At 52.6% G+C, this 134,596-nt stretch overlaps 6 protein-coding genes across 15 annotated transcripts; 1 reads left to right on the forward strand and 5 right to left on the reverse strand.

The window, feature by feature from the left end:
- Positions 1 to 755: 755 nt before the first annotated feature.
- On the reverse strand, positions 756 to 9,435 carry HSD17B7 (hydroxysteroid 17-beta dehydrogenase 7). 3 transcript variants are annotated; one of them, XM_074906789.1, is made up of 10 exons: positions 8,034 to 9,435; positions 6,614 to 6,817; positions 6,444 to 6,536; positions 5,407 to 5,521; positions 4,687 to 4,881; positions 3,929 to 4,033; positions 2,835 to 2,891; positions 2,134 to 2,232; positions 1,620 to 1,715; positions 756 to 1,527 (listed from the first exon to the last, which is right to left on the reverse strand). In XM_074906789.1, exons 1-9 carry the CDS (start codon positions 8,144 to 8,146, stop codon positions 1,620 to 1,622), a joined length of 1,077 nt encoding a protein of 358 aa, XP_074762890.1. In that variant the 5' UTR covers positions 8,147 to 9,435; the 3' UTR covers positions 756 to 1,527. The 3 variants fall into 3 exon arrangements, with proteins under 3 accessions (XP_074762890.1, XP_074762891.1, XP_074762892.1); XM_074906790.1 differs by lacking the exon at positions 8,034 to 9,435 and adding an exon at positions 6,910 to 6,991 and having other exon boundaries at positions 756 to 1,715; XM_074906791.1 differs by lacking the exons at positions 6,444 to 6,536; positions 8,034 to 9,435 and adding an exon at positions 6,910 to 6,991 and having other exon boundaries at positions 756 to 1,715.
- A 144-nt stretch (positions 9,436 to 9,579) lies between these two features.
- DDR2 (discoidin domain receptor tyrosine kinase 2) lies at positions 9,580 to 21,517 on the reverse strand. Its single transcript, XM_074906788.1, has 17 exons — positions 21,428 to 21,517; positions 17,826 to 17,923; positions 15,837 to 15,939; positions 15,483 to 15,714; positions 15,254 to 15,401; positions 14,973 to 15,078; positions 14,375 to 14,558; positions 14,060 to 14,303; positions 13,877 to 13,939; positions 13,609 to 13,739; positions 12,897 to 13,107; positions 12,185 to 12,408; positions 11,942 to 12,078; positions 11,361 to 11,552; positions 10,978 to 11,212; positions 10,297 to 10,446; positions 9,580 to 9,837 (listed from the first exon to the last, which is right to left on the reverse strand). The coding sequence occupies exons 2-17, from the start codon at positions 17,911 to 17,913 to the stop codon at positions 9,700 to 9,702; spliced, it is 2,586 nt and encodes an 861-aa protein (XP_074762889.1). The 5' UTR covers positions 17,914 to 17,923; positions 21,428 to 21,517; the 3' UTR covers positions 9,580 to 9,699.
- A 2,488-nt stretch (positions 21,518 to 24,005) lies between these two features.
- UAP1 (UDP-N-acetylglucosamine pyrophosphorylase 1) lies at positions 24,006 to 31,975 on the reverse strand. 4 transcript variants are annotated; one of them, XM_074906793.1, is made up of 11 exons: positions 31,657 to 31,975; positions 31,370 to 31,574; positions 30,367 to 30,542; positions 29,915 to 30,087; positions 28,546 to 28,739; positions 27,986 to 28,129; positions 27,389 to 27,577; positions 27,220 to 27,222; positions 26,881 to 26,928; positions 24,820 to 24,886; positions 24,006 to 24,567 (listed from the first exon to the last, which is right to left on the reverse strand). In XM_074906793.1, the coding sequence occupies exons 1-11, from the start codon at positions 31,973 to 31,975 to the stop codon at positions 24,475 to 24,477; spliced, it is 1,611 nt and encodes a 536-aa protein (XP_074762894.1). In that variant the 3' UTR covers positions 24,006 to 24,474. The 4 variants fall into 4 exon arrangements, with proteins under 4 accessions (XP_074762894.1, XP_074762893.1, XP_074762895.1 ...); XM_074906792.1 differs by lacking the exon at positions 27,220 to 27,222; XM_074906794.1 differs by lacking the exons at positions 26,881 to 26,928; positions 27,220 to 27,222.
- Positions 31,976 to 33,012: 1,037 nt separating this feature from the next.
- UHMK1 (U2AF homology motif kinase 1) lies at positions 33,013 to 49,020 on the reverse strand. The gene is made up of 8 exons (XM_074906796.1): positions 48,637 to 49,020; positions 47,204 to 47,496; positions 44,216 to 44,407; positions 42,942 to 43,036; positions 41,832 to 41,908; positions 38,528 to 38,626; positions 37,469 to 37,557; positions 33,013 to 36,984 (listed from the first exon to the last, which is right to left on the reverse strand). The coding sequence occupies exons 1-8, from the start codon at positions 48,920 to 48,922 to the stop codon at positions 36,838 to 36,840; spliced, it is 1,278 nt and encodes a 425-aa protein (XP_074762897.1). The 5' UTR covers positions 48,923 to 49,020; the 3' UTR covers positions 33,013 to 36,837.
- Positions 49,021 to 49,552: 532 nt separating this feature from the next.
- Positions 49,553 to 97,149, reverse strand: NOS1AP (nitric oxide synthase 1 adaptor protein). Of its 5 annotated transcripts, XM_074906797.1 has the most exons (12): positions 96,943 to 97,149; positions 86,754 to 86,825; positions 65,014 to 65,106; positions 64,551 to 64,624; positions 63,807 to 63,915; positions 63,428 to 63,569; positions 62,072 to 62,235; positions 61,358 to 61,525; positions 58,055 to 58,220; positions 57,364 to 57,513; positions 51,764 to 52,031; positions 49,553 to 51,673 (listed from the first exon to the last, which is right to left on the reverse strand). In XM_074906797.1, the coding sequence occupies exons 1-12, from the start codon at positions 97,045 to 97,047 to the stop codon at positions 51,181 to 51,183; spliced, it is 2,004 nt and encodes a 667-aa protein (XP_074762898.1). In that variant the 5' UTR covers positions 97,048 to 97,149; the 3' UTR covers positions 49,553 to 51,180. The 5 variants fall into 5 exon arrangements, with proteins under 5 accessions (XP_074762898.1, XP_074762902.1, XP_074762901.1 ...); XM_074906801.1 differs by lacking the exons at positions 49,553 to 51,673; positions 51,764 to 52,031 and having other exon boundaries at positions 54,443 to 57,513; positions 62,078 to 62,235; positions 64,551 to 64,609; positions 96,943 to 97,147; XM_074906800.1 differs by lacking the exons at positions 49,553 to 51,673; positions 51,764 to 52,031 and having other exon boundaries at positions 54,443 to 57,513; positions 62,078 to 62,235; positions 96,943 to 97,147.
- On the forward strand, positions 52,933 to 53,955 carry SPATA46 (spermatogenesis associated 46). Its single transcript, XM_074907081.1, has one exon. It carries the CDS (start codon positions 53,326 to 53,328, stop codon positions 53,953 to 53,955), a length of 630 nt encoding a protein of 209 aa, XP_074763182.1. The 5' UTR covers positions 52,933 to 53,325.
- Positions 97,150 to 134,596: the final 37,447 nt, after the last annotated feature.

The following is a 134,596-nucleotide window of genomic DNA, read 5'->3' on the forward strand; positions in this document are numbered from 1 at the left end:
TGCAGACATCACTATGCTGGCAGCACTCCTTTACTTTGTAAAAATGCTCAAAAGCAATGGAGGGTGAGAAAGAAAAAAATAAAAGCAAGATTCTTTAAGCCTGCATCCCTACAAGCCAACTCAGTGAAGAGCCTCTGCAGAACCTGGATTCTCCCAGGTGCCAGCTCTGTGCTTCTGCAGTTCCCTACCAAAAAGCTTTCCCTCCTTGGCAATCCAACCCTCCTTGTAGACCCCCCCAGCCCCAGCACAGGATGCACCAGCCTGGGCAGCCACACCTCCACAGCTCAGTGAGTCTCTGCTGCAGCCAGGGTGGTGCAAGGCTGAGCAGCACAGCCTCCCTCCTCACCTCACACGGCCTCTGCCAGGCCCCAGGGAAGCACCTTACTAGGGAGCATTAAGCCAGTAATTATGTGACACATGAGGGTGAGCAAGCACCAGAGACATCTACATCTCCCAAGTGCTTAAGGCTGGGAAATAGTCTCAGACACCCCACAGGTGCTCACACAAAACCACACTGAAGTCTTCAGAAGTCACTCATGTTTTTCATTAACTAGAAGGAACAAGAGAAGTAAGCCCAAAGAGGTGGTTAACAGCTTTCCTGCGGCAGGAGGGAAGAGACCCCACACTTCCCAGGTATGCACAGGTTTATTGTGCAAGGCAACAAACCAACCTCACTTCCAGCCCTCCCAGTCAAAAGCAGCCAGCTATTGGAGTAAAAACACCACTACAGCAAGGACAAATCAGTTTGTCATTTATTCGTTGCAGCATTTGAAGTACACGGGTACTTGGTGAAGCTCCCCCAGACAGACAACAGGAAGAATACTTGGTACAGTAGATTTATATATAAAAAGAGTTAAATAGATAAAATAACATGGTAACTTTTCACTCTTACTACAAACAGAGCAGACTAGCCCTGAGCCCACATTAACATCAACAGCTTCAGTCTTTCCAGCCAGTCGTGGTTAGAATCTTTATGGCCCCAGATCCAGTGGACAGCAAGGCATCTGTCCTCCCAGTTGAGGCAAGGGGTGCAATTCTCAGGCCAGCTCTTCAGGAGCTTGGCTTCAGATGCTGTGCAGAGCCTGACTTCCAGTCTTGGAAGTGTTCAATCTTGTTGAACATGTCTGAAAAGCCAGCCTCACCTTTGGTGTACAAGTGTCAGAGCAGCTCTTCTGAAGATGAGCCTTCAAGTACTTCAGGATCAGCCACAGGTAGTGTTCAAGCCATCTAGAAAGACAGGTAGAGCCAAGGCGCAGGGCAGCACCCCAGACTGTTGCCTTTCCTGCACTAAGCCAGATTTAAACCACGTTTTGATGCTGTTCCTGAACTATGCACAGTTCAGTCATGCTTTTGCAAGATGCTTCTTTGCAACTGTGTTAAGACAGTCTCCACCTACTCTAGGTCTCCAGTTTTATGCCAGAAAAAAAAATCCCATACCAAAAAGACTGAGTATTTCTCTTCAGTTTTCACACTTCCATTTTCAGAAATCTTCTGTTGAGAAGGAAGATGGGGTCTGAAGCCATGTGCCTGCAGAATGGCACATAGTCACAGGTAGCACCAGAATGAAGAAAGCCCATGTTACCAATACTAGATTGTTATCCCACCGAGACTGGCTTTACTTAATCTAGGAGATCACTGTATCTCTCTAGAGTCTGCTTCTCCAGTTCCAACAGCTTTTGGTAAAATTCCTCAGCAGTTTCTTCATCCACATCCATCTGGAACATAACAGAAACAGCACTGTGAGACAACCACCTTGGTGGCAGCCAGGACAGATGCTGAGGACAGCTCTGGAGATAGCCAAAGTGCATCTCCAGAGCGTCTACATTGACAGAGAGGCAACTACAGGTATCTATCACAAAGGCACAAGCCAGAACATATTTTGGGGAAGCATCATTACACACTCATCCCATTCCAACCATCATCTCCACTGTCTTCCAGACTCCAGCCAGAGCCAGGAGTTACTCAAGGAAAACTCACAGACAATCCTACATTCCTCCTTGCTGCTCAGCACTCAACACACATCTTATGTCCACTCCAGCCACAGGACACCCTTGGCACGAAGCCTTCCATGCAAAGCAGATGGCAGGCCCCCATGCCAAGTTTCCTGCAGCAGAAGGCTGCTGCTCCATTTACCCTTCTGGGCTCCACATAGTTCTTCCCCAGGCCAGAAGTGCAGCTGTGGTACTTGACAAGTGCATCCAAGTATTCTGGCTTCTGTTTGAACAGCCACACCTAGGAAGAACAGCACAAACCTGTAGGAGTCTAGTGCACACTGTCCCAGCCAAGCCTGCAGTCAAGGACCCAGCTGCCAGTGCACACAGGAGAAGACACCACGGGTGCTTTCACCAAGCAGGGGAAGACCTGATATCTAGAGAAGTTCTGAGCTGGTTTCCCTCACCTGTGACCTACCTGAGCCAATATTAAACCATGATTATGTACCTGTGTTAAACCACTAAAGAGTTCAACATGGCTAAACTTGCTCACTACTGTTCTTGAGGCACACTGTGCACTGCAATACCCACCTCCATCCCCTGTGCCTACATGCCTGTGGCTGCCAACAGGAAGAGCAGAATTCTCCCTGACCAAGATGGAAAAACACTATTTCTTCCAAAGTAATTCATTTTACAGGTGCCTGATGAAGGTCATAAAGCATCGCCTGGCAGATCAGCGCTGGTCACAACTGTTCCCCCAGCACTCCCTGCTGTATGCTATTCAGGGGTGAAATACAGCACCCACCCACCAGCCTTATTGAGAGGCTCTGCGTTCAAGCTAGCAGACCCTGGTTGAGCTACCCAAAACGTACAAATATTAAAACAGAGTTGTGAACTACTTACATGAGCTTCTGCTCCATTATATGGTGTCAGAGTATAAGTCTTGGCAAAAAAACGGATCTGAATGGAAAAAGAACATGACAGAATCTGTATTGTGGCCCAAAATTTCTTCAGCAAGCCCTCCACAGCCCAGCCACACCAGACAATCTACCAGAGGTAGAAATGCTTCTCAGAGTTGACTGCAGGTAACACTACATGCTTATGACTAAAGCATCCCTTTATCACCACAAACTATTTTCTGGAGCAACCCACCAGATCAGCAAGCCTCACTCCATGCTCACCCCCAAAGCAAGAGGCAATGGGCCACACATACGCCTTGCAGGCACCTCTTCTTGAATGCTCTCAAGAGCACATACAACAGAAGGCAGAGAGGATCTGCAATACTGCCAGTGTTGAGGACAACTGAGAAGGCATTGCCTCTCCACTGCCAGAAATGTCACCCATCAGGATCAGTTGCTGCCATCTGGGGCAGCTTAAGCAGAAAGGCCAATCTTCCAGTAAGAGCATCAGAGCAGGCAGCCTTCTGGGTCAGAACTGTAGTGAACCTGAAAAGCTAAAGCCCAGAGGAAGAAAGGCAAGGAAAGTTTTGGGGAAGCAGGGGAAGAGGAAACAGAGCAGGAGGCTTTGCTTTCCAGAAGGATGGAAAGAAGAGACCAGGAGACACTGCCTTCTAGAGGAATGGAAAGAAGAACACTGAAAAATATGGTCTGTTACAGAAACAAACAGCATTTCAAAGCACAGGGTCCAAATTTTTGTCCTGAACTTTGCTGCCTCCAAAATGGTAGGGTTCACAAGCCCACAGCAGGTTGGCAAACCTAAGGGGAGCCTTGATAAACACTGCTATGGCTGAAGGGCTGAACTCTTGCTCTATACAGAGTGCTGTCCAGCACTGAACCTCCAAACTCAGCTTGAAAATCAGGGCCCTAAGGTGCCAAAGGGAAGGTTTGCAGAGGGGCCTGCTTACCCAGTCCAACAGAAGGAAGAGCCGTATAGCAGCATGGGTAGCAAGGAGCCAGAAGCACACTGCACATCACTTGCAGTGAAGTGTATTACAGTAGGGCTACCTTAACACAAAACCAGCCAGAAGATTCACTTACCAACCACATGATGGGCATTAGCAGCTTCCACAGAAAAACTGGCAAAATTCCATAAGTCATGTTAGACATAACTAGACCAGGACAAACAACACTGGAATACAGACCCTGCAGAGAAGAAACCAAGTCAATGTGCTAATACACAACAGTTAAAGACTGGATCATTCTCCTTCCCTCCTAGTACTTCTTGGCAAGAAAATGAAGGTGAGTATAGGGACTAGTTAGGAGTAGACACTCTCCTCTCTAAAGTTACCAGAGTGATTAGACGTAGCGATTTGAGAGATTCAAATTGCAAAAGTTCATGTTCAATCTGTGTCCATTGCAAGCCCACAAGACAAAAAGTGCAGCCTCCCAATGCATCACAACCTCAAGTTGCAGTCTATGTACAGATCAGCAGCAACAGCAGTCATCTGACAAATTACAGACCACACAGGTCAAAGGCTACCTCACCTTCAAGAGGTAAGAGCTCAGCCTTCTAGGAGTAAACTATTTTCTCCTGTAGGACTTGAAAGGTTGCAGTCACTATTGCTGGACTAGTGCGGCTTGTCAACAAAATCCAGCACACCCCTGTGGCAGGGACAGCGGGTTGCTCACGCATCTTAGTGTGACAAACCACCTCAGCCATGTTTAGCTCCCACATGTGCACTAAGCAACATATCAGATTGCTGCAAATGCATGCAACTAGGTAACAACAATGTAATGATAATTATAAACAGTAGGAGCTCATTAGGTTTCTTCAGACATACAAACCCCATCATCACCTGCTCATTAAATTTCCTGTTCAGAACCACACTTGTCAGGTCAGTAGCATATTTGGAGGAACTGTATGATTCCTGCCCCTTGGCATGCTGATAGTCAGAAAGGCTGAAGGCAGACTCCCTGGCATTGCTGGAAGAGGTCCAGATGAGTCGTGAGGGCTTTTCATTACCACAGAGTAGAGACTCAAGTTGACGAACCTGTGAAATAATCGTTAATTTATTTAATGCAGTAATTTTTAAGTCTTGCAGTATAGCTTTGCAGTTCTTAAAAGCCACAAGTTTATCTCTACTTTCCTAGCCTTAGCCAGTCTTCACTAGACTGGCCAGAGGCAGCTGCTGCTCAGGTATAACTTCAGCTCAGGGTCCACCAGGAGCATTTACAAGCAGCCACCATTCTCTTACACAGCTCAGTTGAGGACCTCAAAATTTAACATAGTCAAGTCTTGGTATTCACTCTGGACAAAAAGAACTACAAAAAGTTTATCTCTATATCCATTGGTTAATTAGAATGATTATATTAACCCTTCCAACAACAACAACTACGATCATTTATTGCTATTTTAACAAAGCCCGAGACCTTTGCCCTATCATTCGTTATCTGCCAGCCTGCAGTCTGCATCAGCATCCAAACCCGTACAGGACTGATTCACCCATGTCACCTGTACCCATCCCTACCCACATCAACCACCCAACCGAGGGCTCAATCTTCATACACTGCCTCACCAGGATAAAGTGTCCAAAGAGGTTGGTAGCAAACACCTCCTGCAGTCCATCTCCATTAAGCCTGTCCGTCTGGGTCATTACGCCTTCTGCAGTGGTCAGCATGTGAAGCAGCTTCCTGCAAGCCAAGGACACAAGTTAGAGTGGACCACTGCTGGGTCTAATTGCTCCCCACTTCAGTCCTTCAGAAGTAGTCCTCACCTCAGACTCCACACAGACTGTCTAGTTTCACCTTCGAGAGCTCCATTAATCCATGAGAAAATGGCAGGGAAAAGTTTACAGATTATCCCAGTCCCTTTATTTCCAAGTGTTTCAATGCTGACTAGACCAGAGAAACCTCATCTCTTCCTTCACTTCACCACAGTTAAGTATCATTAAAAAATAATCTTGCTCTTCCATTTCACATGCAGATAATGAAATCAAGCCCCAGCATGTAACTAAGCCCTAGGGTCATGCGTAATTCAGGTAAGGAAAGCAGTCTGTGTTCAACACCCCAACAACTGCACTAGATGCAACACAATTCAGATTGCTCCCTAGCTCAGCTTCCCCGTGATGCTTACAGGATAGCAGTGTTTATCCCCATAGTGCTTACAGAAGCAGCATCAACTATTAGCTTCATAAAATACCATGATGCACTGCTGAGAACAACTACAAAAACCTACGGTGGAACCAAGTCAACAGTGAGGAGACCCGGTATGAGCAAACCACCTCCCCAGCAACGCAATGGTGCTTTTCACTAAATCCCCAGCGCCAGGTTCAGGGTGAACCTATGCCCTACCCTGGCACGCAGTGAGCCCCACGCCAGGGATCGGAAGCGGCACAGGGCGCCTCAGAACACCTCAACACTTCACCCAACTGCCAATCCCGCCCCATGGAAGACTGTGGATCCCACGGCGATGTGCTCCATGTCGTACTGGGGAAGGGTGAGAGGGCCTTCAGCCCTGGGCACGAGGGAATGCCTCGGCCACGACGATGCTGCCAGCACCCCCGTGCTCCCTGCCAGCCACGGACCAGACCCCCCAGCCCCCGACACCTCCTACCCGGTGAGGAGGCCGTGCCAGAGGGCCTTGAAGTTCACGTGTGGGTTGGGCATGATCCCAGCGTTGAGGTAGACAAAGTCCAGGCGCTGAAACCTGCGTGAAGAGGAGCACAGGGGTGAGGGTGGACGGGGAGGGGGGCTCCGCTGGGGCGGAGGACGGAGATCCGATACCTGCAGCGGAGCTCACGGGCGACGCGCAGGACGGCAGCCAGGTTACCCAGGTCCACTTCCACGGTAGAGACCTGTGCGGCGGGGTGGGCGGCCAGGATGAGGTCTCGCGTGGCTTCGCTCTTCTGGACGTTGCGGCAGGCGATGCAGAGGTGGATGCGGCCATCCTCCTCCAGCAACCGCCGGCACAGCGCCAGCCCCACGCCGCTGCAACGATACGGTGTCAGGGTGAGCGCGGGCGGGCTGCGGCGGGCCCCGTCCCGTTACGGTTCCTCCCCCGCCCGGTCCCGGCCGCTCACCCGCTGGCACCGGTCACCAGCACCACTCGCTCCATCGCGCGCTACCGGGGCTGCGGCCGCCCGGCCCCGCCCTATAAGCGCTGCCCGCACGTGACGCCCCGCCGGCCCCGCCAATCGGAACGCGCGGAGGGGGCGGGGCCGGCGCCGCCGGTGGCGTGATGGTGGGCCGAGCGCTGGGGGCGGGGCGGGACACGCCCCCCTTTAGTCCCGCCCCCCCCATTTTGGACCACGCCCCCGTTCACGTCACGCCCCCCGCTGTGTAGGCCCCGCCTACTCCGCCGAGCTACTCGGGTCCTCTCTGCTGCCCTTCCCTGCCCTGCCCTGCCTTGCCTTGCTCTGCCTTCCCTGCCTTCCCTTGCCTTTCCCTGCCTTCTCTGCCTTCTCCGCCTTCCCTGCCTTGCTTTGTCTTGCCAGCCCGGCCAAGGCACGCCCCCCGTGCCCTGCAGCTGCAGCAGGCAGGCCTTCCGCAGGCAGCCATGGCACACTCTGCCCTCCCATCCTTTGCCACAGAGAGACGTTTTGCAGCCGAACAGAAATGCCACCCGGTCAGTGTTTCGCGGTGCTGCCGTGGCCGAGAGGACTGGGCGCACAGGTCCCGCTGGAGATCTCGGGCGCAGCCCTGCTCCTGGCAGAGACGGTGTCAGGGCTGGAGCAGGGATGGACACACCAGCACCCACAGCTCCCCAGGCAGTGGGGTGCCCCCCAGGTGCCCTAATGCACTATTGAACCGTGCGCACCCTGTGCAGGGCATCCAGGCACAGAGCACAGGGGCTCAGGTCAGCGGGAGCTGCGGTGCCCATGGGGCAGACGTGCGCCCGTGCAGCCCAGTGCTCCCAGCTCAGCTTGATGAGGCAGGGCTGTGGGAGGCCACGACGCACCCTGAGCAGGGACAGGGCATCCGAGGGCAGAGGCAGGCAGGTACCAATTATGTGGCATGAACAAAGCCTGTCCTTGCTCCCAGTTCAGCCACGGAACACCACGCTGCTGCAGGCTATGCACTCAGAAGGGATGAGAGACATCCTCTGCTGTAGCCAGTGGGATAACGCACAGGGAGAGCAGCCGGCCCCTCCACAGAGCACAGCCACCCATCCCTGCACTCCTCTCTCCCAGGCCCACTACCCCACCTCAGTCCCTGCCAGTGGACATCTGACACAGGTGCTGAGCCACAGAGCACCCTCTCTGTCACCCAAGGAGATGGGCAACTGGCGTGGGTCAGCCAGCAGGTCTCTTTGAACATCCTTCCTCCATCTCTTATGCTGATACTTCTGTGCACTTCCCCAGGCTCTCCCCACACAGCATCTTGGGGCACACAGTGCAGCCCCAGAGCCCCCCAGCAGGCGGGTATGGGCTGGGCGCCTGGGGGTGCCCACAGAGGAGGTGAGCTGCCTTCTGAAGTGCCGCAAGGAAACCATGCAACCAGATTCACGTAGCAAGTGTCTCTTCAGCGGGTTTGCCCCTATATATAGGTGCATCTACTGAATATATACATGCCTTAGCAATAGTATACTGGAAACTGTGCCACGCGTGACTTGATGGTGCTGAACTAATGCGTACAAAAGTATGGAGGGGTCCCTGCACCCTCTCAGTACAAAGTTCCTCCTGTCCAGCTGCAGAAGGGTCTGATTTTGGGGTGTGACAGGTAACCTGCCAGGGCTCCTGGGGGGCGTGTGCCTTTGGCACCGCTGCAGTTTGCCCATGGAACTGCCAGATCCGGGAGGACTGACTGGTGCCAGGCTGCTGCGGGATGCTCAGGGCGGCAGAGTCCAGCCCAGGCGCTTCAGCTGAGCTGTGATCCTGGAGGGCCAGGAAGAGCCAGGACGCCTGGTGTTGCAGGCTGTTGCAGGCTTGGGCATCGAGCAGCAGCCGTTGAAAGTTCTGCTATGTGCATTCCTCACGGCAGGTGAAGATGTGGGTTAACCCTGGGAGAAGAGAGCCTGGAGATTTCCCTTAGGAGGTGAAAGGTGTTAACATCCCACCGCTGGCTGCGACACAGCATCTGTGGGGCATCCAAAATGCATTTTGTGGGCAGTTGAGCAGCTCTGGAGTGGCTGTGGTCAGTGAGAGGAGGTCCCCTCGGCAGGCCTCTCACCAGGGCTGGCACACCCACTGCTCCCCAGCTGACACGAAGCAGCCATGGCTGAACACACTGCTCACTCCAGCAGCCGGGCGAGGAGCTGGGTGTGCCATCAGGCTTCTCCCTATGCAACTGGGGTCTGGCCAGCAGGGACGGGGCTTTCTGCCCCTCCATGCAGCATGTCCAAAGCTCAAACTATCCAGAGAGTTTTTGGTTTTGCCCTGTAATTGCACAGTCCACTGTGAGCTAGTGGCAACTCCCAGCTTCTCCTTGAGCAGGTAATGGCTGCTGGACAGTCCCTGCTCCAGCAGGCACATACTTGCACACATCCCTTCCCCAGGCACCTGCCCCATGCTCAGGCGGCGATCTTCCTCATGAAGAAAGTCCAGCTGACGTTCGTCCTGTCCGACCAGGGGAGAGAAGCCACTCTGTCCCAGTCATCGTCATCAAGAAGATGCTGAATCAATAAATAACCCTCATCTCAGCCCACATCGCTACCAGGCTCAAGCCAGCAAGCGAGCAAGAGGTCCGAGTCGTCCCATGCCATGACTCTCCTTGCTGCCCTTGAGGTTTTCTTCTGAGGCTTCACTCTACAATGAGAACAAGACCAGCTGCCCGGGTTTTATTGCTAAGTCCAAGTGAAGTGGCTTTAGTTTGCCTATGGGGCTCCTCTGGGAATGGGAACGGATGGGGACTGGGATGGGGGGAGCAAAGGGTCATTCTTCACTAGCTGACTCTTGGAGAAGGCGATGGATGTCCTGGAAGGAGGGACGATCTTTAGTGTCCCGTCTCCAGCAGCTGAGCATTAGCTTATAGACTGAGTCAGGGCAAAGTGCAGGCTGGGGAAGGTAAGTCTTCAAAACAAAAGGCAAAGATGACAAAGAGAGTTACTGCAATGGAAACCAAAAAGCAAACTGCTCCTGAGGAGCCCCATTTTTCCATGCACCAGGGTGGAGGACTGTTCTGCTGTGTGTTCAGGGGCAAGGGGACCCCAGACAGCACAGCAGGGGGCTGGGGACACCTGCTCATATCTTCCAGCCTGGATAAATACCAGAGCAGGGTCAGCGGGCAAGTGGCACCTTGAGCTGTGCAAAGTGCAAGGTTTGCCATCCCAGGCCCTTCATCAGGACTCCTTCCCAGATGAGTTCCTGTCCCTTAACTCTCCCATAACCAAGCTCCCTATCTGGCCACCTTGAAGTCTTTCCCCAGATTGCCACTGTCCCAGGCACTCCATTGCCACTGCCTGTCCCATCCCATCCCATCCCATCCCATCCCATCCCGTCCCGTCCCGTCCCGTCCCATCCCATCCATACCTGCCTGCCCTGGTCCCGGAAAAACTCGCCAGTGTTTTCGATGACCTGCTCGTCGGACAGCTGGGAGTAAGGCTGCTCCCGGCAGAGTGTGAAGGTCTCCCACAGCGTCACACCAAATGCCCACACATCACTGGCAGTTGTGAACTTGCCCTGGCCAGAGGGAACAGACTGGGGTCAGGCACGGGCATTACCCCATCCTATTCCATAAGCCGTATGGACCCAGGGTTCAAAACTCTTTCTGGCTGCTTCAGCTTCCAGATCTGGGCCCAGAGTGGGGCTTGGTCCCACAGACCTGATCTCTGCCTGGGGCCAGAGCCTGGCAAGCTCTGAGTCTGGTTTGCAGTGACTGCTCTGAGAGCTGAGACTCAGTAAGGACCCAGCTCCCTGCAAAACTAAAAAATAACCCTGCTCCCTCTTCCTGGTGTGACCATGGCCAGGAGAAAATGTCAAGCAGCCCACTCACAAAGGCTGGGCACTGAGACACCAAAGACCACTGTAGTCCCCTCATCCCACCTCAGAAATCTGCTACCACTCCTGCTTTCTGCATGCTTCGTCCCAAAGGTGGGCTCCAGGAAGGAGAAACTTCTCCACCCCTTCTGCACCCCCCAGCCCATGAAAAGAGGCTGTGAGCAGCCCCAGGACCGTGTCAGTGTCTGTCAGAGGACCCCAGCCCCCGCGTACCAGCAGGATGCTCTCCCAGGACATCCAACGGATGGGGAGCACTGCCCGCCCCTGGATGCGGTAGTAGTCCCCACTGTAGAGATTCCTGCTCATGCCAAAGTCAGCTATCTTGATGGTGTACTGCTTCCCCACCAGGCAGTTGCGTGTGGCCAGGTCTCGGTGCACGAAGTTGAGGGATGAGAGATACTTCATGCCAGAGGCAATCTGGGTGGCCATGAACCGCAGGTCACTGTAGCTGCCGGGGGGGGGGAAAGGGAGGACTAAGGTGCCAGGAAGGATGGCAGCCAGGGAGTACACGGCCCCGAGAGGGGCACCCCACAGCCAGGCAGAGTGCCTAGAGCAGGCAGCCCTGCCTCACCCCTGCCCGTCCTGGGTGGCACTACCTGATGGTGGGCACATGGCTGGTGGGGGGGCCACCTGCCTGCTGGCGGGACAGGAACTGATTGAGGTCTCCATTCTCCATGTACTCAGTGATCATGCACAGTGGGTCGTCTGTGATGCACACTGCCAGCAGCCGGATGATGTTGGGGTCCTTCAGCCGTGACATAATCTTGATTTCCTTCAGAAAATCATTCCTTTCCGGAACAGAAACCACACGGATCGGATAGACAGACCCAGAGGAGCATGGAGGTGCGCACATACTGGCCGAGTGTGCCACCCACCCTCCCAAGCCTTGTGGGGGACCCGTGGGACTGGGGGTCATGAGGGGGAGCTCAGGGCTGATCTGCGCACTGTGAGGTGAACTCAGCAGGTAGATGGGGTGCTGGGGAGCTGGTCAGGACCAGCAAGGATCAAGAGTCCTGAATCAACACAGCATCCCCAGATGGCTCAGATGTGTGGTCCTCACAGCTACACCAAGCACCTGGCTGCTGGAGACAGGGGATGTTTTCTAAATTTCCTGGCTCTCCTGGGAGGACTCTACATGGGGGGCAATGCCAGCGTGTGTGCATCCCCAACCCCATACCTTGCATTCTTGTTGGCATCTGCTCGCAGCATCTTCACAGCCACCAGCACAGGGCAATTGGAGCTGATGTCCAAGCCTTCCAGTGCAAAGTCCTTGCCTGTGAACTTCTCCATCCCCTCCACTTCGCAGAGATGAACCTGGAGGGGGGCAAGGGGCATTATCTCTGCCAACTAACAGCCTCCCTCGTGAACTGGGAAGAGCCTTGCCCAAGCCCTGCTCAGAGCAGCTCCAGCTCACACTCACCTCACCAAACTGGCCTTCCCCCAGCTTCTCCTTGAAGGTCAGCAGCTTCCTGGGGAACTCCTCAACGGCCACATCCTTGCCAGACAGCAGGTCCATGGTGAGGGCCGGCACAGAGTAGGTGTTGCCACCTGTCACGCCCTGCAGGTTCACGATGTCGGCCTCAGCATAGTGGGGGACGCCCTCGGGGACACTGGCCTGGGATGGCTTCACAGGGCCGCTGCAGCCTGGAGGGGGACAGTGGGGCCAGCCCTGACGTGGGTGTCCTGCCCTGCACCCTCTGCTCCCCAGAACTTGATCACACTCCAGCCACCAGCTTCTCCATCCCCATCCTCTGCAGAATCCCCATGCTGCCCCAGCATGGCTGCGCTCCTGCAGATATCACAGGCTGCTCTGTTCCTTCCCCATCAAATGCTCCAACCCAGCCCCAAGCACCAGATGAGCAGGGATCAGTGCCCAGCCTCTGGATCACCGAGGAAGAGATTTCAGAGCATCCCAAGGACAGTGGTGAGGACACAGCTCAGCCTGACAGCAGACACTGGCAATGGCTCTCAGCCACAGGTTTTGTGTGACCTCCAAGTGGGATGCACAGGAGCTTGTGCGACCTCCCCCCTACCCTTCTAGGGGAGATTGGTCAAAAGCTGGGGAGAGGAGGCTGCAGCAGGCTCGATGTGTGGTAGATGGCTCTAAGCATGCAGGGTGTCCTGGCTCTCACCCGTGTCCTCTTCCCCTGGGGTGAACTCGGGCAGCTTGCGGATCAGGCGGGAAGGCTCCTGGTAGTCAGGTCCCAGGGGGAATATGCGGTCATAGGTGGAACTGGACTCTTGCTCACTGGAGGAGGAGGAGCGGTTGTGGTTGAACATGCTGGATTCACTGGGCAGGGAGAGGCTGACCGTCATTTCATCATCCAGCATCCTCCGCGATGCCTGTGAGAGGGGGTCAAGGGAGGAGAGAGCTGGGACAATGGGTCTCTGTAGCACCAGTGGGATGGGATCTCCTCTGCTCCATGGCACTGTGGCCATGCCCAACCCCGAGTCCTCCTCTCTGGTGCCCTCGCCTGGAGAAAATGTTTGTTCTCATGTCCCCCTCCTACTATCTGCCTCTGTGGAGAAGAGTTTGGCTCCATCACCTCTGTGACTGCCCTCAGTTAGCTGGGGGATGCAATGAGACCCCCTTGGGCTCCTCTTCCCCAGTCCAGCTTCAGGACAGAGGAGTGGACAAGCAGGTACATCCCAAAGTCACCACCCTGCTCAACTAAATCCCCTTGCCTTGGGAGATGGGTGCAAATCATAACCTTCCTGAGGAGGAGAAGGGAGCACCAGTCCCTGCATGGAGTCTGCTTTCCCCATGCTGAACTTCCAGAAGAACCTGCCCAGGATGAGCCCACCGCCCTGGGACACCTCGCTAGCCACACCACACTTGCCCACCTTCTCCAGCATCTTCTGCCAGAACTGCCGCCACAGTATGATGACAATGATGGCCACCAGGATGAAGATGATCGCCACCAGGCACCCGATCAGGATGCGTGTGTTGCTGTCGTCTACCTTGAGCGTGGGGTCTGGCAAGAGAAGGGGACAGCAAGAGCCAGTCACACTGGGGCATGGGGAGGCCCTGCCCCTTTCCTCCATCGGATGGGGCAGAGTTCCCCAGAGCATCTCCCCACCCAGCTCAGAAACATGCTTTTTGATGCCTTACCATAAGTGGTGGGGACCACGGACACCTCAGGGGGGGCCACAGAGTTATTGTACATGGCTGCATCTGGCAAGGGAGAAGAGGAGAGCATAAGGGTGGGCGGTGGGGGTGCCCCACAGCCCCACTCTCTCCTCGAAACCTCCCCCAGGAGGGTCAGATCCCCATGGGGTTCATGACGGCAGATACCCGACTGGAAGGTGATCTCGCTGAACATCATCCAGACATCAGCAAAGTAGTACTGGCACTTGATGGCGCTGGCCATGCGGTGGAGCAGGGGCACGGTGACAAAGCGGGCACTGGGGTTCACATCATCCAACACCAGTACTGAGGATACGGCGCTGGGCTCCCACTCACTGGCATCAGCACGGAAGTAGCACTGCACCTCCTTGAAGATCTTCACCCCTTTGGCAAACATGTTGTTGCAGTGGACCTGTGGAACAGCCCGTCAACATGGCCATGGCAAGGGATGGGGATGGGGGACAGGGTGGGGGGTGCGCAGACCTTCATGGCGGTGAAGTTCCTGATGCGGTCGAACTCGAAGGTGATCTCCACATAGCCGCCAGCGGTGCTTTCATTGCACCAGCCAACATAGTCATAGCCCGGCCAGACGTGGTACTCGTGGGTCTGCGTGAAGTCATCCAGCCCTGACACTCCATCCGTCAGCTGGCCCAAGCCCTCTGTCATGCTGGCACGTGTGAGGGGGGAAAGGGAGAGTGACTCTCACCAACATCACAAACCTGCCACCCCCCCAGCAACGCCCCCCCCCCCCCCCCCCCCCCGCAGCTCCTTACAGCCCCTGGGAAATTCAGGAGGGGGTTTTGTTCTTCATGTTCTCTCTGGAAAAGGCTGTGGGATACTGAGCGTGCAATGCAGTTAGTGCAAATCCAAGAGAAGGGCTGGGGGTGCTTCCCCCATCACGCTGTCCCTGTCACGATGTGCAGACTCCCAGAGCTGGTCATGTCCCCTGCTTCGGGGAGACCCCAAGTACTTGCTCTGCTGAGGATCAGCACATCAGCCTGCAAACTCAGGGAAAAAGCACCCTTATAACCTCCTGCTCGGCATGGTGCCCATGACATGTGTAAGCCCATCTGGTCCTCACCTGTACCCAAATGCCCCGTCGTACACTGAGTCATTCAGGTAGATGATGGTGCCCCCGGGAAGGATGAGCTGCTGCCCAGCTGGTGCGTTGTAGGACACCAGCCCATCTGTGGGGAGGGGAGGGTGAGTGGCTGCCCACACCGGGCACCCCATTGCTGGTGAGCCCCGGCCAGCCCCAGGGTGCTGCCAGCCCCTGGCAGGACAGACAACCCCCAGCGGGATGCACAGCCCCCCGACCAGGCTCTGGGGACACAGGGAAGGCGACAGGACCGCACCACCCACCCAGCCAGACACAGCCGTACAGCTCCACACGCAGGCAGACGTTCATGGAGTGGTCAGTGACAGGGATGAAGCGGACGAAGCGGGCGATGAGAGGTGGCTCCAGGTCCTTCAGGACGATGTCGTAGGGGTTGGTGTTTCCATCCAGCACCTGGGGGAGAGAAGTACGGTGGGGGTGGGCAGGCACAGCCCCCCACCTGCTACCCAGCGCAGCCCCTGCCCACGTCCTCACCTGCTTCCCGTGACGGTTCCTCCAGGAGATCCAGCGGGTACCATCCCTGCTGTAGTTGATCTTATACATGGGGGCAAACTCGTTGCCATGGCCACCAGCATGACGCCCCTGGGTCCCCACCAGCGTAATGAAGTGGAGTGCACGCAGGTCGATCTGCAGGAACTCCTTCAGGTCATCAGGCTCCACCGGGATCTCGGGGCACCAGGCACCATCACCGTCCTCTGAGTCCAGCCTGCAAACCCAGAGAAGAGAAGTCATTTGCAGGCAGCCAGAGCTGGCCCTGTGCCCCTCTTCTGCCCCTCCGTGGCAGCCCAGACCCTGCCATGGCTGTGGCCGGGGGGTCTCTGCACTCACCGTCCGTACTTGGCGGCTGTGGACTCAGACCATTGGCTGGAGGCCGAGATGTCCTCGTCAGGGATGTGCCCACCTGACATTCCCAGGGGGTACCGGCACACTGCTGCAACGAGACCATCAGGGTGCTGAGTAAGCATCCTTCCTTGCCTCCCTGGCTGAGGAGCATGCTGAAATACAGTATGGCACTGCCAGGGCTGGGGCACATCCACAACACAGCAGTCACTGCAGCCTGGGCAGCTCAGGCGCAGAACTCTCCATCCCTCTGGCTTACAGAGGGGGACAAAGCACGATGAGACTGTCCCGCACAGGCAGACACCTGCCTGGACAAATGGGGCCACTGGCCAGAAGCTGATGCCAGCCCAGCTCAAAGCGAAGCCAGGAGCAAGGAGAGGCAGCGCTCCAAGGGCTGCTGGACACAGCCGGTCCCTGTCCCTGGAGATCCCGTCAGCCTTGCTGGCAAATGTTTCAGCTTGGTGGAGGGAGAGCCCGTGGGCTGGCACTGCTGACCCCACGCTCCTTGGTCTGGGAGCACCCAGAGGGCTTGCTCCAGAGGCCATTCACCCAAAAACCCCACCCACAGCAACCTGTTCTCAGCTGTGCTGCCCTGCTGCTCCCCCCTGGGAAACGAGTGACAAAGGCACACGCTCGCCTTTCCTGCTGGCCCCCATCGCCAGCCCTGCTCCCGCCCCAGCTGCAAGTGGAAAAGTACCCAGGGTGGCGGGCAGGCTGCATCCCCAAGTGGCAGCCAGCTCCCCCAGCACCGCATCCACACCACTTCCCAGGAGTTATTTTTTCATGCCTGGCTGCCAAGAGCACTGCTGAAAGGCCGGCTTGTTTGGCCATGTTTACCGTCTGGCTGCCGGCTCCAAGCCCACAGCACTCCCTCCGCACACCGCCCCAAGCAAACACCCGCACCGATGTGGCAGGGCCCAGGCGAGGATGCAGTGCCGGGGCCACCTCCTGCCCCCAAGGCCTGCAGCTTGCCCGACGCTGAGCGGCAAGGAGCCTGCATCCCAGCGCTCCATGCCACCTGGCAGCTGGCTCCTGTCCCCAGGTCCCCGTGCCACAGGGACCATCTCCTGCATCTGACAGAGGGAAGGATGCATCTTCAGCATGAGCATTGGCACAGTGGGGAGCATCTCTTCTTGTCTCCAGCTCTTCCACTTGTGGTGCTCTGCAGAGTGCAGCTCCCACTGAATTCCCATTTAATTCTTGCCAAACATGGAGCCAGCCCAGCTCCTTTGCCCTGGGTAATAACCATCCTGGCCAGGCTAAGCCAACACTGCCAGCCCTGGATGGCTGCAGAAGAAACAGGATTGCTTCCCTAAGCACCATAAAACATCTGGGGAAGACCCAGCAAACTCTGCCCACAGACGGAAGAAGCCTTTGAAGGGCCTTGTTACAGGGATGCCCCAGGGAAACCCTGATGCACTGAAGGAGCCTGGGCTCTGTGTCCATCTCTGCAGTGCAGGATGGGAATGAGCCCTGCAGAAACAACCATTTAAACATGCTCCTCTCACTGACATCCAGTACAGTGTTGTGGTTTCTGAGCAGAAGCCAGGCACCTAGTCAAGCCGCTTTACTAGAGCCAACCTTGGTTTGCTGTGAAACCGGCAAAGAAAGCACATCCCAGTGGCAGGAAACAATAGCCCGACACCTTGCTTTCTGCATGCTGCAGCCTCAAAACTGAGTGGGCTCGACGAGTCCCTGATGGAGCAGGGACCCACTCAGAGCCCAGGGCTCCAGCTGCAGCACTTTGCCTGTACCTCCAGCCCACTGGCACCCATGGCCCATGGAGGATGCTTTCTGGGTCACTGGTGATGGCCAAGCTGTGTGCAGGACAGCTGAGTGCCCAGGCAGGTGCAGGCTCGGGGGGCCATCACACACTGTTCCCAGAGCTGGGAAGGTCCCAGAGCTGGTGGAGATGATGTGAGCCCAAGCCCAGGGAAACACACCTCAGGGCTCTTGTAGCCACCTGGTCTCACTTACCTGGGTTGACCTGGGCTCTCACAGCCCGTGGGACGTGCAGCAGCAGCAGCAGCAGCGGCAGCAGGGCTGGTCTGGGGGTGGCCGGCATGGCAGCAGTCCTGCAGAGACAGAGCCAGGACTCATCAGACTGAGGCAGCTGAGCTGCATGGAAATGCCAGTCCTGCTTGGGGCAACCCGCTGAGGATGGGAGAGGTTCCCCTGCGCAAGACCCTGTGTCCCACCTCAGCCTCAGAGGAGGCCCAGAGCCCCAAGCCTCACATCTGTGATGGTGTTCAAAGGGGTCACAGTGTGCCATCCCCTCCACCAGGGCTCTGCTCGGGGCTGGCGCCATCCAGCTCCACCAGCGGGCAGAAAGGCTCCAGCTGGGCCACCCGCCCTTGGAAAGCTTTGAAAGCAAGACATTGCACAACCCCGTCATATAACAAAATAATAGCACGTTGCAACACGCGGTTTCCCTGCCTTCTGGCTCAGAAGAGATAATAGCCGATAATCGCCTGAGATTTACAGCATATTTATTGTGACAGTTCTCTACGGCAGAGTGGATCTAGAGGACATGAGTGCCACAGAAAGGTGTGACAGAGAGCATGGGAGCCAGCCTGCACCTTCTGCCTCCTGGGGAGCACAGGATGGGGCTGGAGGGAACCTGGGGGTCCTGGCAGTGGGGCTTGGGCTGCAGCAAGTGGAGAAAAAGAGCTGGTGCTGGCGGGGCTCCTTGGAGCAGGGTCCAGTCTGTGGCACAAGGGGATCCCCCCTGGCCCCAGCTCCAGGACATGTGGGTCCTCTGAGTCAGCGCTGCCACCACAGCCACTTCACAAGGCAGAAGCCATCGCCCAGGCTCTGGCTAACCCTTGGCTTCCAGGAACCCCCAGAGCCTGAGCAGCTCCTGCTGCGCCCACACACCTCTAGGGAACTATCACGGGGCATGGCATCATGCTGGGGATGCTCCAGGGACACCCCTGCACGTCATCAGTCCTGCCCCAGGCTCTCAGGGCTCCCCCTCTCCTTGTTTGCCAAGGGGACATTTGTCCTTCTGGGACAGCCCTTCACACAAACATTGCATGCAGACTAGTCCTCCTCTTGTTAAAAAACACTATTTTAATCTAGTTTACATGCACATTAACCTTTGTAGGAACAACTTACTAACCTGAGAGTTAAAGGGACCATAGCTCCTGGCTAGGTGGGACCTGGCTGCACTTGAGTGCTGGGCTGAATCCCAGCCAAGTCCTGGTTGTGTCCCTGCACCCTCCCACACACAAGGGGACCTGCAGCCTTGTCCTCACCACCCAGAGAAAGCCCAAACCCACTGGAACCAGCTACCACACAGCAGATGCCTCCATGCTGGAAAGCCTAGCTGGGAGGTGATGGATATGGCCCTGCTCAGTGGCAAAACCAGGGCTTGGCACAGCAGAGGAGAGGCTGGCTTGCTGTGACCATGCCAGCACCCAGGGGAAGGGCAAAGCCCCAGGAACTGCCACTTGCACCCTGCTAGAGGCCCTCTGCAGCCAGCAGCATGCTGCTGCATTCCCTGGGGGTCCCTGCTAAACATCATGAGCTCAGGGGGTGCAGGGGTACAAATAAGCACCTGGATTTAGAGTGATTTTTTCCTTTTTTTTTTTTCCTATTTTTTGTGAGAAAGCAGATATGTGGTTGCTTATTTCCCTATTCCCAGCTGGGAAAGTTTAGTTAGTTGCAGCTAACTCAGCTGTAACTGAGAATTTCAACTGCATGGCTGAGAGGCGCGCACAAGGCTCCTGGGTTTGATAATGGCCAGTTCCCCCAACATTAAAATCTCAATTTCCTTCTGCATTCCAAAAAACATCCAGGGATATTTTTTCTCACTATTCTTTCAGGCTGAGTAAATGCTTTAAGCATCAGGATACCAGATGCCATAATCTCCTGCAGGGAATGCATTTACATTTAGCCTAATATAGGGAAATTATCCCCATGCAGCCGTTGTGAAGTGCTTGTCCCTCCTCGGAGGAGCGGGGCTGGGGGACAGTGGGGAGACAGTGACTCAGGCGCCGAGGCTAGGGGCTAAGGGACACGCGGTCAAACTGGCCAAGCAGTATTGGCAACCCAGCTGGAAATCATTTTTGTTCCACCAGTCCTGCAAAAGGGATGTATGTGCAATGTTTTGTCTGAAAATGTTTGCTGAAAATTTTCAATCACTGGAAATTTTTAGTGCAGAGAGATTTGGAGCTCCTCCCTGGCGTCGCCTGGGCTTGGGAGCTTCCCTCAGCTGCTGCTTTTCTTTTTTTTTTTTTTTTCCCTTTGTATTTTTGGCCCCTTCTTATTCTACAGAAATCACCAGGGAAAATTAATGGGGAAAAAAATTAAATCCACATTTATTTAGAGACAAACCCCACCCAAGCCATGGTCCCTCTCACCCCCAGCCTTGTGATGGCTGGTGAAGTCTCCAGCTCATTTCCCAGGTGGGTGCTACCATCCTTGCCGGCACCAGAGGAGCATTGTCCGTGAGGAGGGAGGTGAACAGCAGCAGCCTGCACCCACTGCACCTGCCAGGTCCTGGATGCAGGTTTCCCAGGGCTGCTGGGGCTCCCGTTGCAGAGCACCCATTCTCACACAGGGCCAGGAGCTCCCCTCTTGCTGGGATGGCAGGCGGGTGGGACCATGCTGAGGCCATGCTGGAGGAAACATCCCCAAGCGGTGAGAGGCTCCCTGTGACCCTGGACCATGACCCAAGGTGTGCGGAGTTTCATTAAGGGGGTTCGGGACCCCCATCCCAGCTGGCACTACAGCCCCCAGCATGCTGTGCCACCGGCACAGCCCTGGCGGGAGCGCAGTACAGCATGCCGGGACCCGTAGTCCTCCTTCCCTCTAAAAATGCCATTTTAGACCTTCTCTAGGCTGGATGCAGCCCCATTTTCTGCAGCAGCAAGCATCTCCCCAGCCACCAGCTGGCTGGCTCAGCCGGTGGCATTGCAGCCACACAGGGCACGAGTTGCAACTGGCACGTCCCTGTGGCTGCCAGCAGCACAGCCCATGGCAGTGGGGCCTGGGGACATGGTCCTGTGGGTACTGCACCCAGCAAGCACCCCTGTCAGCCGAAAACTTGCAGCTCTCCTCCTCCGCGATGCCGTGCCACAGCGCACAGCGTCACACCGCCACAGTGCAGGGCTGCACAGCATCGCTCTGCCACGGCGCAGGGCTGGGAAGCCATAAGTGGGTCCCTAGCTCCAGGATGGGGGGCAGGACGCTCAGGAGCACTAGACCGGTGGTGCTGTGTCCCCTCCCCAGGGTGACCTGGTGCCTGGCTGGGCGACCCTGGGGACAGTGGGGCCTCTTTGGCTGGCCAGCACCGCCACCAGTTCTGCCAACAGACACATAGGCTGTGGACAGGCAACAGACACTGGCTTGGCACGAGGTACAGGGGGAAATGCCGGCAGCGGGGGAAAAACTGGAGAGAAGGGGCGAAGTGTCACCTCCCCGAGTGGGGACACTGCCCTGCTGCTGCCTCAGCCCCTTCCCAGGCAGATCTGCACCCTGGTCCCTCTCCACAGAGCACAGCTGACCCCGCATCCCCCCAAAATCCCAAGCCTAGGGGAGGCAAATGCTTCCCCATGCACCCCAGAACAACTCACCGGAGAGGGGAGGCGGTGGTGGGCGGGGGTGCTTCTTGCCCCTCGCCCGGGCCAGGGGAGCCAGGCGAGGAGCGAACTTCCCCGGGCTGATGCAAGATGCCTCTGGGAGCGCGTTCGCATTCTACAGATTCCTGGGAACCGGCCAGAAATCCCACAATCCTACATCTTGCACATTTGGTTTCAATTAGGAAGCAGAGAGGGGGAGCCAGTCACCAATCCAGGCTGGCTTTTCAGCAGAGGTTATTTTCCTCGGCCCGAGGGAATGTGTGCAAAGCTATAATTTACAGCAAAACCCATTCATAGCGCGAGAGAAAAAATTTTTTTAAAAAATCCCTATGGCCAGAGAAGGAACTTAAAGCAATAGGCAGCATTTTGCTTCCTGGCGTTTGCCCTCACGGCTGTGGGATGACGTGTGTCCAGGATCCTCCTCCTGCACCATGGGGCGCAGGGGCCAGGTGGGACACCCCTAAAATGCAAGTGACGGAGGCAGTCTACAAGACCCCATCGCTGGGCCAGAGGGTCCTGCACGGGCTGCCCTGCTCTGGGCCCCTGGTGGGAAGGGTGCTGGGCCCTGGGCTGGCACACGTGGCCAGGACACCGGCCAGAGATCTGAGCTGACCTGCCCTGGCACGTGGCACGGAAGAAGATCTCTGGCTCCCCAGGCTGCACGCTGAGCTCGTGGCTTTACATCATTTCCAGGCACTAGCTTGGTACTGTGGCCACTGACTACGCAACGCAGCAGGGAGAAAATAATAATCGGCTCACATTAATTTTTGTGCAATAGCTAAAAGTGCAATTAAAAAAAAAATCAGTATTCTTTCAGACTAGTGTTTTGGCTGTATTTTATGCCAGCAGCCACACGCCATGGGAAGGAAGCAGCACCCCTGGCAGCAGGCCAGAAGCTCCCAAAGTGCCCTCCTGCCCCACGGGGCACCCTGCGCTGGAGAAGGCACCTGTCTCAGGGTTGCAGCTGTGCTCCTGAACCCCCAAAGCCACCCTCCTCACCAGACTCCCAGCCCATCCGCTTTCCAGACAAACAAACTGAGTCCCAGGCAGGGAAAACCATCCACCACCTGGCAAGATGCCAGTGACATGCCACAGACCCTCAGCGCTGCCACCGACGAGGCAGGAGCTGTGGTGTCAGCCCAGCCATGGGTGCAGCAAGAGGCAAGGCAGAGCACCACAGCTACCTCTGGGCAGGCAGGGAGCAGGTTAGCATGGTGTCTGCTGTAGAGCTCTGCCCTATGCCCCAGCATCCTGCCCCAGAGCAGCTGGCAGGGGGAAGCCCGAGCACAGGCTGCCCTACGTGCACGCTGGCACAAAGGCCAGCCAGCTCCGCTCCACCCCGCTTGCCTCCTGCTACCTGGAATTGGCGCTCAAATGACTTGGCGGCAGCCAGCACCACGTCGCTCTATCCCAGGACCTAATGCAAAGGTGTTGGTGTGCAAACAGAGCCAAAAAGCCAAAGCAAACACCTCTCTTCTACCCCTCCCTGTGCCCCAGAAGCCAGCTGGAGCAGTGATCCCCTGGACTCACCGTGCAGCCCCTCACTCCTGCTTGGCCCCGCTCCCAGGGCCATGTGCATCCCCCTGAGGTGGGCCACACTGTGCTCCAGCTGCTGCCCGCCCCATGTCAACAAGGAGCAGCTTTGGGGGCACCCACCTGCCTCCTGGGGAGCAGAGACATCCCTTCTCCACAGTGGCTGCTCCCAGGGCCTGGCAGGGACAGCGAGCAGGGGGAGGTGGTGGTGCAGACCACCCGCAGCACTCCGCACCGGCTCCTCGCATCCGCTCTGGCCCCCATCCCAGGCTATCTCCCCTGGGACCACGGCCGCCAGCCTGCCTTGGCCACACACAGCCTGGCTGGCCCACAGCGAGCCACCAGCAGCCACAGCACCGGCCAGGACCCCCGCACGGCCCCGGCTTCCCAGGCACACTGCATGGGGAACGAGTGCTTGGCCAAGCCCAGGGTGCTCAACAGCCACCTTGGCACTCCTGGGACTGAGTGATTTCCCCCAGGGGAGCAGTTTTGGCCCCATTCCCAGCCCTGGAAGGGAAAACCCCTTCTCCAATCAGCCATGGGTGGCTGCAACACCCGACCCCAGGGGCAACAGCAGGACTTGGGAGCAGCAGAGGAGTTGGCTGAACATCCCCCCTCCAGAAAAGGGGAGCAGGCAGCTGAGCTGCTCTGCCCAAGGACATGAGGACACCACGCTTTGGGACAGTGGGCTCTGGTGGGAGCCAAAGAGCCCTCCCTGGAAAAGCAGAGGGCACGTGATGCTGCTGGAGGGCACCATGCCAGGCTGGTTTCACCCCAAGTGCTGTGATGGTATTGCACACCCACCCATTCCCACCTGCTCAAGGCTTGCCACCGCTTCCAGAAATTCAAGAGGAAAGCAGAGACCTCTGCTTCCTCCAGAAATGCTGCAAACGAGTGCCATGGGCCAGAGGACCTGCCTGTGCCCCCCTGGGCAGCAGCTGCTGCTGAGCTGCACAGTGGAGCACTCCATGTGACTTCTGCTCTGACTAGAACCTCTGCAGAAAGTCACTGTCACTAAAAAATCAGATGACAGACAGGAGGGACTCAAAGAGTTTAATCGGGTGCTTCCAGTTGTGCAACATACAAAGGATGACCAAAAGGGAGGACATGGGCAATGACAGGGAACCTATTAAAAAAAATAGTCATGTAGATTTGAGAAAAATAAAAATTCGAGATTAACCCCAGCCCCGTACCATAAAAATCTTCTGCATGTACAATGACTATTACTATATACATGTTTAAAAATAAATGCCCACAGCCTGGAGTGCGAAGGGCAGCACCACTGCTGTGCTTCATGGCAGGGGAATCTATAAAGTGTTTGGTTTTTTAAATTAAAATATAAATAGAAGCGTACAACATGCCAAGAACCGAGCAGGTTACATCCTCCTCTGCCCAGGGCCAGAGCGAGCAGGATCAGCCCCTACCAGTTACAGCTATAAACCTTCATGTGTCCAAATTTCCAGCCCACCAGGCAGGATGGGCAGTCCAGCTTGGGCACTGTGTTGCCACTACATCCCATTCTTCACCAGCTCACGGATCCCATCCTCGTCGATAATCAAAGGCGTGTGAAACTCTCGGTCCTTCACGTACTTTTCCAGACCCTAAGGGAGGATGAGGCGGTTTGTTAGGAATGCCCCACATGTCATCTGCTCTGCTGAGCTGCTCACAGGTGGCTCTGGTCCCCTCCCGTGCAAGCAGCTTGGGGGACAACGCCTTGAAAAGCTCCACAGTGAATTCAAGTCATGCTTTTGTGGCTTACCGCTCCGCAGCCAGGGCTCACACTGCCCCGCCAGCCTCCCCACCTGCCTAGTTAACCTGCAAGGGGGCCCGAGCTCTGGAGACCCAGTACTTACTTCTCCTCCATAGGAGACAAGAGGAGAAATTTCACACTGTATTGGCAGGTCATTTGCATCCTTCAAGCTGCAGAGAAAAGCAAAAAGTCAGGAGGGTTAGCCACATCCTGCCAGGGAACGGGGATGGGGCCCAGAGATCTCGCCGATGCCAGCATGGGGGTCAGCAGCTGTCTGGGGCACCAGTGGCTGCTGGCCCACACAGTCCTCGCCAGCGCAGAGCTGCCCTGGGTTAGTCAAGCCTTGCATGCTCTCCACAGAGGTGCAAGCTAAAGCTTAGATACCAGCAACAGCTGATAAAAGAAGAGAGCTTTAGATGCGGGTTTAATGAGGATCTACTTGCCTTTCTATGTGAGCAACTAGAGCAGCATCTACAGCCCCAGCCTGGACCACAGTCCCACTATAGCTGATGCTGCATGCAAGCTTATCATCCCTTGCTCCTCCTCCTCCTGCATCCTTGGGGTGATGAGAGATGATCTCACAGCACCTTCCTGTTTGGCTGGTCCCAACAGGTCTTTTTTTAAACATGATCCTAGTTTAAAGCACAACCTAAGGACACAGGGTAAGCCTGTCTACTCGCTCAGAAATTCTCCCTGCGGCACTGCCTGCTCCGCATGCCTTTACCTCTTAGATCAACCGTGCCAGCTCCTGTTCTCCACGCGAGCCTGAGCCAGCGAGGACAATGGCAGACCCACACCAGCACTGCCCGCTGCAGCCTGGCCCCAAGAACAACCACAGCAGTGCTGCTGGGCAGGGATCTGCACGGGGCCCCTGACCCCGCTCCTGCTGCCACCAGCCTTTGTAGGATCCCCCGGATGCTCCCTGGATCCTGCCATTGAGTAAGTCTGGCCAGGGGGTGCAGCTTCGAGGAGCCGAGGAGGAAACCCGGCAGTACCCCAGGGCACCCTTTCACACCTGCTCGCCACTGCAGCCTGTGGGCATCGCAGCACCTCACCTGTGAAATCACTCCCTTTGCCCAGGTTGAAGCTCGTCCCTGCTGCCACGCACTTGCTCAGCCCCCTCCTGCCCCAGCTGTGAGTAAATAAAACTCACCCATCCTAACCCAGCCCATGCTCTTGTGTTTGCCTTAGTCAGATTCATTGCAAGATAAGCGTTTAAAAAACATTTTTAAAGTGCCATTAACTGGCAATGAAGGATAAAGGGCATCCTTTATCCTCCATTACAACTAGTGTGATGGCCTAGTTATAAGCCTAAAAGCACTTGGTGTCTTGAATTACAAACAGAGACCCCAGGTGTATCCCACCAGGAACTACCAGAAAATACAGCTTCTCCTGAAGCGAGGGAAAGGTAACAAGCTTGCTTAGTCTGGAAGTCATTTACACTCACTAACTCTAAGTCCCAGCCACCCAGATGCGCCTATAGAAGAACACGCTGCTAATACAGAAATTGCTTTAACACTTCTGTCCACTTTCCTGTTTACTTCTGTAAATTTTCAAGTGCTGAGCCAGGGGCTTTTCCTGGTGTCATGATTTGTATCTTCAGTACTCAGGAGATGAAGTCACACAAAGCACAGCTGGCCGCCTACGCTGAGATTTGCATGTGCTACATCAAAGCCTGCTTGACATTTAACGTTTTTAATCCCATTCCAATCTGCCCGGACGCCTGGCGGACACTGGGAGATGGCAGCTGTCTCCAGCTACGGGACTCACTGGGATCAGTTCAGGCTGCCCCACACCGTGGCGTGACAAACAGGGAAGTGTCATCGAAGGGACACGCCAGCGTGTTTCCCAACAGCAAGATGACTTCTGGGGGCTGTGTGCATTCAGCAGTGCCACCGGCACCAGTGGCACAAGCCCCTTCCAATCACCCCCGCCGCTGCCAACTGCCCGCCACCCTGGGAAGCGGCATCTGCAGGGTCCTGCAGCGAGACATGCCCCACTCCCAGCATGCGGCCCGAGACCCCCGGCCCCGTTAGTCACTACGGGCGCCTGCACACCAGCGCACACCCACCGCGGTGACCACAGCCTGGCACACTGCTTCACCTACAGCCCGTTAGTACCTAAGCACAGCCCCGCCACCATGCACGCTGCACGGTATAATTACTTGTCTTTGACATCTGCTGGGGTGGCATCTGACCTTCCATTTGAGACACTAAGTGGGAATAAACAAGGGTTAGCAAGGGTGGGAAAAAACAGAGCAGAACAAGTCTGGGGTTTGCTGTTCTCCAAAGAGGGGCAGTGGGAGGTCTCTCGGTCGAGGAATGCTGCAACCCCAGCCTGGCTGTTGCACGGATCTGCTGGTGTGCTTGGGCCTTAGGAAGCCACCTCCACCCTGCACAGGCAACCTTGGCTGTGCCATGGAGACCCACAGGATTCGGTTTACAGGCATTCAATCAAGAAGGAAAGCTCCTTCCAATCAAGTGAGCAGCCTTCCTGCAGCCACGACCTGGCCCGCACCCAGCTCTGCCCACAAGACCACCCAGAAGGGACCCATGGCTGGTCGCTCCAGCAGCACTGGTTTCAGGAGCACTGAAATGGAGAAGGGCTGGGAATGGCCTGGTACTTTATACCCAGCCCTAAAAGGATGCAGGAGTGCCACAGCAGCAACTCACCGAGGGATGGCAGGGATGCGTGTGCCATTTTCATCCACAAAGTGCCCCCCCGCATTGAGGACCCAGCAGTGGTGCAGGGACATCAAGGCGTGCCGGGCTGTGGTGGGGTTGTCCTTGCCGTTCTGGCTGTCCGCATTCTTCAGGGGAGAAAACTCGTCCTCACGCAGCACCTCGTACACCACAAACTTCCTGGGGGAACAGGGCATGGGAGGGTCAGGTGTAGGAAATGTAGCTGCTTCCTCTCACTTTGGCTTCTCCCTTGCCAGGGTAGCTGAGCTGGGGCCATGGCCACACCCTGCAGCCCACACCCATGGGCTGTCCTCACAGCCACAAAGGAGGAAGGGGAAGACCTGGGCTGTAGCGTCAGCAGGTGCTCCTCTGGCCCAGGAGCAGGGCTCAGCCGAGCAAGAGGCACACAGTGCCTATCCCCCCCTGCTGTGCACGTCCCTGCTCATCTCAGGGCAGTTATCCACTGCTGCTGAACAGCAGGAGCTGGCACCCTATCCTGACTCCAGAGCATCGCCAGTGGGTGCAGCCCTGGCACCCTGCCCAAGGGAGAGCCAGCAGTCTGCTCCCCGCAGAGAGAAAAGGGCATACTTGGAAAACTGGAAGATGTCAAAGACAAACTTTTCCATCTTGATCCCATTGGGCTTCTCGGGTTGGATCAACTGCCCTGTAGCGATGTCCACATGTGGGATCTTCTTCTCAGCTACATGGTGCTGCAGTCGTGGTTCATAAGTGCTGCAATGGCCAAGAAAGAGCTGTCACTCACCCGAGCAAGGAACGTCTCCAGCCCCCTGGCTCAGACGCTGCTGCGGCAGGACGGCTGCTCTGCCCTGACCCCCAGCCACCCTGAGGCACGGGATGCTCATCCCCACAGCAGCCAGGAAAGAACAGCCCCGAATGCCTGTGCTCTGGCACCAGCAGCCAGCGCTAGCCAAGGGAAACCTTATCTCAAGGAAGGGACCGTGCAGAGAGGCGGCGGTTAGGCCACATGTGCAGGGACCAGGGATCAGACTCCACGGGCCTCATCCCAGCATGCCTGCAAATAGCTGGAGCTCAACCAGCAGAAAGCAAGGTACAGGCAGCCAGGCAGGCGGCTCCGCTTGGCACCGGCGCTCCTTCGGCACACCGACTGCACCCCGGCAGGCCCTTACTTGACTACATCTTTCAGGAAGGCAGTGGTGAAGTAGTGATTGGCAATGTTGCCCGCGTTGAAGAGCAGCCGCCCATCTGGGCCCCGCTTCTGGGCAGTGGCCAGGGAGATCTCACTGTACTCCACCACCTGGTAGACACCATCCACTTGGCACACCACACCGACTGGCTCCGTGGGGTTGGTCTTCTCCACCACCTGCCCAAGGGAAGTGCTGTCAGGAAAAGACCCACCCCCAATGCCCTGTATTTCAAATATACCCCCTTGTATTTAGCAGCCCCCGTGGAGGCATTTTCCTGTGCAGGACAGCAGGGGTAGTGCAGGGATAGGGATGCTGGAGCCCTCCCCTCCTGGGTGCTTCTGGTAGTGGTCACCAGAGGAGGGTGAGATGGCAGAGCTGGGTGACAGGCACACCTAAAGGCACCAAGCTTGCGTGTGGCTGGCAGAGGGCAGATATTTTTAGCACCCAGCCCACACGTGAACAGCCAGCTTGCCACGCAAAAGGAGGCAGCTGCTGGCTCAGCAGAACCATCCCCCTACACCTGACCTCCCTCCTCTTCCTTGCACCTCACACACTTCCCTCTGGGCATAGGATCCACCCGGTCACTGCCATCAATGGCAGTGTGACGTGCAGGGATACAGGGCTTTCTCCTTTCTGCATGCTAGGGTCTATTTCCCCCTTCTCTTGCTTGGGCCAGAAGGAGGAACTGCTTTCACTTTTGCAGCTCACTCTGAAAGCTTCAAGGCCAGCAAGCCCTCTCACTGTTTGCCAGAGCCGAGCCCAATGCAAACACAATCACACAGCCCCTTTGGCTGTTAACCCAGCCTTTAAGTAAAGCTTCAGGCAGGGAATGTCCTACCCATGAGATACGGGGCTGCATTCAGCGTCAGCAGTCAGCTGCACCCACTGTGTCCTGGTCTGGTGCCCGGGACATCATGGCCGGGGACAGCTGGCAGCCTGCAGCAAGGATCCCGGCTGCCCATGCTCCCTGCAGCTGCCTGGACAACAGCTGACAGTGGCCAGCTGGGGACCGGACAGCCCCGGGGGCTCCCCAGAAACTCTCAGCCCCAGGGACTGGGGGACCTGTGAGCCCTGGAGCTGTTGATGCCACGTCCCCGTGCAAGGCAGGAGGGGAGCAGGACCAGGCAGGGGTTCAGTGACACCCTGCAACCCCCAGGGTGCCAGAGCCGAGTGGCAGGTAGGACTCTGGCAGCGTGTGCTACTCCAGCAGTGAGCTTCCAGTGCTTAGCTACCCCTCCCAGCTGCAGCAAGCCGGCGAAGGAAGGGTCAGGAGTCAGAGAAACCAGACAAGGAGCAGGACTGACCCCACCCTGTTCCAGGGAAGCAGTGCCTGCCTGCCCCAAAACCATACCTTGGCCCCACAGTCTGCTCCCTTCTCCAGGCAAAATCCGATGAACCTGGGGTCAGCCACCTTCACCAGGATGTTGTCCACGCAGTAGACATGGACACTCTGCACACCCCTCCGCTCCATGTCGTCCACAATACCGTGTGCCCCAAGGGCCCGGTACAGGCCCCCGTTGCCATCTGTAGAGGAAACAAACCGTTGGGGCCTCAACAACACCCATCTGTCCCATCAGCCACCCACGCTCATCCTCCTTCTCCACAGAGCCAGGGTGGAGGTTCACTGACCTGGCCATACCCTACCCTGATCCTCCCCATCAAGACAGACACCTCCCACCCTGTGTCACCCGTGGGCCACGTCACACTGCAAGACAGCCTCATGCAAGCTCCAGCTCCAAAAGTTTGTCCTCAGCACCATGTCTTGCCCCCATGCAGCCCTCCTGCCAGCTCCCAGCCACGGACCTGGTGCCATAGCAATCTTGCCCTTCTCCTCCAGCAGGATTTTCCCATCAAACCCCAGGGCAGGTAGCATGCCCTGCTGGAAGAAGATGACATTTTCCTTCTTCAAGCCAAAATAGCGATGCTTCAGGAAGAACTCCTTTGTGGACTCCATAGTCCGGCCGCTTGTCATGATGTACCTGTCACAGCACAGAAGAGACCCAGTGAGCAGGGCGAAGAGGTAGGGTCTCACACCCTTCATCCCGAAAGTGGGGAAGGGAACCACTTCAGCCTGTAACACTCAGGACAGGCTTCTCCCCAAGAATATTTAGAAGGATCTGACTCGCTGCAGTTTCATCTCTTTGGCAAGCCAATTGAATTGCTTCATCCCTCCTTGCAACACACATCTCCAAAACCCCACCACACCCTGTGCAGCAGGGGGACATCCAGCTGCAGCAGCCAGCTCCCGCCTTGTCACCAACCTCCTGCTTGCAGCCCCTTGCCTGACAGAGCCCCCCACCGCGTAGCAGCTGTCCCACGCAGCAGGCTGGCCAAAGGCGATGTGACACATGTTCCCAAGGGCCACGGGGTTGAGCCTGATAACACGGGACCTGGCAGTGACTCCCCTCTGGGCCTTGACCCACTAACTCCAGCAGGCTACACCCACAGCAATAGCACTGGTGTCAAGAGGGTCTATGGCAACCCAGGGGCCCTTGGGCTGCCAAGGGTGCCTGCACCAACCCACAGGTCCTCGGGCTGCTGACACCAACAGCGCCCATGCCAACTCACGAGACCTTGACCCAAGGCCAACCGATGCTGCTTTGACCCAGCCAACACCTAACGGAACAATGTCAACCCGGGGGCCCTTAAGCCACCACCACCAGTTGGGCTGATGCCAATGGGGTACCCCATGGGTCTTGACCCACCAGCGTCAAGGGGGCCCTGCCAACACCAGCCCATGAGCCTCGTCCCGCCAAGGCCACTCCAGGGAGCACTGACACACCGCGGCCCCGGGCCGGGCGCTCACCAGGGGATGTGGCAGGGCGTGCCGTGCTGCTCCTCCGCCAGCTGCTGCAGCCGCCGCAGGCGCTGGGCCTGGAGGTGGAAGAGGGTCTTGCGGGAGGGCAGCCCCACGTCGCACATGCCCTTGGGGTAGGGGACGCCGAGGCGGGTGCCCTGCCCGCCGGCCAGCAGCAGTGCGGCCACGCGGCTCCCCGCGATCTCCGCCAGCCCTACGCCCGGGAGAGCACACACGCGTGGGGCCCGCCGCGCCGGCACCGCGCCGCGCCGGGCCCCACCGCCCCCCGCACCTACCGCGGCTCTCCCAGCGCGGCAGCAGCCCGCGGTCGCGGGAGGCGCTGCCCAGCACGTCCCGCGGCACCGGCTCCATCCTCTCGTCCAGCACCGCCGCCGCCACCGCCGCCCCGCCGCCGCCCTCCCCGCGGGCGCGGCGGAAGAAGCGGTTGATCTCGGCCACGTCCATATCGCACAGCTCCGCCACCAGCGCCCGGCGGGCCGCGCCGCCTAGCTCGGCCCAGAAGCGCAGCACGTGGCCCTGCCCGCCCGCCACCAGCCGCTGCTCCAGCACGGCCACCGCCGGCCCCTCGCCAGCCACGTCCCCCGACCCCTCCATCCCGGCCGCGGCCCGCGTCCCCCGTCGCCCCTTTATAGCCCCCCGCCGCCGTGGGGCCGCCAATGGCAGGCGGCGGCGGCACGTCCCCCGCCCTCACTGGCTGCGGGCGTGCGGGCGTCACCGCGGCAGCTGCGCCCCGCGCCACGTGGTGCCCAATGGGCGCCGGGGAAGGGGCGCCGCGGCCCGCCCCCGCCCCCCGCCGCGCCGCCAATCGGAGCGGCCGCTGCGGCGGCGGCGCGCGCGCCGAACACTGCCATGGCAACGCCCGCCACGTCAGCGCGCGCGGCCCCGCCGGCGGGAGAGGCGGGCCCGGGCCCGGTCCCCTCCGGGAGCGGCGCGGGGTGTTCCCCGGGAGCCCCGGCCCCCCGCACGGCCCACGCGTGAAGCGAGAGCTGCGGCCGCCGCCTGCCCCCGGGCAGGCCAAGGCTGGGCCCTCCCGGGATTGCCCCCGGGCAGGGGCGTGGGGCAGCGGCCCCCGCGGCTGCTCGGGCGGGGCAGCACACCCCTCCTGCAGCAAGAGGCGGGGAAAAAAATCCCCAAAACCTACCCCAAAACGCGCAGGCCAAGGAGGAGCCCCGGCCTCACCCCCCACGCGTCCCCTCCCGACTCCCGAGCCGCGCCCCGCCAGCGGCTCCGGGAAGTTGTGCAACCACCCACATCTCCCGGAGGAGCGGCCCGCGTCAGCCGAGGCCCCGGCTGACATCACTTCGGAAACCGTTACGGCAGAGCGAGCGGGGAAAGCGCCCGTCCGTGGCGTCAGTAAGCGGCGCTGCCGCAGGAGGCACGGCCCTAAGGTGACAGGGAGGGGACACGGCGGGCTCCGGCCAAGCAAAGGTCTCCCCGGCGCTCCCACCGGGGTTTTGAGCCACGCTGGGGCACAGGGAGACCGAGAGCCCCCAGGGTGGTGCCACCACGGCTGGGTCACAGCCCTGTCCCCCACCCTCCCCAGCCACACGCCCTGGCAAGGGTGACAGAACTTGCTCAGCTACGTGGCATTTCACCAGCAGTCCCACGAGAGAAGTCTGCTAGACAACCGCTTCGTGCTGAAGCATCATTTATTAATCATCTGTATCAAGCACACATCTGCTCAGCAACGGTGCGTGACGGGATGCAACAGTTGACATCTAACCAGAAGGGAGGCACGTGGTTACGGGATCCGGCACGGCAGTAGGAATCGTATGGAACGCTTAGGAAAGACAACCTGGCTGCAACACGGTGCTCAGGCTATGTTGTTAGGAGGCTGGAGGCCAGCGAGAATGAAATGAGGAATACAATTAAGATCAGAGCTGATTTGTGCTTCGGCCAGTGATTTAAAACCCAGTTACCCTCCTTGCATATAATAAATAGGTGGAAGTGTAAAGAACTTTCTCCCTCGTTGCACGCTCGCAGACACTGGTGGCAGAGGAATGACAGCTGTTCTGTGATTGGCAGTGACACTTTGTGTGAGATCAGCTATGAAACCCAAACATCACCAAGGAACAGCGGAACACCAATGTTTCCCATTCATACACGCACTCCAAGGGGACGCAGCCCCCCTTGCCCTGCTTCCTCCTGGGGAGGAGAGCTGGGTGCCTGCCCTGGCATCCACTGGAGCAGCATCAGCCTTCCCTGACTGTCTCCAGAGGCTTCATCTTTTATCCCCTTCCCCCCCACAGCAGATCCCTCCCTCCAAGGCAGCCTGCAGGTCTTCACATCCAGCTGTTGCCTAGCTAGGACTACATAGGTCGGTGCTACACTGAGGGCTGTTGGGAGGGATCTGTGTCAGCAGCACAGACCAAGAAACCCAGCATGCACTGGAGTGGAGAGCCTCAACACTTCTGCAACTCTAGCAGGCAATAATCTGGAGATGAGGAAAGTCAGGCCCATCCAGGCACACACCACGACAGATGCCTTGGATTGAATCACCGGCACACTTCAGATACAATCCACAGTTAAGAAACTCACAGGTTTTAGCAGGGCTGAACTTATGCCAAGCCACCAAGAGATCACCAAGACACCAGAGTGAGCTTCAGCTTGATAGAAAAAGGGTTTGAAGGCAGAGGGTAAGGGATAATGATAAAATGCTTCTGCTCTGAGGAGCTGCTAAACCTCCCTGTGCCCCACAGCCTGCAGAGGGAAGCCAGGGGCTGGATCCAGCGACAGGACAGACACCAATCTTCAACTCTCGCCAGGAAGAAAATTTTTTAAAAAGCAGCTTTGGGGTTTCTGCCCAGCTCAGTGCTCAAGCCTGATCAATGAGCATCTGGAGAGAAAATGTGATAGCAGGAGTTTGCATCTTGAAGATTTATTTAGCTCCTATTAAAGCAGCTGAACAAAACCTCAGCCAAACTCTGGTGGAACAGCTCTGCCATGCTGCAGGAACAGGTTATAGCTCCTCTCTAAAGATTAATCCTGGCACAGCTTTATCTTTAGTTGCAAATCCAAAGCATAATTCTCACTGAAAAAGAGAGATGCTTGAAAGATGTCAGAGCAGCTCACAGTCCTAGACAAAATGCATCTGAGAACTGAAATGTATTTAAATCCTGCACCTGCACCCTGGCAGCTCCTAGTACCGCTGTAGGTGACAGACCTCATGCCCTACACGCCGGGTAGCTCCCTGTGTCCCCACACAGGCTGGCACTCAGCAGGGCAGGAGCTCTCAGGTCTGCTTCTGCCACCTGACAGACACACGTGCAGCCAGCTCAATGCTGCTGACATGGCATTCAACATGTGGATTTCTGGGCCAAAGTGCTTTCACCCTTGGCTCAGCCTGCCAGGGACAGCAACAACTCAGAGCCGAGGAGGTCAATCAATACCCACCAATACTTAGAATACTTTAAACACTGCTGTTCACATAGGAAAAACCCTCACCCAGTTAATCATCCAGTTTCTCCCAGACACTAAAGGTGCTTCACTGCAAAGACGGTTAAATTAAAAGCAATGGATCACACACCCCATCTATGCAAAGCTGCTTTACAACAATGTACACCAAAGTAGCATCATTCCCAGAAAGAGTCTGATCAGCAAATCACACCTTAAAACTCACTGTGGGATTTTTTTTTTTTTTTTCCTGGAAAACCTACCACCTCAAAGGCAACAGAAAAATTCAAAGAGATTGGTCCTTTCTGGGGGAGTTTGGGAAGGGCCACAGAAGACAGGACGCTACACCAGCACAGAGAGGAACTCCAGACTCATGAAACGCTACAGACACTGGATCTCCTGGTAACACCTCACACACGTGTACAGGGCAAAAATCGAGAGGAACTTAAGTGCAGGATTCCAGCAAGCCGCAAAAAGTAAACTGCAAGGTAATTTGGGTATTATTCCAGGGAGGTCAGACATGTTTCTGCCAGCTGCCTGCAAGTACTCCAGCTGCAGAAAAAATGTCACAAGGGCTCTCCTTGCTAAAACTGGTACCAGGGCCACAAGCCAGAATACGCTGGTCCCCCTCTAAGTAGGGCTGTTTCACGCTGCGCTTGCCAGGAGTGGAGTGCCCACCCCTGCAGAGAGAGGCTCTGCTGGGTGTATGGGTTAGCACACCCCTGGGAAACAGCCACCGCCTACCCCATGCCTGCAGCTACGTGAGCAAGCTTCTGCCTGTGCACTCAAGCCACGGGAGCAGAGAGCATGCTCTGGGGGGAGCAGTGATGCTGCTCACCCAGGCTTTTTTCCTCAAAAGCAAGTGGCTGTTGTCCCTGGCACTGGGAAAGACCTTCTCATGGCCAGTCAAGTCTGGTAACTGACCAAGCCCTTTCCATACAGGATCTCAGATTGCCTCAGGCCCTTTGTGTAACCTATGAAGGACCAAAAGTGTCAGTGCTTCTAATCTAATGGGTTAATGTAAAATCAAAATGCACAACACAGAGAAGCCAAGCATAGGACCTACAACAGACAAATATTTTTCTTTTCTTGTAAGACTTGCAGGACAGCAGTCCTGCTGAGACACAAAGAATACTGCGTGCTGTAGCACTCCTTTCCAAAAATATCACCTAAAGACGCTTATGTATTACAGATGATTTGGCATCAGAGCTAGGGAGCATCAGTGCCAGCACAGGGTATATGCTAGAAGGATGACTCCACACGACAAGGTTTTCACATCACCTCAGGCTACAAAGTGCTTACAGATTGTGTCGGGACTGAGGCTGGCACTGCTCTGACATGTATCACCTCAGTCCCTATCCACCCCAGGCAGACAAGCAAATTCAGGTCACCACAGGCAGCATCACCTACACCTCGCTGCCTAAGCCCAGCATGCCATCTGTGCCAGGGCAGACGGATGGCTCTTCTCAGGTCATGAGGTGGCGACCGGGTAATGTCGTAAGCTCAGCAGATCTGATTTCACTGCCTGCCTCTGCTCTATGTGATGTGAAGACTCAAAAGTCCTCCTGGTCTGGTTTAGAGAGGATGGTGCTTCTGCATTATAGGTATCAACAAAAAGCCTTCCTCCTCCCCCACACCGGAGAAGAGCACATGTGTTATAGGAAAGCTTAACAATGAAATCCTCTCCTTAGGGCAAAGTCAGGTGCTAAGGCCAAGACTTTAAATGGTCTCACTTCAAATCACTTAAAAGCGCTTGCCAAGATCTGCTTGGCCTCCCAGGCTCCCACAGTCACCACTCCTGCCGCCCCAGCGCCTGCCGGGGCAAAGCCACACACCCAATGTAAATGAGCAAGCACAACACACACACAAGCACACGCTGAAAGCCATCCCGGCCTCCTCTGCACATCACAAAGCAGCAGTAAAGGTTTCAAAGCCCAGTTAAGTCCTTTGCATCTTTCCTTCACAGATGACTCAAAAGCAGGGCTAGGAAGCTCTTTTGTACATTCAACTGTAAAACACGTGAGGAAGAGGAGCAAGACAACTCTCCTGATTGTTGCTACTGCCTACAGCAAGTTTTGGTACAGATATCCTCTCTTATAGGCACTCAGTGGGTAAAACGTAGCCACAACAAACTTGCCATCAAAAATCTTTCCAGTCAGCATTTTTTGGGCAGCTTTGGAATCACCAGCATTTGCATATTCAACAAAGACCTGAAAAAGAGAGAGGAGAAATAAGACTTCCAGTGCAGCTTGCCACCCGCCCCCTCCCACCCCTGCAAGTGGAAAAACTGTCCCCAAACAATTTTTTTCCCTCTATCCTCAGTTGAGCCCAGAGTAGTGGAGCTAAAAAAAGAAGGAGCTACATCCTCTGAACTGGAATTTCATCTCTTGCTCCTCATTTCTAATGGCAGCATATGCAGTGAGGTGGGAGATGCTCTACACCCTCAATGCCTCATCTCCCACCCACTGGCTTCTCCCCTTCGCTTCTGTATCCCAGCTCTTCTGCTAAAGCTGTCTGGGAACCTCCCAGGTTAGGTAACCTTACATACCCAGGAAGGAACCTGTGCTGTCCTTCAAGATAACCAACTATTTTTAGCACTGTCATCAGCCAGGAGATTGCCAGGAGCCGAGCAGCAGTCCTGCAGCACATGGAGTGTACATGGGAATATGCAGCCTCTTCCCTCCATTCACTTACTTGGCCTTTACCAGGATTCTCCTTTGGAATAAGCAAGGAAACCACCGGACCATATTTCTGACACTCTTCCCTTATGTCTTCCAGGATATCTGAGAAAGAAAAGAGTTGGTTGTCTTTCACTTTGAAAACTAGGATGAGCCAAGAAACAAATGAAGGCCAGATGAACACATCAAGAACACTCAGTCAACACAAAGCCTCACTTTAAAATAAACAATTGAGAGGTGCCACGGCAGAAGCTGACACGGCTTAACGTCTGCATAATGAGATGAAATGTCTGAACTGAGGCTCAGGGACAGACTTGTAGGCAGTGAATCCCCGGACGCAGGCTTTGGAGCACATGGACAGTGCTTTTCCTTGAACACAGACAGTGCTTTTCCTTGCACACAAAGCCTGACCTTCCAGTACTAAAACATTTGGCATTTCCGAGTGCGTTGTTTTGGGTATGGAACTTTGAGGAGGGGAACTAAAGTAGCTGCCACAAGCCCTTCTTTGTGTGAGCAGAATCCAGCCTTTTAAATTCATATCCCCAGAGCTCTCTAGCTTTTCGCACTCACATGGATTTGAGAGCAGCAGAAATGCAGATCCCACCAACATGCCTTGCCACCTACCACATATAGTTTTTGCTACAGTTTAAGAACTCCAACGAGATATTTCAGTTCTCTGCTGAGATCTTGGATAAGTTCATTAGCAAACTTTTAAGGATGTCTGCTACTGAGCTCCTAAGTCCTGCGCATGTCCAGCTCAGAGCCACAAACACATTATGAGGTCTGTGGGCATTTAACCAAAGAAATAAAAACAAAATAAATATTTTTTTTTTAAAATAAAATCTGGAATCCTTCAAGAACTCACAGCAAGCTCTGATTTCTGTCTCTATCTCTTAGTCTATTCTCTGTTGGTACAGCTGACCCACTTGGTACCAAGTCTCAGCTGAGCAGCTCTTTGTTTGCTGTTCTTGTCCCTATTAATTGCTCTTCTGCTTGCTCTTGCATCCCCAAAGCTAAACAAAAGAGAGTCTGTAAGACAACACTGCTGTGTGGGAATTGCATGGCTTGCACTAACCTTCATATTCTTCTTCGCACTGCAGAGAAGCATCACTTAGAACATTCAGCAGCCTCAGCACAGGCGTGGGGAGCATCACCAAATCTTCGATATGGGGAGCTTTGACACACACAGAATTAGAGAAAAGAAATCAAAGTCCAAAGGAGCAAGAAAACAGGAAGTTGATTCAATATGCACTATCATACACAAGGACTTACTGCTCTTTGCAGTACAGTTTTGCTTCTCTCCACTACTACCTGCGTTTACAGCCTGTATTCTCCCCATTTCCAACTTACATTCACCTCAGCACTGAGAGACTCTTCCAAAAGGGTTCAGTGCACTCTACAATTATAATCGAGGTCAGCACCTGAAATAGCTTTTAAAATTACAAAGCTACCAGAAATTAAACCTAGAACTATATCTACTTAGCTCAGATTCAGAAATTGATGTGACCTCAAGAGCTATGCTAGTTGAGCAAACTGTCCCATATATAAGGAGATGCAAGAAGATGCAAGAACTACTCTGCAAGCTGCCTCTCCTGTTACTGCTACCAGACAAGCTGAAAACAGGCCAGCCAGCTTCTGTAACTCCAATTCTTAACCTACGCTAAGGTGTGAGCCTCAGCTCTCTCTAAGATATCTTTCAGTTCTTCTCTAAACACCATGTAAACCCTCCCCCCTTCAAAATCCAACTGTGATGCACTGTTTTGAAGACCACCATATAATCTTGCAACAGAAATGGGGAAAACTATTCAGTTAAACTGTGCAGTGCTATAGAATAAGGCATGGCCACAAGAGGGTGGTCACAAGGTCGGTAAGCAGCAAACCTGTGAACAGCTTTACGGGAGCAGCAGTAAAGCCTGCTGCCATGGACCACTCGGCTCTAGAAAACAGGCAGTTCCAGGATGGCCTGGAACAGTGCAGCATGGATACTACTGTGGGAGAGGGAAACAGTCAAGGTGGACAGATTAATGCCGAACTACGAGAATCGTGCCTGAGAAACACCCAGTCCTCTAGAAACTCAGAGCACCAGGGACAGCGTCGCTTCTCAAAGTACAAAAGCCTGATTTCATGTTCCTGAAAGGGACTGGCAGGCCAGTCATGAATTTTAGATCTGGGACCCAACTTGCAGTACCTGGAGAGTGTTAATGGTTTTATTGGTATTGGCAGCTACAATAACGCAACAGCAAACGCAACAGCACCTCACAGTTCTCCCACTTGACAGTGAGAGAGGGCAGAGAAAAGGGAAGAAATGGCTCCAATTCTCCAGCCTGAGCCTTCTGATTATGTGTGCAAAGAGAGTGGGCTATTATTTCCTTCAAAATACTTTTCCAAGCTAAGCATACAATACACGAGGGAGCTGACATCTCTGCCAGGCATAGACAGAAGATGTAGATTTCACAGTGCAAGAGTGGATGATAGACAAGCACAGACACAATTCCTGACTGACATGGAAGAGTCCTCATGAAAAGCTCGGAGTATAAAAGGCCTTATCAGTCCAGATGATGCCCAGACAGTGCTCAGGGACAGCCCTTCAAAGAAAGGTGCTGCACTCAGATAACGAGGCATGTTCTAGCTCCAAGCAAACCTCTGGGACCATTCTTCCACAGGACTGCTGGCAACCAAGAGACAACATCAGATGAACCAGGGACTGAAAGAACATTTAGGTGTTGCTTCAGTCTTACATGCTGCCCCTTTTATTCAAGTAAGTCCATCCTTCATTTCACATGTCTTTTTTCAGAGAGGGAGACAAACCAACCCCTAAAACTCAGAGCCATCTGGTCTTCCTGTAATCGCATGACAAATGCATTTCTTGCAATACCCTCTGCTCTAGGAGGTACTTTCTGCCCAGCCCCTCTGCTCCCCTTCAAAGTGCCAGGTGATACCAACCACACTGACAATACAGACCCTGCAAGCAGCTTAGGAAAGAAGCTGACCAACTGGAAAGTCAAGACTCGGCTGTAAGTGACAAGGAAAGCCATTCTCAGTTGTCTTTGCTCTAAACAGAAAAACCATGTCCAAGTGAAAGGCAATAACAGATCATTTTCTGACTTCCTAGGAAAGCAACATTAAATGCTTCTTTGTGCAGACAAGCATACGTACAAGTCTGGCAAAGGAGAGAAGCAACAAAGAGAACTAAGAGAAATTGAAGCTGTTATATAAACTTGTAGCACTAACCACAGAAGCACCTTCCTAGGTACAGTTAGAGATCTGTGTGTTTAAAACTAGACCAGAAAGCACTGCCAATATACTATTCTCTCTGCTCTAGAACAATACTGGCTTCAAGGTTCAGCCATGGAAGGTGGCTTTGATTACAACAGTTCCAGTTTCTGAGATGCAAAAGAAGTCTGAAAACAGGAATGCGTTTGTTACCTTTGCCTAATACACAGAAATGCCAGTATCTTAACATGACTTCAAGAGGCAATACTTAAAAACATTCACTGCAGGGTACACCAAGCAGCTTAAGAAAATCAGGGCTAAGATTCAAGGGAAAATGCTAGCCAAGCCAGAAGCTGGATGCCTTAAGCATTAATTTATGCTGCAGAAAAATTGGATGCAGAGCTCTCCACTGGTGTTCTTGAAAGCAGACAAGCTCTGGAGAATGCTGCTGTGTTGGTTTTGGAACAGAAAACAAAAACAGGGAGGGAAACGAGCCTAAACAGGGCACTCTCAGCCCATCTTTCGCTGACAGCCTGCAACCAACATGGGCAGGCGTCCTAGGGAAACACCACCATTTTATTAAATTGAAGAGAAAGTGCCAGATGAAAGCAACAGGGACATCTGTCCATGACCTGCCACACAGGCACCAGAAAAGGCAGGCCAGGCACTGCAAAAACAGACTCGCACCATGAGAGCACACTGGGACTATTCGACCCGTTCAGAGGAGGCAGCAGCAGATGCTACCACCAGCCACTGCCCTGGTCGCTCACACTCCTGGCTTCTGAACTGGGAAACACTTGGCATAAGAAAAAACATTCACTCACCATAAATAGCACTGCACTCTTCAAAAGCACCTTAACCATAACAATATTAGGTAAATACCTTGGTTACTTCTGTCCCCTCAAATGAATCCTGCTTCCAATACATTCCTGGTCAGTTTGATCTGGGCAGAATTTAATGGGAGTCCAACCAGGGAAAAGCAACAGCCCGCAGGGGCAGGGCAGCACCGACCTGCCTGCTGTGATACCACAGAGGGCTGGCGAGCGCTGCAGAGCAAAGGAGCAGCAACAGGGCAAGAACCAGAAACAGCACAGTTTAACCACACCCTGTACTGCTTCCAGTACATGCTGAGAAAGCCATGAGCAGAGGTGACATGCACAGCTTACCAAAGGGAATGCTGAAGAACGGGCTGCATAAAGCCTTCTCAGCGGAGGCTCGCTTTCCTTGGTCACAATGAAGCATGCTGGAAGAGAAGACACCCTTATGCTCTTGCATGTGACATTCCTGCATTGACCAATTCAACTCAGGCTGGAAGCCAGTGCAGAGGAATACCCTATCCTTGGGGTGCTTATAGTACAGAGAAGAGCGAGAAGCATGTCTTCCAATTTACAGCTTAAAGCCTACCAGAAGGATCCCATGAAAGCATTTTGGGAACATGGTACAGTAGGATTTCCTTCTTGATGTCTCTCAGCACCACATGATGGAAGTTGCTCACAAGTTCAAAGGAACATGGCATGTTCCATCTCCACCTCCCCAAGGCCATTCAGCCCAGACCTCAGGCACACAGGTCACCTCATGAAAATGATCACACTTCAAGGAGCTCCTACATCTTTCCACAAATGGCATTCAAAGCAGCTAATAGCCCAGGGCTTGCCCAAGAACATTCCCTATTTGGCTTTACCAGTGGGTCCCAAAGCTATTTCTGCCAAGTTGTGTCCTCATTCACTCTGTAGCCTCAGAGCAGAGTCACATACAATGAAAACAATCGCTTTGGCAGACCTCTCAGTAGAGCGCTGCATAAATGCATTTTAATCTTGACAGCAGTGGAGACGCAGCATTGTCTTGCCCTCCATCCTCATTTATAGAGCAGAATCACAGAATCATTCAGGTTGGAAAAGACCCTTGGGATCATTGAGTCCAACCATCAGCCCTACTCTACAAAATTCTCCCAGTGTTTCTGACAACACTCCTCCAAAGCAGCAAAGTCTCCAGTTTTCTCCAAATACAACCTCATCGGCAGGAAGTGCAAAGCACTGAAACAGCAAATGACTAACATCATAACTGATATGCTTTATGTGCTTACTCCAAACTGTGCCAAAAATCAGAGGAGCTGAAGCACCTCTGCTAAAGCTTGCTCTTGCTACTAGGCACAGTGGCAGTGCATTTAAAAAGAAAACCAAACAAGTGTTAGGTGAGGGCTCTAAGTTACTCAGAGCAAGGCATGAGACTTTACAGAGCACATCTTTAAGGAACAGTTAGTAAATATGGTAAGATACCTTTTGATAAGGTCTCTGAGGTGATACGCTGGAATGGCTGAATTAACCACCCCTTCACTGGCAAATATGCGATCAATGATGGCAGAACTGTTTGTCTGGAAAGAAAAACAAACCGTGCTTAGGGAGAAAAAACAACCAGTGCAAAGCTTGCAATATTCCACAATTTTCTGGACTGGATGCAGAGGGCTCTGGTACTGTAGCATCTTGTGAGAGATCCCCAGTGTTCAAGCCTCACACGTTAAACCAGCAGGCCCACTGTCCTGGTTCAGCTAGGATAGGGTTAAGTTTCCCCAGCAGAGAGGGGGAAGGGATCTCCAGCCGGGTTATTCACACCATGCTGAGGTCAGGTCCGGGCACGGGACCATGCAAACTTTTCCTTTGTAGTTTTGGTGGCGGGGAGGATCATGAGCGATCTGTCTGTAACCATTGCGGTATTTCTCTGTGTATCTTTTGTCTTGTTTACTGTTATTGCTGTTTATTGTTGTTATCATTGCTACTGTTGTTGTTCAGATTGTTTATCACACTGTTGTATTAAATTTCTTCTTATTTTAACCCGGGGTTTGTGCCTCAGTTCCAGCCTGACCGGCTGAGGGTGGGGGAGGGACAATGGCAACGTGGTCTCCGGTCCCAGTAGGGCTTAAAACCATCACACCCACATCAGATGAAGTTTTTCCCATTTGCCCCTGCAAAAGCTGGAAATTTCCATGCACAGGCAAATTTGCTGTTACAACATGTTGTGGATGTTATGATGCTGAAAGGATACTCTTACTGGGAAGGGGATCACATAACAAAATTATTTCATAGAGAACAGAGGCAGGCTCCAGGCTCACAACACAGAGTCTTACTCCTGTTTTCTCAAGGTACAGACTTACGAGAAGATCCCCAAATTAGAGCTAATGTTAGACTAAAATCAGCAAATAATTCCTCTTTCATTGTGCTGTTGAACTAGCTGGCAGCCATCAGCCATTTCTTTCTTCCTTCTGTGTCACACTACAGCCAGTGCAACTCACCTCCCAAACCTTGGCAAGACACAGACTCCTGGAACCCTCAGCTTTCAGTAACCTGAACACAGGCAGCATTCAGACATGCCAGTCCCACAGGGCAGGCAGGTCTTTAAGGCTCTGGAACCTTAATTCTCAAGGCAATAGGATTAGAGAAACATCCTGGAAACACTCTCTAGTTGCCAGGTGCTACCTCATAAATCTGGGTTACAAACAAGAAGCAGGAGGACTCGTTTGGTGCAAGCAAGAATGCCTGCAGCAGTTCCCACTCACCTTCCATTCCTGAGATTGGACTGTATGTTTCAGTTTCATTCCTGAGAACATTTCCAGTAAAACGATTCCCAGACTCCACAGATCTACAGCAGAGGTACACTCCGTCTCACTCTGGAGCCCTGCCTGTGCCAGGCAGTTCTGCAGTTCTGCCTCTGGAGCCCGATACCCGTCTGTTTGAATATATTTCACATCCTATGGAAGATCAAACACACAGAAAAAGTTGATTTTCCAGATTCAGGTTCTCCACTCTATCCTTAAATCAGTTCACAGACGTCCTTCCAAATGGGTCACCAAAATACTATCACTAAAATGACAGAAAGCATTGTACAGCCAGTCATGTTAGGCAGGCAGTTCAACTTGCTATACTGCTCTGTCAATGAGGGAAAAAATAAGACTGTCTGAAAGAGAAAACACCTCCCAAGCAAAACAGCAAGCATCACACCAACATCTGAACTCTCTGAAAGACAGCTCTGCTGGGAGGAAGATGCTGGATGCCACTGCAGACTGGCCCATTAACCTGTCATAAGCACAGAAGACACTGGAAGTTTCAGGATAAGGGTCAAACACCCACAATATACTCCCGCATCAGCTGCATGAGAGCACAAACAGCCTCACTGAACAGTGAGGATCAGTAACGCTGCCATTATTCACGTACTGATGTTCTCCGGAACAAAACATTAAAAGAACGAAGCAGGTGCCTAATGCTCAGACAAGGAAATTACCGAAGGCACTTCCCACACATCTCTTCCTTCTCCCTGTCGCAGCAGGAAGTGCTGCAGCAATCAACACCTGCCCAGCTGCTGTGGCTGGCAGAGCAAAATAAAATGCCCACATGCTGCCTGCTTAAAAGAAAACATGAAATTATAGATTCACACAAGTGCTGGCTGGAGGGGCTGTTCTGAAGGTCTCCAGTCCAGCCTTCTGCTCCCAGACAATACTCGATCGGTCAGCTGTGGCTTTGTCTAGCCAAGTATTGTAAGTGTCCAAAGGCAAACTTCATGCTGTGTCTTTTTAATACCGGAGGGCTTGTTTTAGACACACCGATGAGACTGAAGGAATGACAGAAGAATATGCAAGTCTACTTCCTGGATAAGGGGCAGGACTGGGAATTCTTACAAGGGGAATAGATTTAAACTAAAATTATCTGGTCCTCTGTCTTCTGTAAACTTGGTCTTCAATCATTTTCAGGCGACAGAGCTCAAAAGTGGCTTATGAATTTTAAAAAAGTTGATACACAAATTGCTCATCACTGTCCCTCCTCCTATCAGCAAAGAGCAGAACCTCTAGCATGGCAAAAGCAGCAAGTTAGCAGCCCCACCAAACAACATCTAGAGACAGAGAAAACACTACGGTCAATGTCACCAGCAAAAATTGCGAGATGGAATTTCACTCCTACCATCTAAAGCATTCTAAGAGATTTCAGTGGCTGAGACCTTGCTTGATGTGCAGCCATTCTCTGTTAAACAGTAATGGCAGGAAAAGTTACGCAAGGATAAACTCAGCAGAGCTGTCACAAATAAAAGTATATAGTCTTGACTCAGATAAGGAAACTGTGCGTGTATGCTGCTGCCCGAGGCAAGGGTGGTGAGGGGAAGCTGATACCCTGTGCATATTCAAAGCAGGGTCAGAAGGTTCACCCATATAGCCAGCATATTTCTGAGAATGAGCAAAGGAAACTCAGCCCAAAGAAAGCTCACTGGAAGGAACCATAGAAGCAGATAAAACACCCAATCAACTATTATGATGCAACTCAAAGAGCAAGCAGCAAAACACAGACCTGAATTAAAAAAATATATCTGCATTAGACACAGGACACCAGGAGAATGTTTTTTGCTGATAGACAGCAACAGATTACAAGCACAAACCAGTGTTCAGCCAAGAACGTGGGCGAACTGGAGAAAACGTGAAGGAGTTAAGAAGTACAAACGTTAAAAACCAGCTTCTGTACCAAAGAATTCAGACAGGTCACCCACACAATCCTCTGATATTCACAGATCAGTGGGCTGTACTATCAATACTAGGTAAACCAGTAAAAAAGTATATGAATTTAAAACCTCTAAGGGCAGGGAGTAGTGACAAGCCAGGATAATGTGTGCACAGAAAAATCATAGCTCATTTACTAGACTCACTGCCCATTGCCCAGTGATTAAAGGCAAATTTGCTAAGAGGCTACCTGATGAAAAAGCTTCACTGATACTCCTCACAGGCCATTACTGAGAGGGAGGGGTGAAAGGAAGCTCTGTCAAGCCAAGAGCAGAACCTCCTGAGGCTCTCTGCTTTCATCAGAGGCCATGGGAGAAAATAAAGACAAGGACAAACTTACAAAATCCAGTATCACCAAACCAAAAAAGTGACAGCATGAAGAGGGAATGAAAGCCCAAATGGGAAAAGCAGGGTAGAACAGGCAGAGATCTGTCCATGTCGGTAAAGAACGGACACTGCCTACCCACAACCAGAGTGTGGGCTTTTGTCAACACAATGACATGGGAAAGAAACATCCAGACTTCCTGAAAAAGGGAAGCTGCTGAAGATAAGATGAAAGTAAAGACAAGCACAAGGACACTGCCAGAGATAATGGGGAAGCTGATGGTGAAGCCTGGATTACTACCACTTATGATAAGGGATGATAAAAGGAAATTCTACAGACCTGGGCGCTCCCACTTGTCTGACCACATGAAAACTATCAAACTTCCCAGAAAGCTGAGACACTACATTTTTTCAGTGCATCATTAACTTTGGAATTTGTGGTCATGCGTAGCATAAAAGCTAAGACATCAACAGAAACCAGAGACGTGAAGGAGAATGGGAACACAAGCTTTTGCTTCTGGGGCAAGTCAACATTTTAGCCTTTTCCAGGAAACCCTCAGCACCAGTTCAGCTACTACTCTGATCAGGTCCCATCGACTCCTACACTCATGAGCTGAAAGCCTCACAGACCCACACAAGTCAACACAGAGCCAACTGCTTCAAGAACAGCATGTTCCAAACCTGATTCCCCTCTCTGAAGCTAAGTCCAAAGTCAATGAGCTTAAAGCACTCCTCCTCTGCGCTCCACAGGATGTTGCGTGGCTTGAGGTCTGCATGCACGTAGCCTTTGTGGTGCAGGAAAGCCAGGGCTTCGAGAACGTCTCGGGCGCAGTGCTGGATCATCCACATGGAGCAGCCCTGGTTGCTGGAGTGCAGCAGCAGCTCGGAAACGCTGATGTCCAGCAGCTCCAGCAGCAGACAGCGAGCTGGGCCATTTGCAGAGTAGTGGTTGGTGAACACACCGTACAGCGTCACTGTGGTGAGACACAGTGACAGGTATTGGTAACCAGCAATCACACGGTCATCGCGCTCCACCGCTCTCCACTACTGCCCAGAAGACCACAAAAGTTGTAGGAGGCAGCTTGTGTGTTTTACAAAGCGTGATGTTCAGAGAGCTGGAGAACCAGACTTCAGAGGGAAGCAGCAAGGGAAAACCAGCCATGTCACCCCTCCGGGCCTTCTGAGGACAGGCCCTGCCAGGCTCTGCTTAAAGCAACGGGGCCAGGTGCTTCTGCTCAGAGGGACAGTCTCTGGGGCATGGATAAGTAGGTCCCGGTGGGTAAATCGGAGGTAGTACCACTCTCTTTTGGACATCCATCAATCTGTTCCCGTGACCAACCTAGCACAGTGGGAACCTGAGCTCTGTCTGGGTGCCCAGGTATGTTACAGCATTAAAAAGTGTTTCAAACAGACACACACAGAAAAAAAAATCATCGGTGGGAGAACCTGGGGGCTTCCAGCAGCCCCCTCTGATGCTGTGCTCCCTTCCCAAGCCCGTTCCCAGCCACGCAGGCAGCGCAGGGGCTCCTGCCAGAGCCAGGCAGCTGGCGGGCAGACACCGCCCCACCGCTGCCCGCTCGGGCAGCCCGGCCTGAAGGGGGACTCAGGGGTGCCCTGTCCAGGGAGACGTGCTCTGCCTACCCAAAGGGTGACACCCAACTCCCGCCTGCTCCTGCCCACCCCGGGGGTGACCTGCGGGACCCCAGCCCGGGGAAGGGGTGGGGTACCCAGAAGCCTGCCCAAGCGGGTACCAGAAAGCATCCACCGCAGGGACGCAGCTTTGGGGTGTCCGTCCCAGGCAGGGGGCCCACAAACCTGCCCGCCCAGGGGTGCCAATCCGCGGGGCACGCTGCTCTGGGGATCTCCAGCCCTGCCTGCGGGGGGCAGGCTGGGGGCGAGGGAACCCATGCTCCCAAAGGGGCTGGACGGGGCTGGTTTGGAGACCCCGGTTTGCCCTGGGGGAGACGGTCCTGCGGGACGGGGGGTGTGCGTGTGTGTGTGTCCCGGGGATAGGGGGTGCCCGCGGGGGCCCCCCCGAGAAGGAGGGGTTCGGGGAGCGGCTACGGGGGTGCCCGGGCTGGAGGACGGGGCGGGGGCTGCCGGGGTGCCGTTACCGATGTTGCGGTGCCCGCGGAGGTGCTCGAGCGCGGCGCGCTCCTTGCGGAAGCCGTACTCGGCGCAGTCGGCGGCGGGCGGGCGGGCGCCGGGGCGGCGCGCGGGGCCGGGCCGCGGCGGGGGCGGCACGAACTCCTTGACGGCGCCGGGGGGGGCCCGCGGGTCCCCACAGCAGCGCACCCGGTAGACGGAGGCCGAGGAGCCGCTGCCCAGCGGCGCCTGCACCTCCCACAGCCGGCCCAGCGCCTCCAGCAGCGGCGCCGCGCCCCACACGCACCCCGACATGGCGCCGTCCCGCCTCACATCACCCCCCCGCCGCTGCCGCTGCCCCGCCGCTGCCCCGCGACCCGCACCGGCCCCGGCCGCTGCCGCGCTCCGGCCGCCATGACACCGGAAACGGGGCGGGGCGGCGGCGGCACCGCCCGGAGGCTCCTCCCCTGCCGCGGGGCGGGGCGGGGCGCCCGTTCCTTCAGCTTCCCCGGCCCGGCCTCTCGTTGTCGCCGGGCGTCCCATCTCCTCAACGCAGGCACCAACCGGGGCTCCCGTCCCCCCGGCGCCAGGCACTGTAGGGCAGCCATGTCAGCCCCCTCAGCCTGAGCACCAGCGAATTAATTCCCCTCGGCTCCCTGTGGCTGTGCCGCGGGACCGGGCTGCCCTTTGCAGGCGTCAGGCCTCTGGCAGCGCTTTCTTGGGGTATTCCCTTAACCCCATGGTTTTAACACGGCGCGCCCATCATCCTGTGCAAGCGCCCCAGCACGCCTGACGCTGGAGGGTGCCTTTCCCCAGCAACCCTCAGTTCCTTGTTCCTTGGCTCTGCAGCCCCCATGCAGGCCCCCGGCCTCAGTGGGGGGGCTTCGGGGCTACATCGCACTGATCAAGGCGGTTCCCTCCCATCAAGAGACTGCTACATGTCAATGGGTAAAAAAGAAAAAAAAAATTTATTGTGCAATCTGCATCTTTTGTCCAAACTACACACACACCCTAGACAACATAAATAGAGGGACTGGACCAGCAGCAAGGTTCCCTTGGGATCGGCAGGGTTGGAAGATGCTGGTCCCTCAAAGAGGGGCTACAAGCCCTTGCTTCCATCAACGTATACAATGCAGTGTAGGTCTAGGCAGCACACACATATACATACTCATATAGATTTGTGGGGCAGCATCGCCCATGCACAGCGTAATCACATTATACACAGGGTGTGTTTATATACCTCAGCACCGACCGCCAGCGGGCCGCAGGCTCTCTTTGCTCTTGAGCAGGTCCTTCCCAGGGGCCAAGCACTGCAGAGACCTGGTGCTGCCATGGCACCCCCCATGCCCGACAGGCAAGGAGCCACGGTGGCTGCTCCCATGGCAAAGAGATCCATGCTCATGGCCTCCTTCCTTCACCAGGACTGCAACGTGGCTTTGGGTGGTGGAAGACATTTCTTCAGCCCAACCATCCTGTGTGGCCCAGGAAGAGGCACAAGCAGAGGTGCCCCGAGCACGAGCTCCCAGCCTTCTCCAGCTCTAATCTGATCTTCGGAGCTTTTCTGCTCAAAACCACCTTTGAAGTGAGGATGCACATAAAAACTCTAAGCAAAAAGTGCCATCTCACAGCTGCTTCCTTGCACCAGCCCAGGGGTCCACAGGCCACCTGTCCTATAATTCATGGGGAAACAATCACAGAGCAGTATCAGAAGACCACGTGGCTTCTTGTCTCCCAGTCTTGCAAAGACGTCGCCATCCCAGGAAATAAAGAGCAGCGATGCTGGCCCATATGGTGTGGGCTGCCTGTCTGTGGTGAGATCAGGAAACAAGAGGGAGCTGGAGGGACGTGTCACAGGGAGCTCCGCTCCCCATCAGAGCCCACTGACCAGCAGCTGTGCAGCCCCAGGAGACCAGCCCTGCTCCTCACCAGAGCCCATGCTGTGAGTGGGTCTCCTGCAGCTGGGGGTCCGCTGCAGAGAGATGGCACTAGGCAGACTAATGCTGAGGGGTCAGACCTGGAGATGGTCATGGGCACATCTGCCGTCCTGGTTCCCTGGCACCAGGTGCTAGGGCTGGGCAAACCTGCTGGCACGCCAGGATGGGCTATCTCAGCAAGCACATGGCCTAATCTAGAAAATCCTCCGGACCAGGGCAGTCAGCGCAGAAGTAGGGAACAGTGTGGGATACTCACACTGGCAGAGCTGACAGGGTTGGGGGCAGGCTGATCCTTCTGCACCCATGCAAGAGGACCAGGCTGTTGAGCAAGCTCATGCTTGGTGCCCAGCTCAGCATGGCCCCTAGCTGCAGGCAGGATGGTGGCACTGTGGCAGGACAGGTGAATAGGCCTGGGATGGTGCTGCAGAAGCCATGGTGGAACATGCTGTGCCCTGCTGGGGAATTTGGGGAAAGTAGGGTGTCATGGCTCCCCACACCCCACACTGGGCCAACAATAGCTTCTGCCACCCCGGGGCTCCTCTCTCTCCAAAATAATGACCCCAAAAATGGCAAGTGGTGGTGAGAAACATGTTTGAGAGAGCCAGCCCCCACGGTCCCCCTGTCGCAGCTCCCCTGCTGCTACTCAAAGGAAAGTAGGTCAGGATGGGGCCCCTCCACCTCCCAGCCAGCAGTATGTGGCTCTGGCCGCCCCGTGTTCCCTGTCAGCTCATGCTCCAGCCCTGGTCTCTGGGAGGGCTTCTCCGTGTGGGGTGAGGTCTCGGTGGCCCTCTCGCCCACTCGCCACTTGCTCTCCAAGCTGCCCTTATGGATGAGGTCGGGCACGGGGAAGGCACTGGTGGGCTGGTCCCCGCTGGGCCCTGGGGTACCCATCATGCTGGGCACCCCAGGGCATTCTGGAGAGGATGGGTCCCTCGTCACCAGCTGCTCCTCTGAATGGTCAGGGTGGGCTGCGGGTGGTTCAGGGGTCTCCTCTGTGCTGCTCCTTGGGCTGGTCCCTTCCAGCTGTGGTGCAATGAGCATGTCCTGAGGGGTCTTCAGGGCACGCGGTGTCCGTTTCTTGGTGACAGGGGGCGGGGGGTCCAGCCGGGGAAAAGCATCTAGCCCCAAAGCCCTGCAAGAACAGAGGAGAAGTCACACACAGCCCCATGCTGATGAGACCCCAACAGCCCTGCTGTGGGGTGCACACCATGGGGACACTCACCCATCCTCGCTGGCTGTCTGTCCTGTGCACAGCACAGCCCCAGCACTGGCGTTCACCTCCATCACTCCCATGCTGGGGAGGCCAGCTGGGTCCTTGCGGCGCAGGAGGTCATTCACCTTGGCCCCCACAGCCTTGCCCAGGTTGCGGAGGTGCTGGCTGCCAGCAGGGCGGGAGGGCTGGGCCGGGGCGCCAGCCACAGTGGGGATGTGCTGTGGCCGTGGCGTGGGTGCCGTGCTGGCGCTGGCATTCTCAAACATGCTCTGGTCCACTGGAGGGGAAAAGGGAACAGAGAGGGAGCGTGAGCTGGGCTGGAGCAGGGACACCAGCAGGGATGGCACATCCCAGAGCTGCACACCAGCTCCCAACCCAGCAGCATGAGAACATAATTTGGGGGACAGGGAGGCTGCTCCTGCAGCCCCACAGAGGCTGTGGGCAGCCAGGCCATGCCAGGGCTGCACAGGGCAGTGCATGCACTGGGGACAATATGGGGCAAGACAGGGTAGCAGCGAGCCCAGGACTCCATGCTGGCACTGCCAACACACCGAGAGCATCTCTTACCTGACACCAAGCGACTTGGGAAGCAGATTGTGGAAAGAAAGAGAGAGAGAAGGGATTTACCAAGGGAATGGCAAGGGGACAGCAGGCCTGTCCCTTACACGCTGCTGAGAGGTGTGCTACCCACAACCTGCCTGGACCTGCCACGCTGCCTGTAGAGATGGGACTCGTGGGGTCCTTATCAGCCAGGTACTCACAAAGCAGCAGGGGGTTCTCTGGGGGCACCCACGACCTGGGCTCCACACTGCCCACCCCACCAAGGCTGCCTCTCCAGCCCAGGCCAGCTGTCCCCTTGTGCTGGCCAGAGATCCCAGGGGCTGAGCACACTGCCAAGGAGCATCCTGCTGGGCACCGTACACACATGTGACATCACTCCCTTGTGCCACAGTGCAGGAGCCACACACCAGCTACAAAAGGATGATGGACAACTTTGCCTTGCCCACCGTTTCTGTTTCCATCAGGGCCATGCCCCATGGCACCAGGCCAAGAAGGTCAGAGGCCCCAGGCCCTGCCAGCCTGCCCGCTGTGGCCAGGCAGGGAGTGCAGACAGCTGGCACTGCCTGTGGGGAGTGCCTTGCACCTCCTGGGCACAGCCATGGCACTGTTCAGCCTCCATGAGAGCCTGCGGGCAGATGGGCTGTGGAGGGGTTTGGCTGAGCATGTCTTCCTACATGGGTGGGGAAAGGGGATGGGGTGGGTCTGTGGCAGTGGGTGCTTTTCTGAGGACCTGGGGGTATTCTGCAGTCACACCCCACCTGAGCTACACTGGTTTCTCCCCCATGTCTTCCCAGCGGAAATCCTCAAAGCTGTGAGTGCTGACACGGGGAGTGCCAGCTCAGCACCACCATCACTGCTGCTGTGCCAGGGCAGCTCTCCACGGGATGGCTCCCGTGGGCTGCTGGGTGAGCCTTGTGCTGTGCTGGTGCCTCGGTACCCGCCAGCATCCTATGCCCATCTCTACTCCTGCATGCTGAGGGGATGGACAGAGCCAGCCACCTCTGCATCTCATGAAGACAGAAAGGAAGGCTCTCCAGCACTCTCCCAACCCTCTCTTGCAGAGACCCCCAACTCATTGCAGATCCTTCATAGCCTATGAGCCTGCAGCCTTGCCAGGCAGCGAGCTCCCTGCCCGCACCTGCAACATCTACCAGCCCTGGTTCTCACCCTATAGCTACTTCAGGAGTGCCAAAGGAGCCACCCAGCAGCACCTGGACAGCCTTTCCTCAAGCCAGGCCACCAGCACACAGGAGCACCAGGAGGAGTCTGATGACCTCTCGGAGATTGTCTGCTTCTCCTTTGGCTCCTCAGATGAGCCCCAGGCCCCCAGGTGGGACAGACTGGCCACCGGCAGAGCCAGCATCACGGTTCAGGACATCATCACCGTTTCCGACTGGCAGCCAGAGCCCCAGCACGGCTACAAGTGCCTGTCATGCTGCCGCATGTTCCCCACGCTGTGGTCCACCAAGACCCACATCCAGCACAGCTCCCAGGAGGGCTACAGCTGCAAGGTGTACTACTGCAGGCTTAAGGCCCTGTGGGAGAAGGGCAAGGCACAGGAGGCTGCAGCCCCTTGGGTGCCCATGCAGCCCCACCAGCCAGGCAGCCGCCGCGGGAGGGCACTGCTTCATCACTCCTGACAGCGGCAGAATAAATTGATTTAGGAGCAGACAGCCCTGTCTGCCTGCTGCTCTTGCCTACACAACACTTCTGCCATCCTTTAGGAGAGGCTCTTCTCGACTTTTCCTTCCCCAGCAGTCAAAAATCTCCCGAGCCCCTGAAAGTGCTGCTTAGCATCTCTACATCTCCATGGGGAGCTCTGCAGATGCCAGGAAGCCACCAGCACCCTTGAGCTGTTGGATCAGCCCTGAGACAAGCTGGTGCTGTGCAGTGGCTGAAGGGGAAGGCTGAAACCCCCCTACTGCCAGCAATGTTCAGGGCACCTCACTATCACGGGCAGCCTGCAGCTGGCACCACAAGCAAGAGTCTCACAAGGGAGGATGCTTAGGTTGGAGGGGGGTCTGTATAAGGCCAAGGGACACCACCACCGGTGCTGGCTCCCAGTGTGGAGGGGGAGAGAAGTACAGAAAGAAAGAGTCAGTGAGAAGGAAGAGACAACAGAAAGCCTTGAGAAATAGAAAGATTTATTTAGCAAAAGCCAGTCAACTAATGACAACACCCAAGGGTTAAGTGCACTTACATTGACAGATTGGTTTCTCAGATAGATTGAGTCAACAGTTAGTAACACGACAGTTGTAGGAAAAGAAAGGACAAAAAATATAGCTATAAATCCCCAGTCCAGGTCCATAACAAAAGTGAGAGACTAGAGAGGCATCTTGGAGGCAGCACTGAGTTATGAGGAGGATCATTTACACATGTACAACTGTGGTGCGGCAGGATGCTGGCAGGGTCCCACCCAGCTCTGGCAGCACCCCTCAGCCTGTGGGGCACACTGTAGGCAGAATGATGGGCAGGAGCCCGAGCCCGCAGCTGGTCCTGACAGCTCCTCGCAGGGCCGTGCCTGGGCTGCGCGTGTGCAGCAGGGATAGGCAGGAGCGGTGGCACGTGGAGACGGTTCAGCCCTGCCTGCTCTCTGAGGCAGCCCAGCCTGGAAGGGGCCTCTTGCCTGCTGCTGTTCCTCCCAGGCCCTCCCTTCATCTGCCCTGTGCTTATGGCCGAGCTCCTGCTGTCCCCTCTCCTGCATGACCCATCTGCCACATGGAAATCCCTCTTCGAGCTCACCCATACATCCCTACACTGTCTGCACCATGTCCTGTGTGTGCTGCCATCCCCACCTCTCTCCTGGCAGGGACCAGGCCCCCACCCCATGGCTTCACCTCCAGCTGCTGCACGGTGGCAGTGGGATGTCAGGGTGCACAGCAGAGGGGCTGGCACACAGCAGCACGGGACAAGGAATACTGAGGTATCAGTGGCCAGAGGACAGGAGCATCCGGGACACCCTACAGCCAGCACCTGCTCCTGCTCTGTTCCCTCTGTGGCTGGTGTGGTGGGTCCCCTGGACACCAGGCCACTGCTGGGGACACTGAAACATGTCCTTCCTTCCTTCCCACTAGGACTCTCTAGCTCCTCACAGCATTCAGCCTCCTCCTGCGGTGGCAGGTGAGTAGCACACTGACCCCAGGGGTTTCACCCACACCTCACTCCTAAGCTGCCCTCAGTCCCAAGGGGACTGGGGCAGAATGAAGCGATGGACCTTCCTCAGCAGCTGGGCTAAGCCCTGGAGAAGAGCAAGAGCTCGTGTTTGGGAGATGCTTGGCTAGAGATTAGCTGCAGGAAGATCTAGCAGAGATAGAGCTGGTGAAGGTGAGAGCAGCAGGGGGGCAACAAGTAAAGCAGAGGCAGGATGGGAAGGTGGATAGAGAAAAGGAAACTGTGCCAATCACCACCTCACTGAGTATTTTCACAAGGAGCAGAGGTGACATCAGGACTCTGGTTTGTAGCCCCCTTCAGCCATGGCCTCTTAGAGGTTGCAGCAACAGGCAGCTGATAAATATGCTTGCAGAAAAAAGAAACAAACTCTGGATCCCTTGGAGGCCCCCACAGATGGCTCTCAGCCATGGGCATCTTGGGGTCTGGTAGGGGATCCTGAGGTCTTGGATTCACTTTTCTGAAGGATGCAAACCAGAGACATGGAGCCCCCTTGCAGACACCAGCAGTTTGCTCCCCATCGAGGGGTGGCAAGTGTGCTCATCCCTGCACATGGCTGATGCCAGCACTGCATCCCTCAACCCTGGTCCAGCACCAAACGATGGCTTGGAAATGGGAGGGTTTGTCTATAAAGCAAAGCAGGGAGTTTGCTCTGATGGGGGGGTGCAGGGGAGTGCTCGAAAAAATGACTTGAGGGCAGAAAGGCTCTGAATCTGGAAGCCATGCTGAGGAGCCCAAGGACTGGACAATGAGGGGGAGGACACTCTACAGCCCCGTGCTGCGTGCCCTGGCTCCCTGCTCTGCACCAAGCCGTGCCTTCCTCTCCACTGCACGGCCCAGGAGAGTGGAGAGTGCCTGCACATCCTCCACCTGCCTCGGACAGGGACAAACCCTGTCCTGGAAGTGCCACAAACACTGTCAGAAGCTGCCTGTACCTGGCTACTCTGTGCAACCTCAGCTCACCCCTTCAGCTCCTTCCCAGACTTGTTCTCCCTGTCCCCTGCTGCCTCACCTCACTCATGCACCCATGTCAACAGTGCACCGTCACCAGCCCTAACCACCCTGCTAGCACGGCCCTGGCCTCACATCCCACCCCCTTTCCACCACGCAGAGCACCAGACCCCCTGTCAGCACCTCCATTCCCACTTACTTGTACCGGTGCTGCCTCCTCAGTCCTTCTTGTCCCTCTCACTGCCCCGTGCCTGCTCTCTCACTCCCCCAGAAAAAAACTTTCATCTGCTTTACTGCTTCCCCACCAGCATCAGTGGCTACTCCAGCAAGCAGTCCCTTGCTTCTGCCAGACCTCAAAATACAGCTTGCGGGGGGACAGGGACCAGGGGGTAGCACAAGCAGCTGTCAGCTCGCTGTCCGATGCGAAGTGGGGATGCTCCAGCTCAGTACACAAGCCCATGCATGCTGGAGCAGAGCACACCTGACACAGCCCCTCAGCACGGCTCTGTCCTCACCTCTCCACACCTCCTGGCCATGTGCTGGAAGCCTCATGCTCCCTCCTCTGCCCCATCTCCCTCTGAGGTGTCCTGTCCCCGCCAGGGCCAGGTGGCTACAGCCAGGGTCTGCCTCAGCTCCAGCAGGTCCCGGCTGCTCCGCACCACCTCCTGCCGATCCCTACACCGCGATCTCGTCCTCCAGGCTGTCGCCCAGGTCCTGCCTGGACTGGACATGGAGCAGGCGTGGTGGTTCCTCCTGGGACCAGGAGTCACGCTCCTCGCTCTCGTCTGTGTTGGACTCATACTCAGAGGCGATGCCTGACTCACGGAACTTAATGAGCTCCAGGCTGCCCAGCGCTGGCTCTGGGGGGGGTGGCCCCGAGCCTGGCAGAAAGCGGTAGCACTCCAGCTTCACCAGACAGTCGTTCCTACCTATGGGGCTGCCCACAGCACTGGGGAAGCCCGAGCCAGGACCCAGTGGCGCCGGGTGGCTGTCCTCAGGCTGCGGAGTGGTCGGGTCGCAGAGGACTGGGAGGACATTGGAGCGGAAGGTGATCTCCAGCAGACTGTCCTGGGAGCCCGCTGCAAGAGAAGGGCATGGCTGAAAGGCAGGCAGTGCCATCCCGGCTTGCCTCCCCTGGCTACTACGATTGGCTGCAGACTGGCCAGAGGAGGATGGTCTGGTGCCATTTGGGTGTCAACCTCCCCACCATCGCTGTCTAGAAGGGCTTATTTCGTGTGAGTTGTGCCAGGAGCTGCTGCTGGCCAACCAGGAGCCAGTTTCGCAGGATAACAAATTATCTGTCTCCCACCCCAGCTCCTGCAGGGTGCTGATGGCCATGTCTGCTGGAGAGGAAGGTCAAGGAGGGGCTCTTGGGCAAGTAAGGAGCTGGCCTAGACCATGCAGCCACAGAGGAAAGTGGACATACGGCTGATGGACATACGTGACTGCCCGGCCATGCAGCACCCTGCCACATACGCGCCAGCTAGGCCAGAAGGGCACTATTATTCCTCTACACAAAACCACTGGAAATACACAAAACCCCCAAGAGAAACACCAACATGCATGTTCTCCACAGACCCGGCTAGCTGCAAGGGGAGAGGAAGGGGCAGGAGCGCTTACTGGTGGTGTTCCCTGATAGCTTCAGCTCCAGCTCCTGCACCTGTTTGACCAGGAGCGAGATGTGTTGCAGCAAGTCCTTGTTCTGGAGCAGGAGCTGGTGCACACGGGCCTGAGCCTCCAGCCGTGCCGCTGCCTCCGCAGCCAGCTGGTCCTTCAGCAAGTGGACCTGCGTGACAGGAGGAGAGCGGGTCAGTGTATGGGAGACGCTGCTCAAGGGCGTCTTTGACTCCAGCCGCCCTGCTTGTTTATCAGGGCTCACCAGCATCCCACCAAACGATTTGATGAGGAAGCAGGCACCCGCAGACGTGATGGGGAGAGTGGGGCAGGCAGCAGTGTTGCACCAGGGCACAGCAAATCCAGTGTGATGGTCCCCTGGCCTCTCTGATGGAAAAGCTGAGGCAAAGGGAGGCACATGCCACAAATGCACAAGGAAAGGGCAGCCCAGGAGGAAGCCAGGTGAATGTGGAAGAGAAGACATGCTCGATCGACTGGATGGTGCTGCAGGTGCATGGGGGCACAGCCATGTGCCGCGAGCTGGCCCTGGCCAAGCTGTCTTTTTGGGCAGGTTTCCCAGAGACAGGGTCCTGCCAGCGGCATCTGTCACTAGCAGGGGCTGGAGCATCCAAGCTGCCCCGGAGCTGCAGGCAGCTCTGGCTGCAACAGGCATGACATGCTTGGAGCAACACAGATGGCAGAGTGCTGTTGAGACATGGTGCCTTTGGGGAAACGATCTGGCTGCTCGTTTGCCCTGAGAAGCAATGCCTGGACATTAACCAGCAGGGAGTCCAAGGGCAAGAAGCCCATTGGTTTTGGCATAACTACCCATACGCAAGCTTCGATATCACCAGCACTGTGTCCCAGGGAGGGTGGGACGCTGCTGGGCAAGACCAGACAGGAGCCCCTGTCCAGGGGCAGCGGGGTCAGCTCTCTCATCTGAGCTCAAGCAGAGAGTGCCCCAGGAGCATACTCTGGACAAGGGGACAGCAGTGCAGAGCCACCTGGGGTCCACACTGGCTCAGCACCCCTTCCTGCCACCCACTCACAGCTCCTACAAGTGCTCCTCTCTCCAGCCAGGACTGAGCCAGCCAGGCTTTTGGGGAACCAGGAAAGCATGTATTTAAAAACAAACAAAACCCCAAAACATAAACACAACCCAACCCCCCAAATAAAAAAAGATAGTTTTACCTTGGCCTAGAAAGTGACCTCAGGGAAGAGGGTAGAAACTACAGAAGCTCTCTGTAGCCTGCCAAAGCTGTGAGCTGCTGGGCCCCAAAAGCAGCACAGCTGGGGGCCACCTGCCCTCCTGGATGGCTACCAGGAGGCAGTGTTGAGTCTGCTGGCAGGGAGGTGCTGCCTGCTTTTCCCTGAGCTGCCCAAACACAGCCAGTGAGGTGGCAGGGCAGTGCCCTTGGAAGAGCAGAGTTCAAGCACAGCAAGCTTGGGGGGTGCAATACCTTATACTGTGAGCAGGAAGCACAGAGCCCTTTTGGTTTGCCTGTGGGTCCCCAGCCAGGTGAGAGACCTCACCCCACTGCTGCAGGAGGCATAGTCACCTCCTCCTGCCAGAGGCGGGACAGTGGGGCACAGCAGCATGGTGGGATGGGGATCCTCTGACGACTGCTGGTGGGGTGAAGCAGAGACCCCGAGCTGAGCTGGCAGAGGTGGAATCACATTTAAATGCTAAGCAGGTGCCAAAGCTCAGTGGTGACAGTGTTAGCCTGGAAGTCACACTTCCTCGCAGCCAGCAGCTGTCTCCATCACAGGAGCCTGCAGCAGGGGCCAGGTGATGCTCAGGTGATGGCAGGAGAAGATGTGACCAGAGCCCAAACATCATGTCTTGCAGAGGAGCAGTGGCTGGTGCCACCAGCCCCCTGGGGACATGACCCAGGAAGAACTCCTGGCCTTAATTCAAGAGAAGGAACTTTCACAGGTATCTGGAAACACCTTGCAAAAGCAAATGTCTGGTCAATGAGGGAACTAAATGGCATTTCATCCTCAGCCAAGTAATTAGAGGCTGAGATAATTACAGGATGGTCCCCGTAGCTAAAGACTAAGCACAGATCCTGGTCAACACAGTGCATCTCCCAGCTTTGTTAGTAAAGAAGTAAACCTGTGCCCATCACCACGTGTTCAGAGACAAATTGACTCAGTACTTTTTGAGAGAAGACAACAAGTGCCATTGACAGAAGTGTTGATGTAATGTGTGCAGTCATCTGAAAGGCATTTGACGTGATAGGGCCCAGACTTTCCATTAATAAATTACAATGACACAAAATCACCATGGCGTGCACTGAAGGCATTAGAGAGCAGCTAAGTGACAGCTCCTGGGACAAGAACCACCCTGGGGTGGGCAGAGGTCCAGAGAAGGGCATCAGCCCTTGGAGAGAGGGGGACAAGGCCACTGGCTGCCATCCAGGAACCAGCCAAGAAATGGCGTTACAGTATTTCAGATCTTTTTTTATCTGGAATTAGAAAGAAAAAGAAATTGCCACTGCAAGCCTCTGCAGGTACATAAAGACTGGGAATGGAAGACGAGCAGTCCCTACCACAGAAGGACTTGGTTTTGACTGGCAAGCTTTGCCTGTAGCAACACCATACTCAGGCCAACATAAAGGATCCCCTGAGGATACAGGTCCCTTTTCTAAAGGTGAAATAAACTTCCCAAGCCTGTGACCCCAGAAGACACGTGGGTTCTCAGGGCAGCAGCTCGGCCAGAAATACTAATTCTGATTTTCTGATGTGAGAAAAAGAAAGCTGTGGGAAAGCACAGAAAGGCTGCTGGAGCACATCGCTCAGGCCAGAAAGAAATTCAAGCAATTGCAGAGCATTGTGTGAGGGGTCAGGGAACAAGTAAAACAAAGGTAATGAGTTGGATAAAGCAGCCAGAGCTGCTTAATGAGAAATATCTGCATGGAGAACCAGCTGCACAGCCCAGGCAGCAGTCGGCTGGGGCTAACGCTGAGGCCAGGCATTGGCAAGCAGACAGGGGCCAAAGGATCAAGCAACTTGGTGGCATGCAGACCTAAGCACGTCATTGTTTGTGATGGGGCCAGAGTAAATTGCTACTCCTGTTCCCTTGCTGCACAGCTCAGGAGATGGTCCCTCTCCACAACCTGTGCCTCAGCTTCTCCCACAGCCACCATCTGAGCACCTCTGCCTGGAGGCAGCCTGCCCTCCCCATGTCGCTGCCTGCCTTCAGCACTGCCTCCAGGCAGGGGATACTCCACCAGCACCGAGGGGGTGAGGGGTCGGTGGCGTGCCCCAGCCCTGCCACTGCCCCCGGGAAAGAGCGGAGGGGAGAACCTGTGCCACGGCCACTTGTGTCTGCTGCTGTTGCTGCTGCAGGAGCTGCTGGAGAAGCTGCATTTGGTGGTGGGCAGAGAGGGGTGTTCCCAGGTCTGGCAGCTGGGCAGACGAAGGCAGCAGCATCTTGGGTGACGCTGTCAGGATATCTTCAGGGTGGAGGCAGCCCTGCAAAACACCAGTGTCGAAAGTGTGATCCTGTGCCTCTTGCCGCGGAGAGCTGCCATGCACCCATGGGCTGCAGCACAGAGCAGTCCCCCAGAATACCAAGGAAAGCTGCTGCATTCAAAGCAAACACACACTCTGCTGGTGGTGCTGAAAAACTCTGAAGACAGTATTTTTTCTGTTTTTACAACAGCCCAAGCACTTCTGTAGAAAATTCCCAAAAAGGCTGATGCTTCCCATGGGAATTTCCACTGTATCAAAACAGTTGTTTTGTTGTTTGGTTTTTGTTTTTTTTTTTTTAAATTCCTATCAGCTCTGCCCCAGACACTTTCCATGTGGCTGCACATAGCTGAGCCTCGGCAGGGTGCTCTCTGGGAGCACCCCTGGCCCAGAGCCAAAGGGCAGCCCTGTGGCGGCAGATGGCTTTGATCCAGGAGCCAGGGAATGCTGCACAATCCTTCCTGATCCCTGGGCTCCAGGGATGCACATTAGAGACACAGGGCGTGGGCCACACCATACCCTGAGCATGTGGGGCAGGGACCCACGCACCTTCACATCAGCATAGGCGCTCGCCTCCTTGCCCACGGCGTCGAGGTCGGTCACACCGCGGCTGAAGTCGAGGATGTCGGCCCCCGGCAGGGGCAGCTCCACAGCATCAATGTCTGTCTCCTCCGCTGAGGCGGCCACCCTCTCCACACCGGTGAGGCGGCAGGCTGCGGGAGCGGTGTCAGAGCACAGCACAGCCCGCCTGGAGCAGGAGCTTGCTACGATGCACCCACGGTATGGCGAGCGATGCCCACCAGTCCCCACCACCCCCATGCCTCCCACCCTTCAGCTCCAGGGGGGAAGCAGGTACAGAGCAATACAGCCACGCTTCCTGCTGCCACCTAGGATGGGGCTTGTGGCCGAAAACACACCCAGCCCCAGCACACCAAACCTGGGGAGCAGCAGCCAGAACCCCTGATGCGAGAGAAGCAGAAGACACAGAGTAAGCTAAAGAGAGGTAAACAAGAGATTATGGGGAAAAAAAAAAAACCCTGGATGCTCAGAAATCCCCAGGGAACTGCATATCGTGGCCAGGACATTGTGTGGAGGAAAAACAAACAATGACCGGTCCAGGACAGCCCAAGGATTAGGTCATCATGACATTGCTGGTTGCAGAGGCAGGCAGGAAATCACTGCACAGCCCAGGCTGCTCCTGATAGAATGGGGGAGATCTAGCATCCCAGCAGGGGGCTGCAGGACAGGCACCCCACACACAGACAGGCAGCAGGACCCGCCAGCACCCCAACGGGTGCTGGAGATGGACGGCTGCTCCCTGGAGCCCTGCCAAGCCCATGGTGACAGAGTGAACCAGCAACCCCCATCCCAGAACATCCTTGCACCCTCCACCTATGGGACTAACAAGAGAGGCGGGGTCCTACAGGCTGCCTGCAGCCCTGGAAGCCTGATGGAAGATCCTAAGCATGGCTTCATACAAGCAGGAATTGCAGAAGTGGTGACGGACTGAGAGCTAGGTCCGAGGCAAAGAGCCGGACTCACCCTGCGAGTGTCTTGGGACATGGGGAAGGTCTGTGCTTAGGGCTGCTTCTCTGGAAGCAGCAAGGAAACGTTTGTGGTGTGTGCAGCTGAGCACAGAGGGTTCTTAAGCACCCAGCAGAGTCCCAGGCACTGCTAATGGGCTCCCAGCAAGGAGGATGTCTGCGAGGATGAAGGCTAACACCTAGTGAAGGCTCCTTGCTGGGCAAGATCCCAGCTTAAGCCCGAGGTGCCACAGGCCAGATTGCTGTGCAAATCCATTCCCCACAGGTGTCAGTCAGCAAGAATCGGTATGGGAAGACAGTGACCACATCTGCCAGGCTCCAGGGCCCCCACACCATCCCCACCTCCACCCTCACAGAGTACCTGGGACATCCAGGTCGTCCCCATTCCTCTCACTGTCCCCATCCTCCTGCCCGTCTGCATTTTGCTGGGTGTGCTGCAGGCTCAGCTTGTGGCAGACCTCGAACGCCTGCCCCACCGTCCGGACGATGCGCATGGCTTGGCTCTGCAGCAGGTGAGGAGAGGAGGAACGTAACCTCAGCTGGGCTTCCCCTGCCCCATGACCTCCCCATTCCAGCACAGCTCTTGGGGGTCTCTGTGTGCTGCTGCAGGGACTGAGGCACCAGAGCTCAGATCACCAGGGTGCTCCAGGACACCAGCTGCAGCACGGTGCCACAGTGTCCTGCCCCAGCCACCCCACCGAGACCATGCGACAGCGGGATGTGCATCCCAGTTTCTTTACCTTCTTCTTGGATTTGAAAACGTTACACCTGAAGACATTGCTAGATCCATCCCTGGCAATGTAGCTGAAGATCTTTAGATCCTGGGAGTCATGAGACACATAGAATATCCTGCAAGGACAGAAAGGAGGGGAGGATATCATCTACCACATATTACCCACAGTGCCCAGGAGAAAGGCAAGGCCACAGCCAGCGCTTCCCAGGGCATGTCCTGGGGTGCTGGCAGATGCCCAGCCTCTGCAGCATGTCCCTGCTAAAACCCATCAGAAATTTTTCTGGCAGAGGTTTTGCCTTGGCTAGGAAAATTAGCTTGCTGACTCAGCAGCAGCAAGCACTTTGCAAAGGCAGCACAGGGCTTTCTCTGCTCAGCGCCCAGGGACAGAGCTGGCAGCCCAGGAGCCCTCCACGGACCAAGGAGAGTAAACCTCACCCCTCTGCCTGGCCTGCTCAGAGAGCTGACCTCCTTGATCGGGGACCTGCCTCCCCCTCTCCAGCATGGCTGGGGCCATTCTTTGCTCCCATTCAGCTTCCTCAGGACACAGCTATCCCATGCTCTTAGCTTTTGCCAACAAGATGGAGGAAGAGAGCTGGGGACTTCTGGAGAGCACAGCAAGTGAGGGAAGCTGCCCTCCGTGGGCATAGTAGTGGCTCTCCATGGTCAGTCACCAGTATGGTGACAGTGCAGCATGGGGTAAATGGCATGGCAGAGCCACCCAAGTCTCTGTCTCCTCACTAGGCAGACTTACCTGTAGATGGGATCGTGCATGACAAGCATTTTGTTCTCATCCCAGGCCCATTCTTTTTTCTGCAACAAAAGAAGCTGAAAATGAGTACGTCAGATGCTGCCCTTGAGATCAAGGACAGAGCAGAGACAGTCCAGGGACAGACCTGGGAAGCTCTTGTCACACAGCTCTGCTGCTGTTCCCCTGCAACCCTTTGCTGAGGGCCGGGTCCTGCTAGGGACGAGCAATATCTCACATCACCTCCCATGGGGGCCCCCAAGCCCCTTCCACACCTGCATCAGGACTGGCTCAGGCACCATGTGGGAACACTGCTCATCCACAGCTGATCCATGGCTGATCCCAGCCCATCCCTTCTCCCAGCCCACCAGAGTTTTCCAGAAATTTAAGAACGCTGTAGGTCCCTGAGCCACAAGGGGAGGGCTCCTGCTGCTGAGGCACTGCTGCCTCAGGGACTAGGGTTGCCTACCTTCTTCTTCTTCTTCAGAATGACCTTCACGCCATCCACTGACACGATGAGATTCACTTTCTTCTTCTTGATATTCTTGGCTTTAAACTCATACTGTGGGGGTTGGAAGAAAACCTGAATTAGCCTTCCTAGGCCAGAAAAGCCCCGCAAGGGCTGAAGAGGCTCCGACAGGAAGGGGCAAGAGGGACGGGGAAAGGCTTCCCCAACCCCACATGCCTCCCTGAGCACATGCCCACACCAGCCTGCACATCCTCCATGCTCACAGAACAGGGAGCCTTTTTGCCCCACAGCATCCCTGTGCCCAGGATCTGGAGAAGCACATTCTGAAGCAGTTGGGCCTCTGGATGTGGATAATATTTTGCTCAGTGCAGGATGCTGCTCAAAATGTTAATTTGTGTTTCAAAGGCACTCGCTCTGCCCCTCTGAAGGGCTGTACCTCCCTGGAGAGGCATCACCACCTCCCCAGCCCTGCCAGGCCCCGGGGCTCCGCAGCCCGACGGGGTTTGCCCTGCTGCCTTGTGGCTATTGCTGAGCTCTGGTAAGGGAAATGGCATTTCAAGTCGGGTTTTAGGCTCAGTATAAAACTGAAGATGGTTGCTGAGGACCCTGTGAACATCTCCAGAGGAGATTGGATAATGCAATTACCCACTTCAATTAGAAGTCACTGGACAGGAAAAAAAACAAACAACAGAAACTTCCAAAGATCAGTGACTAAACACAAAGCTCTGGTCCAGCCCAACGAGAGAACGAGATCCCCCAAAATCCAGCCACTTTTGCACTTAAAATTTTGCAAGCAGGGAGGGGGCTGGTGGGTGAAAAGGCTAGATGAGCCATTTAGGCTGAGTAACCTCCTGCTGTGGGACTTTCGGGGAGTCCTATAATTGGTCTACCACGGGTGCACCCACATCAGGCACCCGGTGTGCTGGTCCCACATGCAGGGTGCTGTGCACAGCCATGTGGACAGATCCTCTGCTGTCCAGCAGCAGAACAGCCCTACAACTTGCACCTCAAACACCTGAGGAAGATGAATTTAATTGATCCTCTCACCATTTCGCCAGTCTCTCTGCAGAGGGAGCACAGGGCAGGCGCCCTGATGCAAAGCCCCGCCTCCAGTCTGCGCCAAGCCTTGGTATGACATTTCCAGCACTGCATGATGTATTAACTTTGGCAGCCAGAGCCAGCGGGCAGGAAAAGCTGCTGGCCCTGACCTGTGATCGAATGATAAAAGCCCTGAAAATACAATTCCTCAAAGCCATTTTAAAGTCACTGATGGGGATGGGAGATACAGATGACTCAGGAAACAGAGAGGGAAATGCAGCTCTGCCCTCCCCAGTACAGAGACCAGGCAAGCTGTGCAAGCCCACCCGCTCCAGGGCTGAAGCCATGGTGATGGGCTGGAGAAAGCAGAGCTCAGGCTCCCACCATGTCTACAGCCAGCCTCAAAATCTCAGATGCTGCTTGCAGGGCTTATTCCTCATGGAGAAAGGTCTCACCAGAGTTCTTCACCAAAAAGTCCATGAGGGTGGGTTTCCAAGTCCCATCTCTCATATTTCCCTTCCCTGTTGTTACAAGCAGAGGTGAAACTGCATCCAAGATCCCCCTCTCTGTGCCTTGCTAAAACACCAGACCAGTACCGAGATCATAGCAGTGTGTCTGGTACCTAACACTAAAGAATGTCCTTGATTTAGCCCTGAAAAGGTGAACTCCAGCCTGGCTACCTTAGAATAATTAAGTCAGCACCTTCTGAAGTTCTGCATGCAATTTTACCAGGAGCCACAGGCTGAGCTGGATGCTCTCTGCAGCACCCAGAGGAACTGCAGGGCACCTTGTGGAGCCACAGCCTGATTTATTGGTCCTAACGATCATTGATTATAAACATCAAGTTGCATTTCCTAGCTGCTGGAGCCCCGGCGTTTCTATTCTGGGCCATCTCAACTCTGAATTAATGTGGGCTTGGAAGAGACAGTAACCCTGAAAAGTATCTCGGGGTTAGAGAGGCTATTTTTATCCTGGTTTTGGGGTAACAGCCCCAGGACAGCAATGCAGACAGGCCAGGACAGTTCAGCAAAGATGCTACTCAGGCCCAGCATGTGTTTCAGGGACAGAATCAATGCAGAGCTCCTCAGAGAGGCTTCTGCAATCCAAGGCTGCAGGCAGGGGATTCTGCCCGGTCTCACCTGGAACCTGGCCGAGGGGAGTGCCATGGGGGAGAGCAGTTGTGCTTCTGCCATGCTGAAGCCAAAGTCCCCTTGTGTTGACAGCTCACGGCAAAACTCCAGCAACAACCGACGGTAGCAAAGAAGTCAAATTCTCAGAAGGGCCGACCAGCCAGATTTGTTAAGCCCTTGCATAAATCCAGGCCTTTGTCCCAATGCCAAGCTGAGAGCCAAGCTCCTTTTCAAGTCTGAGCCATGCGTTTAGAAAGCTATTGCACACCCTGCCCCAGCCAGAGCTCGTTAGTGCAATCACTCCTACCAGCGCAGAAGCTCTTTGGGATACATTTCCCATGCAACAAAGTGCAGCTCTAGCCAATAAAACACTAATGAACTGTGCTACTGGGGCTCTAATGAAACACTAACCATAATTTAATAACAAATTAGCAAGGAAGAGGATTCAATGAAATGGCTATTCAGCCGAGCCACCTCTCGCATCCTTGGGCTGTGTGGGGCGGGCATGCAGAGTCCCACCGGCCAGGAGATGCGCTATCGATTTGAGGGGCTTTCAAATTTGAGTTTGGGCAAACAGACACACGAAGGGAGGAAAAGCACCCAGCAGAGAGGGGCAGCAGACCAAACCATGAGGGAGCACATACTGCTCTGCAGAGCCTGGCACGCTGTTTGTGTGCTGCTACCCCACTGCTTAACAGCCACAGCCTGCAATTTGTTCCACCTTGTTCACAAGGCCAATTCAGTAAACCAGAGGGATTTCACCCCAAGCAGTAGCTTTGGCTAGGGTCAAAGGGAGCATTACGTTTGTGCAGTTCCTCTTAGTGAGATGTGAGCTACAGAGTCTGTAAGGGATGAACCCCAAACCGCGCAGGGCAGAATCTGTGCTCAGGCCTGCTGGCTCACAGTGCAGCAGTTCACACTACCAGTGACAGCAGCTGCCATAACCAGCCCTGCTCAATGCCCCGCCTTGCCAAGATGCTGCTCACTGGCTAGAGGAGGAGAAAGGTGCATCTCACAATAAGTCCTTGCACACCCCAGCACACCCCTGCAGCTCCCAGGAAGGCAGCAGCTGATGGTCACAGTCAGCCCAAGGCACCCACCCAGAAGCAGTACTTGGGGCTGGGCTGGGTGCCCTGCACGCACCCTGACTCTCCCCAGCCCCGGACACCCTTCTAGTTGGCCCTATGCTACCTCCTTTGACTTCTCCAAAGCAACGGCAAATCCTTTCCACTAGCAGACTACAGATGTCAGTATGGGCTTTTTGTTCCTGAAGACTGCTGGACATCTCAGACTGTCTCACCGACATGCTGCACATCAACAGGACCTGCCCTTGCTAACACCTGCCCTGCAAGCCCATTTACTTAATGGGGCTATGGAAAACCTCTCTCTGTATGACTGATCAGGACTCCCCTGGCTTGGAGTTATTATTGACCACAGCTCTGCCTGCCCTGGACACAGAGATCTGCCAGGTCTGCCCACATTTTTCAACATCCCTCCTTCTCCTGTGACACAGAGAGAGAAAGCTTAAGAGGGATGCAAAGCATTAGGGTTTTAGCTTTCCCTGTTGCTGGCAGAGAGAAGAGGTGATCATAGGGTTGGAAATGTCACAAAGGGACCCTGAGATGGTCTGCACAGCAACAGCTGCTGCATCCAAAACCAGCAGGCACTGACTCAGAAGAGAAGAAAACCTGCAAGTTTCCAGGAATGTTGAAGCAATGTCATACAGCCCTTGCTGGGAATACAGCCTTCATCCCCAAAGGTGTGCCAAAAATCACACCATTGCTGCTAACCAGCTTCTCATCAAGCCAATACAAAACTGTGTGTGGCAAAGCAAAAGTGGAGTTCCTCAAAGCCACTATCATGGGACCCGGTCTACTGCCAGGAGGGGATAGAGATGGTCAGGGGGAACTTCGCTACACATTGCAGCAAGAGCAATGGGAGTGCCTCTGTAATCAGGTGCAGGCAGCTGGGAGCAATTCATCCCATGCTCTCTGGATATGGCATTCTGATTTTAGGTCACTACTTAAGGGGAAAAACCCACATTTCCCTACCTTGAGGGAACTTAGCTACCAATGGCTCTGGTTTGGAGAGTTGAATCCCAGCCTACTGTTTAATGAAGAAATTATACAGAAATAATTATCCAGCTTGGGATCAAGAAAGGAAAAAGGATTTGTGCAACTTCCCTATGATCCCCTTAGGTTTCACACCATGTAGCACTTCACTGTATTACTTATAATTAACTAGCTAACTAAGGTCAGAAGAGTTTTCTTGGCCTTCAACCCAAGTAGTTTACCCATCTTGGGCATGATTCTGGATCTTTAAATACCTGTAATAATACCACAAGTTTGGGTTAATTATATTAATTATTGGCTATAGCAATGTGGCAATCCCAGAAGACAGATATGAAGTAATTTCAGGGAAAAGCGGAGAAAATGGAAAGAGCAACAGAAAAACCCATCTGGACTTTTATACCTGCACAGTCAGTCTCCAGCTGAAGCTCTAAGCCCTCTACTAAAATCTGTAGGCAAAGATTGAAAACGGACATTTCAGATATGACTAAGTTTAAAACTAAAAGTATTCAAGAAAAAAAAAAAGGTAAAGGTGGTCTTGCTAATGAAAAAGTATTAGATCACTTGCAAACTCCAACCAGCTAAATAGTGAATAAAGATTATTCCTTAATTTTACACTGCCCACAAAAAACACATGTTCATCATCTCAATTAGAAAAGAAACATCTATTTTGTCAGAGCATGAAAGCCTTACCATTGACCTCCGGTCTGTGGGAGTCTATTTTCAACATCTGTCTTCTATGCAAAGTTCACTATTTAAATAACTTCAGATGGAAAATAATGCCAGCTGGTATATACATCATTGCATAACACATTCCTACTGGCAGAGTATTAAAATTGCCCTTTCTGGAGAACAGAGTAACATATGTTGCTTAATAGAGAGTGCATATAACCGTGTCAGCTTAGAGTAAAATTATGTATGAGCCTGAGTGTGATGGGTATGTGTGAAAAGCATGGAAAACTCCCGTCCTTAGAAACATGTTATCAATCTCTGCCACACTGTTTCTACGGTAAAAGTGTAAGAAAACTTGTAACCACGCACTTCATGAGAGGTTAGGTGGATCAGGGAGATGGTATCTTCCTGGATTCATCATCCCACCCTGTCCACAAGCATCTGAAAAAGATTAACCTGAAAAAAAATCCCCTCATTTCATTCCATCCCATCTAAACTGCATCAAGTATAGATTTAACTCTGCTCACTAGCACTCTCCATCAGTAAGGAAAGGTACTGGGAATGCTTTAAGGTCAGATTGAGCTATTAGAATAAATAGGAATTTTTTTAATGCAAGTTCCCCTAAATGCATCAAGCTGTCCCTGTCCTCTTCCATTCTCTATAGCCCTCCCCCTTCTCCAAAAAGGTTTACAAGCTTGTATTGGGGAAAGAGCAGCAGTCTGAGAATTCAATTAACATGGAAAAAGCAATTTCCACGAAATTCATTGCTACTCTGCTACCTCGGGAGGCAGGGGGAAAATACCTGCTGCAAGTATAGAAGGGGATGTATTTTTCACCAGAAAACTATTTCTTTGTGTTTATACAGAAAGGACATGAAGCTCTGAGCAAAGCCAGATCCCACAGAGCCACCTTTGCTGAACACAAAGGGCTGGCTGGCAAGGACCAGCTGGCAAGGACCCTGCGAGTGAGCAGCCCCGAGCTCCGACTGCTGCCTCCGGGGATGCCCCTGCCGCTCTCCCACAGCGGCTGCAGCCCACCTCCTCACAGGTCCACAACTGCCGACGCAGGGCTGGCAGGGTTGGTGCAGGCCCTGGCCCGGGAAGCCAGTGCCCACCTCCCCTGGCACCCCACTCAGCTCCTCCTCGCAGCTGGCTGGCACAGCAGCTAATCAAATACCTCCACAGTTAGACTTTAACCCAAGGTCAGCTCAGGCTAATGAAAGATGTGGCAGAGTAAAGGCTTTCCCAGTACTTTGGGGGAGGAGCAGTACTGTTCTCTTGATGAAGAATTAACTTATTACAAAATGACAGCTGAGCTTGAGTTCAACCAGCACAGGCTCCACGGCTTCAAGAATTAACAACTGGGGGGGGAAACTGCATACTTCACAATTTCTGGTGCTGAAAACAGAGGGAACGAAAGTAAATCTCAGAAATGTACAGGTGTAACCTGCAGGAGGGAAGCCTGAGAAACCTTGCTGGGATCCTAATAGCAGTAATTGGGAGGAACGGCAAACAACAGCACTGTGCAGGGGACAAGGATTTTGCTTTGCTGAACCACACAAGGAAATGGCACCAAGACCAGTGCCCTTGGATGACTCACAGCCACCCACAGGCCGTGTGGGAAAGGGAACTGCGAGAGGAACATGGCTGTTCCCTGTCTGGGGGTGCCAGGCCACCCCAGGAATGGGCATGGAAAGCAGGGAGCAGAAGGAGAGGAGGGCAGTACCTGATGTCCGCTAGCCCTTCATGGGATGAACAGCACCCAGAGCTCAGTGCTGGGGTCCTGCAGGAGAGCTAGGAGCAGACCACAGCCAGGAACATCCCTTCTCTCTTTTATTTCCTTCTGGTGCTTTGTTAATGAGAGCATGAGCATGACGGCTAGCACTGGAGGGGCTGCATCACACCGAGGTGGGCAGCACAGTGAGCAGAGGACTAAGATGTGCCTGTGTGTCCTGTGAACCAACAGTTTCTTGGGCCAAAAGGCTGTGAAAGGCCACATGTAGGAAAGCACACACAGCCCCCAGCTTGCCAGGTGCAGAGATGCTACACGCTGCGACTGGCAGCATGCATCTGGGATGCATCTAATGCAACCATGCCCAATAAGGATGGGCAAGCTGCAGCACCACTGTGCAGTATGAGCCAGAGATCTTGTGAGAATCACGCAGTACAAGTCCAGGCACACTTATCTGGGCATGTAAGAGGCAGAGAGAAAGGCTTCCCAATGAGTTTCTTCAGGGAGCACTGGCCATCCGAGAGGAGGCTAACCATTTCAGCTAAATGGAAGAACACGACCAAGCGTCCCTAAATAACAGTGGCAGAAAGAGCACTGGAGAGGAAAAGGGAATGATTTAAAATACAGCTTTGGCACAGAAGCACAAATGCAACCTGACCAGGAGTAGCCTCACAGATCAGAATAGAGTCCCTGACCATCACAGCAAATCAGGTCAGGGAATACTGGGGTGGTGTCCAGCACAAAGCTGGGCATGGTCTGCCACACAGCCAAGAGAGAAGGCAGCATTGCCTCTCCTGAGAACCCATCTGTCAGATAGGAAGGGCAGCAGAGGGCCAGGGATCCTGCCAGCAGGGTACCCAGGCATGGAGCATCACTCCGTTCCACTACGGGCTACTGCCCTGAAAGCAGAAAGGCACCTGCCAGCCTGCCCTGGCCCGCATCTCCCTCGTGCATAGCTCTACTGGGGCAGCAACAGATGTCAGGGAATAAAGCAGATGGAAAGCAGGACACCTCCCAGGAGAGTGGTCAGCTTCATCTAAGAGGCATTTCTGAACAAGGCTTCAAAACATCTGACAGTCCACTTCTCCATGCTGCACTTTAAGTCCACAGGGAACTCAAGCTTGCTGCGGGGGGAGTACACTGGAATACCTGCTTAGCCTACTAATCTGATCAGCAATAAATGGACTAAAACCCATTTTTAGAAGATTTAAGCCACCCTACCAAAGTGCTGGGCTGCTGCCTGTGTCTGTTGAGGACTCCCCTGACTCTTCCCACAGGCATCCAACCCCATCGCAGCTCTGGCGAGGACGTGTTAACACCCCAGTTCCAACATGTAGCTGTAAAGTACCTGCCTGGCCATGCCCATGCACCAGCAGGGTGCTCTCCCATGGGATACCAGCAGCACCTCCCTACTCCCTCCCAGAGCAAAGAGTCAAGGACAGCAGGGAGATTTGGGGATCCCCTATGTGGGGTCATTTTATTTGTGACATTTGGGGGCAGGACTGAGGTTCCCACTGGCTCCATTGGCAAACCGCCGGCACGGCATGGGCAAACAGGCTGGACACCTCTGCCATCCTGCCAGCTCGGGTTTTATGCTGCTCCTCAGGCTTAAATTTTTCCCATCACCCTGTCTACAGCCCCATGCTGGTGGTTTTGCCACTATCTAGACTTTAATCAAAGGGCACAGTAATTTGGAAGTGGGGGAGGAGTAATGAAGTATTGAATGCTTGTTCTTGGGCTTAATGATGCTTTCTAAAATTCTTCCATGGTTCCTCAGAGTTTGTATTTGCACATATGGGAAAATGGGGCTCTGAGATACATGTGTTTGTCTGAAATAAGATAGGATTTTGGTTTGTACTGACAAGGTCAGTGCCTATTTTCCCATCCAACTTCAGGTTTAATTTTGGTAACCGTCTGTGATGGTCGCAAGTACTGATGGGTATAAATGGGAATCAGTCTAAAAATACCCACGCTGTGAGAGCAGCAGAGCAGAGTTAAGGCTGCTGCTCTGAAACAATCCCTGGACCACAGCATACTCTTATCACACAAAATATGTTTTCCAATAACACTGATTACTTCACAATAAATTCCTTCTGCTTGGTTTGCTATTTCCTACCACAGTTGCCTCGATCCACTTCCTCCAACCTCCTCTCACTACCTCCAAGTTTCACGAGTTGAGGTGGCAAACAAGCCATCTTCAGACTAAGCAATTTCACAGGAATCTCAGAGAAATCAGAACTGGTAAAAATTAAATCAATATCAATCATAGGGTTAGAGAAGAAAGTTCCTCTAGGTAACAGCTTATTCTCAGCTTATCCCCTTCTTTTGCAGACTTCCATTTATAAGACATTGACCCACCTTACAAGAAATCCCTAGGGGTTCCATACCTCCCTGTCCCAGTCTTAGTGTGTTGGTTTTTTTTTTTAAAAAAAAAAACTTAGAAATCAAAGATTCAAAGTCACATCAGTGTATCTCCCCGCCCAAGGCAGCTTGCAGCCGTTCTGGGTGCCGCTAAGCCCAGCGCTGCACAGGGAGATGGGATGTGGCAGCACAGTGCACACAAGGGATGCAGCCAGCAGTGCAGGAGCACACTTCACAGCTATGTCCCTCAGCTCCACCCAGCACCTCATCAAAGCCACCAACACGTCCCTGTGCATGTGTTACTGTTCACTCCACTGATACTGGGCTTATAAACTGTGGACCCCATCCTAGCACAGCCATATAATTTCTTCCAGAGCCTGGGCACATACAGTGAGGGTGCTGAGTGGGACCAACCACTCGTGGACTGGGCAAAGCAGCACCTCTCAGCCAGGCATGAAGGTCAGCAGAGACCGTGACACAGGCTAGCCCCCAGCCTTGAAAACATCCTTAAATCCCTTTCAGAAATCCAAGGAAGTGATAACAGCACAGACCGGACCTGCGTGGGAGGCGGCAAGCTCCCACTTGCCTTCACATGCTGCCATGTCGGATGACCAAGGGTGGCACATGCAAATTAAACAGTGCGTGGGTGCGTATGGGATACTGGTCAAACTGGTTGCAAAAATAACCAGGCTTTGAGCTGCTCCCTTCAGTTAATGAAAACAAGGAGAGGACTCTGCACACATCTGCAGGCACTGATTTGCACTGCTTTTCACAGCCCTGGAGACACAAGAGATGAGCTGTACACGTTTTAATATTTACCACCTGTTGCTAAAATAAGCAGAAGCACATTCCTTGGAAACTCCAATCTGACTGGAATTTATGGCATTTTTAATTAGATATGCATTGGTTCGACCTATGCGGGCAAAGGCAGTGCAGGTACAGGCTGTTTGGTGACTGCTCCTTGCAGTTGCCCTTTGAAGAAGGTAAAAACCTACAAGAGCCTAGAAACGGCCTCTATTCGTCCAGCCTAGGGTGGGTTTGAACCCATGTGCTAGAATGAGCTTGGCTTAAAGAAAAGCATTGCCATTTGCAGCAGTTTAGTCATGCCCGTTTATAGTAAACCTTAATTAAACTCCTGCCTCTTTCTGGCACAGGCAAGACCTGATGCCCTGGGGACCCGGGAGTGCCAGGTGCTGAGCAGTGCTGGCAATGCCCAGCCAGGCACCTTCCTCCATCCCAGCAGGAAAACAAAACTTCTGTGTTCAAGATTATCTTTCTTCCCTAAATGCCTTCTAAGACAGACCCTACCTCAAGGCAGCTGAGACCATCTCCACCCGCACAGAGGAGGCCAGAGGCAGGGCTGACACCACAGAAGAGCACAGACTCACCTGGGCTTGAGCTAAGACACCCCAATTCCACCCCGAGGGCAGGTGACAAAGAGAGGGGCACCATAAGAACATACCCACGCAGTGCTTCAGAAAGGTGTCAGCATGGAAAAGCTTGCCGACTCAGAACACGGCAAGATTTATGCCTCAAGTTGTGAAATACAGGATTTATTTCAGTATTTTTTACTGCGTACCAAAGAGCTGTTCTCCCACAGTTGCATAAAAAGCTTGAGTAAGACCAGTTGAAAAGGCAGATGATAATAGCCAGGCAGAAGAATAGTGACAAACTGAAGGAAGGCAAGCTGGTAATACTGTAACTATATCAGCAATTATGAAATTCAGACAATTAATAAAGAACGAATGAGCAGCAATATTAAACGCTTAGTGCATCAGAAACGAGCCAGCCCTGTGGGGCTCATTAGATGCTGGTGGTGCTCAACAATGTTTCTGGGTGGTAACTGGAGAAAAGAGGTAATTACTCATGCCACACTTGTTCTGTGGTTCCTACTTCAGCAATAACTAACTCAGATATTAAAAATCATTCACTAAATTCTACACGTTAAAGTCAACAAGTCTGAATAATTTCCTTTAGCGAGGTTTAGAAAGAATTATAGACTCAAATCCTTGAAAAAGTTCCAAACTAATAAAAGTCCCAAGATTTTAGAAAACAGTCAATACAAGACTTAACGTCAAGCAAAAGGATCACAGTACAACCTGGCACAGCAATAGTTCAATACAAGTTGATATCCTAAATTATCTCAATGAAATTAAGTGTACCTCACAAAGCTATCACGCTGGCTAAGAAACCTAGAGAATACATTGCTGCTTCCCCCATGCTTGCGTTTTGACAAAAATGTTATCTATAGCAACAATACAGCCCAGATTAAGGCAACAAAATCCACCTCATCAATGGATCCCAAAAATGAATCAATGCCAGAGACTGATGACAGAATGCCACTGTGCTTGCAGGAAACCCCACAGCAAGGAAAGTACAGCAATGCTCATTTTTATGCAGGTCTGGAAGAAAACACAGGGTATCTGCTATCAAGGTCAAGCGTACAGGAATTTGGCATCTACTCATTTCAGGTTGATTTTATATGGCATTGACCAAGCAGGCTCCCAAAGGAAAAAGCAACAGAAGCTGCATCCACAAGATGCAGAAATGCATCCTAGAAAAACCCTGGAGACATCAAAAGTTGTCATACCAGTAGAAAGGACACTATGAAGAGATTGTGATCCTGGGCATGTGAGCAGGTCAATGTGCAGCAATATAGAAAGGTGACAGTATCTAAATCACAGCACTGTTGAAATCACTACTAATATAATCAATCCCGACATAACATGTTCTGCTTTACTGTACACTGCAAAGAAGAAATAGAAAAGAGTTTAGAAAAAAAGCAAAAAGAGCATGAGGCAGGTTTCCCAGACTCCTAAGTCCCGGAGGTTAAAACAAACTCTTTCTGTTTAGCCTACCCAAAGAGTCAGCTAGGAGGGCACTTGTCCACAGCTCAGACCTGGGACTCGGGGAGAGCTTCCTCACATCAAAGGCTCGACTTCAGGCAAACGCGGAAGATAACTAGCTGGGAGTTTAAGTTGGATCCATTCAAACCACAAGAAGACAGATCTTTTTTCACAGAAAGCTCAAAGAGACCTGCACTCCGAATCACACTCACCACTAGCTTTGTGCCAATTAGTTTGGATTTCACTTTTTTTAGATATTGATGACTTCTTAGCTTGCATGTAGAGGTCAGCAGAGATGTGCTCTTTGTGTTTCCAGTACTGGAGAGGTACACACACATCCCTGAAGTTCCTGGAGATCAGGGAGTGTTTGAAGGAGTCCAGACCAGCCCCATCCATCATGTTAAGAGGGAGTAAGAAAATGTCATTGGAGCAAAATGCCAAAACAAAACTGGAGGCCTTGGAGGGAAAAGAAAAAGAGATGGCTCTTTGTAATGTATATCACTATTGCAATACAAGAACAGTACTGTAAAACATCACAGGTGGGGCTGTGTTCAGTTGAAGAGTTCAGCTGAAATTTAACCATCTTTGCTGAACTTTCCTGTGGTGAATACCCACTTCAGGCTGATTTTTGCAGTTTCCATTGAACCAGATCACCAGTCTCCATAAGCAAGCACATGGCAAGGAGAACTGGGCTGATTGGGGGTTTTTCCCACCACATTAAACCCATGTTGGTGAAAACCAAGTGAAAGTTTAAGAATCACTAGGATCCTCATTCTTCATCAGGGAAGCTTGGAATGAAAAGGAAACAGTTTCTTCTCTGAAAATTCATCCAAATTTGGCTACATTCTTTGCCCAGAGTCTTTGCCCTGAGTAGACTTCACCCCATCCTGGGAATGTCCAATCCCTCCAAAAACTGAAGTTGAATTGCTCAGTTGAAGCACATCACTTCACCCACCAACTATCATCCACAGGGACACTGAAGCAGACAAGGACCGCATTCGTGGCTGCAGCACTGTGCCGACAGGCAGCAGCCCTTGCGCAGCCATCGCAGCCTGCCCGTGGGGCGAGGAAGTACAGGCAGGAGGAGGCAGCTCCCAGGCTTTCATCATGCTTTGCATGCTACAGCCCTTCTCCACTGGGACTGGGAGAGTGCTCAGCTCCTTTATCTTGTTCTTGGCTGTGCTTTTTATTCTGCTGTCCTACAATAGATGCATCCTTTCCTACAGCTCCCCATTTAAGTAAGATCCATTCAACAGACCAGTTCACACAATAGTTTTTGCAGCCTCTCCTCTTAAACAGATGTGATCCTTTCCTCTGCTCCCATGTGCTGCAGGAACACACTGTAACTCACACACCCTTACAGCTCTCATGGCCACAAAATCCCGTGCCAAAATCCTTCTCACCTTGCTGCAGGCAGCAAGGCAGGCTCTGATGCTGCCCTTCCCCCTCAGCCATTTGGTGTACAGCATCTCCTGGAACACCTTCCTGCTGCACCAAGCCAAAACCACCAAGAATTAATTTTAGCAGTGAAGAAACTGGGGCACATGGCATTTTTTTGAAAGGCTGCAGCTCTGTGCTTTGCTTCTCTTCTGAAGTGATGCAGCAGGGAAGAACACTTCAACAAATTAAATCAAGGGGTCCTTGGCCTTCAAGGACCAGCAGAGGAGCACAAGAGCAGAAAGGATCATAACAAGAGTAGCATTTAAAGTGTTGTCTTCAGCTTGGTTCAATTGTAATTCAAGCTGGGAATTAAAATCCTGGTTCCCTGAGCAGGGATCCCTCTCTTGGAAGGAGTCTGACAAGTCATTTAGTCTCCTTGCATCTCACTTTCTCATCCGCAAAACAGTTATTAAATATGGCTTGACCCCCTGACAACCTACTTGTAAGGGGTTTTTTTAATCTTTGCTCCCTTTTTCCTCAGCTATTTTTCCCCTTAATCACAGGGCAAGAGCCAGGTCTCACCTCTGGACACTCATGACTGGGTGGGAGAGGCAGCTGCCCAGGATACGGCTGCCCGTGTCTCTCCTACTCAGTCAGGTCCATGCAACATCAGCTTCAGTGGTCAGCACAAGGTGTCATTTGGAACCCACTCCATCCCAAGAGTAAATCACTGCCATGACGGCAGCAAACTGATGAAAGCCCTGATTTATTAAAAAACAAAGGAAAATTCCATATTGCAGTAAAACAGAAGGAAAAAACTTCCAAATAAAAGTGGTGTCATGGGTGCGAAGAGATGCAAACTCAAGGGGATTGGAAAAGGGGGATGGGTCCAGTTCTCCGCTGTGCTGACCAGAAAAGTGCTGGGAGATGCTGGGATGAGTTGCAGACCCTGAAATCAGCCACACCTCAACATACCCCTCTCAAACACATTTTGTTCTCTCAGCAACCTCTCAGGTGTACTAGGAGCTTATTCTTATGAAGTTAGGAATTTACTCTAAAACACAAAAATAAGTGGAGGTGTTTATCCTTGCTAGCAAGTTTCTAACAGTAGGAAAGACTATGACCTCCCCATGACAGTAGTGGGGCTGGAGAGCACTGAGCTGGGTGCATTATGGCTGGTGATGCTGAACACAGCCCTTTTCCTCAATAACAATATTTTCTGCAGAGCTTTATGCAAGCTAAAGGGTCAGGCAATCGAAGGCAGCTCTGTCACCTCACAGAAGGAGCAGAGAGCTATCAAAGGATGATGATTTCCGTAAGAACTCTTCAAACCTTCACAAACAGCAATTACCCATGCTTTCATGACCCCAAATCTCCTAGAACAAGCTGCAGACCTTCCCCTTGACAGTCAGGCTAAATCCAATCATGCCCATGAGCCAGAGCATACAACAAATCACTCCTTTCTAGGTAGAAGAAACCAGAGCAGGCTCATGGAGAGCAGGAGAGCCACCTCGCCATCACTGGCAGCTTCCTGCATCATTCATGGCACTGTAGATGTCATGTATGTCAGTGCTCCAGCTGTGCCATGTCCCTGCAGAAAGCAAGGTTTGCAGCATTGGATTCCCCTGCTTCTGGTGTAGCTGAGCCCTTGCACTGAAGTGGGCTTGCTGCACTACCAAAACCATGTGTGCAGCACAGGGAGCCTCAAAGGAAGGAGCCACAGAAAGCCAGGGCACCACTCCAGCATTCACCAACACACCTGCACGTGCTCTGCTGAGCCCAATGCATAATGCAACCCATTAGTGAAATGCTTAAAGCCTGCTTGGAGAAACACTGCTAAGGAAGAATAAAGGTGAAGCAGGAGGAAGAGGAGGGAGCACAAGGGTACTAAAGGGGACAGACATTTGTGAAATGACTTTACATGCTGGCCATGAATTTAGAGAAGAGGTGAGACCTGGCAGAGCACTCTTGGGCTGGGAAGGAGCGATGCTGAAAGTCTGCCCTCTCCCCCACCTTCAGGGAGCCGGCAGATGCTACTCCCTATCCTCTCCCTTAAACTCCCAGCAGATATTTGCCAATAGCTCAGACAATGGCATTGGCAAGCCAGTAACGTGACTCACTGCAAGAGCTGGTGAGGAAAGCTCCCAGCTAGGGAATGAGATGAGTCACAGGGAGATGCCGTCAGCTCTTTGAGAAGGAAGAAAGCCCAGCCAAGAAAAGGCCAACCCAAGCAAACACAGGCCAAGGATGCAAGATGGGGATGTAGGGAACACAAGGCACTGCTGACTCCCAGCTTTTTGCCAGCAGCTCTAGTCCTGCCCTGGGCTCAGTGCCTACTTGGCTCCCAGCCCTCTCAATGGCATTTGCCTGGCTACAGGCCAGCATCACCCATCAGTGGCACTGCTGCTTGTGCTGGCATGCCCAGTATCAGTTGATGTGGTCCTGCTCGAGCCCTGAGCATCGCCTGCCCGTGGAACACTTGACCAGAGCAGAAGTGCTGAGCTCCTCCAAGAGGCAGGACGTATGGGGAAGACCACGCACCAGCATGCCCCTGCTGGCTCATTAGCTTTCCCAAAACATGCTCCCCTATCTGGGATATGGTTTCCTTCATCCTCACTGGCTCCACAACAAAGCTCTGCACCCAGCTGAAACCCCTTCCCAGGCTGGACCCCCTGCCACCAAGTTCTCCTCCCCACTATGGTTTGGAGCCTGGCCACAAGAGACATGCTGCTGCCCCAAGTCCGGCAGAAAACTCTTAGCTAGGGCACTGCTGGCCAAAAGGCAATGAGCTTATCATGCCTTATTTATGAGGTCAGCTACAGGGGGAAGAGGAGCATGCCTGTTCCTCGTCTCCTCAGGACCCATCAGGTCGCCTGTCTGGCTGAGCCCAGTCATTTCTGTCATCGCATGACCCAGAAAGCCCAGCAGACAGCTAGCACAGGCTGTACTTGCTCACATCTGCTCAGGAGCACCTTCCCAAAGTTTCTGTGGCCGGCTGTGACCAAAGACCCATCCCCACCCAGCTTCCTCCAGAGCTCAGACCTTGTTTCCCAGCGTTAATGGCTCACACTTCACACCTTACCAGTTCAGATGCCTGCCCTCTGCCACCTGGAGTCACCTACCTCCTTAAATTTGTAATTTTGCTACATGTGCATTACAACAGAGTGTACATACAACTTGCACTACTTAGCACTACCAGTAACCTTCAAAGGTTTGCTGGAAAGCACCTACCACATCCCAGCCATGACAGTAAAACAGAAATCAAAGCCAGGGCCACCACACTTTGGCCAACTCTCCCAGAAACCATCCCTCCCCTATGAGCAACCTTGGTCAAAAGGCTGCTCCAGTGAAATCTGGTACTAATTTAACCAGCTTATTGATTAATGCTAACTACAGGATGAGATCCTGACCTATTTCATGCAACTGAGCAGGTGGCACGTTGGTAGCAATACCGGACTAGCCATTATTTTATTATGAAATGAAGTGGCACTGGTGGTGCTGGGAGAAATGCAATGAACTTGCCTGGAAGCCTTCACCCTTTTTACCGCGATTGTCAGTGCACTGAAAGAGCAATTGAAATTATTAGATATTCCTTCGGCTCCTCCCAGATCTAATACAATGTAATCTTGTTCATCTTGGATAATCACATCAAGTCATTAGCTTGCTGATAATTCACATCGCGCCAAGTGCCGTGACTTGGCAAAGAGCAAGCTAAGCTCTTCAGCCGGCCAAAGCCTGAGCATCTCCTGACCAGCTGCTGCCCACCGTGCAGGTCCCCCACAGACAGCCAGGGATGGCCTGCCCCAGCTCCATTTTACAGCAGGGACAATCATGCTGCTCCCTGCATGATGAAAGAAAGAAAAAAAAAAAAAGAAAAGGCATCATCATAAATGACCTAACGCTTTTAAAAACTTGCCCTATCAGGAAGAGGGGTATCTCAGAAATATTTTAATTAAATAAGCTCTGAATTACACTAGGCACTCTACACAAATAACTGTCCAAATGTATCAATTTTCACACCAGTCCAACTGTGCATGTGGCTTGCAGAGGACGCAAAATCTTGCTTTTAAACAAGCTTGTTGAAATTCAGCAATTTTGCCAATTTGCTAAAATGGAGCTCAGCTATGCAAAGCAGCAGAAGTCCCACAAAATCAGATGTACCTGATAGAGTAGGAGGTGTAGAGGAGCTAAATTGTAAGTGCTTGAAATGCCTCCTTGTTTTGAGCCTGCAAAACTCAGCTGGACACTTCCCAGATACAGGCTTGTAGAAAACTTCCATAGAAGTAGCTTTTAAGAAGTGCTTATATAGGATTTCATCCTTTCTGGCACCAAAGAAAACCTGGATTAAAGCTGCACTCAGCAATCTAAGTAGCAAAACCAGCATGATTCCAAATTCTCTAGAATGACTGCACCAAGCCCCAGCCAGGTAGCACTGGCTGCTCTGGAGACATGCCAGGAGCACAGAGACAGAGAGCAAAACATTTGCATATATTTACATCTTGACAACATAAAAATTATACAGTTACCATTGTCATTTGGGGCCCCATGTGCTCAGCCATTATGGGAAAAAAAAAAAAAAAAAAGAAAAGAAAGATGCTCTGCAGCTAGCTTAGGCACTTTAAACTGAAATCTTCAACATCTTATAGTCCTCATGGTTGGGAAGATGCCTCAGTTGGGCTCCTGCTCGCCAATACTGTAACACCCTCTTTGTAACTCACAGACGTACAAGCTGTCCCAGATCCCAGACCACTCTCATGAGCCCCCATCTGAATTACTCAAGCTTTGCCCATGACCGGTGCAGAGCAGAAGAGCACTGTGGCCTCTGGGCTGCTGCTTCCCAGGAGAGCCTGGGCAAGGAAGGTCCCCTGGGCTCACACCAACAGGGCAGGCTGGCTGCAGCTTTAATGACAATTTAATTACTGTTGAGCTTGGGACATTTTGATGCTCAGGTGCCCACAGGTAATTATGTGGACTTACAGATCTGTTTCTCACACCTTGCATCCAGAGGAACCAAGAAGCATTTTGAAGGCCAACATACCCGTGCAGTTTAGGGCATGAAGCAACATGGACCGGGTCACCCTGTTTTGGGACGAGGAGGAGAAGGGGTTCAGTTGTACAAACACAAGACCAACCACTTGCCAGGAAAACAAGCCCTGGCCTATTGTATTTATTAATACTGACGTGGCCATTGGTGCTCTGCAGGAAAGCCAGAAGATGTAGGCTTTGGAGGAAAGCTGCAGCACATGCTCACAAAATTGCTGTCCAAGTGCATCCCTGACATGACTAAATGCCCCGTCCCGCTCCACCAAGTCCTCTCAGAGCCAGGGATTTGCATGAAGACACAGAGCAAGACAGGGCCTGTGTCGCCATCAAGCCCAGCCAGTGTAGGCAGGAAAAGCAGGAAGGCAGAGGCAGCAAGCTGAGCACCTCCCCTTCCCTCCTAGTCCCTGAGTTACAAGAATCCCGGAAATTCTCCAACATCCTCCTGCTTCTGGACAGAAATCCTCCCTCTGACCAGCACCATGAGGATGGCCATGCCACCACCAGCTCTTCAGCAAGGGGGAAGAAGGCGATGGCATCCCTGTCCTGCAACACCAACTCTCTGATAAAGTCCCTTTCAACCCCGATCCACAAAAGGGACCAGATTTGGGCTTAATATATACATCTTGCTCTGGCGAAGCCATTCTACCCACAGCTGTTGTTCTGCTTTGCTCTCTGGAGAGTGGCACTACAGCAGCAGAGCCCAGCCGGAGCAGGAATCTCAGGAATGCTGGCTATGCCGTGTCCTCCCCTTTTCCCCAAAAGGGTCAGGTCTGTATCTAAACAGGAAGCCGGGATTAGCCAGGCCCACGTGGAGCACTTGCCCTCTGAGTCCCGACTGCCAGGGAGGAGAGGGAAGGCAGCACTGCAGAAACTGCCGCTGCTCATGGCCCTGTCCCTCCCTGCTCCCAGCCCAGTGCAAGCAATTACAGGGGGCTTCCAGGGCACTCACTCCTTCAGCACCTCCACTGTGGGCAAGGTGCTTCCTCACTTCTCTGCAGGATCTTTTTTTGACATTTAGTAAATAGAGGCAAAGCCCAGTGAGCAGCCAGAGCGAAGGCAGCACTGAGAAATGGGAGTTGCAGTGGAGGGCGTGGGGGTGGCGGTGAAGGTTCCTCTCCTTTATCAGCAGCAACTAACTCAGAACGGACTGGGACACAGCACTTTCCCCCTAAACCAGGGACTGCATTAAAAACCATACAAACCTCAGGGTCAGAAGCTCCTTCACACACCACACAGAACCACTGCAGCTTGCACTTGAAAATCTCCCATCACTTGCTTTCTGTGCCTAAATAAGCTTTTTCTTCCTCTGGTTTCCCCATGCCAATATTTTTGGATTACTTTATTCCTAATAAATAGAATAGGTAGAACACAACTACCCTTCTGCTTTAAGAAGGACACGCATTCCTTGACCTCCAGCCAAATTCAGCCTTCGCCACCCAGCCAACAAACGCCCTTGCAGCGCTGTGGTAACGTCTTCCTGCTAGGTGCAAGGCCAGTGCAAACCATGGGAAACCAGGGAAAGGCTATATGCATAAACTCCTATCAAACAAACCACCCTGGCATCCTCTTCGCAAACAGCACCCCACAACAAATAAGCAGACATTAGAAGTCTCTCCAGCAGATCTGATCTGCAAAATCATGGCCTTCCAGTGACCTGCATCTCTCCTGTCTTACACTAGATCAAGGAAGCCTGACATGTTTCAAGCACATCATTCACCATGAGAAATCATTATTTTACCCTACTTTGTGTCCTTTCCCTACCATTCAGACTTATATCTATAAATTTTCTAGGCTATGCTTCAGTTTATTTGTATTGGTCAATAAGGATTTTTTGGTGTGGGGTGGGGTTTTTTTTCCTTAGGATTTGTTTAAGCCCTCAAAGTTGTGCCAATCCTCCCATACTGATACAGATTTATGTGATTTTGGGGCTGGAGCTGCATTCTTTCAAAAGCCTTATCTTGAAAGGCTGCGGAGGAAACAGCTGTTTATAAGAGCTCTTGATGGTCTAACAGTTGTCCTGTCCCAAACCTCGTTTGGAACCAAGGTGAGCAAACCTAATATCATAAAGGACTTCCCAGCTTGTGCCCCAGCCACAATATTAACCACCACCAAGAGGAAAGGGCAGCAGGTAGGAAAACTGCTGAGAAAAGCCCGCAAATTATTTACATGCTGAAAGTTTGAAACAGAAGAGCCTTGCAATCTGTGTCCTTGGGCTATGATACTCCTCTCCTCCTCTGGTGGTGAGAAAAGAGAAAATGAGATTATAGCAAGAGTCCACAGGAAGGGCTGAGGGAGGAGCAGGGTGACAGTTGAGCCCTGGTAGGGCTGCTTAGCCACACAAGCAGGTGCTTACAGGATCCCACGAGGTGGCCAGAAAGACAGCTCATCCATTACTCAACATCCCTGCAAGTGCCCACAGATCCTTCCAGTCAAAAGTGATATTCCTAGGAAAGAGCCATCTCTGGTAGATAGGGCAAGACCCCTTGCTGTGACCCACAGAGCAGACCAAGCCTGTGGCCACACCACCATGTACATCAGACCAAGGTCCAACCACGCCCAAAGGGCTGTCTTGTGCATCAGAGAGCAGTCAAGCTCCTGCTGTTTTAAGCCAGGGAGCAGCGAGCTCACTGTGTGTGTGGTGTGCTCACCTCCCAGCCCACCTTTGAACACCTTCCAGTTGTGCAGGTGAGAGGCTAGGGAGCAGAGGAAAAGCTCCTCTCCTGGCTGTTGGCCAAGCATTATATGGTAAGAGTGCCCTGTATCCTGACTATAAGTATTTTGGGAAGCCAGATGACTTCATCACCAGCTGACATCCCCTGACCTACTTGCTGTGAAACAAGCTCTCTGCTGGCCAGCCCCAGAGCTCATTACTCAGCACTTTAATTTGCACATTGCCATTTACCAAGCACCAACCTGCTGGCATATTCAGGCAGCACCCAAATTTTCATGCAGCTGAAGCACTTATGCAAGCAGTAAAACACAAATGTACCTCTTCCACAAGTAATTTCCTGTTACTTTTGAATCAGGACTGACACACAAGGAAATCCTCCAAATTGCGGACAGTTTCCATCTGGTCCTGGCAGACCCACACCCTGCACCCAGCCTGCACCCCATCCTTGACTCCACAGCACACACTACTGCACAGGACGCAGCACCGTGAGCACGGAGACAGCCCTGCTGCTGCTCAGGCTGCAGCTGAGCCCAGCCACAGCCCAGGGGATGCCCAGCTATCACCGGGCACAGCCAGCACTGGGGATGCTCCAAACATGACAGTGTGGCACATGAGGCTGGCAGGCATCATGCCCAGGTTACACAGAGATCTCAGAGGAGAGAGGGACCGTGAAAAATATACAGTTATGAATAACCTGAAGGACAGGACTTAAGCAAGAGGAAGCTGTGAGCAGAGCCAGAGGAGCGGTGCCCCTGCCACCCCAACACAGAAGGGGAAGGAGCATCCTTGCCACACTCACCCTGATCCGCCGCATGGCTGTCACGATCTCCACCCGGCTGTTTGGCCGCGGCACATCCAGGCTCCCAATGTACTGGAAGGAAAAAAAGAGCAGATCAGTTGAGTTTCCATGGCGCTGGAAACCTCACAATCCCACCATGGCTTCGATGGCATCCCTGGAGGGAATCCAGCATCACTTCTGGGGAACAGGAGGCATTTTGCCCACTGCACCTGAAGCCTTGCATGCCTCCCACCATGAAGCTGTTCCCTCACCACAATGTTTCAAGGATTCGGCAGCCCTTATTCTAACAATAAAGCAGCTTTGGTAATCAGGCCAGCAGGCCTCATTCACTTATGTCGTGATCAAAGTACGTAGGTCTAAGCCAATATCCCTTCAGCTGCACTGAGTCACCCATTACAGACCTGGATATTGGAATATCCCTAAAATAGCTGGGACAACCTGTCCTGTGACAGGCCCTTCACTATTTAATTACAGCCCTGCCAAATCCTTGGCTGTTTTTGCAGTGATACTGAGCCTCCAGGCCAAGCCTCCAGATTAAAGGAGCCACTTTGCTATTCAAAGGGGACCAAAGGCAGCGCCACTGTGACCCAGTGGAGAGACATGCCGAACAAAAACCTTTTTAAAAGTATAATAAAATGGAAGAGGGCATATTCAGAAGAAGGTTCAGAAAACAGACAAGCGATGAAGAGTCAATGCTGAGCGCTAAAAACATGTAGTTAGAAGAAAAGCATTTTGAGCCTCTTTACTAGCCCACTGTGCTCCCACGCTTCATCTCGACACAAGCGCTGACGTAACCCTCAGCAGCACAGTGCAGGCACTAAACCCAGCAGGGCTATGTGTTCCTGTGAATACAGCCACAACCTTTGCTGACACCATGAAAACCCAGGTCACTGGTTGCAAGCTCCAGTGCTGAGAGGGGTGCTTAAATGGCTGAACATGTGCTAGGGGTCACTGAACAGGCAGAGGCCATGGAGGGAGGCTATTTCTCACTCAGCATTGCTGCGGGACTCCCGGCTCCTCTCCACTGGGACACTGCTGCCAGCTCTATCAAGGGCACAGTGCAGGGGCTGTATGACCACCCCTGGGTTTCGTATGTGCATGCCATCCCAGAGAGCCCTCCTTGCTAACCCTCCACACCCACACCCCAGACTCAACAGGTCCACCCGCTCGGGGAGGCCATCCCTGGCTGCACGCTCCTGCCCTGGGTGAAGACAGAGGCCAGGCATCCAGGAAACGGCACCGGACAGTCAGTCTGAGAGTAGATGTAAAAGGATGAGGATGTAAAAATAAACACCAAACAGCTGGCATGTTGGTCACATGCTGAGCAGACTGCCACGGTGCAGGGCAGCTTTATGTAACCGGGAATTAAAGCCCACAATGCACGCCACCAGCAAAGGCAGCATTAACTGCCCAGACTCCAACCTCTGAATACCTAACTACAAAATCCCAGGTCTTGGTAAGTTTTCAGTCCATTCTCTAAACAAAGCCTTTCCAACACTTCAAAGGTTCAGGTCAGTTAAGAGAGGCATCTTTGACACCAATCAATTCCCTTTTCTTATATAAAATCTGAAAACCATCAATAAAAAGTAGGAGATGAGGAGAAGGGCTGAGGCAGCTGGAGCCCTGGGCACATGGTCACCCTGCAGCATGTAAGGAAGAAATCTTTCCTCATCTTTCCCTGCCAGGCAAACATCTCAGCTGCACAGCACCTCTCCTGCCAAGCATCCCCATGCTGCTCTTCTGTCGGTGACCCCCGGCACTGCTTCCCCCTCACCTGCAAGGGAGGCTTCTTAGATTACATGAAGAGAAGGACAGACTGGTGCAGCCACAGGATGCCTATCTTCCATCTGTTCCCAACAGCATGAGGTCACTGCCACTGGAGGGGCAATCACTTTCCTTCTCCCTGTGTTTTCCTTCCCTAGGTGAGTGCAGAATACAGCCATGTGCAAGGACAGGGCACGTGGTGGCAGCCATCAGCTGTGCAGGAGACAGACCCATTCACTGCTGGCTCCCACAGCCACACGCATTCAAGCAATGCCAACCTCCTGGCTGACAACCACAACCTCAGCCAGGAGCAACACTCAAGACATGCCCATAATTGAATGCGTGAGCTCGGCAGGGCTGGGCTGCCCTGTAAGCAAGTGATGGAGCAGAAACCAGACACCACCTTGAATGGCCCTCCTGGGAAACAGCACCAGCAGTAGGAATATCTTGAGGCTGTCCGATCTACATCCCTTTATTCAGCTATTCCCTCCAGCCCATCTTCACACATACCTGAACCAAAGGGCTCAGGTCACAAACCATTCAGGATATGCTGCAGAGCATCCTGCCGCATCCCATGTAAGCATGTCCCCAACAGGGCCCACAGCACCTCCAGCCCCAGCGTGGGCTCACTTCACAGAATTACTGTGTTCACGGCTCCAAGACACCCACCTCTCTCCGGCTCTGAAGGCAGGTATTTTTGCAAAACTCAACAGATGGACAAAGTCTCCCCAGATAATTTTTGCCTTCAGGGAAGAAATCACAGGTGGAAACTGCACTGCAGAGGAGTAACCCTTCATAATGTGGTATCTCCCAAAAAATGTGGACTTGGAGGTCGGCCTTTCAGCTAAACTACTATTTTCCAGACAAAGAGCAGGGATGGCCTCAGAAAGCACCCCTATGTACTAGTGATCTGCAGGCAATAAGCGCACGAAGGGTAGCTCCTGCTCTGCTCTCCTCCAGCCCTCTTGCTCACAGCACCGACTTTCATTTCAGGAAGAGGTGTGGGGAAAAGCAGGCAAAACAGAGACGAGGATCAGCAAAACAGCTGGAGCCTCCAGGGTACAGGGCCCCCTCCTCATCCCACCCTAATGCTGAGACACAGCTCCCCCCTCCCAGGACAGGAGCCCCAGGGACCTCCAAGCATGGGGGTTCCCAGACCTCAGGCACAGGCTTTTGCCTTCCTTTGAAAACCACGTGCCCCAAGTGAGGTGCTAGGCGTGGTGGTGACTCTGGTCCCCACAGGGGCCGATGTCCCAGCTCCCAGGGCTCAGGCCAGCATCCGTGCCAGCATGTGTGCCAGCAGGTCGACCCCGCGGGAAAGGGAGGCAGTGGGGCCGGGGCTGAGTTGGGCGAGGAGAAAGGAAGGCGCCCGAAACAAAAGGAAGGAAAATAAAGCTGCGTGAAAGAGAGCTGACAAAGAAAATAAACCCATGAAAGAACCCACCCTCCCCAAGCCCCTGGGAACCGAGGAGGAGGAGGAGGAAACTATATGCACATGCAGGATGCAGCTTTCCCAAATAATCACCTCCAGATCCGTGGTCCCACCTCTCTGCCAGCAGATGACGGGAAAAAGTGGAGCCCCCCCACCTGCACCCAAGAGCCAGGTGGGATTCGGGAGTCGCCGGTCCCTGTGCTCTGAAGGCCAGGCGCACAGCTGGCTCGGTGGGGAGGGCGGTCCGAGGCAACCCCTCCTTCCCAGCCCAATTAGGAGAAAGGCCACCCGCTCTGAGCGCCAGTGAATGGGCAGCCAAGGGGGTCCCTCCTGTAATGAGGCACTCTGCCAGCCCCACAAAGGCAGCCCTTGCGTTGCAAACGGCCAGAGACGCTCAGGGCTGCATCACCCGGTGGCACGGGCAGGCAGGGACAAAGCACCTATTTTGCAGGGTGCTTTCAGTCCCCTTCGTGCCCCACTGCTCCTCATCCTCGTGCAGAAGGATCCGGCCTTCCATTAGTCCTTCCCGGGCCCCTGGAAAGGGCAGATCCTCCCCCTGCCATGGCACAGGCTTCATGGCCATCACCCATTAGGCTTCTCAGCACCCAAAGGGAGCTTGCTTGCTGTCCCCCACCATAAAAACAGGCTCCCCTGTCTGTCCCAGGCATGGCTGGAAGGGGCCTCCAGACAGAGCCCATGCCCCATGCCCTCCATCCATGGCTTACAAAAGACCTGTCTGGTTCAGGGAAATACCAGTCCTATCCTGGCCAGAGGTAAAAAACCCGAGAAAACAAAGGAGAGCATTTTGCCAAGGCAACATTTGCACAAGTCACTTAGTTTCTCATTTTTCCTTGAGATTGTTTAATATTGCTTGTTTTCTGCTCTGTCAGAAATCAATTTTCTTGAGAGGGTGCTTTTTCTGTGACAGGTGGCAGATATTTTCAGAAAACTGAAGGCCAGTCGCATCCCTGACAGGGGGACACCTTCCAAGGGGCATGGATGAGATCTCTTGTGGGTGGCGGACAGTGGTGGGCAGTGAAAGCCTTCCCAGAGAAGCTGATGCCTTCCTGAGGGAGGCATGCTGCTGCTCTGCCAGCCCGATACTGCGTGCAAAGGTCAGGGCTGAATCATACCCAACTTACAGGGGACCCTAGATTGGCTGGCTGCCAGGTTTCCAGCTTCAAATGCCACCCTGAGTCAGAGAGCTTGCCATAGATGAGGAGCCACTGCTTTTGCCGAAGAGCTGCAGGCAGGCAGGCAGGCAGCAGGGGAGACACACTAGCACCAGCCCCAGGCTGGGGCATCACACTGTGGGCTACACCGCCATCCCTGGGGCCAGGAGAGCTTCATCCGAGCAGGGAGTCCTGCATCTGGGCTGGAGAGGGGTTACCGGAGGTACATGCAGCCGGGTGGGAGGCATCAGATATGGGGTGTGAAGGTCCCAGGACTTCTGAAGAGTCCAGGGTAGCATAAGGCTATACCAGGTACCGGGACATTGGCCCAGTGACACACAGCTGTGCCACAAAGTGAGGGCCAAAGTGCTCGGGCACTAGTGCTCAGGCACTAGTCCTCAGCCAGGCACCCTGAGGTCTGAAACCTCATTTCCACAGTTCCCAGGGAAACACCCAGCCTGGCTGATAAGGGCTTCTCCCTAGGCTGTCACCATCAGGGAAAGCAAGGAGAAATCCACTTCCCAGGACTTTTGCTGTCCCAATGCTCCTGCTCTCCAGTTGCCCCCGCACAGCCTCTGCCTGGGAAGCCATGGAGCTGGGCTGGCAGGGCCCCAGATCTGCCCTGTACCCCAGGAACACCCAGTTTCGCTGGAAGGAAAGAGGGGAAGTTTACTCAGACAGCGGTGGTGCAGGCTCAGAGGCCAAAAGGGATGGAAAAGTCGGGATGCCAGCTGACTTCAATGGAAAAAAGCCTTGGTTTTCCAGCCTGAGCCTGGCAGATGGGTGCAGCAGGCTCTCTGCTGAGCTGGAGGGCTCCAGCCTTGCCCAGTCCTCCCTCAACGGGGCTCTGCACCCTGAGGACACCAGGGTGCACCCAGCCCTGGAAGCCAGTTAGTTTAATGCAGCATGTCAGACACCCCACACCAGGCAGCACTGGTCAAGCTGATGCCCAAGGGATATTTGTGCTTATCTGCCTGCTGATCCTATAAGTGCCTGCACTGCCTATGAGCTACACAGGGGCTTGAGCACCAGCAATACAGAGCTTTGGGGGTCCCATGACAAAACCCAGCATGCACCAGAGCCACATGCACTGTACCCACCCTCCCCTCTCACCAGCCAAAACGGGGCTTGCCATGATAAGGGCAGACACCTTTGCAGTAGGATGTAGCCCTGCAGCAGGGACACTAGGACACAGAGCAAGCAGGTCAGCAGGAAAGTTTAAGTTTTTCCATGCCAATGAAACAGGGCTGTCCACTCGTCTCCATTTCCATACCCCCCCCCATCCACGCCACCCACAGCTGCCCCCCATGCAGGGGGTGAGCTTCCTGCACTTACACCACTTAAATAAACCCTTAACGGGCATTCCTGTACAGGATGCCTAAGGCCAGAGCACTTCAGCAGGCACAAAGCTGGGCTGGAAGCATCCCACCCCCATCGCTTCTTCCTTGGGACCTTCTGGCATCTACAGAGCTCACGCGCTGCCCAGCTAGGACCCACAGTCTGAGCACACATAGCTTTGCCAAATCCCGGCAGAGTTGTGGGTTTTTTGTGGGTTTTTTTTGGGTTTTGGGTTTTTTTTTTTCGCTAAGAGCTTCACTAAGCAGCCTGTGAACTGACTTAACAAGTATGGCAGAAATATGCCACTGTTTCAGACAAGAACTTTTGTGGACTTGGGAAGGTTATTTATAGCCTCGAGCAAGCAATCCCGGGCTAAATCACACTGCAGCTTTGCTCAGGGCTGAGCAGCCCTGACAGAGCACACCATACTCCAGAGCTGCCAGTACAAACAACCCCCAAATAAAGCTGCCAAGCCTCTCTCAGCCAGCTAAAGAGGTGCAGAGTGTCAGAACCTGTCTTCTGCTTCGCAGCCCTCTGGGAAAGGGAACCTCACTAGGAAGAGAGCCCACACAAAAGAAGGGAACTGAAGACCCCAATCGGAGCTGCCTGCATCTCAACTCACTTCAAATGCTTTATGTATGGTCCATTAGTACACAAAAACGTGTGGAAACATACGTGCATTCGCTGCTTAGTGTTCACCTGAGGCAATAATCCTTTTCCTGATAAAGGATTTGCAGCAACCAGCAGGCTCTGCCGCTGCTCCAGCCCTGGGAGGGTGGCAGGCAGGTGAGCTGAAGGGGTTCAGAGGAAGGCACATACTAGATCAGACTGAAGTTTCCTTCATGTCCCGTCTCCAAACATAGACGGCAGCAGATGCTCGGTTCAAACTTCAGTTTCCCACGCACGAAAGCAGAGAAAAGTACTGACAAACGAGAGAAAATGCCTGGTTGCCAAGATCCCTTAAGGGGAAGAAAAAAACCCACCACACCACCCAAACAACCCACCTGCTTCCCAGAAGAACAGCAATCCTCCCAAACCTCCAATCCCGCATTTATCTGCAAATGGGTCTGATATCAGGAAAGCCAGGTCTCAGTACATGTCTTGTGCCAGCTCATGGCAGTCCTGCACTGCAGGCCATGGCTCTGCCCAAGGACCAAGGTTTGCCTGGACAAGCCCTTCTCCCCTTGCCTGCAAACGGGGGAACAGCAGAGAGGGTCCCTGCACCCACCTGCCCCTTCACTGGGAGCCACGTACACTAGGGCACTGTGAATGGTTTAACTAGTCTCGGGACTGAAGGATTAACAGCTGTTTCCAAATAATGGGTATTTGGTAGGTGGGACCTTGATCTGGACCACAAGGTCTCCAGGTTGGGAGGAGAGCCCAACCCAGCAAGCTCCTGAGAGCGGCTCTATTGACAGGGGCCAGTCACGGCTTCACTGTGCAAACCCAGCAGCAGCCAGCACCCCTGCACTCGAACAGATGGGGGTCTGGCACTTCAGTGACAGACTCCACCACCCCATTTAATTCTCTCTACATGCTTATCTCTCTGGAGGTGTTGGAGTAGCCTGAGTCATGATTTCTGAATGTGCAGAATTGCTGGTGTTGCACAAGCTGGCCCTTGGGTTTTGTCCCACAGTACCAAGGCTTTGGGAAGATAAGGAGTAAGCACGCATGCCCCTCCTCCTCACCAAGACTGGAGGAGCTGTGCTGGGTGGAAAGGTGGTGGAAGACAGGAGGTACCTTTCCTCTCTATATACCCATTTAATTTAACCAAAAAAATGCTCCACAAGTGAAAACTTCTGCCTGCTCTCCTGCATCATGCTGCAGCTCCCAGCTCTTTTGTCTGAATGCTTCAGCTAACCCAAGAGGAAAAGCTTTTGATTTTATTCAACAATTCAAACTGAAGATGCAGAAGAAAACGAACGTCCTGCCTCCCCTCGGAGCTGGCTCCTCCAATTCCCAGCAGCCAGGCCGAGGCGCCTCCGGGACACAGAGGGGTTTAGTGCCAAGAGACCTGGCCAATGAAAACAGATCCAAGAGTGTGAAATGTATTACTATTCCTAAAAAGATGCAGTGGGCTTTTACAGCTATTGGATTTATCTCCAGAAAATGGATTAACATAATCCTTAGAGGCCACTTTGCTCAGACTTGGAGTCCCTGTGCCAGAACATACGGCTGCAAGTAGTTTCAGTGGGGATGAACAACACAATCCTCCTGACAGTATCACTTGTGACAGCACTGCTTGCTTCAGAGCAAATCCACTGTTCAGTGCTTGAAAAGTGCCCAAATCCATGGGTCATGTCTTTGGACACCCACCCCGGGACACCTGCACTCCCTTGGGAGAGAGGCAAGAGAGGCAACAGCACACAGAGCAGCAGCTACTGATGAACCAAAACAGGCGTTACATTCACTACATGTGCCATTTAAAGACAGCAGCAGACAATGTAAGTCTGAGTGTAAAAATAAAATTAAAAATTAAAATAATAAATCAGTGCATACTGACTCAGGCCTGCGTTACTCCCCTGCAGCGAGCCCCAAGCAAGCTCGTCAGGAATCCCAGGCTGCCAGAGCAAAGAGCACTGATCCAGCTGACGAGGGCTGTAACACTGGGATCCCTGCTGCCCGCACTATCAGCAATCCCAGGAGGCTTTTAGGAGACAGGCACGCAAGTCCCGGCGCCCCAGATGAGCATTTTTCTTCTTTAATCTTCCTCTAAAGTTCCGCTCTAAATCAGAGTTCTTCATTTTTGCGACCCGTGCTGGGTGCCCAGCCGAAACAAGAGCCGTGAGGGTTTAAGCGGTCAGGATTCTTGGTGATAAAAGGAACTAAAGGAGTGTAAGCATTTAATTAATCTCCAGCAATCTAATAAAAGGATGGAGTAATTGCCTAAGCCATTTGCATTCTGCATCTGGCATCAGGGACTGCTGGAGAAATGCACAAATTCGGAAGCTGGGTTTTGTACGGATTATGCTTGGCATTAACACATGCCACAGGACACCAAATAAGAGAAAGAGGAGCTAACAAAGACTAGTATGCACCACCCCATTAATGCAGCCAGACCAGAAGCGTAGGAAAGAGATGAGCCATGAGCAGACCGAGGTGCAACTGAAGCCCTATGCCACCCCTCACCCCCTACACCAGGCCTCCCAAGGCTGGCATCAAAGAGGCAGATGGGATTTAGAAGGGGAGATGCTTTACAGCCCCTCCACAGGTGAGGGGGTGAGCAACTGCTGCCAGTAAAACAGCAATCGGTTCCAATAATCCAGGAGCAAAAGGCTGCAAAGATTAACTGGAACAGTCTTTCCGAGGAAACAGTTGCAAAGCAGGTTTAAGTTTGCTCCATAAACAACTCCTGCTGTTTCACGCTCTGCAGCATGGTGCCTGCCATCGGGCAGGCCATGGCCTCTGCAGAGGAACCCTCCCAGCCATGAAAAAAGTGGGAAAATAACAGTTTGACACCCTCCAACAAGCCACAGCCTTGCCCCAAGGGCGCTGAACACAATTATATGCCAAATCTGTGATTTTTTTTTTCCAGTGAAAGCACGTGTTCTCTGAGGACAACAGTGTGTGACAGATGTCTGCCTCCCTGACACTCAAAATCTGGTTTACACCAGTTTTTTTCCAAGTCGGCCTCACCTGAGTATCTCATCAGCGTGACTACCAGGAACAGTGAAAGGGGCAGGATTTTTATTTCCAGCTACTTCCTGGCGTACTGCCGGCCAGCGCTACCTGCTCAGGGCTGGGCAATGCCGACGGGTAGCTCAGCTTTCTCCCAGCCTGCCAAGAGATTGTAAGCACTCGGACTGTGAGAAGCCAGGCTTAAGTGGAGTAAGAGACCGAGAGGTCCCAACAGAAACAAAAAGAGCACTTCCTGCCAAATCCACAAGCAAGAATGGTTTATACATGTAAGGAGAAATAGCAAGCTTTTATTTCAGGCGGGCAGTCCTGACCTCTTGCACTGCACCGCAAATGGCATGCAGTTCCTCCGTCTGCTCGCACGATGAGTTTATCCCATTAGAGAAGCACCAGGGTACAAGGCATCTGCAGCCACCAACTGTTCCCCCCATCACACCAGCACTACCCACAGCGCTGAAGATGCAGAGCAAAACCCAAACCCTCCGCTCCTTCCCAGGAAGCTGCGGGCAGACCCTGGCTCTCCCGGGCCAAGGTTCCCAAGCATGACCACGCAGAGCCAAGGAGGGATGCTCGGGAGAAGCAACAGGGTGACCCCGCTCCAGCTTGAACCTTCCAACCAGCTTCAACATCCTCACGGGATGGGTGGCAAGCCTCACCCAACTCTTCACAGTCGAGTTTGGGAGAGAGCAGGCAACGCCACCGGGAAGGGCTCCCAAGGAAAGTGGAGAAAACCCAAGGCCGTGCGAAAAGAGAGGTGGAAAACAGGGAAACCCGGGAGGTCGGAGGTGCAAGCGCTGGGCGGGGACGCCCGCGGACCCCCCAGAGCCGCTCCGCGCCCGCTGCCCACCTTGGCCTCGAAGCAGATGCCGTGCTGGAAGGCGTCCTCGTTGTGCAGGGGGATGCGGAGGTCGTGCCGGTCATCCACCAGGTTGTACTTGGACTTGGCGGGCATGGCGGCCCCGCGGCGGCCGGGCTGCCCCTGCAGCGCGCCCGGCGCCGCCGCCGCGCAACCTCCGCCCCTCACCGCCAGCCGGCCCCGGGGCGGGGACGCGCCGCCGCGGAGCGCGGAGGAAGGGCGGGGAGGGGAGGGGCGGGAGGGGGCTGCAAGCGCGGGTCTCCGCACGCCCCCCCCCCCCCTCCTCTTCCCGCGGGGAGGGGCAGGGAAGCGTTAAAAAAATGAGGATCTGAAAGGGGCGCTGGGGAAGGTACCGCTGACATCTAGCGCGCGGTGCCGGGTCTGCACCCAGCCCCGCGAAAGTTTAAAAAATCCCCAACAAACCAACCAACCAACAAAGGGGAAAATAAAGAATCCTGGCAAGTGGTTGCGGTGGTGGGGGGCCAGCTCGGGCCGGGGGTGCGCTGAGCGATGGGGGAGCGCCGTGCTGCCTCCCCGGGCACACCCGGCAAGCCCTGGGCTGGGAACGAGCCCCGGAACGGCATCCTTCCTCCTCGGCCAGAGGGCCTGGGCTCCCACAAACCCGCAGGCCAATGAACCTTGTATCCAAATCTTTCTATCAACACCAGACATGGTGGAAATCAAACAAGCTGGAAGGGAAAAATGTCCATCTTGTGCTTAATAAAAGGCCAGTCCTTGTGTCCAGACCAGACACTTCCGTGCCCTACCTTATAAAAGTCCTGAAAGCTGTAAATGTGCTCCCCCACCAACTGAAAGTACCTCAGAGTTGCTTTCCAGATGTTCAGGGACCCACTCACATAGCTCTGACCACAAGTCTGGGCTGTTTCACCCCTTACACACACACAGAGTACATACACCCTCAGATAAGGCTCCAGCACTCTATGTCTTAATACCCACAGATGCTGCTTTACAGCTGTGAAGCTCATCTCACTGCAGTACAGCTGAGGAGCCCACGCTGGCCTCCACACATGCCAGATATACCACCTAGGACAAGTCTTTCCCAGGGCTCCAGAGGAGACCCACAATTCCCAAAGCAGTTGCCTTGCTCTGCTTGCACGGTCCTACACACCAGGGCTCATGTACCCCATGTGCCTCAGGTTTCTAAATGACTGCAATGCAAACAGCGGTGCTGGCCGTTGACACTTCCCTGGACATGAACAGACTCAGGGTTGTTGATTTTTCAGACTGGATCGATGTGTTGAAACTTCCTTTGAGCTTGCGACATAGTTCAGAACCAGCCACAGCATTTCAGCTGCATCTGAAAAATTATTGCTTCCCCTCGAAGCGGAGTGGGCTTTTCACCATCCCCAGAGGCTCGGATAATGGGCTGGGCACAGGCAGCTACACGATGAGCTGAGAAATCCCTCTGCTCAGTTATGCCCACGAGAGGTGTACGGGAACGGCTGCTGTACTGCCAGCTTCCCTGCACTGGGCTCAGGTGGGATCACAGAGAGCTTTCAGCACTCGGACAAGTCAGTCAAGGGATGATTTCCCACTGAAGGCAAGATGCCAGCAAGCCCTGGGCTTTTGAAAACCTTTACTCCTTGTTTTGGAAGGGGGCGGTGAGTTGGTGCTGTGCATTGCAGCTGCAGCAGCTTGGTGACTGCACTAGCAGAGATCCCCTGTAGAGAACTGAACATCCACAAGGCACCTTACTTAAGCCTGGGACAGGCAGAAGCCGGTGGTGGGACAGACTTGAGTTTAGACCTGCTCTGTGGTATTTGATGGTCTGGCTTCTTGCTGAAAGTTTCCATTTACCTTTAGCAAAGGTTAGCTGACAGCACTGAAGTCCCAGGTGCTGGGAACGATACAGCCACTGGAGAAGTGCCCTGGGGATCTCTAGTCCAACATCTGCTCCAAGCAGGGCAAGCTTCAAGATAAGAGCAGCAGCTCAGGGCTGCGTCTAGGCAAGTCGCAATTATCTCCAGGGACAGAGATCTCACAGCCTCTCTGGAGTCCTGTTCCTGTGCTAAATTTGATTAAAGACATACAGTCTTGCCAACTGCTGGGCTTTCCACAGCTAGCAAAGCCCTTGTGGATTTGGTGAAGAACTGAATTCCTGTGTGGGAAGGCTTGCGAACATCTCTTCAGCAAATGGTGCTTTTGGGACCCCAAGATGCAGACATAGGTGTTTGGTGGAAAGCCCTCAGAGCCTGATGAACAAACCAGCTCCTCCCAGGCAATCTCAGTGGGTTTGCCTGGTAGCACTGGGGCTGCTCACAGATCCTGATGAGTGGTGCATACCCTGGATAGTCCATAGGCTGCTCTTCCAGTCTCTTCTGCAGGTATGGTGGCTGTTCTCAGTGCCTAGAGCCAACCTGGAGACTGCTCTTAAAGTACTGGGGCTGAACCAAAGAGTGAGCCTCCCTCTGCAGTTGCTTCTGGACTCTCAGCTTGTGGGCCTCTCACATCAGCGGCTCAGTACTGCTGCAGTACGTGAAACAGCAGTTTAGGGGAGGCAGCAGCTCGTCCTGCAACCAGCTTATCCCAAACCCCCACCTGTGGGTGTGATTTAGGTGGTACTCGCAGCATCAGGCAGTGCCCCAAAGTCACACAGGCTCTCCAGGCAGTTAATGGGATTTCACATGATTCCACCTTCCTGTTATGTTACAAAAATTAACCGGTCTCTTTTCTGGGATCAGTGACCAACTCTCCCTGCCCTTTTACCATGCCTGCCAAACCACCATCTCTTCCTGGGATAGCATTTCCAAGCTTTTGATCCCAGGATGTGGAGCTTACTTCACCATCACCACAACCAGAAGGTACAGGAGATCCCCAAAGAATAGGGAGAGGATTAAACTCTCACACTCGTGTTTATCCTGCAAGCCCAGAACCTGTTTCGTCTCTTTTAAAATCAATAATTAGAAGCCCTGGTATTACAGTTGGAGTTGTGTAACCGGTTTGCCTGTTTTTGCAGTCCTGTCCCTTCCCGGTGTGGCTCCCCCGCCTCTGCACATTGGCCTGGGAGTGCCCCCACCAGAGCCAGGGAGACGTGGCCCCACAAGGACATTTTGAAGGGCTCATCCATTGACACGAGAGTTCTGAAGAGCCCCCGAGGGGGCAGGCGGCCGGGCCCCTCCTCCCGGGCCTTGGGCCCCGCTCCCCGCCGGGCCACGGGGCCTCTCCCGGCGCAGGTTGCGGCTGCTCGCTGCCAGCGCCGGTGGTGGATTTCTAAGACTGGCCTGCCATCTCCTGGGAAGGCCGTGAAATGCAGCACAGAAAGCCCAGACCGGAGAGGCGATCGCCGCCTCCAGCCTTGCTCCAGCTCCTCTGCGGGGCAGCTCAGGGCTTTCGGGGACTTCTGCCCTTGCTCCTGCCCAAGCACCCCAGGAAAACCGGTCCCGCGATTCTCAGACTTCCTTTTTTTCACTCTGAATATGTTGTTCTTGCTGTGCTTATGTGAAAGCCAGGCGAAAAAAGCATGTCACCGTGTGTGTGTCCCCACGGCAGAGCCCCGCAGCTCCGGCCGCGGCTGCCGGGGTGCCCTGGGGCGCAGGGGGAAGCCGAGTGTCACCCGAGCTGGCAGCACACTTGTGCCTTGATCTGCACTGAGAAATGTACCCAAGAGCAAGGGACATGAAAGAGTTGGTCGGGAGTGTTTTCAGTAACCTGTAGTGGTCTTCAAAGCATGACAAAGCTTTGGTAGGTTTCATGACTAGAAAAGAGCTGATACTGTGCAAATAGTTTATAAAGGCAGTCTGGTCTGCAAGCGTCAGCATGCCTTGTCTAGTCTCACCTTTAAAAAACCCCACTATGAATATACTGCAATATTTCCGCCAGAAAGATACATTTGTTACTGTAACATCCACAGCCTGTAACAGAAACCACCTGCAATCCTTTATCTAGTCTGAGATATCGGGAAATGTAATGTTTGCAGAGCGCTTTGTACCTCAAACACTGTCTGTGCCAGCATGGCAAAGCTGCAACTTTCCCTGCAACTCTTGTGCTGCACCGCTGTGGGAGGTGAGGACAGCCTTCTGCAAACAAGGCAACAGCAAGCAGGTGCCAAAGCCCCAGAGGGCCAGTATCCCCCTCCTCTGGCTGCTAGCACTCTCCACCAAGGCGTTCAGTGTACCCACAGCCATCGTTGCACGTGTTGCTGCACTGTTGCTGTGGAAGTAAAGTAGTTTTGGAAAAAACCACACTGCACACTGTTTGTGCTCTGGAGGCCCCTCCTCCGGGGAGCAATAATAAAAGGGCTTTTGGCCAGGTATGCAAATTTTTTTTTTTATTGTGCTGGATGTGGGTGGGAATGAGAAACATCACAGAGCTTGGCTAAGAGAAGAAGTGAGCAGATGGCAGATTTTGCAGCTCTAAGCAATAAATTGTAAAGCAAATTGGCCCTTAGGCAGACATTCAGATAGGAAAGGTAGGATCCAACTCATAGTTGGGTGCTCCAGATTGCTTTAATGGCCTCCATGAAATTCAGTAGCAGCAAATTCTCTTCAGGTCATGGTCCTGCAGCTGAGGAGTGCACTAGAGCACACACCTATGCGACATCGGGACACCCCAAAGCTCCCTACCCGCAAGCCCATGGTGGGCTTGAGCAAGGAGTCACCTTGTCCCTCCAGTCACCTAGACCATCCCAGGTGGCAGAAGCACTAAACAAGGTGTGCAGGTCAGCACAGCAAGCAGATGCCTTTTCTGCCTAATAAAACCTGGTGATTAACATCTAAATAGCAAGGTCTAGGAAGGCAGAAAAAAACTTCAGAAAGGGGAGGAAAGCAAGTCTGCTGGAATTAAGGTCAGGAACTTGCTGGCATTTGCTGACATTTTATTCTGATGAGCTGGCAGAGCTCATGCTCATCAGGCACACACTTATGTATGCATTTATTTATTTTAGAGGTGTGACTGGGAAGAATTTCAGAGCTGTTTTAAAAAACACAGGCACATCTTTGATATCTGCTGGGGTGCAGATGGACTGTTAATGGAACCACCTGAAAACTCAGATTTTTTCTTCATAGACGTTTTGATTCTTTGCACCATAATTTCCTTTCAATTTGCAATTATCTCAGGTTTTTGGAAGCTCTCCACAAACCCCAAGTCTTGAAATATTTTTATTTCAGAAAGAAAAACACATGGTGCTTCTGAAATAAATACACTCCCTGGAGCAGAGCAGGTGCCGGCTAAAATTAACATTCTTCCCTGCCAGCCTCACCACAGCCTACAAGTAAGGCATGAGAGCCTGGAAGGTTTGGGGCATCTAGGGTCCCATTGCCATGATAGGAAGCAGTGGCAATGGGAGCCTATCCCTGGGAGCCTCCCACAGGGCTCCACATGTAGGAGCTACCCAGGACCAGGAGTACCCCCACAGCAGGCTGAAGCAGGGCCCACATCCACCAAATACTTCCCAGCCACACAGAAGCCATCCCATACAACATTCATCTTGTTCTAATCTCACTAGCCCATTAATGATAAACATACCTATATGGTATTATAAGAAACACACACTGCATAAACAACATCCTTAACCACCCTCTGCATGATCAGTCATAACAGTTGTCAGTAAACTTATCAATAAACACACTAACTGCTGCTCATTACAAAAATCAGTACTTACCTCCACAATGCAGCACTTCCTATCCCCACAGCAAACATAACATACAGCCCCAAGACTCCATTTCTTCCCCAGCTCCCATGAACCTTTAGGCTGTATCTAGACACAGCTAGAAAACATCTGCAGCAAGCTGCTAAGGACTAGGCACAACCTCCCACAACCCTCTGCCCAACCCATCTCACTGCAAAGTGAGTCACATCCCCTTAAACCACCACTTCTCCAGGTGTTCCCAGTGAAGGAAACAAGCTGCCCCATGCTGCCTCCCAGGCCATGGAGGGAAAAAAGTAATGCAAAAGTGGAAGAAGCCAAGAAGTGGGTCTGTTTCTGTGTGGCTGGCAGGTTCCCCTGTCCGCACAAGACTTGGGCTGCCCACAGCAATGGGGATGGGAATTGCCGAGCACAGATGCCCAAGAGAAAGAGGGCAAGGACCTGAAGAGAGAGGGAGCTGCGCTGGCAATCCCACAGCGGGGCGGCAGGGAGGACTGCAGCAGCAAGCAGGCACTCCAGGTGTACAAAACCGCAGGGTGCCGGCTATGTGAGCTCTCAGTCTGAAATTCATTCATGCTTTGTCTTGATGCTGTTCCCAAGGTAGAATCACTGCAGAAGGAAATGTCTTGAGGTTGGTTTTGTCTGGATGCAAGGGGATTTACACAGCAAGACCTCTCCTCACTGCAGGTAGAGCCCAGGGCCCCCAGGGCTCCAGACTAGCCTTGTCCTTATGATCCCAGTCCAGAGGTCACGATTTTGGCCATAGCTTTTATGTCGCACCAGAGACAAGAAAGAATCTGAAGGAATATGGCTTATCTCAGCTTCTTTACCAAGGAGCAAGGAAGAAGAGCATCTTCTTCATTTGTGTGACAAGCAAGTAGCCATATTCAAATGATATGTTAATTGCCGCGACTAGCTGTCAAGCTTCTTGTAGCAATCCCTCACTTGCAGCTGATAAATAAATACAATACTTGGCATTCTTTGTTTGGGAATGCAGCTTATGATCTTCAGACGTGTTATTGCTCAGTTCCTGAGTGCAAGACACCAAACTGAGGAGGAGCCGTTATCCTGGGTGCTTTCCCCTGTGAATCACTGCAGCTAATTGGAACTACCTTTGATATGTTTGTAATTTGCCAAGGCTTATTTGCTGTATAATCATACACATGGCCCCTTCCTTTAATTGCCTTGTAAACCACCAGAATGATTAATTCTGACACAAGCCTGCATTTGTTTGGGGATTGACATGTGGTGACTTATGAGGGTGGCGAGGCGAGGGCTGGGTGACCCCCATCCAGCCCACCAGATTGGGGGAGCATCTCTCCTGCTAGGTGCAAGCGTTTGATCCTCACCCTTGGTAAATGTGAGAGCGTGCACACTTTTCCCCGTGCAAGGGGACATGAAAATCCTGTTGGTGCCCAAAGCACAGCTGTGCCTGTGCCATAGTTGTGCCGGCGGGCTGGTGCCTGCCAATGGGTGCAGCGTTCCCAGAAACACGCCCTGTGCTCAGCCCCACTGGGGCAAAGCCCACAGCAGGCACCTCCCTTGGTGCTCCTGTACACCCTCAGGGACACATGCATGTCCCTACCCTCACCTGGCAAACCTTCCACAGCTCTGCCTCTCTCCCACAGCCATCTTCCCACAGCCTGTCGATAGGTGATGGCCTGCGAAGGCAATATTTCACTCTCACTCCCACATATTTTACATGCTAATGCTGTAATTCTGATATATTCTCCTAAGGGACCTCTCATATCTGGGCAATGAATGTTTCTGTGCTTGCCGCTCAACTTTCTTGCCTGGAGATGTATTCATATGAAAATAGAATATACATCAGCCCCCAAATCCCAGTGACTGCAAATGCTGGGGGAGAATTAAAGCAGCACAATTAATAGTCCTGGCTGCTGTCATTATGGAATTTACATAATTTCACCGTGGCTGGACACTGGTGAAAGGAGGGACAAGCAGCTCAGGTGGGTTCCTGTGTGCTCGGCTGCTTGGTGCTGCCAGGACAGATGGACAGACGGATGGAAGGAGGTGCATGGAGGAGAGTGCCCTGAGCCCCAGCCAGCTCCTCTGTCGGGTGTTGGGGAGATGGGTGGGGGGGTGCTCGGACCCCCCCACACCCAGCCACTGCCTGCTGGGGCCAGAGCGTGGCTGGTCCTCAGCATCACCAGTGCCACTAGAGGGAGGTGGCAGGCCACCCTGGAGGGGGTGGTGTCCCTGTGCTGGCACCTGCTGGCTGGGGGACCGGGGCAGTGGGAGATGTGGAAATGCACTGGGCATGCCAGCGGGGTGACAGCAAATGGGCAACAGGGGGACATGGGGATGTGGCTGCAGGCTGCGTGATGGGGATGGGGAGGTGACCAAGCCTTGCAGGAGGAGCTGGGAGTTGGGATCCAGAGGGAGCCGTTTACACGGCCTCAGCTGAAGGTGGCACCCAAGGAAGGGTCATTGGTCCAAAAATGCAGGGCATAGGGTTTGTCCTGGGCTGTGAGCAAGTGCCTGGGGTTTCACCCAGCCCCATGCAGGGGAACATGCCAGCATCAGCACCAGCATCAGGCCCTGCCCGGAAATCTGCAGAAATGGGGCTGTGGTGACACAACTCATCTGCAGGCAACTGATCTGCAGCAAAGGGATGATGCTGCTCCTGCCGTGACCAGCACCCACCTGGGATCCTGCACAGAGGGGTATTTAAATCCCAGACATTACATTCTGAGTGAGCAGAAATGCTAACATTACTCAGAATTAATTCAGAGATTCTGAAATAGCAAATACTTTAAAAAGTAAAAAGTAAAAAAACAAAAAACAAACAAACAAAAAAACAAACAAAAAAAAACAACACAAAACATGAACTAATGAGTCTGTTACAAGCTGTGCAAAGCTGCTGGCTCCACAGCAATCCTGCATCCCCCAGGCACCCCGGATCTGCTTCCCTGAAGGAGGCTGGTAGAAACACAGATGTCAGCAGGAAGGGCAATGTGCTAGCTGGAGCATTCAGCAGGGAGAAAGCTCTTGAGATTGTCCCTCTCTTGCTTTATCTGTGTTTCAAGGCCCAGGTGATTTTGGAAACATGCTGTAAGTGGAAAAATGCCCATAAAGGAAAGAATGCAATGTGAGTAAGAGGGTGGGTACACACGTTCGATGGGAGGGCAGCAGCTATCCACCAAAATACTTGAATCCCTTTCTGGTCAAACTTTCCCTTTCTGCTCCTTTTGGGGCCTGATTAGGCATCAGCTGAACGCTGCTGTAGCCATCTCATCCCCCTCCCAGTGCCAAGGGAAAAATTAAAGAGGACTTTGTTTCCAAACAATTGCAAATGCATAGTTTGAGAATCTGTAATTTAAACTCAAATCCTCCTTCTGCTAACAGTGATGGATGGCTTTTTCCTACTACTTTGAGAGCCCTTGGATCCTGCACGGCAGATGCCTTCCTGATTTATGGCTTGCCTCTTCATGTGACGGGAAACAAACAGCACAATTCTAATTACCATACTCTTGTTAGGATAGTTTCCTATATTGCTTCCATCTTATTACCAGGGCTCCCCACTCCACCTTTGTGCAGCTGACTTGTGTTTTATGGGTAACCTTGGCATGGATTCAAATAATCTCTGTTGCAGTCATTTCACTGGCAAATAAGTTCATATGCACCACAGATGAATGACACACTAGAAATTGTCTTTTTTCCTGAGTGGCTCAGTCAGTGAGGGCAGTCAAAATGTGGGGATGGGGATGATAGGGAGGAAGGAGACAAGCCAATGCCAGTGGTATTTGCCCACCTCTGACAGGCACTGGCAGAAAAGAGGGAGGGATGGATGGGGCCACACAAGGGTCTAAAAATAAACGTTCTTCTTTCTAAAGAGAATCTTGCTGGTTCAACTCTTTCCCATTCTTTTCTGTGTAAGAGTGGTTAATTCTCCTTGGGAGCCCATTCACTCAGCAGATGTTGCTTTTCTTTGTGTGATTAGCCTGAAATCAACGGAAAATAATCCTGTCCTTTAACAAATACTGGAGCACAAGATTCCAGTGCTACAAGGTGCTTCAGCAGCCTGAACAGATGCTGAAATTACTGTCTGTAAGAAAAGTGCACACAGACGTATTTATGCTTTTAAAATAGCATCATCCCGAGTTTATGTGATGATGGGATAAAAATGCCTGCTTGCAGCTGCAGAGCTGGGGCTGGCTTGGGCTCCCCGACACAAGGACAGTGACAACCTGGAGTGAGTCTGATGAGGCCACGGCGATAACTGATGTGGGAGCACGGGCTGTACCAGGAGAAGCTATGTTCATTCCTCCCAGGGAAAGGGAGCCATCCGAAAAGCCTTCACCTCTGTCCTCCCCATTTGGCACAGGCTGCAAAGCTCAGCCCTCTGCTCACTGTTGTGGCCATTTGGCTCATCCTGGACAAACGTCAAATGCTGCTGGCAGTGATGCTCCTGGCAGAAATGCCAAACCCTGGCCCCATAGACCCCAGTGATACCCACTGGCTGAGGGTTTCTGTCTCAAGTTGGCTTCTTAAAATGAGCTTGTCAGCTATATTTTAGTTCACCTAATGTGTCTTTCCCTGATAACTTTTTAAATCAGACTGTTGCACCGTCCGGACTCAAATGCCAGCAAAGCCCAAGTATTTCACATCTGTGCCCATTACCTTTAGCAATCAAAGTCATAATCTCATCAAAGATCAAAATCAGAATTATCTGATGAGCACAAAGTCCCCATAAAATTCAGATAATGGGGATGAATTTTCTTCCTCTTGCTCATTCTAAAATAACTGAATCTCAGTAAACTTGTCCTTTATTTGCTGCTGTGAAATTAGGAGGGGTGCTATACCCAGCACTGGCCCAGTCCAGCCCTCCACCAGCCCCTTTGTGGCCCTTCAGTCAACATGCCTAGCTGAAACATGTTCTGATACCCACTTCTTCTCTCCTCCCTCTCATGCGATGTGAAAAAATACACTTATTTCTGATCACCCCCCTCCTGCTCAGAAGCGTGGGGCAATCCCCTGGTGTGGGAACACCTATGTCACCGCTCTGCATGGAGCCCAGACCTTGAGCCACCACCAGTCACGCCCTCCTACTTGTTCAGGTGATAATTTTTCTCACTAAGAAAACCTTTGGGTCATAAAATGAGTACGTTTATTTCAACTAATTTGCAGTCTATGCCGTTTCATATTTCAAAGTCACTTCTTGTGTACTGAAGAGAGAGGAGGGAATAGCCCGTGAGAGCTTTTTTGCAGGTGGTGTCTCTGATCTTCCTCTCAGACATAAGAAAATGCAAGTCCTTTCCAAATGGCATTAGATCATTGAATCCAGCAATATATTGATGTGGCCAATTTGTTATCAGTCCCTGAAATCATTGCTCTGCCTCAGTGCAGCACTGGAGTGCTCTCTGCTGTGACAGCTCCAAATCGGTGTCTCCCCACCAGGGGAAACCTTGTTGGGCACGGGGGGCGGGTGCTGCCAAGCTGCTCAGGTGGAATGCCCTGCCTGGCATTGGGATGCTGACACCAGCCCTGAAAAACTTCTTTCACTTGCCCAGATCCCAAGATTGTTTCAAGGAGCAAGGAGCTCTGCCAGGCTCTGCCACACTGCGAGCCAGCAGTGAGATGCCTGCAGGCTGGCCCAGTGCCTGCTCCCTCTGGCTCTGGGGGGAGCTGGGGACAGCCCCCACAGATGGGGAGACACAAAACCCATTAATCATCTCCCTGGCATTGTGCCATTGCATGAAATTGGATTTAGCACTATTAGCCAAGCATCTTCTGAGCTGCTGCTTGACTCCTGCTGAAACCACTCTCCCATTGGAAAGCTGATTAACAGAGTGCGTCCACAGTATTTAATTAATCTAATGAACCCTGACAATAAAATTAGAGTCCACTTAATTCCTAGTCCCCCACTGTGGCATCCAGGTGAAACAGCTCCTGGTGCCACAACAACCTGCACCTGCTTTGCAGTGGGTGCCAGGGTCCCTGCACTGGAGCTGGTGGCTCCTGTGCAGCCCCGGGCTGCGGGGAATGAATCAATCTCTTTGCCCATTACACTTGTAAAACTCTTGAAAGCCCAGGAGGAGAGGACTGGAGGTGATCGATGGACAACTTGCATCAGAGCAGTGGTCCTCACACCACGGGGGCCAGATCACCTGCTGCTTCTGCAGAGGACCCCAGGTCCCACCTCTTGTCATTTCATAGGAAAGGAAAAGTTAATAAATGAAAGGCCTGGGGACTCTGGCAGTGTCTGTGATGTCCGGTTGTGCTGCCCTGGATGTTACAGATGATGGCACCCATAGGGAGAAGGGAGGCGATGGATGGGGTGAGGTGGTGGGTACCGGGGTTGTGCACCTGGCTGGGCTCCCCAGGGCTGGCACGGCCCTGACCAACGTGTGCTCCCGCCGCAGATGGCAGCAGCCAGCTGGACTGGTGCCGCCAGCCCAGCCTGAGCGCATCCTTCCTCTGCAATTCCTCCAGACATTTGAAAGGAAATGGTTGAAGCAGAGAGGGACTTTTTTTTTGGTATAAACAGAGCTCTGTCTTAATGAGAGAGAGCCGGGAGCCTCCACAGCAAAGCATGGGCTTCCCCCCTAAAGCTTTCAGGATGCTGGGGAGGAGAACTGCCAAGCATCCCCCATAGGCATGGGGTGCCCGCAGGTGATGTAAATTCTCCAGCACGTGATATTTTCTAGTTACGACTGGGTTTCTCTCTGTGCGAAGATGGGTTGTCACTTGGCCAGAAACACTGGGCTTGAGGGAGGAATCACTGGGCGAGTTTCTCTGGCTGCAGCTCTGCAGATCATAGTATTCCCTTCTGGCCCTAAAGCTTATGAATCTATAAACCAGATAATTACTAAAATAGCTATGCCATTTCCCTGTGACATAACAATCATTTAAAATATATTTTAATATACAGAATGTAAACGAGAAATGTCCTAAGGGAAGCAAAAATGTCAAAGAGCATCAATTCTGCCACTGCAGCAAACCAAGTGGCTTTTTGTGACGGAATTGTTGTTTTTAGAAAAATGAGAAAAAGCCCCTCTCCCACTCCAGGTTCCCAGGAGCCTCATTCCCTTACGCAAATTACATTCACCTCTTCACTAACCACTATACCTTGCAATCTGCTTGGTAGACAAGTGTGTGGTGAGAAGTGACGGTACACGCAGGGGTGTAGCATCAGGTAGCAGTCTAAGGGAAATCTGTCTTTCCTCACTGGAAGTCAATTACTCCCTTTGTGCCCCATTTCTAGAGTCCAGATAGCTTGCAGCCTTCTTGGGTGCAATGACTCAGTGGAGGAGTTTAAGGGGCCAATTTGAAGGCAGGTTCAATGATTGGAGAGCCTTATCCTACACTTGTTTCGTGCTTAGCCCTTGTCAGGCTACTCTGTTCAGAAAAAAAAAACACTTGGGAGAAAAACTCTTCTGAGCCCAGAATGAAGAAGAAATATGATGCACTTCTCCCTGGAGACTTAGAGATGCAGAAACATGGCCCTAGTGTAAGAATCTGTGGGAGCCATTTCTTGTCTAGATTTCAGGATGTCTTTAATGTCTCAGGGCCCGGGACCAGGGCAGTGAAACTGGGGAGAAGCAATAGTTCAGCTGCCCAAGCTGTTTACAATTGCAAGATGATAGGTACGGAAACAGAGTGAAAAAATAAAGTAAATAAGAGAATGAGTAAGATTTTTTTTTCAATTTTGAACTTGTAATAATCTATACTCTTGCTTGTCCTACAGATAAGCAAATGACAGATACTCCAAATCCACCCAGATGGAGTTATTTAGTATGCCTTCAACATGGAGAGAAATGGAAATGAAGTCTAATAAGGCTCCTGAACTCTTTCTTTACTACCCTCAGAGACAACTGAAAGACATTTAATTTCCTGCAACCCAAGAGCATAAACTGCACTCAGACACTTTATAAAACCCGTCAGGCATCTTTCTGAAACATTAAATAAGTAGGACAACATTTTCAAGAAGTTGAATTGGATCTGCATGAGCAAACTGCCTGTCCAGAGCTGTGCCATGTCTCTGCCTGCTCTGATTTCTGCCCCACTGCATGGCTCTTCTCTCTATCAGTAAAGCAGAAATGAGCCTTTGATGGCATCAGCCATGCCCCTGAGCAGCAGCAGTGCCCTGTGCCTGCCTGTCCCCCAGCAGCAGAGGTACAGGGCTTGTTTTGCCATCTGCACATCCTTTTTTTGTTCCCTGTGCATCACACCTGGTGCCTGCACAGGTGGAGGACAAGATGCAGAGGTTGCTGTCCTTCCCATCCTTCTGTGGGGGGATGCTGCGGTCTGGTTCCTCTCCGGGGGCTGCTCAGCAAGATGGGGAAAGTTTGCGAGGTCTGTCTGTCAGAGCAGTCCCTGCCTGGCCATGGGTGCTGAGCCCTGTGTGCAGGGCAAGGGACTGGCAGCCTTCCCTCAGAGATGCCGCTGCTTTCACAGCTGTACTGTTCTTGCAATGCGTGGGAAGCTTGGAGAGCCATTGCCCAAGGCAAGGTTATATTTAGGTTGGTTTTTGTTTAAGCTGGGGGAAGATGGTCTTATTTGCAAGCATGCTGGCTTCCCCATGGGAGCAGTGTCAGATTATGACTCAAAGCGGAGGACAGAAAAGCAATTCTACCTGCAGGCTTTATGGCATGGGGAGGAGGCTCTGCTGACCCACAGAATGGAGGGAACTGCAGTGTTCAGGGTAAGAATAAACAAGAATTAAGAATAATAAGCTCTGACCTAACTGTACAGAGCAGGTACGATGGGGGCACCCCTTCTATGTTATCCTCCCGTCCTGCAGGATCAGGGTAATTCAGAGAAGTGGAGCAGGCCAGGGGACATTCGCATCCCCCATTCAGGTGAGAAATAGGGATCTCTCGGCTGCACCCACACCCAGGCAAGCAGGTCCCTGAAGACTTCCAGGTACTCTTCATTTGCAAGCAAGAGCCACACCATTTGGGCAACTGTGCTTCTTACATACACCTTAATCTTGCAGCAAAAGAATTCAGGGAGAAAATTACCCAGTTAAAGGAAAGTCTCCCAGTGCCTTCAGGAAAGAGCTGTGCATAGGGGAAGGAGATGATGTGACTGCATGCTGACAGCTTGGGCATCCCCTCTCAGGTCTGCACTCTTCAAACTCTTTGCCATGGGCCATAAAACCTTGACAGTGCAGGAAGATTCCTGTGTGTGTTGGTTCCTGTCCTGCACCCTGGGGCATGAGGGTCAGTATGTTCAGGGAGCATTGCAGGGGGAAGGGGCTGGATCCTGTGTACAGATGGACAGCTCGTTTCTGCGCAGGAGGCAGAATTTCTGTGTCAGACACGGAAGCTGGAAAGAGCCCAAAAACTGCAGCTGTGTTGAGCAAATTGGTTTGTTATATTAGAAACTGAACAGGAGGAATCTGTGAACGAGAGCAGCTTGATGTTAGCTATTTTTCATCTGAAGAGGGATTCAACAAGGCGAACCCACTTCTCACCGTTACCTTGGCCACAGGATGATGGAGATGACAGTTTGATATTCACTCCCATCATATCTCCTGCTATCAATGCAAATAGCCCATCAGGCTTCTCCCACCCCTGCCTGCTTCTTCGGCTGACATGGTCCTGCTGGGAGCACACAGAGCACCCAAGCCCCAGGAGTCTGGGGAGCAGAAGGGCTGAGACAAATCAAGACATGTTGGTGACAGGAGTCCTCCACACCCTCATGCACTGCCCAAAAAAATCTGCACCAGGGCCAGGGGGGAAGGGTGGTTGCAGGGCACAGGCAACTAGAGCCAGGCATCCTGGCAGATGAGTGCTGGTTTTGGTGTTGCTGGAGGTGGGATGTCAGAGACCCACCTGATTGTGGGGCCCCAGAATGCACCCTTGGGTGCTCACTGTGCTCTCTGCCTGCACTGATGAGGACTGGAGCAGGGAGCAAAAGGGCATGGGCTAGCCTGACTGCCAGACCGTGGGGTTGAGTTCTTGACCATGCCCCGTGACTTTTTTTAGGAGAGAAGCAGCCAGCAGTCCTGCAGGGGATTTAGCTACCGGCACAGTGATCTGTGACTCTGCTTCCAGTCCCTTTCCCCATCTAGGGGAAAAGCCAGTCCCTTGCTTTTCTGGCAGCATGAAATGGGAGATAGGCTCTCCTGCAGGATGCAACTGATTGTGCCTGGTTAAAAGCCCCAGCCAGCCAGCAGCATCCAGAGCACGATCCAAGACTGAGCCGGGGCTGCAGCTTGCAGGAAAGGTTCGACCAGGAGCTGTGCTGCCCGTGGTCGTTAGTTCCTGGGCACGGCAGCACTCCCGGTCCTGAGCATCAGCTGCAGAGGCGAGCCCACCTGCAAAGGTGCTGGGGGCTCTTCTCACCTTCACTGGCACAAGCCTGCCTGGACCAGCTCCCATGCCTGTTGCACCACACTCAGAAAGGGGGGTTTAAGTAAAATGTCAGCTGTGTTTTGGCATTTTATCTCTACGTGGGGGTGAGTGACCTTTCTGGCTATAGTCAGTGCGCATTCCTGACCCTGCGGAAGCAGGTGCAGGGGGCTTGGGGAGAAGGCACCAGGCCACGCGCTGATTTGTGGCAGGAATAACATTAATTCTTTGCTGTTTGCTCTTTCTGTGTTGCCCTTGAGTCATTGTAAAATTTGTCAAGAGTGATTTACAACTGTGACAACAAGTGGGATCCAAGCTGCTGGTCTGGACTATGGGAGGAAGAGTGGGAATAGCTCCTGAGAAGCAGTACAAACTGGAAGGCTTGAAGAGAGAAGTGCTGCTACTCTCCTAAGCTGCAGTCAGGTGTTGCTGTAATTCCTCTGCCTTTCCCAGGGTCTGACACCACCCCTGGACATTTCTCTCACTGTTCAAATGTGCCTGAGTCTGTTTGGAAGGGCTGAAATTCAGACTATGGTTCACAGAGGTTCAGCATCTTCAGCTTGTTTCTGCAGCATGCCAAGAAGCGATATGCTTGTCTCCCCAAAGATGTCACAGTCCTTCCCTTGCAGGAAAGGCTTTGCATGTCAAATTCCAGAATCACCAAAGTTTGTTCTTTGGTCCCTAGTCCAGCCCCTGGCTCAGGGCAGGACTATCACCAGTGCCAGATATGGCCCTGACCATCTTACTAGCCTTGGGTTTTTCCATGTCTCTTCTGAACTGGGGGCATGGACGCCAGCTGGGCTCTATTTCAGGTGCAGCCTTGATAACACCAGGAAGAGTAGAGTAGTAACTCCCCTCCATCTTCTGGCCTCAGTCCTAAAGTAGCCCAGGATGTGGCTGCCCTGTCCTGCAGTGTGTCTGCAGACCTTCATGCCTGTGGGCCTGTTTCTGAGGAGGAGATCACAAATCCGCCTCATTTCTGAGATGATGGAGAGCTGGCCACCAACCACAGGGTTACCCACCGTGAAGAAATGCTCGGGCTTGCAGTGGATGGAGCCAGATCAAATGCATGAAGGAGATGACTGAGCTTCTGCATCACCCCAATCAAATCAAACACTCTCTCCTTTGCAAAGCACTGAAGGATTCAGCAAGCCAAACCAAGGAAAGGCACAATTGTGCCTGCAGAGACCTTCTGCTCCATTGGAAATGTCACAGAGCCTTTCAGCTGGCACCAGGCACTACCTTGCCTTGGAAACAGGCCCTGCTTCTTGGGTACTTCTCTGCCTGCTGTGCTCGATCTCTGAGCAGAAGACTGTGGCAATTCCTGCTGACAAATCCCCGCTGCAACACTTGTCTGAGGTCAGGTGGGGAGGGACACCTCGCCGCTCCCTGGAGACCTTCAGAAGTGGTATTGGGGATGCATAAAAATTTCCTTCTTCTTTATCACTGAAGCAATCTGGACAGACAGCAGTTGTCTGTTGGAGTAAAGTCCTGCCGCTGCCATGTAGTTGCATGTAGCTGACTTCTATTTCCCAATGAAGAGAATTACTGTAAACACTGACAAATCTATAATCACCAATAGAAAGCAACAATGTAAGCAACTGCATACTGGAGCAATGCATCCCATTGCCCTGAAATGCATCCCTGAAAACAGACATTCTCCCTCCTTTACCTTCCATAGGCAAAGAAATTTGCAATGCATTTGTACTGTGGGGTCCCAGACCCAGTCATCGTACCATCTGAATGGCCTGGGGAGCATGTCATGCCAGGTCTGAGGTGATGGAAAAATCCCTTCTCTATTTCCCTGTAAAATTTCTGTGTGACAACTGGGTTCTGCTCTTCATTAGGGACTATTCACATGAGAGTCAAACGTGGCTGAACTGATTTAAATGTATCATCCTGACAACAGAACCTGCGGGTAAAAAAATTACCTTCATGAGAAATCCTCAGAAGGGTTGGAGTGATTGTCCTCAGCTCTGCAGAAGAAACTTATAGGGGAGCATGGATTTCTGTTAGGCAAAAGAAAATGTTTGCTAAAGTCAGGGTCTGCTGCACCAGGGAGGGTTTTGAAGCTGCAGGGAGAGCCTGCTTGCAGAGGAGGTGTCCCACTGCCATGCTCCCCTTTCACATATGAAAGGGCTTATAAATAATCTGATTCTCACAGCTTGACAAGTAGCATGCACTGGGGTTGCTCTGCAAAGAGCTATATCTAAGCTGGAATTCCTAGCTCAGCTCCCTTCCTTCAGCATTCTGCTCCTCCTGCTGCAAACACAGCCTATTGCTGTTATTATTGTTATCACTGTTATTATTATTACATATCACTTTTTAATTGCCTGGTAAATTTGCAATAGCTTGAAAAAAAACAAAGGAGGACATATAATTTGAAATGCTAAAGAGAGCAAGAGTAAAGACGGGAAAAATGCAGTGTATCTAGTAGGATTATTGAAGAGGTGATGAGGACATTCTTAACCTTAATTATTTCAAATCAACTCATTTTGTAGAGTGTGTAGGTTTATGAATCAGATGAAACGTAAATTGATTCATAATTTCCTTTAATTTTCTGCTCTTTGGAGAATTTAAATCCATATTAACATAACCTGTACCAGTCAGTTACTAAGAGACAGGAGAAAATTAGTATGGGCGAAGCTGGAAGACTGGCATTTTAATACGCTTGAGCCCACCTGCTGCGTGGAGTTTGTGATTGGGACTCATCAACACAGGGCTGCTCCCAGCCCCCCCGAGCCTCCGGCTGCTGCTGCTGCCTCCCGTGAGACTCCTGAAGTGGGAAATGGAGGGCTTTGGGAAAGAGCGAGGTGGGCACGGGTAGAGGGCACGGTCTGAGCTTGTTTCCGCTGACTCATGGAAATAAAAACAACTCAAGAACTACTAAAAAATTTAATATTATCTATCACAGAGTTGGAGATCTGCTGCCCAGTCCTCTCCAGGCAGTCTCAACTTGTTTTTTGCAAGTATTTTTTCTTTCAGTGTCTTTCATTTTTTCGTGACATTCTCCTCAGCATTTGCTCTCTTGAAATGATCCTTCTGGTGCCTGTTTTCTGCTACCCAAAATTGTACATTAAGGGAAATGTATGAGTCAATTGTGTTATGCAGTGCTGCAAAAAAAGGGTCTCACCGTAAGTCCCGGTACATAAGGACTGCACAGAAATTTTCAAAATTTCTTGCCTTCTGCTACTGGACATCCTGAGCCAGCCGGTGATGCAAAGTGACGCTGTGTCCCCAAGTACCAGCCCTCTGCCATGGCAGGCTGCACAGGGTTGTGCAAGCCTCTGAAGCTCTGTATGAATGTAACACTGGCATTTGCCATTTCTTGTTTCAAAGACAAAGCCTTCCTTTAGGAAATAAGCAAACACAAGAATTACCAGCTACAGAAAAAAAATAATCAGGTTTGCTAGACTGCAAGAATAAGGATGCCCATAGACAAAGTTGCTTGCTTTCTCTTTGTAGCAAGTCTGTGCTGTAGCTGTTTCCTTTGCTGTGCACCTGGAGGCTGAGGGGGGACATGGGTGGAGGTTTGGGGACAATGTTCATGCCCTTCTTCAGCACAAGGCTCTGGTGAGCTGTGTTGCAGCGGTCTGGGCTGACCTTGCTTGCAAGTCCTTTTGGACAGTGACAGATGCCTTCATCGGAGACGGCTCTTATTTCAGGTTGGATGGAAACCAAATGTAAAAAGCACCACGAGACAGCTGGCCACGTGGGAAGCTGGCTCTGAGCGTTCTCACTCTGCGACCGAACACTTCATTACCATTTTCCTTTGTCCTGCACACTGCCCTCCACGAGTCAGCCGTACTAACGTGGGTTGGGCAGCTCGGGCATCTCTGCCACCACCAGTGCCGGTGATGGCTGGTGTGTGGAGCTCAGCAGGGATGCATGCAGACACCTGAACAAGTCACCGCAACAGCCTTTGCCTGACCACCGTGCTGAATACTGCAGCAAGCGGCGGGCACAAGGAGATGTGTGGAGGCAGCAGTAAAGTTGCTACCAGCCCAGGCAGGTGGTGGCAAAGCAAAGCATAACCCAACCAGAAATATTTTGAGGTAGCATTTACTCTTTGCACTCCGGGCTGCAGACTCAGTGATGTTCCCAGTGGGCAGGGATTATTATTTCTTTGCAAGAGTGCCAAGGTAGGAGAGATGCATGTGCCCCACACAGGAAATGCAGTTTATGGTAAAATATCTGAATGTGTTGTTCTTGCTGGTGTGTTAAACACTCTGAGTAAAACAGCAGGTCATGGTAATATTAATTCAATAAAGCAAAATCAATAGGAGAATTCAGTTCAGAAGGGCGGGATTTCACGGCTGCCTCTTGCAAGTGCAAACACACATTATGTCATCAGCAGAGCAGTAAATCAGCATTTCTGAGACCAGCTGCCCAATTACCAAGGCAGTTAGATGACGGGAACTGTAAATTGAATGTATGCAAATACATAGCATGAGACAGTAAAGTAAACACCTCCAAGAATTACTGAGAAATCTCTGGACTGAGTCGCCGACTGGGCGGCTAGCCAGGTGTGAAGGCTCATGGGGCATGGAGCAAAAAATGTGTCTGAATGCTTTTGGTGCTCACCACCATCCCCAGGGCCCTGCCAGGCCAGCTACTAGACTTGCGAGCTCCCCATGACCTGCAAGACCCCGCGGTTACAGCTGGTAGGAGCACTAAGTGCCTGGTGCAGCTTGGGCTGTCTTGCAAAACACATCTTATCCATATGCTGCTTTACAACTCCTTTAGGTCCTTTGGTGTCATGGACCTCCAGGTTGCTACAAAGCTAGAAGCTGCAAGACATGGCTAGGTCCTTGCTACCAGTGCTGAAGGTGAGATAGCCATCATGTATTTCCACGTCCTTGCTCTGAACTGTGTTTCTTCTGAGCACATGCTGCACTAAGAAATAATGCCAGTTTTGTCTCTTCAACAAATTAACAAAAGCCAAATATTTTTAATTGCTTTCCTCCATGTACAGTTTCTTCCCTCTATCAGACTTACAGAGATAAGGTAAAGCTGCAATTCGGAGGGAAGCTGAAGAATTTGAAGGGGCAATGGTGGGAGAACTCGAAGCATATGTTTGTGCCCACAGGTGATGAGAAAAAGCAATCGGTTGTGTGTACTTGCAGGGAAAACTTGCCTGCAGCACCAGAGCATGCTGCGAAAGCCTGGCTGGAGCACACCACTTCTGTGCCTTTTTTCAGGGACATCTGATCAACTTCTTTCTCTGGTTTTGGTTGCCTTATATCTGTTATCTTCACTCCTAGGTTTTCCTTCTGCTCCATAAACTGCTTTCTTTCTCCAAGGGTCTGTCCATCCACCATTCCCTGCTCGGGACAGCCCTTCTTGTGCACTGCTATGCTCATATGCAGATTTGGAGGCTGGAGGGATCTGTGTGTTTTCTTGTTTGAACACCTGTGTAACTACAAATGAGGGGGTTTCCCTGCTCATCCACAGAGGACACCAACAGGTTTTGGGTGACCCAACTCCAAGTGGCACTGAGCCCACCATGTGTCTCAGTAATCTCCTAGACAGCCAACTGCTCCTACAAGGAAAGCGCTCATTCCATTTTCAGCTTGAAATTTGCTGAATTTTCAGTGCTGGACATTGTGGTGTCTTCATCTACTGCAAAGACCTATTTATTATCATACATTATCTCCATGGACAGGTGCTTAAAGGCTGTGGTCAGGTTTCTTCCTTACCCAGCTCTTTAATAAACTAAACAGACTGAGCTCCTTAAATCACTCTGGTGTGAAGTCAGTTAAAGAGCTAATTCCTTGGAGGCAGGTCTTAGGACCCAAAGCAATGTGAACATGGCTTGGTAGAAGTGACTTTTAGCCTAGCTTCCAAAGGAAAATGGCACTCATGCACCTGGGCTGTTTGCCTATTGTTTGTCTGTCTGTCTGTCAGTCCCATCCTCTTTCTCCTCCTCATCTCAACCTGTTGCAACCCTATTTGTCAGAGGGACATAGTGCCATGGAGATGCATGCTGGAAACCTCCTGGGTGCAGGGACCTGGCAGTTGTAACTCTCCCAGTTGTAAAAGGGGGGGCCTTTGTACCCCAATTACTGTGTTTAGCCATGGGTTTATTGTGTGCCTCTCACAGTACTGACAAACCAAGGGCACCCTGCTGAGGGAGGTATTGATCATGAATTAATAGCAGCTAGCCTGAGATGAGCACATTGTGGAGCGTGATGGGCTGCTGGCCCTGGCTACAGAGAATCTTTACAAAAAGTTGAAGGGTCCTCAGACTGCCCCAGGGGCTCCCCCAGCTGAGGCCAGCACTGCAGGGGTAGCAGTCAGCAGCCGTGAGCAAAATGTGGCTCCAGGATGAATCTCCTCCCCATTGCACTTCATGGCACCCACCAGGGTGTCAGCCCCACCAGAAGGACCCTTGATTTCACTGCTGTCTTGGCCCAAGACCAGAGTTAGGTGCTCCAGCAGGATCAACAGTGTCAAGAAGGAGGAGATGCTTCCCTTGCTCTGGCACACCAAGGACCCCCATGACCTGGTTGCAGCAGTGCAGTGTCATCTCTGGCCTGTAACTGGATGAGGAAAGCTTCTGGGAGGAACTTCCTTGCTGCTTTCCCTTTGTGCTTCACTACCCAAGGCAGCAAAGAGGAGCAGTCTGGCTCAGACCTCCTCCTTGACTGGAGGGAAGCTGTCCTGTGCACGCCTGCCATGGCACATGTGCAGCTGCAGACGGCGGGAGTCTCTCTGCCATTTATCCATTCCTCCAGCAGTCCCAACGGAATGTTTCCAAGCTTAGCCTGGTGGTGTGACACTGCAAAAATCCCCTGCCAAAACCAGTGTCTGCCAGAGCGAAGAGTGTGTTCAAAATAATCCTGCATCTGTGGGACCAAGACTGGAAACTGCTCCTGGGCAAAACACAGCCGTGCTCCCAAGTGGTGGAGCGGGAGAGCGTGGGCACCAGAGGACAGAATTACTTTTGGAACAGTGTTTTGAATTTGCCAGCATTGGTCCCTGGGGTCAGGATTTCATCCCATGAACTGGGCTTCCCAGGCAGCAGTGCAAACAGACCCAGCACAAGGACAAGACAGGGCAAACTGCTGCTTCTGCTCCCCTAGCCTGGCCTCTCTTTCGATTTGTGTTTGGTTTAATTTTAACTATCCAAATCTATTTTAATTGTCAGCCAGTCAAGGTCAACTGACTATGGCCAGTTCCCAGTGAGAGCCAGTGTGTTTGGGGGGCATCTGGTCCCCACGAGCTGCTGGGGGACATGGGTGTGCTGCAGGACAAGACAATCGGCCCCAGTGCCCATTGTCAAAGTGCCAGGGGGAAAGGGCAGCTGTTAGCAAAGCCTGGCATCAGCAGGGCAAACAATGCTGCACTTCCATGCCTTTCCTGAAAATTTAAATATTTCATTATGCATTTATTATAATTTAGTCTCAAGCCAGCCAAGTGTGTAATGAGTTGTATCAGCACTGGCATAGGGAAATGCAGCTCCTGCCTGTCACTGGCTCCTTACCCACCCCATATGTCCTTGGGTAACAAGACTGCCCTTGATAGGGACACCTTGCTGCCCAGTGACCTCTCCAAGGACAGGGCCATTGGCTCTCAGGCCTGGGGCTAGCAGCGCTACCACAGGGATGTATGAGTACTGCTGGCTGTCCCCACAGGGGGTGGCCATGGTGTGGGAATGGGCAGAGGCAGGAGCTCTGGAGGTGGTAGGATCCCACCAACCACCCCTCCAGGAGGAAGGCAAGCAATGGGACCGGCAGAGCTACAGAAGCCATGAGGATGCTTGAAAGCCATGCTGCAGTGCCCAGGGGATGTGCCCTGGGGGCGTTTGAGGCCCTCTTCAAACTCCAAACCCCGAACAGAGCCCTTGGGGTGGTGATGGTCCTTTGGGGCTCTCATGTGCCCTGTCAAATGCTGGAGGACACTGAGACCCTCCAGACAGGGTCTCGTGGGGATCCAGACGGCAGAGCTAGTCTTTCAGAGCAGGCTGCTGCTGTCCCAAGGCAATGGCATGTTCCAGAAGTGTCTTCACAGCCTGGTCCTGGAAAGACAGCAAATGCACAGGGAGAGAGGTGACAGCCTGGGCTATGCTGCAAGGCCAGTGCTCTCCCCGTGCCTGTACATCGCTCCCCGTGGCTTGTGACACTCCGAATGCTATCCAGGAGATACCCACTTCTTGTCTTTCTTTGCTGCAGGAAAAAAGCACTGGAAGTGGGAGTGGTATCTCATGTAGGGATGCTGCTCTTCCAGCTGGGCTGCTCCAATGGGAGCACAGGCTGGCAGGTCTCTCCCACCATCATTTCATGGGGCAGTAAAGCTGGAGCTGCTGCCTGGCTAATCCTGATGTGCAGGAGTGGGGTGACACTCCCCACAACACCATGCCACACCTCAGATTTGGACCATCCCCCACAGATCTGGTTTGGAGGCTCTCCTGCTCTCTTGTTTGGCCTAGAGGCTTGAATTATTTTAATCCAGTCTTGATAATGTGGTTAATTCTGATCACCGATTCATAATGTCTTCTTTCTAAACCATAAATGCTTTAATATTTCATTTTATGTTATTTTCAGGGTTACGTAGTTTATTCTACAAACAAGAGGTTAGGACAGTCATTAGCGTGTGAAATCAGAAATGCATGCACCAGTAACTATGGCAACTCCGGAGAGAACACCAGTTTCGAGTAAAATCAAGAACTAAGCTTACATGAAAATGCTGAAGGAGGAGAGATCCTATCTGGTGAGGACTTACCATACATTTAAAAAAGAAAAGAAAGGTCTGAAATACTTAAGTAAACTGAGCCCACCCAAACCCAGGAGTGCAGGCGGTCCTGTGACCCTGCCGGGCTAGTGCATCCCCACACAAGGGCAAGCCCGCTTATATCTGAAAAATAAATGTAATGTAACAGCTGAGTATGCCAGCCTCATCCAAAGACTTCTTGTGCTGCCTCTGTACCCCTCTGCCTGTTCATGGGGCTTTGTCTTTCCAAGGAGCAAGTAGATGCTGTAGCGTAGCTCAGGGAGCAATGCAGAGGGTATCTGCCAGGGGATGCTTAGAGCAGCATTCATAATTAATGCTGTAAAAACAATGCTGCCAGGGCCTTTCGTGACGTTATGTGTCAGATGCCAGTGCAGCTGCTTTCCATACAGCTTGTAGATACAGAGGTTTGTGACAGTGTGTGAAGACATCACAGAGTTCCCCCTAAATAATTCAGGCTATCTTTTGGACAACTTCGATATGTAAGGACTTCCCCTCGCTGTGATGAAGTCTTTGCTTTGTGGTCCTGAAAGCTTATTGCCTCAACAATATTTCCCTTACCTGTTCTATCATTGAGAAAACAAACAAACAGCACGGGCGGAAGTTCTTAGACACCATCCCTCTGCAGAGCAATGAGGGCTGATGTTTTCCAGGGCTGGAGAAATGGCATGTGTGACAGGTCGATATTAAACTGCAAGCAATCAGGTATCAAGTCTGGGTGCTGTTCCCTGGACAGCATCTGCCTGCACTGAGCAGGAATTTTAACGCTGCACTGAACAAGGCACTATAAATGCCTCGCAGCCCAGCGAAAGGTAGGAATTAAAGGAAATTAAGTTTTTTGGAAGAGGCTGCTTTTTCAGAGCCTGATTTAGTGATGCTAATACTGGTACCTGTGATTATGTTTGCCCTATTCTCAGTTGCTTTTCCAGTGTAATCAGCCTTGAAGCGTTCAAATGGAAATCTTTCCCTCTGCTTTCCGCTTCACACTGATTTGGGAGCAGGAGAGAGAAGCGAAGAGCCACCGGCTGGTGAGGGCCATGGGGAAATCAGGGATGGCGTTTGGAGGATGGGAGCTGAGTGGTGGAGGATGTAGGGCTAGCAGCATGCACAGGGAGCAGCCTGCATGCCCCTGCCCATGGCAGGATGCCCTCCTTGTCCGGACTCACCCTGGATACCTACTTTACTCAGAAGTTCTGGTGTCAGGATACCATATGCACTCTTGCTTGCATTCTCCTTAAACACATCTATCTATGAAACAGAGATCAATTAAGAAGTGACCCTGCATGTTACAATTGCACTACAGCAGACATAACGCAGGTCGTTCCTGGCTGCAACAGAGGACATTTCCATTGGCTTGTGTCCGAGAAGGCAGCTCACAAGCTCAAAGTGTTCTAGAAGATGAAGAGCATGCAGTCTGACCATGTCCATCTTGATGAAAAGACAGCTGGAAGCTGGTATGCCTGCTGGCAGTCTGCTGGGCCAGCCTCGCCAATCCCATACTAACTGTCCTGCACATGGAGAGCAGTGAGCATGTGGTCCTCAACAAACTTGTGCTGGCAGAGGGTCACCTGGGTGCAGAGCTGGTGTCTTCTGACTCATTCTTGGTAAATACACTGCCAATCATTGTCTCCAAACATGTTTTTAGGTCCATGGATGCACAGGCCTAAATTACATGGTGGACATTCAGACAGAAATCACAGGACTTATCAGAATGGCCTTGCTCTCCAAGAGATCAAGTTTTTACAAAGAACCCGTATTTTTCTGCTGAAAAATCATCAGGAAATGTTTTGATGTTGGAAACTGCAAATGTCTTTGAAACTCTGAGATACAGATGTTCATAGCCCATTCATTGTGCTCATCAGAAAGATGTTACCATGTGCATGGGGTGCGATTTGCAAAGGCACTTAGCATGAGCTTGAAACCCTGACCCAAATCCAAATTAAATACTTTTCTGGCAAAAGAGGTTGATTTTAGATGAGTTTTTACCCTTACCGAGACTACCTTGTCCTCTGAAAATTATCTGCAGGCTGGAAGTCTGTACATTTATTTTACAGATAATAAAAGGAGCTTTTCCAAATGGCAGGGAAATTCCTTCCCTATTTTCTGCTCTTAGACAGATGCGATGCATTTCATTTCCACCAACGTTTCGTGAGCATAAGCTGATATTCTTGAACATTCACAAATAAAAAGGGTCATAAATACTGAAAAAGGCAAAGCAGCCAGATTCATTTGCAATAATATTGCAGATGCATTCATTTTTTCACTCCTTTTGATGAGGGTGAAGGCTCCTTGGGGCAGGTCAGATCAAGAGCATCTTGACTTCTGGCTTGGATGGTTTTGGCCTCACATTTGAGTTTTGTCTCGAGCGGGCTTTTTGGAGGAATTAAATATGTCAGAGGGAGCCAACATCTCAGAAGCAGTCCATAAATGTAGGCAAATGCTGTATGGGTGCAGACCGTGGGCACTTGAGCCAGGGCAGCAGAACGGGTAGCAGTAGCAGTTCATTAGAATCACAAGCAATGACGCTGGCTGCCAGGAGTAATCCTCAGAGGGGAACACCGTGGTCAGAAATGCCTCTTGATGAGATTGGTGACACCGCTACTTCAGAAGGACCAGGTGATGCACTGGGCATCTGCTGCAAGGAGCATCCCACCAGGGGCAGGAGCCTCCTGCCACCCGGACACAGCTGAAGCAGGCAGGGAGTGCCCCAACTGCCCAATGCCTGCGCTTTCCAGCATGGGGGAAGCTCAGACGTCCCTTATTTTTATGGGTTTGAACTCCTCATGTGTCCTTGGCCCTGGGAGACATCTCTTGCTCTCCTGCTTCATTCACTCCAGTGGTGGCAGAGGTTGCCCCTACTGACTTCATGCCTTAGGCAGGGAGAGGCCAGTGCAATGGACAGGATTTTCTCTCTTTCAGGAGTAAGTGATAAAAGATAAATTATCTTTGGCTCCATGCCCAACTGCCTTTGAAGACTCCTTTCTCCTCCACTATTTTCTCCTTTGATGTGGTTCCTTTGATTTGCACTGCAGAGGCTGTATCAGAGCCCTCCAGACTGAAGGAACACAGGGTTTAGGGGAAGAGCAGTGTCCTGCTCTTTGTCCTGCTGCAGCATCCTGCAAAGCAATGGCTGATGCTGATGGTGGCTCTGGGAGAAGTAAGTGTGGAGCTTTATAGATCAGCTCCCAGCCCTGCTCATTTGTTGTTTAAAATCATGTTCCTGCTCACTTTGAACCATCTCAATAAGAAAATAATACAACAGAAGACTGGTATCTGTGGGCTGCCACTAGAATTACTACCATTAGGTGATGCTTTTCTATTTCCACATACTTTGAGATCTATCTATGAGCCATTTTTCAGTCTATAAACTGCACGCATCTGTACCTTGCGTGTGTATTAATTAAGCTGATGGGTGATACTATGGCAGGTGCCTATGTGTAATGTCAACACATTTACTTTTATCAATCAAGGATGTAACTACAGAAAGAAAATCCAACATGCAGGGTTTGACAGGATTCACTTTCCATTAAAGCATACCAACTGAAATTAATTTTCCATTAAAGTGCACAGACCACTGTCCAGGGTGCTCTCACATGCTTTGCAAGCTGCTCTACCCATCGCTGCCATTTGTCCTGCCACAGCTACTCGCTCCTTCCCAGCCTGTCATCCCTGGCTCCTGGGGACATCACTGTGAAAGCTGATTTTACAGAGAAATGATCTGATTCTTCAGGCCTGTCAGGTGGAGAGGCTGTCACACAGCCACTCTGCGTAACGGCAGCAGAAGGCATCTTTGTCCCAGACGTCTTCCCTCATCATCCCCAGCTAGGGAAAATAATTTGAAAAGTGACTGACATCTCTTAGGCAACGCTGGGAAGAAAACCCATTTGGAGATATTTCGGCTTCTGCTTCATGAGTTTGCTTAATTTTCCCACATCCTGGCAGTGTGTGTTAACATGGAGAGAGTGTTTTTGCTTTAAACAGCTCATCAGCTCTGATTATTGACTGTGCTCCTCATGTCAGCACCCATCGGAAGGATGCAGAAGCAGAGACCAGCCCCAAGCTGCAAAACCCTGCTTGTGGTCCATGCCCCGTTGGCAGAGCCACAACTGGGCTCCAGGGAAAGGAAGTGGCAGGGGCAGAAGTGAAATAATTTGCAGGGTTTGTAACCCGTTCCCTGGTGTGACTCAGGATCTCAGCATGTCCCCTTGAAGTGTCACAATGAAGCTATCAGAGGTGGCTTGCAAAAGCAGAGGGCTTAGAGAAAGCATCCTGCCCATTAATAGCAGCCTGTCTGAGATGTGACTCACGGACAGTCCAGCCAGCCCTGTGGAGACAGCTTTCCTGGGAGGTGATGTGGCTCTGTTCAGGCTTCTGCTTCCTGGACAGGAGAGCAGCAGCATGATGCTAAAGGCCCAGGAAGAGGATGTTTTGTAGAGGCAATAAATGGCTGCATTTGCAAGTTGTAAGATGAAGTCTGGTGATGGCCTCAAACTAAATGGAAAGATGCCCCTGGATCTCAATATATACATGGATTAGATGGAATGATTAATTAAGAATCATAGAATGGTTTGGGTTGGAATGGACCTTAAAGCTCATCCAGTCCCAACCCCCCCCTGCCATGAGCAGGGACACCTTCCACTAGCCCAGGTTGCTCCAAGCCCCGTCCAACCTGGCCTTGAACACTGCAGGGAGGGGGCAGCCACAGCTGCTCTGGGCAACCTCATCCAGTGTCTCACCATCCTCACAGTAAAGAATTTCTGCCTCATATCTAATCTGAATCTACCTTCTTTCAGTTTAAAACTGTTATCCCTCGTCCTATCCCTACACCCGTGATCGAGTCCCTCCCCAGACTTCCTGTACCCCCTTTAAGTACTGGAAGGCCGCTATAAGGTCTCCCTGGAGCCTTCTCTTCTCCAGGTCGGACAACCCCAACTCTCTCAGCCTGTCCTCACAGGGGAGGTGCTCCAGCCCCCTGATCGTCCTCGTAGCTTCCTCTGGACCCACTTGAGTGGGTCTAATTAACTTTCTAAGGAAGTTTAATGCAACATAGAGGTTATGAATTTAAGGGGAGAAGCGCTGGCCCAGGTATCAGGGAAGGTTCCCATGCCAGCATCCCCATGCCAGGGGCTGTGCAGCACCGATAGGAGCTGGTCCTCCAGTTCCCTGGTGGAAGACAAGCCAGAGGCTGTCAGTAGCATCTTTCCAACAGGGAGATGCACAACAGGTCATGAATTTCAGGTAGATGTAAAGCACACAAATTTAAGATTTAGTGCCTAGAAAAAAAGGCTCTTTGAAGTCTGGAGGCTGAGCAACCCAGGCTTACAGCTGGATTTCTGATGAGCAGACCCCACATCCATCAGGGAGATGCTGGCACTTGCATGAGAGGTGAGAGCCTGCAATGAGCACATCTAATGCAGTGTGAGAACAGACAACTTGGCAATCTCTCTGAGAACACCAGTGTGCTGGAGGCTTCCTGCAAATAAATCCACTGAAATTTCCCAGCTCTATTATCATGCTCTGAAAGGCAAGCAGGTCTCTGGTCTCTGAATGAGGACTGCTGGCCAGCCCTGCATGCTTTCATGGCCCAGAAAATTCACCTGTAAGTGTAGGTGCAGCAGGAGCAGCTGGACAGTGATGACATGAGATGCTGCTGAACACTCTGAAGGAGAGCAGGATGTTCCACTGCATAATTTACCAGAAATCAGAGAAAAGTCCTCCCTGCAAGGCATCCTGAAGGTGGGCAAGGAAAGGCTTGTATCCAGCCTGCAGGGGCTGTGGTCTGCATGTGTCCCTGCACAGAGTGAATATTAGATGAGGGTTTTTGCTATCTCCCCCTGTCATGAACACCCCTCTCCTGTGCACCCCTGAGCCCTGTGAAAGCTGCCCCTCTGCCCATGCTCCGTGCTCAGCATCCTGCACAGCTTTCTCCTTGGAGAGTGCTCCAGTTAACAAGTATTTGAGAAAAGCAACAGCTGATATCCCCTTGATCTTGAAGAGCTCTGATTAGTGCTGCTAGGGCCTTCACACACCCTCCAGGGCAGGTTGAGAAAACATCTTGTGTTGCAGCAGGGCCAGGGGGATTCTTTGGTCTGCTGGAAGTAAGGTGGAAGTAAGGAGAGGAGCTCCTTGCTAGTGCCACAGCATCAGGAGAACCCTGGAGGTGAGTGGTGCTGCAGCAGTTCTGGGATCCTTCAGTCTGGTCATTCTTATGGTGCCTTTGCTCAGGGATGCTCCTGCCCAGGATGAGTTTCTTAGTAGTGAAGCTGGATTGCTCCAATGCTGGCAAAGCTTTACAGCGCCCTGCTGTGAAATGCAGGGGATCATCATCTGCCCAACTAAGGTGAACTCCAGAGAGCTTCCAGGCATGTTTTAGTTTCTTGCCACCTCCAGCAGGACACGAGAGGAGTCCCACCGCAGCCTGGGGGAGTGGGAGACTATTCGCCAGCCCACATACTGATCTGGTATCTGAGCATCATCAGGTCCGTCAGCCTACACCTGCATGGCTCAAGGAGCAAATGCAGCATTCAGACTGCTCCAGTGGCTGAAACCTGCCTTGGGATCGCAGTCACCCAGCTAGAAAACAGGACCTGGTCAACTCTTACTCCTTTATGTACACAACTTCTCCTTTTCCTCTCCTAATTTGGGGGCATTAGGGGCAATTTTGACATTGTGGCTGTATGTGAAAACACATAATTGATAATTTGCCAAGAAGACATGTAACTCTGAGGAATTCCTGTCCTCTCCTATACCTTCAGCCTGAACCCATTTAACCAGTGCTCTTGAGCCAGGCTTGCACAGTCCCTGCTTTCCTCCTCCTGACTGCTTGCAGTGAGGAAGAGGAGGAAGATTTGGGCTGGATTCTCTATTTTCACTAGTTGCTTTCGCCTGACTTTGCAGAAATGTGAGCCCCTGAAAAACCCAGGAGACAGAGCAGTGTAATTAAGGAAAAGAAGAGCTTCAGATGACACTGGCTCTAGATAACAGTGCTTTCCCCTCCCTCTCAGTGCTTTCTCATTGCATCAGTCTCTTGCTGGGAGCATGAGTCACGTTGGTTCTGGTGATAGATGAAATTAGCTCCAATGTGAAACAGGAAATAAAAAGCCATTCACTGACAAGGCAGCTGTGCAGGCATAGGGCTCAGGGCAACGATCCTCTCTGCCTTTTTCTGCTCTTGTGCTTTTCACAAGCAACTCTCTTTTAATTAGAAGGGATGCAGTTCTAAGTCAACTATAAATTATATTATCAAACTAATAGAGTATGATCGTATCCTGACTTTTACTGGTCTGGTAGCTGCTGCTGGCTGCCATGGGAACTGTGTATTTCACATACTTCTGATCTGGTTTGTAGGCATCAAAAGAAGAGAAGGTAAGAGGTGATGAACCTCCCAAATGTCCTTGCTTTACAAAGAACCGATGAGTTGTTCTCCCCAGAGACACATACACGGGGACATTTTCATCCCCTCTTTCTTGGCCAAGGCTGCTCTTTAGCATTGCTCTTTTTCTCCTGGCAGACTGCTGCCCCTCATCTTCCTTCCTCACTGCTCCCCGACCCCCTTGCTGCAGCTGGGCTGGGCAAAACCAAGAGTGACAGAGAAAGGAAGCAAAGAGAAAAGGGAGAACTCTCCTGCTGAGCCACACAGCCTGCGTGTGAGTGCTGAATGGAGCAGTGTTCGCCCTGCACTGGGGCTGTCCCGAGGAACAAACCCCCTCTGTTCACAGCCGCACACCCCGCAGGAAGCCATCCTGCTGCAACGCTCCTCTGCGGGATGTGAAAAACAGAGGCTTCCTGAAAGTTACCCGAGGGAGTGAGAGAAGTAGGACAGGGGAGGTATTCCCTGAGTCCCACAGCCACCACGTTCCCAAAGTGCCAGGTGGCAAGGTGGGCAGGAGTGGAGGGGAGAGCAGGGGCTGCAGCCTGCACACCCCTCAGCCTGACTGTGTGCAGAAGAGAGGGTGCAGGGGAGGACGTATTTGCAAATACAATCAAATGCAAAGGAAGAAGACACAGAAAGAGAGAAAACCAACTTAGTCCTGGCTACAGTTAGTGTTTCAAGCTTGGCAGGAGGTTGCAGGCTCCATGAGCGCCCATGCTGCCCTGGGCTGGATCTTATCTCTCAGCTGGGTCCAGCCAGCCAGCTGTCTGACTCCAGCTCAGAAAGCTGGCTATTCAACTGAGTCCAGGTGAGCTGACCCTCAGCCTGGCCACCCACACCCTCTGAGCTACAAGGATCAGCAATTAGCCTCCCCTGTGCCTTGTTATCATACCTGCTCCCAGCATTTCTAAAGGTCAGAACATGGCGTGGTGGGTCTGCATCTGCTGAGCTGGGCATGGGGGCAACCACAGAGATATGGGCTTCTGCAGGGATCAGATGGGACCTGGGTGAAGGGAAAGCTTCTCTTAAAAGGGGTTGTGATGGTGCATGACCATGGGTGACCTGAGGGACAAGAGGCAGCCTTGCCTGTGTCCTACTGGCTGCTCAGCTGGGTCCTGCTTGCACCCCTGCTCCTGCTGCTCCGTAACACTGCAGCTCTGGCTGTTGGTCTTGCCTGGCTAGTTGCTCTCTCCTAGGATTTTCCCTCTTGTGAAGGAAAAATATCTTAAGCAGGAGAGGTTTGTTTTATAACTATTAGGCTGAAAGGCTTCTTCCTCACCTGCCTGACCCTGCTCCATGATGTTCCTTCGGAAAGATCTGCTCATGCTCCATGAGCAAAGGCATTGAGTGTGAAATCCCAGGCACCAGTTGAGATCTTCTCAAATTATCCCCTGCTGCATTGATTGTTTGGGGTTTTTTTTGCATGGGACTAATTTTTTAATCAGAGTTATGTAGGACATGATCAGAAGCAATTAAAGGCTGGCAGACTAATTAATGTCAATCAGCATGGTTTATGGGCATTGGCCTTGTCAATCAAACTTGATATTGTGTGTTGGTGAGAAAGCTTTCAGTTTTCAAAGCTAGTGCTCTACAGAGAGCTTTTCTTTCCTGAAATGCTCATTAAAATAATACAAGTTCTTCAGGAATGAGTTAAAGGACATATTTAGAAGTCCTTTATGTACTGACAATTACAGGTAGCTCCTTTGTGAAATCCTACTTGGTGCTGCAGCAGATTAAATGCCAAGCTTGCTACTGTGGTCCTGAGAACCATGCTAAGGTGCATCTTACTCCTCCTGGACCTGGTGTGCTGCTGGGAATGTGCTCTGCAAAGGTCCCGGCTGGAGGAGACGGGTATGGCAAGCTGCTCAGCCTGGTAAAGGAATGATTAAATGGACACCATGGCAGGGCTTAAGCAGGACAGGGGTTGGATTTCTTCCAGGGGCATATTGGAAATCTGTTATGGACCATTTTGTGGTTTGCAGAGGGATGTCTGGGAAAAAGAAAAAGTAGAAACCTGTTGTAAGGTTGATCATGACAAAAGCAAATGCCCAGTATGCTTTGGAAAGGTTGGGTTTGTAAGTGAGGAGACCTGCTTCAGCCAGGGAATTCCTGACATTGCTGTTGATCTCTCCACAAGGCCCCACATATTAGCTGACTGCAGGCATTGGCAACCTTTCCAGCATCCCACATGAACCCGTGCAAGAACAGAGACAGCTATTAAAGCACATCATTCCTTCCTTTGCAAGTCCATGTGCCCTGAACCTGGCACTGTTCTTGTTAAAACAAAAATCAAAGAGCATTTACAGTGCCTGTGTTAGGATGGCACAGGCACAGCTGCTATGAGCACTCATCGTTTTTTAAATCTTGGATCCTGCAGCACTTGTGTATGGATGTAATTTTTTACTTTTAAGGAAAATGAATAAAGGAAGGACATCATCAGGCAGAGCCCCTGGAAAGTGCCTGGCAGAGGTGTAAGGCAGTAGAGAGAGGATCTTACAGGGCAGAGCCAGCCACGGGGAGTGATGCTCAGAAGTCCCAACAGCCCGAAGCAGGGGTGGCACAGGCTGCAAAGTACCACTGGGCTGGTGACATCACATTCCCAGCAGAAAACGCTTGGCCCACTGACAGTGGTGCTTGGGAGGTGTGAGACTCATGGATGTCCATGCTTCATGAGCGGTGTAGTGTCAGATCCTTCCTAAGCAGAGCTGGAGAGGGCTGAAACGCTGGTCTCTATCCTGCTGACTTTTATAGGCCTGCCTGGGTCTGAGAAAGACTGGCATATTATTCGGCAACCTTGTCAAATATTACAGTTGAGCCAGCAGGTCTCTAAGTGGTCACCATTAAATTTATCTGTGTGATTCCTGGAGCTCATGTTATTAAACTTTGCAGCTGTATAATTTTATCCTTTTTGAATGGCTTATAGTCCTCTGCCACAGCTTGTCCATTGGGGATGTCTGAAGGAACACAGCAGACTGAGCTCAGCTCTGATTACCAGCAAGCTGGAAGTTGAGCTATGCAATGCTTCACAGCCCTGGCAGCCCAGGCATGCAGAGAGCTGCTGTGGCACGCCGGGAACAAGGAGAGGGTAGCCATTATATGGGAGTGGAGGGATTTTTACGACACACTTATTTCCATGGTACAAAATAATATATTGACATTATGGTGGAAGATTCTTTACCCAGTTATCACTTGAAGACATGCATTTTATCCGGGCAAATACTTAATTGGTCCTCACTGGACACTGGTCATGGGACATTAGGCATCAATAAAAGATGACTCTTAAAATATGGGCTGAATACTCTTTCCAGTGCAGTGTGGTGGTTATGGTCACAGCACAGATTTGCTTCAGTGCGTTTTAACGTTTTTGTTTGTTTTCCATTTGGGCAAGGTGGCTCATACCTCTGCCATAACCACACCGCTGCTTCCCAGCCACAGCCTTTGCCCTGCGACTCTCCTGATGCAAAATGCCCTGTCCCCGATGGGGCCACTATGGGCAGAACCATGCATTTTAATTCTCAGCTGAAGTGGGAAATGCATGGCCCTGAGACAGGAGATGAGCCTGCATGATGCTCAGCGAGAGCATGGAGATGCCTGTTGCTCTGAGGACACGGATGCTGGAGGGAAACATTAATATTCTGGACCACCACGTCTCCCTGCCATCTGTTGCACCAAAGCAAAGGACACCAAAATAAACTTCAAAATCCTCTGCCAAGGAGAAAACTCTGGATGCTATTTCTACGGCAAGCTGTTCAAGGCTTCCTCAAATCACCTTTCTCCTTTCCAAATGTAGCATATTTCAGAGATGTCCTGCCCCAGGGAGATGAGTTTAGTAGCTGTGAGGCTTGGAGCATGTGATCATACATGCTGGAGGTGCATGGTGTGCTCCAGCACAGCCAGCCCAGCTTATTATCATAGATAAGGATGAGGCAGAAACCATAGTCTCCAAAGCAGCTAGTAGGGATGAGGCAGGGAGCTGCAAGCTGGCAGTCATTGTGGAGCAGTTTGTTCCTGAGTGGGCAGTACCATTTAAAGCTTTTGGATATTTCCTGAAATGTCTGATAGAAAGGAGGAGAGGTTTCCCCTGAAAATGCCTGCAGACTGCTCAAGGCCCTTGTGCTGCCCTATATCCTGCTAAAAGCCATTCCACCAAGCATCCATCTCCTCCAAGTGCTAATGTCCTCTTCCAGGAGGAGATCAGGAGGAAAATTTTAGGAGGATTTATTCTTTATTTGGCGTTTGGGACTCTCCCAGTATAACACGCTTACTGCCTATGGCCCATTCCCCTGTCTTCTAGTATGTGCAGGTAAAGATTTATGCTATTCCAGGTGCCAGCCTCACCAGAGAGATTAATGAGAGATAATTTCTTACAAAGAGGTTTATTGAGTTCTCCGAGTTCATTCACCAGCTGTGAAGTGAAACATCTGAAAACAGTTTTTGAATACTAAGTTCTCCCTGGCACTAGCACAAAAAAGAGAAACAGTGCCTTTTTCTGATCAAGGTATTTATTTTGCTGGGCAGAGCAGGCTTCATGTGCAAAGCCCGGGGAGCTGAGATGCTGGGTTATTTGATGCCTGCTAGTGTGGCCCACCTGGGGTGTGGGAGGATGTGCCTGGCATGCTCAAGGCACCACGCTCTGCTTCTCAGCATCCTCAGCCCCATGAGCTCCTGCAACGGATGGGTTATTATTTTATGGCAGATTTGGAGAAGCAGGGGAGCCTTGGAGACAAAGACAAGGGTGATCAGTGAGTTACGGCAATGTAAAGGCACTAGTAAACAGGTTTGTGGTTATGGCACCCTGCAGACCTCATGTCTGCTGGCCTTGTGGCCCAAAATGTTGATTTGGTGTCATAGCAATAGCTCTTCTGCCACATTATGCTTTAAAGGTGAATAAGTAAGGTGCTTCCTTGGACCTCAAGCTGGGCCAGTCCCCTCATTGCATGTGCCTTATTGACCTGCTCCTTGGGATGCCCCCCTTTCCTCTGCCCTACCCAAAAGACAGGCAGGGGCCCAGCACTGGCTCCTGCACCCACACGCTGGGCTGGTGCAGAGGGCAGAGCCCGCACCAGCATTGCCCAGCAAAATAATACATGGCCGTATGGTTAGAGATGCTGCTGGTTTGCTGCAGCCAGCGTTTTCCTTGCCACATGGCTCATTTGAACAGAAGTCACCCTTGCTTGGGTTGGAGGAAACTGATTGCAATTAGTAAACTGTCTTTTAAAAAAATCCTCCCCTTAGCAATTGGGCAAGTGGCTGTACAGGGGCCTCTGGGATGTATCTTAGTATGCAAATATTGGACAGCAGGGACTAATTATGCTCCTCTCCCATCTCAAGCACATTTCTACCCCGTCAATGGATCATTCGACTAAGTTTTATCTCTGTTGCACTTAGTGTACCATGTCTATAATGCATTTTTATTTTTGCACAGACATTGAGGATACATTAGCTGGGAAGAATTGATGGGGAAACCCACAGCTGGAAGGACAGATTTCGGAAGATGATTTACCATTTCCCTCAATGTATTACAGCAAGTCCCAAGTGAGCTATGGTCAGCCTGTGGGCTTTTCCTCTGGGATAAACCAGTGGGGAGCATCTGTGCATCTTATTTCCTTATTTATTTAT

The sequence above is a fragment of the Athene noctua genome, chromosome 5 (assembly GCF_965140245.1).
Source record: "Athene noctua chromosome 5, bAthNoc1.hap1.1, whole genome shotgun sequence".
Classification (NCBI taxonomy): domain Eukaryota; kingdom Metazoa; phylum Chordata; class Aves; order Strigiformes; family Strigidae; genus Athene; species Athene noctua.

Bases quoted from the DNA above. Each gene is read 5' to 3' on its own strand.
- HSD17B7 (XM_074906789.1), bottom strand. From the start codon at position 8,146: ATGTTCAAAGAGACCTGCTGGCTGACCCACGCCAGTTGCCCATCTCCT. The intron at 6,537-6,613 runs GTATCGGATCTC...CTCTTCACGCAG, and splicing joins GCCCGTGAGCTCCGCTGCAG to GTTTCAGCGCCTGGACTTTG. The intron at 2,892-3,928 runs GTAAGTGAATCT...TTTTCCATTCAG, and splicing joins TAATGCCCATCATGTGGTTG to ATCCGTTTTTTTGCCAAGAC.
- DDR2 (XM_074906788.1), bottom strand. From the start codon at position 17,913: ATGCCGGCCACCCCCAGACCAGCCCTGCTGCCGCTGCTGCTGCTGCTG. The intron at 14,304-14,374 runs GTCTGCGCACCC...GCTGTTCCACAG, and splicing joins GGAACTTCACCGCCATGAAG to GTCCACTGCAACAACATGTT. The intron at 13,740-13,876 runs GTAAGGCATCAA...TTCTCTTGCCAG, and splicing joins CGTGGTCCCCACCACTTATG to ACCCCACGCTCAAGGTAGAC.
- UAP1 (XM_074906793.1), bottom strand. From the start codon at position 31,975: ATGGAGGGGTCGGGGGACGTGGCTGGCGAGGGGCCGGCGGTGGCCGTG. The intron at 30,088-30,366 runs GTCCGTGGCTGG...TTTCCTCTACAG, and splicing joins CAAGATTGCTATGGCACCAG to ATGGCAACGGGGGCCTGTAC. The intron at 28,740-29,914 runs GTATGGTTTTGG...TCCCTTGGGCAG, and splicing joins GAGCAGACTGTGGGGCCAAG to GTGGTGGAGAAGACCAACCC.
- UHMK1 (XM_074906796.1), bottom strand. From the start codon at position 48,922: ATGTCGGGGTGCGTGTGGGGCGCGGCGCCGCTGCTGGAGGCGCTGGGC. The intron at 37,558-38,527 runs GTTAGTGCAAGC...TTTCTTTCTCAG, and splicing joins GTGCGAAGAAGAATATGAAG to ATATCCTGGAAGACATAAGG. The intron at 36,985-37,468 runs GTAAGTGAATGG...TCTCTTTTTCAG, and splicing joins AGAATCCTGGTAAAGGCCAA to GTCTTTGTTGAATATGCAAA.
- SPATA46 (XM_074907081.1), top strand. From the start codon at position 53,326: ATGAAGACAGAAAGGAAGGCTCTCCAGCACTCTCCCAACCCTCTCTTG.
- NOS1AP (XM_074906797.1), bottom strand. From the start codon at position 97,047: ATGCCCGCCAAGTCCAAGTACAACCTGGTGGATGACCGGCACGACCTC. The intron at 63,916-64,550 runs GTAAGTCTGCCT...CTGTCCTTGCAG, and splicing joins ATGCACGATCCCATCTACAG to GATATTCTATGTGTCTCATG. The intron at 61,526-62,071 runs GTGCGTGGGTCC...GGTGTTTTGCAG, and splicing joins GCGCCTATGCTGATGTGAAG to GGCTGCCTCCACCCTGAAGA.